The following is a 144,179-nucleotide window of genomic DNA, read 5'->3' as shown; positions in this document are numbered from 1 at the left end:
TTTGACATAAAATTTTATTTTAGTAGTATAAGATTTGGAAAAGTTCGTAGTAAATGTGGGAATAAAGTATAAAAATATCTAAAAAAATTGTAAAAAAAAGAAAAGAAAAATATATTGAAAAAGTTCTCAGTTTCGAGACTCGAACTGAAGACCAGCAAAACTAGATGGCTCGTGCTGGCGATCTGGCCACGAAGCTTCGTTCCCGCAGCGCATCTGAATAGTCTAAGACTCTCATTATGATTATCCACTAAAAGATTTAACGTGGTGTCATTCTGGTCTAAAAGCACAATGTTTTGAATAGGAAATTATTCTGCGCATGTGTGTGAACTCGACTCCTAAAATTTCTCTTGAATATAGAAATATTTTGACATAAAATTTTATTTTAGTAGTATAAGATTTGGAAAAGTTCGTAGTAAGTGTGGGAATAAAGGATAAAAATATCTAAAAAAATGTAAAAAAAAGAAAAGAAAAATATATTTAAAAAGCTCTCAGTTTCGAGACTCGAACTGAAGACCAGAAAAACTAGATGGCTCGTGCTGCCGATCTGGCCACGAAGCTTCGTACCCGCGGTGCGTCTGAATGGTCTAAGACTCTCATTATGATTATCCACTAAAAGTGTTAACGTGGTGTCATTCTGGTCTAAAAGCACAATGTTTTGAATAGGAATGAATTCTGCGCATGTGCGTGAACTCGACTCCTAAAATTTCTCTTGAATATAGAAATATTTTGACATAAAATTTTATTTTAGTAGTATAAGATTTGGAAAAGTTCGTATTAAGTGTGTTAATAAAGGATAAAAATATCTAAAATAAAACTTAAAAAAAAGAAAAGAAAAATATATTGAAAAAGTTCTCAGTTTCGAGACTCGAATTGAAGACCAGAAAAACTAGATGGCTCGTGCTGCCGATCTGGCCACGAAGCTTCGTACCCGCAGTGCGTCTGAATGGTCTAAGACTCTCATTATGATTATCCACTAAAAGTGTTAACGTGGTGTCATTCTGGTCTAAAAGCACAATGTTATGAATAGGAATGAATTTTGCGCATGTGCGTGAACTCGACTCCTAAAATTTCTCTTGAATATAGAAATATTTTGACATAAAATTTTATTTTAGTAGTATAAGATTTGGAAAAGTTCGTAGTAAGTGTGGGAATGAAGGATAAAAATATCTAAAAAAATGTAAAAAAAAGAAAAGAAAAATATATTTAAAAAGTTCTCAGTTTCGAGACTCGAACTGAAGACCAGCAAAACTAGATGGCACGTGCTGCCGATCTGGCCACGAAGCTTCGTACCCGCAGCGCGTCTGAATGGTCTAAGACTCTCATTATGATTATCCACTAAAACCTTTAACGTGGTGTCATTCTGGTCTAAAAGCACAATGTTTTGAATAGGAAAGAATTCTGCGCATGTGCGCGAACTCGACTCCTATAATTTCTCTTGAATATAGAAATATTTTGACATAAAATTTTATTTTAGTAGTATAAGATTTGGAAAAGTTCGTAGTAAGTGTGGGAATAAAGTATAAAAATATCTAAAAAAAATGTAAAAAAAAGAAAAGAAAAATATATTGAAAAAGTTCTCAGTTTCGAGACTCGAACTGAAGACCAGCAAAACTAGATGGCTCGTGCTGGCGATCTGGCCACAAAGCTTCGTTCCCGCAGCGCATATGAATAGTCTAAGACTCTCATTATGATTATCCACTAAAAGATTTAACGTGGTGTCATTCTGGTCTAAAAGCACAATGTTTTGAATAGGAAATTATTCTGCGCATGTGTGTGAACTCGACTCCTAAAATTTCTCTTGAATATAGAAATATTTTGACATAAAATTTTATTTTAGTAGTATAAGATTTGGAAAAGTTCGTAGTAAGTGTGGGAATAAAGGATAAAAATATCTAAAAAAATGTAAAAAAAAAGAAAAGAAAAATATATTTAAAAAGTTCTCAGTTTCGAGACTCGAACTGAAGACCAGCAAAACTAGATGACTCGTGCTGCCGATCTGGCAACGAAGCTTCGTACCCGCAGCGCGTCTGAATGGTCTAAGACTCTCATTATGATTATCCACTAAAAGTTTTAACGTGGTGTCATTCTGGTCTAAAAGCACAATGTTTTGAATAGGAATGAATTCTGCGCATGTGCGTGAACTCGACGACTAAAATTTCTCTTGAATATAGAAATATTTTGACATAAAATTTTATTTTAGTAGTATAAGATTTGGAAAAGTTCGTATTAAGTGTGGGAATAAAGGATAAAAATATCTAAAATAAAACTTAAAAAAAAGAAAAGAAAAATATATTGAAAAAGTTCTCAGTTTCGAGACTCGAACTGAAGACCAGAAAAACTAGATGGCTCGTGCTGCCGATCTGGCCACGAAGCTTCGTACCCGCAGTGCGTCTGAATGGTCTAAGACTCTCATTATGATTATCCACTAAAAGTGTTAACGTGGTGTCATTCTGGTCTAAAAGCACAATGTTTTGAATAGGAATGAATTCTGCGCATGTGCGTAAACTCGACGACTAAAATTTCTCTTGAATATAGAAATATTTTGACATAAAATTTTATTTTAGTAGTATAAGATTTAGAAAAGTTCGTAGTAAGTGTGGGAATAAAGGATAAAAATATCTAAAAAAATGTAAAAAAAAGAAAAGAAAAATATATTTAAAAAGTTCTCAGTTTCGAGACTCGAACTGAAGACCAGCAAAACTAGATGACTCGTGCTGCCGATCTGGCAACGAAGCTTCGTACCCGCAGCGCGTCTGAATGGTCTAAGACTCTCATTATGATTATCCACTAAAAGCTTTAACGTGGTGTCATTCTGGTCTAAAAGCACAATGTTTTGAATAGGAATGAATTCTGCGCATGTGCGTGAACTCGACGACTAAAATTTCTCTTGAATATAGAAATATTTTGACATAAAATTTTATTTTAGTAGTATAAGATTTGGAAAAGTTCGTATTAAGTGTGGGAATAAAGGATAAAAATATCTAAAATAAAACTTAAAAAAAAGAAAAGAAAAATATATTGAAAAAGTTCTCAGTTTCGAGACTCGAACTGAAGACCAGAAAAACTAGATGGCTCGTGCTGCCGATCTGGCCACGAAGCTTCGTACCCGCAGTGCGTCTGAATGGTCTAAGACTCTCATTATGATTATCCACTAAAAGTGTTAACGTGGTGTCATTCTGGTCTAAAAGCACAATGTTTTGAATAGGAATGAATTCTGCGCATGTGCGTGAACTCGACGACTAAAATTTCTCTTGAATATAGAAATATTTTGACATAAAATTTTATTTTAGTAGTATAAGATTTAGAAAAGTTCGTAGTATGTGTGGGAATGAAGGATAAAAATATCTAAAAAAATGTAAAAAAAAGAAAATAAAAATATATTTAAAAAGTTCTCAGTTTCGAGACTCGAACTGAAGACCAGCAAATATAGATGGCTCGTGCTGCCGATCTGGCCATGAAGCTTCGTACCCGCAGCGATTCTGTATGGTCTAAGAATCTCATTATGATTATCCACTAAAAGTTTTAACGTGGTGTCATTCTGGTCTAAAAGCACGATGTTTTGAATAGGAATGAATTCTGCGCATGTGCGTGAACTCGACTCCTAAAATTTCTCTTGAATATAGAAATATTTTGACATAAAATTTTATTTTAGTAGTATAAGATTTGGAAAAGTTCGTATTAAATGTGGGAATAAAGGATAAAAATATCTAAAATAAAACTTAAAAAAAAGAAAAGAAAAATATATTGAAAAAGTTCTCAGTTTCGAGACTCGAACTGAAGACCAGAAAAACTAGATGGCTCGTGCTGCCGATCTGGCCACGAAGCTTCGTACCCGCAGTGCGTCTGAATGGTCTAAGACTCTCATTATGATTATCCACTAAAAGTGTTAACGTGGTGTCATTCTGGTCTAAAAGCACAATGTTTTGAATAGGAATGAATTCTGCGCATGTGCGTGAACTCGACTCCTAAAATTTCTCTTGAATATAGAAATATTTTGACATAAAATTTTATTTTAGTAGTATAAGATTTGGAAAAGTTCGTAGTAAGTGTGGGAATAAAGGATAAAAATATCTAAAAAAATGTAAAAAAAAAGAAAAGAAAAATATATTGAAAAAGTTCTCAGTTTCGAGACTCGAACTGAAGACCTGAAAAACTAGATGTCTCGTGCTGCTGATATGGATACGAAGCTTCGTACCCGCAGCGCGTCTGAATGGTCTAAGACTCTCATTATGATTATCCACTAAAAGTGTTAACGTGGTGTCATTCTGGTCTAAAAGCACAATGTTTTGAATAGGAATGAATTCTGCGCATGTGCGTGAACTCGACTCCTAAAATTTCTCTTGAATATAGAAATATTTTGACATAAAATTTTATTTTAGTAGTATAAGATTTGGAAAAGTTCGTATTAAGTGTGTTAATAAAGGATAAAAATATCTAAAATAAAACTTAAAAAAAAAGAAAAGAAAAATATATTGAAAAAGTTCTCAGTTTCGAGACTCGAACTGAAGACCAGAAAAACTAGATGGCTCGTGCTGCCGATCTGGCCACGAAGCTTCGTACCCGCAGTGCGTCTGAATGGTCTAAGACTCTCATTATGATTATCCACTAAAAGTGTTAACGTGGTGTCATTCTGGTCTAAAAGCACATTGTTTTGAATAGGAATGAATTCTGCGCATGTGCGTGAACTCGACTCCTAAAATTTCTCTTGAATATAGAAATATTTTGACATAAAATTTTATTTCAGTAGTATAAGATTTGGAAAAGTTCGTAGTAAGTGTGGGAATAAAGGATAAAAATATCTAAAAAAATGTAAAAAAAAAGAAAAGAAAAATCTATTGAAAAAGTTCTCAGTTTCGAGACTCGAACTGAAGACCAGAAAAACTAGATGGCTCGTGCTGCCGATCTGGCCACGAAGCTTCGTACCCGCGGTGCGTCTGAATGGTTTAAGACTCTCATTATGATTATCCACTAAAAGTGTTAACGTGGTGTCATTCTGGTCTAAAAGCACAATGTTTTGAATAGGAATGAATTCTGCGCATGTGCGTGAACGCGACGACTAAAATTTCTCTTGAATATAGAAATATTTTGACATAAAATTTTATTTTAGTAGTATAAGATTTGGAAAAGTTCGTAGTAAGTGTGGGAATAAAGGATAAAAATATCTAAAAAAATGTAAAAAAAAAAGAAAAGAAAAATATATTTAAAAAGTTCTCAGTTTCGAGACTCGAACTGAAGACCAGCAAAACTAGATGGCACGTGCTGCCGATCTGGCCACGAAGCTTCGTACCCGCAGCGCATATGAATAGTCTAAGACTCTCATTATGATTATCCACTAAAAGATTTAACGTGGTGTCATTCTGGTCTAAAAGCACAATGTTTTGAATAGGAAATTATTCTGCGCATGTGTGTGAACTCGACTCCTAAAATTTCTCTTGAATATAGAAATATTTTGACATAAAATTTTATTTTAGTAGTATAAGATTTGGAAAAGTTCGTAGTAAGTGTGGGAATAAAGGATAAAAATATCTAAAAAAATGTAAAAAAAAAGAAAAGAAAAATATATTTAAAAAGTTCTCAGTTTCGAGACTCGAACTGAAGACCAGAAAAACTAGATGGCTCGTGCTGCCGATCTGGCCACGAAGCTTCGTACCCGCAGTGCGTCTGAATGGTCTAAGACTCTCATTATGATTATCCACTAAAAGTGTTAACGTGGTGTCATTCTGGTCTAAAAGCACAATGTTTTGAATAGGAATGAATTCTGCGCATGTGCGTGAACTCGACGACTAAAATTTCTCTTGAATATAGAAATATTTTGACATAAAATTTTATTTTAGTAGTATAAGATTTAGAAAAGTTCGTAGTAAGTGTGGGAATAAAGGATAAAAATATCTAAAAAAATGTAAAAAAAAGAAAAGAAAAATATATTTAAAAAGTTCTCAGTTTCGAGACTCGAACTGAAGACCAGCAAAACTAGATGACTCGTGCTGCCGATCTGGCAACGAAGCTTCGTACCCGCAGCGCGTCTGAATGGTCTAAGACTCTCATTATGATTATCCACTAAAAGCTTTAACGTGGTGTCATTCTGGTCTAAAAGCACAATGTTTTGAATAGGAATGAATTCTGCGCATGTGCGTGAACTCGACGACTAAAATTTCTCTTGAATATAGAAATATTTTGACATAAAATTTTATTTTAGTAGTATAAGATTTGGAAAAGTTCGTATTAAGTGTGGGAATAAAGGATAAAAATATCTAAAATAAAACTTAAAAAAAAGAAAAGAAAAATATATTGAAAAAGTTCTCAGTTTCGAGACTCGAACTGAAGACCAGAAAAACTAGATGGCTCGTGCTGCCGATCTGGCCACGAAGCTTCGTACCCGCAGTGCGTCTGAATGGTCTAAGACTCTCATTATGATTATCCACTAAAAGTGTTAACGTGGTGTCATTCTGGTCTAAAAGCACAATGTTTTGAATAGGAATGAATTCTGCGCATGTGCGTGAACTCGACGACTAAAATTTCTCTTGAATATAGAAATATTTTGACATAAAATTTTATTTTAGTAGTATAAGATTTAGAAAAGTTCGTAGTATGTGTGGGAATGAAGGATAAAAATATCTAAAAAAATGTAAAAAAAAGAAAATAAAAATATATTTAAAAAGTTCTCAGTTTCGAGACTCGAACTGAAGACCAGCAAATATAGATGGCTCGTGCTGCCGATCTGGCCATGAAGCTTCGTACCCGCAGCGATTCTGTATGGTCTAAGAATCTCATTATGATTATCCACTAAAAGTTTTAACGTGGTGTCATTCTGGTCTAAAAGCACGATGTTTTGAATAGGAATGAATTCTGCGCATGTGCGTGAACTCGACTCCTAAAATTTCTCTTGAATATAGAAATATTTTGACATAAAATTTTATTTTAGTAGTATAAGATTTGGAAAAGTTCGTATTAAATGTGGGAATAAAGGATAAAAATATCTAAAATAAAACTTAAAAAAAAGAAAAGAAAAATATATTGAAAAAGTTCTCAGTTTCGAGACTCGAACTGAAGACCAGAAAAACTAGATGGCTCGTGCTGCCGATCTGGCCACGAAGCTTCGTACCCGCAGTGCGTCTGAATGGTCTAAGACTCTCATTATGATTATCCACTAAAAGTGTTAACGTGGTGTCATTCTGGTCTAAAAGCACAATGTTTTGAATAGGAATGAATTCTGCGCATGTGCGTGAACTCGACTCCTAAAATTTCTCTTGAATATAGAAATATTTTGACATAAAATTTTATTTTAGTAGTATAAGATTTGGAAAAGTTCGTAGTAAGTGTGGGAATAAAGGATAAAAATATCTAAAAAAATGTAAAAAAAAAGAAAAGAAAAATATATTGAAAAAGTTCTCAGTTTCGAGACTCGAACTGAAGACCTGAAAAACTAGATGTCTCGTGCTGCTGATATGGATACGAAGCTTCGTACCCGCAGCGCGTCTGAATGGTCTAAGACTCTCATTATGATTATCCACTAAAAGTGTTAACGTGGTGTCATTCTGGTCTAAAAGCACAATGTTTTGAATAGGAATGAATTCTGCGCATGTGCGTGAACTCGACTCCTAAAATTTCTCTTGAATATAGAAATATTTTGACATAAAATTTTATTTTAGTAGTATAAGATTTGGAAAAGTTCGTATTAAGTGTGTTAATAAAGGATAAAAATATCTAAAATAAAACTTAAAAAAAAGAAAAGAAAAATATATTGAAAAAGTTCTCAGTTTCGAGACTCGAACTGAAGACCAGAAAAACTAGATGGCTCGTGCTGCCGATCTGGCCACGAAGCTTCGTACCCGCAGTGCGTCTGAATGGTCTAAGACTCTCATTATGATTATCCACTAAAAGTGTTAACGTGGTGTCATTCTGGTCTAAAAGCACATTGTTTTGAATAGGAATGAATTCTGCGCATGTGCGTGAACTCGACTCCTAAAATTTCTCTTGAATATAGAAATATTTTGACATAAAATTTTATTTCAGTAGTATAAGATTTGGAAAAGTTCGTAGTAAGTGTGGGAATAAAGGATAAAAATATCTAAAAAAATGTAAAAAAAAAGAAAAGAAAAATCTATTGAAAAAGTTCTCAGTTTCGAGACTCGAACTGAAGACCAGAAAAACTAGATGGCTCGTGCTGCCGATCTGGCCACGAAGCTTCGTACCCGCGGTGCGTCTGAATGGTTTAAGACTCTCATTATGATTATCCACTAAAAGTGTTAACGTGGTGTCATTCTGGTCTAAAAGCACAATGTTTTGAATAGGAATGAATTCTGCGCATGTGCGTGAACTCGACGACTAAAATTTCTCTTGAATATAGAAATATTTTGACATAAAATTTTATTTTAGTAGTATAAGATTTGGAAAAGTTCGTAGTAAGTGTGGGAATAAAGGATAAAAATATCTAAAAAAATGTAAAAAAAAAAGAAAAGAAAAATATATTTAAAAAGTTCTCAGTTTCGAGACTCGAACTGAAGACCAGCAAAACTAGATGGCACGTGCTGCCGATCTGGCCACGAAGCTTCGTACCCGCAGCGCGTCTGAATGGTCTAAGACTCTCATTATGATTATCCACTAAAAGTTTTAACGTGGTGTCATTCTGGTCTAAAAGCACAATGTTTTGAATAGGAAAGAATTCTGCGCATGTGCGTGAACTCGACTCCTATAATTTCTCTTGAATATAGAAATATTTTGACATAAAATTTTATTTTAGTAGTATAAGATTTGGAAAAGTTCGTAGTAAGTGTGGGAATAAAGGATAAAAATATCTAAAAAAAATGTAAAAAAAAGAAAAAAAAATATATTTAAAAAGTTCTCAGTTTCGAGACTCGAACTGAAGACCAGCAAATATAGATGGCTCGTGCTGCCGATCTGGCCATGAAGCTTCGTACCCGCAGCGATTCTATATGGTCTAAGACTCTTATTATGATTATCCACTAAAAGTTTTAACGTGGTGTCATTCTGGTCTAAAAGCACAATGTTTTGAATAGGAATGAATTCTGCGCATGTGCGTGAACTCGACGACTAAAATTTCTCTTGAATATAGAAATATTTTGACATAAAATTTTATTTTAGTAGTATAAGATTTGGAAAAGTTCGTATTAAGTGTGTTAATAAAGGATAAAAATATCTAAAATAAAACTTAAAAAAAAGAAAAGAAAAATATATTGAAAAAGTTCTCAGTTTCGAGACTCGAACTGAAGACCAGAAAAACTAGATGGCTCGTGCTGCCGATCTGGCCACGAAGCTTCGTACCCGCAGTGCGTCTGAATGGTCTAAGACTCTCATTATGATTATCCACTAAAAGTGTTAACGTGGTGTCATTCTGGTCTAAAAGCACAATGTTTTGAATAGGAATGAATTCTGCGCATGTGCGTGAACTCGACTCCTAAAATTTCTCTTGAATATAGAAATATTTTGACATAAAATTTTATTTTAGTAGTATAAGATTTGGAAAAGTTCGTATTAAGTGTGTTAATAAAGGATAAAAATATCTAAAATAAAACTTAAAAAAAAGAAAAGAAAAATATATTGAAAAAGTTCTCAGTTTCGAGACTCGAACTGAAGACCAGAAAAACTAGATGGCTCGTGCTGCCGATCTGGCCACGAAGCTTCGTACCCGCAGTGCGTCTGAATGGTCTAAGACTCTCATTATGATTATCCACTAAAAGTGTTAACGTGGTGTCATTCTGGTCTAAAAGCACATTGTTTTGAATAGGAATGAATTCTGCGCATGTGCGTGAACTCGACTCCTAAAATTTCTCTTGAATATAGAAATATTTTGACATAAAATTTTATTTCAGTAGTATAAGATTTGGAAAAGTTCGTAGTAAGTGTGGGAATAAAGGATAAAAATATCTAAAAAAATGTAAAAAAAAAGAAAAGAAAAATCTATTGAAAAAGTTCTCAGTTTCGAGACTCGAACTGAAGACCAGAAAAACTAGATGGCTCGTGCTGCCGATCTGGCCACGAAGCTTCGTACCCGCGGTGCGTCTGAATGGTTTAAGACTCTCATTATGATTATCCACTAAAAGTGTTAACGTGGTGTCATTCTGGTCTAAAAGCACAATGTTTTGAATAGGAATGAATTCTGCGCATGTGCGTGAACTCGACGACTAAAATTTCTCTTGAATATAGAAATATTTTGACATAAAATTTTATTTTAGTAGTATAAGATTTGGAAAAGTTCGTAGTAAGTGTGGGAATAAAGGATAAAAATATCTAAAAAAATGTAAAAAAAAAAGAAAAGAAAAATATATTTAAAAAGTTCTCAGTTTCGAGACTCGAACTGAAGACCAGCAAAACCAGATGGCACGTGCTGCCGATCTGGCCACGAAGCTTCGTACCCGCAGCGCGTCTGAATGGTCTAAGACTCTCATTATGATTATCCACTAAAACCTTTAACGTGGTGTCATTCTGGTCTAAAAGCACAATGTTTTGAATAGGAAAGAATTCTGCGCATGTGCGTGAACTCGACTCCTATAATTTCTCTTGAATATAGAAATATTTTGACATAAAATTTTATTTTAGTAGTATAAGATTTGGAAAAGTTCGTAGTAAGTGTGGGAATAAAGGATAAAAATATCTAAAAAAAATGTAAAAAAAAGAAAAAAAAAAAATATTTAAAAAGTTCTCAGTTTCGAGACTCGAACTGAAGACCAGCAAATATAGATGGCTCGTGCTGCCGATATGGCCATGAAGCTTCGTACCCGCAGCGATTCTATATGGTCTAAGACTCTTATTATGATTATCCACTAAAAGTTTTAACGTGGTGTCATTCTGGTCTAAAAGCACAATGTTTTGAATAGGAATGAATTCTGCGCATGTGCGTGAACTCGACGACTAAAATTTCTCTTGAATATAGAAATATTTTGACATAAAATTTTATTTTAGTAGTATAAGATTTGGAAAAGTTCGTATTAAGTGTGTTAATAAAGGATAAAAATATCTAAAATAAAACTTAAAAAAAAGAAAAGAAAAATATATTGAAAAAGTTCTCAGTTTCGAGACTCGAACTGAAGACCAGAAAAACTAGATGGCTCGTGCTGCCGATCTGGCCACGAAGCTTCGTACCCGCAGTGCGTCTGAATGGTCTAAGACTCTCATTATGATTATCCACTAAAAGTGTTAACGTGGTGTCATTCTGGTCTAAAAGCACAATGTTTTGAATAGGAATGAATTCTGCGCATGTGCGTGAACTCGACTCCTAAAATTTCTCTTGAATATAGAAATATTTTGACATAAAATTTTATTTTAGTAGTATAAGATTTGGAAAAGTTCGTATTAAGTGTGTTAATAAAGGATAAAAATATCTAAAATAAAACTTAAAAAAAAGAAAAGAAAAATATATTGAAAAAGTTCTCAGTTTCGAGACTCGAACTGAAGACCAGAAAAACTAGATGGCTCGTGCTGCCGATCTGGCCACGAAGCTTCGTACCCGCGGTGCGTCTGAATGGTTTAAGACTCTCATTATGATTATCCACTAAAAGTGTTAACGTGGTGTCATTCTGGTCTAAAAGCACAATGTTTTGAATAGGAATGAATTCTGCGCATGTGCGTGAACTCGACGACTAAAATTTCTCTTGAATATAGAAATATTTTGACATAAAATTTTATTTTAATAGTATAAGATTTGGAAAAGTTCGTAGTAAGTGTGGGAATAAAGGATAAAAATATCTAAAAAAATGTAAAAAAAAAGAAAAGAAAAATATATTTAAAAAGTTCTCAGTTTCGAGACTCGAACTGAAGACCAGCAAAACTAGATGGCACGTGCTGCCGATCTGGCCACGAAGCTTCGTACCCGCAGCGCGTCTGAATGGTCTAAGACTCTCATTATGATTATCCACTAAAACCTTTAACGTGGTGTCATTCTGGTCTAAAAGCACAATGTTTTGAATAGGAATGAATTCTGCGCATGTGCGTGAACTCGACTCCTAAAATTTCTCTTGAATATAGAAATATTTTGACATAAAATTTTATTTTAGTAGTATAAGATTTGGAAAAGTTCGTATTAAGTGTGTTAATAAAGGATAAAAATATCTAAAATAAAACTTAAAAAAAAGAAAAAAAAATATATTGAAAAAGTTCTCAGTTTCGAGACTCGAACTGAAGACCAGAAAAACTAGATGGCTCGTGCTGCCGATCTGGCCACGAAGCTTCGTACCCGCAGTGCGTCTGAATGGTCTAAGACTCTCATTATGATTATCCACTAAAAGTGTTAACGTGGTGTCATTCTGGTCTAAAAGCACATTGTTTTGAATAGGAATGAATTCTGCGCATGTGCGTGAACACGACTCCTAAAATTTCTCTTGAATATAGAAATATTTTGACATAAAATTTTATTTTAGTAGTATAAGATTTGGAAAAGTTCGTAGTAAGTGTGGGAATAAAGGATAAAAATATCTAAAAAAATGTAAAAAAAAAAGAAAAGAAAAATCTATTGAAAAAGTTCTTAGTTTCGAGACTCGAACTGAAGACCAGAAAAACTAGATGGCTCGTGCTGCCGATCTGGCCACGAAGCTTCGTACCCGCGGTGCGTCTGAATGGTTTAAGACTCTCATTATGATTATCCACTAAAAGTGTTAACGTGGTGTCATTCTGGTCTAAAAGCACAATGTTTTGAATAGGAATGAATTCTGCGCATGTGCGTGAACTCGACGACTAAAATTTCTCTTGAATATAGAAATATTTTGACATAAAATTTTATTTTAGTAGTATAAGATTTGGAAAAGTTCGTAGTAAGTGTGGGAATAAAGGATAAAAATATCTAAAAAAATGTAAAAAAAAAAGAAAAGAAAAATATATTTAAAAAGTTCTCAGTTTCGAGACTCGAACTGAAGACCAGCAAAACCAGATGGCACGTGCTGCCGATCTGGCCACGAAGCTTCGTACCCGCAGCGCGTCTGAATGGTCTAAGACTCTCATTATGATTATCCACTAAAACCTTTAACGTGGTGTCATTCTGGTCTAAAAGCACAATGTTTTGAATAGGAAAGAATTCTGCGCATGTGCGTGAACTCGACTCCTATAATTTCTCTTGAATATAGAAATATTTTGACATAAAATTTTATTTTAGTAGTATAAGATTTGGAAAAGTTCGTAGTAAGTGTGGGAATAAAGGATAAAAATATCTAAAAAAAATGTAAAAAAAAGAAAAAAAAAAAATTTTTAAAAAGTTCTCAGTTTCGAGACTCGAACTGAAGACCAGCAAATATAGATGGCTCGTGCTGCCGATATGGCCATGAAGCTTCGTACCCGCAGCGATTCTATATGGTCTAAGACTCTTATTATGATTATCCACTAAAAGTTTTAACGTGGTGTCATTCTGGTCTAAAAGCACAATGTTTTGAATAGGAATGAATTCTGCGCATGTGCGTGAACTCGACGACTAAAATTTCTCTTGAATATAGAAATATTTTGACATAAAATTTTATTTTAGTAGTATAAGATTTGGAAAAGTTCGTATTAAGTGTGTTAATAAAGGATAAAAATATCTAAAATAAAACTTAAAAAAAAGAAAAGAAAAATATATTGAAAAAGTTCTCAGTTTCGAGACTCGAACTGAAGACCAGAAAAACTAGATGGCTCGTGCTGCCGATCTGGCCACGAAGCTTCGTACCCGCAGTGCGTCTGAATGGTCTAAGACTCTCATTATGATTATCCACTAAAAGTGTTAACGTGGTGTCATTCTGGTCTAAAAGCACAATGTTTTGAATAGGAATGAATTCTGCGCATGTGCGTGAACTCGACTCCTAAAATTTCTCTTGAATATAGAAATATTTTGACATAAAATTTTATTTTAATAGTATAAGATTTGGAAAAGTTCGTAGTAAGTGTGGGAATAAAGGATAAAAATATCTAAAAAAATGTAAAAAAAAAGAAAAGAAAAATATATTTAAAAAGTTCTCAGTTTCGAGACTCGAACTGAAGACCAGCAAAACTAGATGGCACGTGCTGCCGATCTGGCCACGAAGCTTCGTACCCGCAGCGCGTCTGAATGGTCTAAGACTCTCATTATGATTATCCACTAAAACCTTTAACGTGGTGTCATTCTGGTCTAAAAGCACAATGTTTTGAATAGGAATGAATTCTGCGCATGTGCGTGAACTCGACTCCTAAAATTTCTCTTGAATATAGAAATATTTTGACATAAAATTTTATTTTAGTAGTATAAGATTTGGAAAAGTTCGTATTAAGTGTGTTAATAAAGGATAAAAATATCTAAAATAAAACTTAAAAAAAAGAAAAAAAAATATATTGAAAAAGTTCTCAGTTTCGAGACTCGAACTGAAGACCAGAAAAACTAGATGGCTCGTGCTGCCGATCTGGCCACGAAGCTTCGTACCCGCAGTGCGTCTGAATGGTCTAAGACTCTCATTATGATTATCCACTAAAAGTGTTAACGTGGTGTCATTCTGGTCTAAAAGCACATTGTTTTGAATAGGAATGAATTCTGCGCATGTGCGTGAACACGACTCCTAAAATTTCTCTTGAATATAGAAATATTTTGACATAAAATTTTATTTTAGTAGTATAAGATTTGGAAAAGTTCGTAGTAAGTGTGGGAATAAAGGATAAAAATATCTAAAAAAATGTAAAAAAAAAGAAAAGAAAAATATATTTAAAAAGTTCTCAGTTTCGAGACTCGAACTGAAGACCAGCAAATATAGATGGCTCGTGCTGCCGATCTGGCCATGAAGCTTCGTATCCGCAGCGATTCTGTATGGTCTAAGACTCTTATTATGATTATCCACTAAAAGTTTTAACGTGGTGTCATTCTGGTCTAAAAGCACAATGTTTTGAATAGGAATGAATTCTGCGCATGTGCGTGAACTCGACTCCTAAAATTTCTCTTGAATATAGAAATATTTTGACATAAAATTTTATTTTAGTAGTATAAGATTTGGAAAAGTTCGTAGTAAGTGTGGGAATAAAGGATAAAAATATCTAAAAAAATGTAAAAAAAAGAAAAGAAAAATATATTTAAAAAGTTCTCAGTTTCGAGACTCGAACTGAAGACCAGCAAAACTAGATGACTCGTGCTGCCGATCTGGCAACGAAGCTTCGTACCCGCAGCGCGTCTGAATGGTCTAAGACTCTCATTATGATTATCCACTAAAAGTTTTAACGTGGTGTCATTCTGGTCTAAAAGCACAATGTTTTGAATAGGAATGAATTCTGCGCATGTGCGTGAACTCGACTCCTAAAATTTCTCTTGAATATAGAAATATTTTGACATAAAATTTTATTTTAGTAGTATAAGATTTGGAAAAGTTCGTATTAAGTGTGGGAATAAAGGATAAAAATATCTAAAATAAAACTTAAAAAAAAGAAAAGAAAAATATATTGAAAAAGTTCTCAGTTTCGAGACTCGAACTGACGACCAGAAAAACTAGATGGCTCGTGCTGCCGATCTGGCCACGAAGCTTCGTACCCGCAGTGCGTCTGAATGGTCTAAGACTCTCATTATGATTATCCACTAAAAGTGTTAACGTGGTGTCATTCTGGTCTAAAAGCACAATGTTTTGAATAGGAATGAATTCTGCGCATGTGCGTGAACTCGACGACTAAAATTTCTCTTGAATATAGAAATATTTTGACATAAAATTTTATTTTAGTAGTATAAGATTTAGAAAAGTTCGTAGTATGTGTGGGAATGAAGGATAAAAATATCTAAAAAAATGTAAAAAAAAGAAAAGAAAAATATATTTAAAAAGTTCTCAGTTTCGAGACTCGAACTGAAGACCAGCAAATATAGATGGCTCGTGCTGCCGATCTGGCCATGAAGCTTCGTACCCGCAGCGATTCTATATGGTCTAAGACTCTTATTATGATTATCCACTAAAAGTTTTAACGTGGTGTCATTCTGGTCTAAAAGCACAATGTTTTGAATAGGAATGAATTCTGCGCATGTGCGTGAATTCGACGACTAAAATTTCTCTTGAATATAGAAATATTTTGACATAAAATTTTATTTTAGTAGTATAAGATTTGGAAAAGTTCGTATTAAGTGTGTTAATAAAGGATAAAAATATCTAAAATAAAACTTAAAAAAAAGAAAAGAAAAATATATTGAAAAAGTTCTCAGTTTCGAGACTCGAACTGAAGACCAGAAAAACTAGATGGGGCGTGCTGCCGATCTGGCCACGAAGCTTCGTACCGGCAGTGCGTCTGAATGGTCTAAGACTCTCATTATGATTATCCACTAAAAGTGTTAACGTGGTGTCATTCTGGTCTAAAAGCACAATGTTATGAATAGGAATGAATTCTGCGCATGTGCGTGAACTCGACTCCTAAAATTTCTCTTGAATATAGAAATATTTTGACATAAAATTTTATTTTAGTAGTATAAGATTTGGAAAAGTTCGTATTAAGTGTGGGAATAAAGGATAAAAATATCTAAAATAAAACTTAAAAAAAAGAAAAGAAAAATATATTGAAAAAGTTCTCAGTTTCGAGACTCGAACTGACGACCAGAAAAACTAGATGGCTCGTGCTGCCGATCTGGCCACGAAGCTTCGTACCCGCAGTGCGTCTGAATGGTCTAAGACTCTCATTATGATTATCCACTAAAAGTGTTAACGTGGTGTCATTCTGGTCTAAAAGCACAATGTTTTGAATAGGAATGAATTCTGCGCATGTGCGTGAACTCGACGACTAAAATTTCTCTTGAATATAGAAATATTTTGACATAAAATTTTATTTTAGTAGTATAAGATTTAGAAAAGTTCGTAGTATGTGTGGGAATGAAGGATAAAAATATCTAAAAAAATGTAAAAAAAAGAAAAGAAAAATATATTTAAAAAGTTCTCAGTTTCGAGACTCGAACTGAAGACCAGCAAATATAGATGGCTCGTGCTGCCGATCTGGCCATGAAGCTTCGTACCCGCAGCGATTCTGTATGGTCTAAGACTCTTATTATGATTATCCACTAAAAGTTTTAACGTGGTGTCATTCTGGTCTAAAAGCACGATGTTTTGAATAGGAATGAATTCTGCGCATGTGCGTGAACTCGACTCCTAAAATTTCTCTTGAATATAGAAATATTTTGACATAAAATTTTATTTTAGTAGTATAAGATTTGGAAAAGTTCGTAGTAAGTGTGGGAATAAAGGATAAAAATATCTAAAAAAATGTAAAAAAAAGAAAAGAAAAATATATTTAAAAAGTTCTCAGTTTCGAGACTCGAACTGAAGACCAGCAAAACTAGATGGCTCGTGCTGCCGATCTGGCCACGAAGCTTCGTACCCGCAGTGCGTCTGAATGGTCTAAGACTCTCATTATGATTATCCACTAAAAGTGTTAACGTGGTGTCATTCTGGTCTAAAAGCACAATGTTTTGAATAGGAATGAATTCTGCGCATGTGCGTGAACTCGACGACTAAAATTTCTCTTGAATATAGAAATATTTTGACATAAAATTTTATTTTAGTAGTATAAGATTTGGAAAAGTTCGTATTAAGTGTGTTAATAAAGGATAAAAATATCTAAAATAAAACTTAAAAAAAAGAAAAGAAAAATATATTGAAAAAGTTCTCAGTTTCGAGACTCGAACTGAAGACCAGAAACACTAGATGGCTCGTGCTGCCGATCTGGCCACGAAGCTTCGTACCCGCAGTGCGTCTGAATGGTCTAAGACTCTCATTATGATTATCCACTAAAAGTGTTAACGTGGTGTCATTCTGGTCTAAAAGCACAATGTTTTGAATAGGAATGAATTCTGCGCATGTGCGTGAACTCGACTCCTAAAATTTCTCTTGAATATAGAAATATTTTGACATAAAATTTTATTTTAGTAGTATAAGATTTGGAAAAGTTCGTATTAAGTGTGTTAATAAAGGATAAAAATATCTAAAATAAAACTTAAAAAAAAGAAAAGAAAAATATATTGAAAAAGTTCTCAGTTTCGAGACTCGAACTGAAGACCAGCAAATATAGATGGCTCGTGCTGCCGATATGGCCATGAAGCTTCGTACCCGCAGCGATTCTATATGGTCTAAGACTCTTATTATGATTATCCACTAAAAGTTTTAACGTGGTGTCATTCTGGTCTAAAAGCACAATGTTTTGAATAGGAATGAATTCTGCGCATGTGCGTGAACTCGACGACTAAAATTTCTCTTGAATATAGAAATATTTTGACATAAAATTTTATTTTAGTAGTATAAGATTTGGAAAAGTTCGTATTAAGTGTGTTAATAAAGGATAAAAATATCTAAAATAAAACTTAAAAAAAAGAAAAGAAAAATATATTGAAAAAGTTCTCAGTTTCGAGACTCGAACTGAAGACCAGAAAAACTAGATGGCTCGTGCTGCCGATCTGGCCACGAAGCTTCGTACCCGCAGTGCGTCTGAATGGTCTAAGACTCTCATTATGATTATCCACTAAAAGTGTTAACGTGGTGTCATTCTGGTCTAAAAGCACAATGTTTTGAATAGGAATGAATTCTGCGCATGTGCGTGAACTCGACTCCTAAAATTTCTCTTGAATATAGAAATATTTTGACATAAAATTTTATTTTAGTAGTATAAGATTTGGAAAAGTTCGTATTAAGTGTGTTAATAAAGGATAAAAATATCTAAAATAAAACTTAAAAAAAAGAAAAGAAAAATATATTGAAAAAGTTCTCAGTTTCGAGACTCGAACTGAAGACCAGAAAAACTAGATGGCTCGTGCTGCCGATCTGGCCACGAAGCTTCGTACCCGCAGTGCGTCTGAATGGTCTAAGACTCTCATTATGATTATCCACTAAAAGTGTTAACGTGGTGTCATTCTGGTCTAAAAGCACATTGTTTTGAATAGGAATGAATTCTGCGCATGTGCGTGAACTCGACTCCTAAAATTTCTCTTGAATATAGAAATATTTTGACATAAAATTTTATTTTAGTAGTATAAGATTTGGAAAAGTTCGTAGTAAGTGTGGGAATAAAGGATAAAAATATCTAAAAAAATGTAAAAAAAAAGAAAAGAAAAATCTATTGAAAAAGTTCTCAGTTTCGAGACTCGAACTGAAGACCAGAAAAACTAGATGGCTCGTGCTGCCGATCTGGCCACGAAGCTTCGTACCCGCGGTGCGTCTGAATGGTTTAAGACTCTCATTATGATTATCCACTAAAAGTGTTAACGTGGTGTCATTCTGGTCTAAAAGCACAATGTTTTGAATAGGAATGAATTCTGCGCATGTGCGTGAACTCGACGACTAAAATTTCTCTTGAATATAGAAATATTTTGACATAAAATTTTATTTTAATAGTATAAGATTTGGAAAAGTTCGTAGTAAGTGTGGGAATAAAGGATAAAAATATCTAAAAAAATGTAAAAAAAAAGAAAAGAAAAATATATTTAAAAAGTTCTCAGTTTCGAGACTCGAACTGAAGACCAGCAAAACTAGATGGCACGTGCTGCCGATCTGGCCACGAAGCTTCGTACCCGCAGCGCGTCTGAATGGTCTAAGACTCTCATTATGATTATCCACTAAAACCTTTAACGTGGTGTCATTCTGGTCTAAAAGCACAATGTTTTGAATAGGAATGAATTCTGCGCATGTGCGTGAACTCGACTCCTAAAATTTCTCTTGAATATAGAAATATTTTGACATAAAATTTTATTTTAGTAGTATAAGATTTGGAAAAGTTCGTATTAAGTGTGTTAATAAAGGATAAAAATATCTAAAATAAAACTTAAAAAAAAGAAAAAAAAAATATATTGAAAAAGTTCTCAGTTTCGAGACTCGAACTGAAGACCAGAAAAACTAGATGGCTCGTGCTGCCGATCTGGCCACGAAGCTTCGTACCCGCAGTGCGTCTGAATGGTCTAAGACTCTCATTATGATTATCCACTAAAAGTGTTAACGTGGTGTCATTCTGGTCTAAAAGCACATTGTTTTGAATAGGAATGAATTCTGCGCATGTGCGTGAACACGACTCCTAAAATTTCTCTTGAATATAGAAATATTTTGACATAAAATTTTATTTTAGTAGTATAAGATTTGGAAAAGTTCGTAGTAAGTGTGGGAATAAAGGATAAAAATATCTAAAAAAATGTAAAAAAAAAGAAAAGAAAAATATATTTAAAAACTTCTCAGTTTCGAGACTCGAACTGAAGACCAGCAAAACTAGATGGCACGTGCTGCCGATCTGGCCACGAAGCTTCGTACCCGCAGCGCGTCTGAATGGTCTAAGACTCTCATTATGATTATCCACTAAAACCTTTAACGTGGTGTCATTCTGGTCTAAAAGCACAATGTTTTGAATAGGAAAGAATTCTGCGCATGTGCGTGAACTCGACTCCTATAATTTCTCTTGAATATAGAAATATTTTGACATAAAATTTTATTTTAGTAGTATAAGATTTGGAAAAGTTCGTAGTAAGTGTGGGAATAAAGTATAAAAATATCTAAAAAAAATGTAAAAAAAAGAAAAGAAAAATATATTGAAAAAGTTCTCAGTTTCGAGACTCGAACTGAAGACCTGCAAAACTAGATGGCTCGTGCTGGCGATCTGGCCACAAAGCTTCGTTCCCGCAGCGCATCTGAATAGTCTAAGACTCTCATTATGATTATCCACTAAAAGATTTAACGTGGTGTCATTCTGGTCTAAAAGCACAATGTTTTGAATAGGAAATTATTCTGCGCATGTGTGTGAACTCGACTCCTAAAATTTCTCTTGAATATAGAAATATTTTGACATAAAATTTTATTTTAGTAGTATAAGATTTGGAAAAGTTCGTAGTAAGTGTGGGAATAAAGGATAAAAATATCTAAAAAAATGTAAAAAAAAAGAAAAGAAAAATATATTTAAAAAGTTCTCAGTTTCGAGACTCGAACTGAAGACCAGCAAATATAGATGGCTCGTGCTGCCGATCTGGCCATGAAGCTTCGTATCCGCAGCGATTCTGTATGGTCTAAGACTCTTATTATGATTATCCACTAAAAGTTTTAACGTGGTGTCATTCTGGTCTAAAAGCACAATGTTTTGAATAGGAATGAATTCTGCGCATGTGCGTGAACTCGACTCCTAAAATTTCTCTTGAATATAGAAATATTTTGACATAAAATTTTATTTTAGTAGTATAAGATTTGGAAAAGTTCGTATTAAGTGTGGGAATAAAGGATAAAAATATCTAAAATAAAACTTAAAAAAAAGAAAAGAAAAATATATTGAAAAAGTTCTCAGTTTCGAGACTCGAACTGACGACCAGAAAAACTAGATGGCTCGTGCTGCCGATCTGGCCACGAAGCTTCGTACCCGCAGTGCGTCTGAATGGTCTAAGACTCTCATTATGATTATCCACTAAAAGTGTTAACGTGGTGTCATTCTGGTCTAAAAGCACAATGTTTTGAATAGGAATGAATTCTGCGCATGTGCGTGAACTCGACGACTAAAATTTCTCTTGAATATAGAAATATTTTGACATAAAATTTTATTTTAGTAGTATAAGATTTGGAAAAGTTCGTAGTAAGTGTGGGAATAAAGTATAAAAATATCTAAAAAAAATGTAAAAAAAAGAAAAGAAAAATATATTGAAAAAGTTCTCAGTTTCGAGACTCGAACTGAAGACCTGCAAAACTAGATGGCTCGTGCTGGCGATCTGGCCACAAAGCTTCGTTCCCGCAGCGCATCTGAATAGTCTAAGACTCTCATTATGATTATCCACTAAAAGATTTAACGTGGTGTCATTCTGGTCTAAAAGCACAATGTTTTGAATAGGAAATTATTCTGCGCATGTGTGTGAACTCGACTCCTAAAATTTCTCTTGAATATAGAAATATTTTGACATAAAATTTTATTTTAGTAGTATAAGATTTGGAAAAGTTCGTAGTAAGTGTGGGAATAAAGGATAAAAATATCTAAAAAAATGTAAAAAAAAAGAAAAGAAAAATATATTTAAAAAGTTCTCAGTTTCGAGACTCGAACTGAAGACCAGCAAATATAGATGGCTCGTGCTGCCGATCTGGCCATGAAGCTTCGTATCCGCAGCGATTCTGTATGGTCTAAGACTCTTATTATGATTATCCACTAAAAGTTTTAACGTGGTGTCATTCTGGTCTAAAAGCACAATGTTTTGAATAGGAATGAATTCTGCGCATGTGCGTGAACTCGACTCCTAAAATTTCTCTTGAATATAGAAATATTTTGACATAAAATTTTATTTTAGTAGTATAAGATTTGGAAAAGTTCGTATTAAGTGTGGGAATAAAGGATAAAAATATCTAAAATAAAACTTAAAAAAAAGAAAAGAAAAATATATTGAAAAAGTTCTCAGTTTCGAGACTCGAACTGACGACCAGAAAAACTAGATGGCTCGTGCTGCCGATCTGGCCACGAAGCTTCGTACCCGCAGTGCGTCTGAATGGTCTAAGACTCTCATTATGATTATCCACTAAAAGTGTTAACGTGGTGTCATTCTGGTCTAAAAGCACAATGTTTTGAATAGGAATGAATTCTGCGCATGTGCGTGAACTCGACTCCTAAATTTTCTCTTGAATATAGAAATATTTTGACATAAAATTTTATTTTAGTAGTATAAGATTTGGAAAAGTTCGTATTAAGTGTGGGAATAAAGGATAAAAATATCTAAAATAAAACTTAAAAAAAAGAAAAGAAAAATATATTGAAAAAGTTCTCAGTTTCGAGACTCGAACTGACGACCAGAAAAACTAGATGGCTCGTGCTGCCGATCTGGCCACGAAGCTTCGTACCCGCAGTGCGTCTGAATGGTCTAAGACTCTCATTATGATTATCCACTAAAAGTGTTAACGTGGTGTCATTCTGGTCTAAAAGCACAATGTTTTGAATAGGAATGAATTCTGCGCATGTGCGTGAACTCGACGACTAAAATTTCTCTTGAATATAGAAATATTTTGACATAAAATTTTATTTTAGTAGTATAAGATTTAGAAAAGTTCGTAGTATGTGTGGGAATGAAGGATAAAAATATCTAAAAAAATGTAAAAAAAAGAAAAGAAAAATATATTTAAAAAGTTCTCAGTTTCGAGACTCGAACTGAAGACCAGCAAATATAGATGGCTCGTACTGCCGATCTGGCCATGAAGCTTCGTACCCGCAGCGATTCTGTATGGTCTAAGACTCTTATTATGATTATCCACTAAAAGTTTTAACGTGGTGTCATTCTGGTCTAAAAGCACGATGTTTTGAATAGGAATGAATTCTGCGCATGTGCGTGAACTCGACTCCTAAAATTTCTCTTGAATATAGAAATATTTTGACATAAAATTTTATTTTAGTAGTATAAGATTTGGAAAAGTTCGTAGTAAGTGTGGGAATAAAGGATAAAAATATCTAAAAAAATGTAAAAAAAAGAAAAGAAAAATATATTTAAAAAGTTCTCAGTTTCGAGACTCGAACTGAAGACCAGCAAAACTAGATGACTCGTGCTGCCGATCTGGCAACGAAGCTTCGTACCCGCAGCGCGTCTGAATGGTCTAAGACTCTCATTATGATTATCCACTAAAAGTTTTAACGTGGTGTCATTCTGGTCTAAAAGCACAATGTTTTGAATAGGAATGAATTCTGCGCATGTGCGTGAACTCGACGACTAAAATTTCTCTTGAATATAGAAATATTTTGACATAAAATTTTATTTTAGTAGTATAAGATTTGGAAAAGTTCGTATTAAGTGTGGGAATAAAGGATAAAAATATCTAAAATAAAACTTAAAAAAAGAAAAGAAAAATATATTGAAAAAGTTCTCAGTTTCGAGACTCGAACTGACGACCAGAAAAACTAGATGGCTCGTGCTGCCGATCTGGCCACGAAGCTTCGTACCCGCAGTGCGTCTGAATGGTCTAAGACTCTCATTATTATTATCCACTAAAAGTGTTAACGTGGTGTCATTCTGGTCTAAAAGCACAATGTTTTGAATAGGAATGAATTCTGCGCATGTGCGTGAACTCGACGACTAAAATTTCTCTTGAATATAGAAATATTTTGACATAAAATTTTATTTTAGTAGTATAAGATTTAGAAAAGTTCGTAGTATGTGTGGGAATGAAGGATAAAAATATCTAAAAAAATGTAAAAAAAAGAAAAGAAAAATATATTTAAAAAGTTCTCAGTTTCGAGACTCGAACTGAAGACCAGCAAATATAGATGGCTCGTGCTGCCGATCTGGCCATGAAGCTTCGTACCCGCAGCGATTCTGTATGGTCTAAGACTCTTATTATGATTATCCACTAAAAGTTTTAACGTGGTGTCATTCTGGTCTAAAAGCACGATGTTTTGAATAGGAATGAATTCTGCGCATGTGCGTGAACTCGACTCCTAAAATTTCTCTTGAATATAGAAATATTTTGACATAAAATTTTATTTTAGTAGTATAAGATTTGGAAAAGTTCGTATTAAATGTGGGAATAAAGGATAAAAATATCTAAAATAAAACTTAAAAAAAAGAAAAGAAAAATATATTGAAAAAGTTCTCAGTTTCGAGACTCGAACTGAAGACCAGAAAAACTAGATGGCTCGTGCTGCCGATCTGGCCACGAAGCTTCGTACCCGCAGTGCGTCTGAATGGTCTAAGACTCTCATTATGATTATCCACTAAAAGTGTTAACGTGGTGTCATTCTGGTCTAAAAGCACAATGTTTTGAATAGGAATGAATTCTGCGCACGTGCGTGAACTCGACTCCTAAAATTTCTCTTGAATATAGAAATATTTTGACATAAAATTTTATTTTAGTAGTATAAGATTTGGAAAAGTTCGTAGTAAGTGTGGGAATAAAGGATAAAAATATCTAAAAAAATGTAAAAAAAAGAAAAGAAAAATATATTTAAAAAGTTCTCAGTATCGAGACTCGAACTGAAGACCAGCAAATATAGATGGCTCGTGCTGCCGATCTGGCCATGAAGCTTCGTACCCGCAGCGATTCTATATGGTCTAAGACTCTTATTATGATTATCCACTAAAAGTTTTAACGTGGTGTCATTCTGGTCTAAAAGCACAATGTTTTGAATAGGAATGAATTCTGCGCATGTGCGTGAATTCGACGACTAAAATTTCTCTTGAATATAGAAATATTTTGACATAAAATTTTATTTTAGTAGTATAAGATTTGGAAAAGTTCGTATTAAGTGTGTTAATAAAGGATAAAAATATCTAAAATAAAACTTAAAAAAAAGAAAAGAAAAATATATTGAAAAAGTTCTCAGTTTCGAGACTCGAACTGAAGACCAGAAAAACTAGATGGGGCGTGCTGCCGATCTGGCCACGAAGCTTCGTACCCGCAGTGCGTCTGAATGGTCTAAGACTCTCATTATGATTATCCACTAAAAGTGTTAACGTGGTGTCATTCTGGTCTAAAAGCACAATGTTTTGAATAGGAATGAATTCTGCGCATGTGCGTGAACTCGACTCCTAAAATTTCTCTTGAATATAGAAATATTTTGACATAAAATTTTATTTTAGTAGTATAAGATTTGGAAAAGTTCGTAGTAAGTGTGGGAATAAAGGATAAAAATATCTAAAAAAATGTAAAAAAAAAGGAAAGAAAAATATATTGAAAAAGTTCTCAGTTTCGAGACTCGAACTGAAGACCTGAAAAACTAGATGGCTCGTGCGGCCGATCTGGCCACGAAGCTTCGTACCCGCGGTGCGTCTGAATGGTTTAAGACTCTCATTATGATTATCCACTAAAAGTGTTAACGTGGTGTCATTCTGGTCTAAAAGCACAATGTTTTGAATAGGAATGAATTCTGCGCATGTGCGTGAACTCGACGACTAAAATTTCTCTTGAATATAGAAATATTTTGACATAAAATTTTATTTTAGTAGTATAAGATTTGGAAAAGTTCGTAGTAAGTGTGGGAATAAAGGATAAAAATATCTAAAAAAAATGTAAAAAAAAGAAAAGAAAAATATATTTAAAAAGTTCTCAGTTTCGAGACTCGAACTGAAGACCAGCAAATATAGATGGCTCGTGCTGCCGATCTGGCCATGAAGCTTCGTACCCGCAGCGATTCTATATGGTCTAAGACTCTTATTATGATTATCCACTAAAAGTTTTAACGTGGTGTCATTCTGGTCTAAAAGCACAATGTTTTGAATAGGAATGAATTCTGCGCATGTGCGTGAACTCGACGACTAAAATTTCTCTTGAATATAGAAATATTTTGACATAAAATTTTATTTTAGTAGTATAAGATTTGGAAAAGTTCGTATTAAGTGTGTTAATAAAGGATAAAAATATCTAAAATAAAACTTAAAAAAAAGAAAAGAAAAATATATTGAAAAAGTTCTCAGTTTCGAGACTCGAACTGAAGACCAGAAAAACTAGATGGGGCGTGCTGCCGATCTGGCCACGAAGCTTCGTACCCGCAGTGCGTCTGAATGGTCTAAGACTCTCATTATGATTATCCACTAAAAGTGTTAACGTGGTGTCATTCTGGTCTAAAAGCACAATGTTTTGAATAGGAATGAATTCTGCGCATGTGCGTGAACTCGACTCCTAAAATTTCTCTTGAATATAGAAATATTTTGACATAAAATTTTATTTTAGTAGTATAAGATTTGGAAAAGTTCGTAGTAATTGTGGGAATAAAGGATAAAAATATCTAAAAAAATGTAAAAAAAAAGGAAAGAAAAATATATTGAAAAAGTTCTCAGTTTCGAGACTCGAACTGAAGACCTGAAAAACTAGATGGCTCGTGCTGCCGATCTGGCCATGAAGCTTCGTACCCGCAGCGATTCTATATGGTCTAAGACTCTTATTATGATTATCCACTAAAAGTTTTAACGTGGTGTCATTCTGGTCTAAAAGCACAATGTTTTGAATAGGAATGAATTCTGCGCATGTGCGTGAACTCGACGACTAAAATTTCTCTTGAATATAGAAATATTTTGACATAAAATTTTATTTTAGTAGTATAAGATTTGGAAAAGTTCGTATTAAGTGTGTTAATAAAGGATAAAAATATCTAAAATAAAACTTAAAAAAAAGAAAAGAAAAATATATTGAAAAAGTTCTCAGTTTCGAGACTCGAACTGAAGACCAGAAAAACTAGATGGGGCGTGCTGCCGATCTGGCCACGAAGCTTCGTACCCGCGGTGCGTCTGAATGGTTTAAGACTCTCATTATGATTATCCACTAAAAGTGTTAACGTGGTGTCATTCTGGTCTAAAAGCACAATGTTTTGAATAGGAATGAATTCTGCGCATGTGCGTGAACTCGACTCCTAAAATTTCTCTTGAATATAGAAATATTTTGACATAAAATTTTATTTTAGTAGTATAAGATTTGGAAAAGTTCGTAGTAAGTGTGGGAATAAAGGATAAAAATATCTAAAAAAATGTAAAAAAAAGAAAAGAAAAATATATTTAAAAAGTTCTCAGTTTCGAGACTCGAACTGAAGACCAGCAAATATAGATGGCTCGTGCTGCCGATCTGGCCATGAAGCTTCGTACCCGCAGCGATTCTATATGGTCTAAGACTCTTATTATGATTATCCACTAAAAGTGTTAACATGGTGTCATTCTGGTCTAAAAGCACAATGTTTTGAATAGGAATGAATTCTGCGCATGTGCGTGAACTCGACGACTAAAATTTCTCTTGAATATAGAAATATTTTGACATAAAATTTTATTTTAGTAGTATAAGATTTGGAAAAGTTCGTAGTAAGTGTGGGAATAAACGATAAAAATATCTAAAAAAATGTAAAAAAAAAGAAAAGAAAAATATATTTAAAAAGTTCTCAGTTTCGAGACTCGAACTGAAGACCATCAAATATAGATGGCTCGTGCTGCCGATCTGGCCATGAAGCTTCGTATCCGCAGCGATTCTGTATGGTCTAAGACTCTTATTATGATTATCCACTAAACGTTTTAACGTGGTGTCATTCTGGTCTAAAAGCACAATGTTTTGAATAGGAATGAATTCTGCGCATGTGCGTGAACTCGACTCCTAAAATTTCTCTTGAATATAGAAATATTTTGACATAAAATTTTATTTTAGTAGTATAAGATTTGGAAAAGTTCGTAGTAAGTGTGGGAATAAAGGATAAAAATATCTAAAAAAATGTAAAAAAAAAGAAAAGAAAAATATATTTAAAAAGTTCTCAGTTTCGAGACTCGAACTGAAGACCAGCAAAACTAGATGACTCGTGCTGCCGATCTGGCAACGAAGCTTCGTACCCGCAGCGCGTCTGAATGGTCTAAGACTCTCATTATGATTATCCACTAAAAGTTTTAACGTGGTGTCATTCTGGTCTAAAAGCACAATGTTTTGAATAGGAATGAATTCTGCGCATGTGCGTGAACTCGACGACTAAAATTTCTCTTGAATATAGAAATATTTTGACATAAAATTTTATTTTAGTAGTATAAGATTTGGAAAAGTTCGTATTAAGTGTGGGAATAAAGGATAAAAATATCTAAAATAAAACTTAAAAAAAAGAAAAGAAAAATATATTGAAAAAGTTCTCAGTTTCGAGACTCGAACTGAAGACCAGAAAAACTAGATGGCTCGTGCTGCCGATCTGGCCACGAAGCTTCGTACCCGCAGTGCGTCTGAATGGTCTAAGACTCTCATTATGATTATCCACTAAAAGTGTTCACGTGGTGTCATTCTGGTCTAAAAGCACAATGTTTTGAATAGGAATGAATTCTGCGCACGTGCGTGAACTCGACGACTAAAATTTCTCTTGAATATAGAAATATTTTGACATAAAATTTTATTTTAGTAGTATAAGATTTAGAAAAGTTCGTAGTATGTGTGGGAATGAAGGATAAAAATATCTAAAAAAATGTAAAAAAAAGAAAAGAAAAATATATTTAAAAAGTTCTCAGTTTCGAGACTCGAACTGAAGACCAGCAAATATAGATGGCTCGTGCTGCCGATCTGGCCATGAAGCTTCGTACCTGCAGCGATTCTATATGGTCTAAGACTCTTATTATGATTATCCACTAAAAGTTTTAACGTGGTGTCATTCTGGTCTAAAAGCACAATGTTTTGAATAGGAATGAATTCTGCGCATGTGCGTGAACTCGACTCCTAAAATTTCTCTTGAATATAGAAATATTTTGACATAAAATTTTATTTTAGTAGTATAAGATTTGGAAAAGTTCGTATTAATTGTGGGAATAAAGGATAAAAATATCTAAAATAAAACTTAAAAAAAAGAAAAGAAAAATATATTGAAAAAGTTCTCAGTTTCGAGACTCGAACTGAAGACCAGAAAAACTAGATGGCTCGTGCTGCCGATCTGGCCACGAAGCTTCGTACCCGCGGTGCGTCTGAATGGTCTAAGACTCTCATTATGATTATCCACTAAAAGTGTTAACGTGGTGTCATTCTGGTCTAAAAGCACAATGTTTTGAATAGGAATGAATTCTGCGCATGTGCGTGAACTCGACTCCTAAAATTTCTCTTGAATATAGAAATATTTTGACATAAAATTTTATTTTAGTAGTATAAGATTTGGAAAAGTTCGTAGTAAGTGTGGGAATAACAGATAAAAATATCTAAAAAAATGTAAAAAAAAAAGAAAAGAAAAATATATTTAAAAAGTTCTCAGTTTCGAGACTCGAACTGAAGACCAGCAAAACTAGATGGCACGTGCTGCCGATCTGGCCACGAAGCTTCGTACCCGCAGAGCGTCTGAATGGTCTAAGACTCTCATTATGATTATCCACTAAAAGTTTTAACGTGGTGTCATTCTGGTCTAAAAGCACAATGTTTTGAATAGGAATGAATTCTGCGCATGTGCGTGAACTCGACTCCTAAAATTTCTCTTGAATATAGAAATATTTTGACATAAAATTTTATTTTAGTAGTATAAGATTTGGAAAAGTTCGTAGTAAGTGTGGGAATAAAGGATAAAAATATCTAAAAAAATGTTAAAAAAAAAGAAATGAAAAATATATTGAAAAAGTTCTCAGTTTCGAGACTCGAACTGAAGACCAGCAAATATAGATGGCTCGTGCTGCCGATCTGGCCATGAAGCTTCGTACCCGCAGCGATTCTATATGGTCTAAGACTCTTATTATGATTATCCACTAAAAGTTTTAACGTGGTGTCATTCTGGTCTAAAAGCACAATGTTTTGAATAGGAATGAATTCTGCGCATGTGCGTGAACTCGACGACTAAAATTTCTCTTGAATATAGAAATATTTTGACATAAAATTTTATTTTAGTAGTATAAGATTTGGAAAAGTTCGTATTAAGTGTGTTAATAAAGGATCAAAATATCTAAAATAAAACTTAAAAAAAAGAAAAGAAAAATATATTGAAAAAGTTCTCAGTTTCGAGACTCGAACTGAAGACCAGAAAAACTAGATGGCTCGTGCTGCCGATCTGGCCACGAAGCTTCGCACCCGCAGTGCGTCTGAATGGTCTAAGACTCTCATTATGATTATCCACTAAAAGTGTTAACGTGGTGTCATTCTGGTCTAAAAGCACAATGTTTTGAATAGGAATGAATTCTGCGCATGTGCGTGAACTCGACTCCTAAAATTTCTCTTGAATATAGAAATATTTTGACATAAAATTTTATTTTAGTAGTATAAGATTTGGAAAAGTTCGTATTAATTGTGGGAATAAAGGATAAAAATATCTAAAATAAAACTTAAAAAAAAGAAAAGAAAAATATATTGAAAAAGTTCTCAGTTTCGAGACTCGAACTGAAGACCAGAAAAACTAGATGGCTCGTGCTGCCGATCTGGCCACGAAGCTTCGTACCCGCGGTGCGTCTGAATGGTCTAAGACTCTCATTATGATTATCCACTAAAAGTTTTAACGTGGTGTCATTCTGGTCTAAAAGCACAATGTTTTGAATAGGAATGAATTCTGCGCATGTGCGTGAACTCGACGACTAAAATTTCTCTTGAATATAGAAATATTTTGACATAAAATTTTATTTTAGTAGTATAAGATTTGGAAAAGTTCGTATTAAGTGTGTTAATAAAGGATAAAAATATCTAAAATAAAACTTAAAAAAAAGAAAAGAAAAATATATTGAAAAAGTTCTCAGTTTCGAGACTCGAACTGAAGACCAGAAAAACTAGATGGGGCGTGCTGCCGATCTGGCCACGAAGCTTCGTACCCGCAGTGCGTCTGAATGGTCTAAGACTCTCATTATGATTATCCACTAAAAGTGTTAACGTGGTGTCATTCTGGTCTAAAAGCACAATGTTTTGAATAGGAATGAATTCTGCGCATGTGCGTGAACTCGACTCCTAAAATTTCTCTTGAATATAGAAATATTTTGACATAAAATTTTATTTTAGTAGTATAAGATTCGGAAAAGTTCGTAGTAAGTGTGGGAATAAAGGATAAAAATATCTAAAAAAATGTAAAAAAAAGAAAAAAAGAAAAGAAAAGAAGTTCTCAGTTTCGAGACTCGAACTGAAGACCAGCAAATATAGATGGCTCGTGCTGCCGATCTGGCCATGAAGCTTCGTACCCGCAGCGATTCTATATGGTCTAAGACTCTTATTATGATTATCCACTAAAAGTTTTAACGTGGTGTCATTCTGGTCTAAAAGCACAATGTTTTGAATAGGAATGAATTCTGCGCATGTGCGTGAACTCGACGACTAAAATTTCTCTTGAATATAGAAATATTTTGACATAAAATTTTATTTTAGTAGTATAAGATTTGGAAAAGTTCGTATTAAGTGTGTTAATAAAGGATAAAAATATCTAAAATAAAACTTAAAAAAAAGAAAAGAAAAATATATTGAAAAAGTTCTCAGTTTCGAGACTCGAACTGAAGACCAGAAAAACTAGATGGCTCGTGCTGCCGATCTGGCCACGAAGCTTCGTACCCGCAGTGCGTCTGAATGGTCTAAGACTCTCATTATGATTATCCACTAAAAGTGTTAACGTGGTGTCATTCTGGTCTAAAAGCACAATGTTTTGAATAGGAATGAATTCTGCGCATGTGCGTGAACTCGACGACTAAAATTTCTCTTGAATATAGAAATATTTTGACATAAAATTTTATTTTAGTAGTATAAGATTTGGAAAAGTTCGTAGTAAGTGTGGGAATAAAGGATAAAAATATCTAAAAAAATGTAAAAAAAAGAAAAGAAAAATATATTTAAAAAGTTCTCAGTTTCGAGACTCGAACTGAAGACCAGCAAATATAGATGGCTCGTGCTGCCGATCTGGCCATGAAGCTTCGTACCCGCAGCGATTCTATATGGTCTAAGACTCTTATTATGATTATCCACTAAAAGTTTTAACGTGGTGTCATTCTGGTCTAAAAGCACAATGTTTTGAATAGGAATGAATTCTGCGCATGTGCGTGAACTCGACTCCTAAAATTTCTCTTGAATATAGAAATATTTTGACATAAAATTTTATTTTAGTAGTATAAGATTTGGAAAAGTTCGTAGTAAGTGTGGGAATAAAGGATAAAAATATCTAAAAAAATGTAAAAAAAAAAAAGAAAAGAAAAATATATTTAAAAAGTTCTCAGTTTCGAGACTCGAACTGAAGACCAGCAAAACTAGATGGCACCTGCTGCCGATCTGGCCACGAAGCTTCGTACCCGCAGCGCGTCTGAATGGTCTAAGACTCTCATTATGATTATCCACTAAAAGTTTTAACGTGGTGTCATTCTGGTCTAAAAGCACAATGTTTTGAATAGGAATGAATTCTGCGCATGTGCGTGAACTCGACGACTAAAATTTCTCTTGAATATAGAAATATTTTGACATAAAATTTTATTTTAGTAGTATAAGATTTGGAAAAGTTCGTATTAAGTGTGTTAATAAAGGATAAAAATATCTAAAATAAAACTTAAAAAAAAGAAAAGAAAAATATATTGAAAAAGTTCTCAGTTTCGAGACTCGAACTGAAGACCAGAAAAACTAGATGGCTCGTGCTGCCGATCTGGCCACGAAGCTTCGTACCCGCAGTGCGTCTGAATGGTCTAAGACTCTCATTATGATTATCCACTAAAAGTGTTAACATGGTGTCATTCTGGTCTAAAAGCACAATGTTTTGAATAGGAATGAATTCTGCGCATGTGCGTGAACTCGACTCCTAAAATTTCTCTTGAATATAGAAATATTTTGACATAAAATTTTATTTTAGTAGTATAAGATTTGGAAAAGTTCGTATTAATTGTGGGAATAAAGGATAAAAATATCTAAAATAAAACTTAAAAAAAAGAAAAGAAAAATATATTGAAAAAGTTCTCAGTTTCGAGACTCGAACTGAAGACCAGAAAAACTAGATGGCTGGTGCTGCCGATCTGGCCACGAAGCTTCGTACCCGCGGTGCGTCTGAATGGTCTAAGACTCTCATTATGATTATCCACTAAAAGTGTTAACGTGGTGTCATTCTGGTCTAAAAGCACAATGTTTTGAATAGGAATGAATTCTGCGCATGTGCGTGAACTCGACTCCTAAAATTTCTCTTGAATATAGAAATATTTTGACATAAAATTTTATTTTAGTAGTATATGATTTGGAAAAGTTCGTAGTAAGTGTGGGAATAAAGGATAAAAATATATAAAAAAATGTAAAAAAAAAAGAAAAGAAAAATATATTTAAAAAGTTCTCAGTTTCGAGACTCGAACTGAAGACCAGCAAAACTAGATGGCACGTGCTGCCGATCTGGCCACGAAGCTTCGTACCCGCAGCGCGACTGAATGGTCTAAGACTCTCATTATGATTATCCACTAAAACCTTTAACGTGGTGTCATTCTGGTCTAAAAGCACAATGTTTTGAATAGGAATGAATTCTGCGCATGTGCGTGAACTCGACGACTAAAATTTCTCTTGAATATAGAAATATTTTGACATAAAATTTTATTTTAGTAGTATAAGATTTGGAAAAGTTCGTATTAAGTGTGTTAATAAAGGATAAAAATATCTAAAATAAAACTTAAAAAAAAGAAAAGAAAAATATATTGAAAAAGTTCTCAGTTTCGAGACTCGAACTGAAGACCAGAAAAACTAGATGGCTCGTGCTGGCGATCTGGCCACGAAGCTTCGTTCCCGCAGCGCATCTGAATAGTCTAAGACTCTCATTATGATTATCCACTAAAAGATTTAACGTGGTGTCATTCTGGTCTAAAAGCACAATGTTTTGAATAGGAAATTATTCTGCGCATGTGTGTGAACTCGACTCCTAAAATTTCTCTTGAATATAGAAATATTTTGACATAAAATTTTATTTTAGTAGTATAAGATTTCGAAAAGTTCGTAGTAAGTGTGGGAATAAAGGATAAAAATATCTAAAAAAAATGTAAAAAAAAGAAAAGAAAATATATTTAAAATGTTCTCAGTTTCGAGACTCGAACTGAAGACCAGCAAAACCAGATGACTCGTGCTGCCGATCTGGCAACGAAGCTTCGTACCCGCAGCGCGTCTGAATAGTCTAAGACTCTCATTATGATTATCCACTAAAAGTTTTAACGTGGTGTCATTCTGGTCTAAAAGCACAATGTTTTGAATAGGAATGAATTCTGCGCATGTGCGTGAACTCGACGACTAAAATTTCTCTTGAATATAGAAATATTTTGACATAAAATTTTATTTTAGTAGTATAAGATTTGGAAAAGTTCGTATTAAGTGTGTTAATAAAGGATAAAAATATCTAAAATAAAACTTAAAAAAAAGAAAAGAAAAATATATTGAAAAAGTTCTCAGTTTCGAGACTCGAACTGAAGACCAGAAAAACTAGATGGCTCGTGCTGGCGATCTGGCCACGAAGCTTCGTTCCCGCAGCGCATCTGAATAGTCTAAGACTCTCATTATGATTATCCACTAAAAGATTTAACGTGGTGTCATTCTGGTCTAAAAGCACAATGTTTTGAATAGGAAATTATTCTGCGCATGTGTGTGAACTCGACTCCTAAAATTTCTCTTGAATATAGAAATATTTTGACATAAAATTTTATTTTAGTAGTATAAGATTTCGAAAAGTTCGTAGTAAGTGTGGGAATAAAGGATAAAAATATCTAAAAAAAATGTAAAAAAAAGAAAAGAAAATATATTTAAAATGTTCTCAGTTTCGAGACTCGAACTGAAGACCAGCAAAACCAGATGACTCGTGCTGCCGATCTGGCAACGAAGCTTCGTACCCGCAGCGCGTCTGAATAGTCTAAGACTCTCATTATGATTATCCACTAAAAGTTTTAACGTGGTGTCATTCTGGTCTAAAAGCACAATGTTTTGAATAGGAATGAATTCTGCGCATGTGCGTGAACTCGACGACTAAAATTTCTCTTGAATATAGAAATATTTTGACATAAAATTTTATTTTAATAGTATAAGATTTGGAAAAGTTCGTATTAAGTGTGTTAATAAAGGATAAAAATATCTAAAATAAAACTTAAAAAAAAGAAAAGAAAAATATATTGAAAAAGTTCTCAGTTTCGAGACTCGAACTGAAGACCAGAAAAACTAGATGGCTCGTGCTGCCGATCTGGCCACGAAGCTTCGTACCCGCAGTGCGTCTGAATGGTCTAAGACTCTCATTATGATTATCCACTAAAAGTGTTAACGTGGTGTCATTCTGGTCTAAAAGCACAATGTTTTGAATAGGAATGAATTCTGCGCATGTGCGTGAACTCGACTCCTAAAATTTCTCTTGAATATAGAAATATTTTGACATAAAATTTTATTTTAGTAGTATAAGATTTGGAAAAGTTCGTAGTAAGTGTGGGAATAAAGGATAAAAATATCTAAAAAAATGTAAAAAAAAAGAAAAGAAAAATATATTGAAAAAGTTCTCAGTTTCGAGACTCGAACTGAAGACCTGAAAAACTAGATGGCTCGTGCTGCCGATCTGGCCCGTAGCCGTCGAGAGATAAGGCCTCAGTGCTGCTTCGTGACGTCATCATCACTAGGGTTACTCTCTACCGATTCGGGAATAGCGAACTGTTGCATACATCGTTTTGTCTCCATTTTAGATGGGAATTTATTTCCTTTTATTTTCAAAATTTGTTGACAATTTTATTTTAAGTTCAAAGGAGATATACTAAAATCATAACGTTCCTTTTTCGTTGATATTAAAAATGCTAACTAAATAGAAACAAAAACTTACTTTGAACTTTAACAAACATGGGAATTTTTTTTATTGCCTATCTTTCATATACCGATTATTTAAGAAAAAGGGAGTATTTTTAATCTTTTTAAAGTAAAAATGTATGATAAAAATATCTCTTTAGAATATAAATTTCAAATTTTTCAATGCATTTAATGAATTTTGCCTGTTTTCTTGAGGGGGAAAGATAATAAATTTCTTCCATTATCAATTACATAATTTGAGAACTAAAAATTATTATAAATATTTGTTCTATTTTATTATTAAAGTGTTATTTGATTTCAAATATATTTTTCCGGAGAGAATATTTACAAATATGATAAACATATTTAAACTATTAGTGATTAAGAATTAAAAGACCAAGATCTTGACGAAAAATAACAGAAGTGTTTTCTTACATTACTCTGTCAAATGCTTAACAAAACAAATCACACAGTTTACAAATTATCAGATCATGATATTCATGCAAACTCTATCCCTCCCCATGTCAAATGCTATGCCTTAAATAATGCATAAGTGAAAAAATTTACAGCATAATTTTATTAACTTCAAAACATCAGTGAAAGATTTTAGATTTTCTCATTGATTTTACTATAGGCAACATTTTAAAATTATTTCTAATGTCAACATTCTTTTTTTCCTCACAAACACAAGGTCTACAGTGACAATCAGTTGATATAGCTTTTTTATCAACCTCTTTAAAATATAAAAATAAATTATTTAAATTTCTCAAAGAGGAAATTCAAACATAATATACAAAGATTTATTGTAAAGATAATCTTTGATAAATTGTCTTTATATTTCAGTGAAGTCCATATAATTTAATAAGAGAATAAAAATTCACTAACCTTATAAAAAGCCAGAAATTTCTGCTCAGTATTTGAAGATAATAGAAATGATAAAGTCCTAAAAGACTAGAGCTCAAGTGAAAGCCAGATATGCCTGGTCTATCACTTAAGCCAGACCATTGGGACAACATTTCTTTCAAGCAGCATATAATATGCAAAATAGAATATGTAATTAAAAGTATCTCCTGTATAAAAGAAAAATTTACATAAAAGCTAAACTGTAATTTCTTACAAACCAGACACGTCTTCTACATATGAAATAATGTATGTGCAAAGAATTTACAATAATCAGATTATTATGTCAGGAATGCTAAATTTTTGCTTGAAAGAAAACTATTAAAACCAAGGACAATCTCTTAAACCATGGGGAATTTTAAATCCTTTATTGTAACTTTAAAATTTAAACTAAGTAAACAAAATTAATTTTTTTAGATACAATTTATAATATCAAAAAAAAAATTATTTTAGAGTTTGAAGTTTACGATTTTTTTTGTTTTGCAGTTTGTTTCCTACACTTATTTTTTTCTTTACAATAATTATTTAAAAATATATTTGTAGATGACCCCAGTAACATTTTGAGAATTTTTTCATCACTATGTTTATTATCACAATAATGTTCAAATAAGTTTTCAGAATTTAAATAATTTTCAGATAGTCCCAAAGCAATCTTTCTTGGATTTTCAGATGCAATAAAATCATCTTCAAAATTAAAACAGAGGTTTTTAATAATAATATAATTATGTACAATAGCATTAACTACATTTGGTGTAGGATAAAGAAGCTGGCCCCTGTCTAATTTAAAAATGAGCCCATATCTTTCATCAATTTCAATTGTCTTATCTACTGTTAAATTACTTTTGAAGATATCACATTTTATTTTCTTAACAGCAATAAATACACAATACCCTGCTATGTAGGTTAAAGGACCTAAAACCTCCCTAACTTCTTCTATATCCTCATCATTAACTTGAATATTTGGCCAAAATGAAAGAACTACACTTTCTTCATCTACATCACCAAAATCTTGCAAATTATTATTTATAATTAAAACTTGACCAAAAGTTTTGGAAGATATACCTAATTTTAATAAAGAACGTATTCTAATCTTTTTTTCAGTTTCAAACAGCTGCCTTATAGATAGATGATAATTGCCACCTGACATTTGTCGATACAGACCAAACCTACTTTCTAAATTATCTGTTTGAAATTTTCCTGGCAAAATAAAATCTAATCCAAACTTTTCTTTACAGTAAACAGCTATTTCTGTAATAGCATTTGTGGTTACTTTTAAGGCAGCATGTGTTTCATTTGACAATCCACCAGTTGTACAGCCCATTTCTTCCCATTTGTTCAACCAATTTAAAAATTTGTCAAGAAATTGAACTTTTTCATCATTAACCATGTACAATAGAGGCTGCTTAAATTTATCATTTTCTCTTAAACCTATACTAGGGGATTTTAAATTCATAACCTTCCATCAAGTCAAGATTATTTTAATAAACTCAGCTGTATCTGCAAAATGTTGAATTTCATATTTATTGCCAACCTCCTGCAATGCCCCAACTGTATGGTCATTAAAAACCTGTAAGGCAAGACTGACATTTTGTCTCTCAAGACTTGAAGGAGATAATGCTTTTAATGTTAATTTACAGTTATGTTTAACTAAGTTATTAGCATCAACATTATGTAATTTTCTAAGTGACGCAAAAGAAGCTTGGTGAAAACTTTTCTCTTCATGCCTTTCAAAATTTGGGGGAAAAAATGAATTACCATCATTTTTTTTGGTTCAACTAATTGTTTCGTACACTTTTAAGTAAATGCACTGGATCAATCATGTAAAACAAAGGCCTTTCTTTATCACATGGATGAAGATAAACCATTCGAAATTGTTTTTTCTTTTTTGGATCAACCTGAGTATCAAATTGGGACATTGCACTTCTGTTAATGGAATTGTTATCACTAACAACAGCAAAGACAAAAAAGCCAATGTTTTCTAACTTATTGATTATTTTCCTTATCATGCAATGCAAATCATCATATTTTATGCTTTTAACTGGCTACAGATGTACAACATCTTTGTAAGAAGAGGTCACACTTGAAATCAGAAATACATGTACTGAGGTAGCCAACTGGCCATTATTTTTTGAGAGACCAACAATGTTTCCTGCTTTATAATCAACATATGGTTTTATGTGAATCTCATCAAACTGCAATATAACTTTTTTTTTATCTAAATCAGATAAATACAGAACCCTCTGACTTAAATAATTTAAAAAGTATTTTTCATTTTGTTCTAACTGAGGGTTAATGCCTGGTGATGAGCATAGATTTTGCATTGTTGTTGGGTGGGCAAAATAAGTTTACTACTTTTTCTAATAAATTGATATGCATTTGGAGCCACGCCATACAAAAGTGTACAAAACACCAACATCTCTGGGGAATATGTTAATTTTCGCATTTCTTTTAAACATAGCTGCTCACCTATAAATTGGAAAAAAGGATCTTTATCACTATGCATCATGATCTGACCCTAATTCTGAATTATTAGCATTTCAAACTTGATAATGGTAAATGCATGTATATTATATAAAATAAATAAACAGCAATAAATGATGCTCAAGAATCAATAATCAAGCAGAGCAAAAATAATTCATAAAGAAAATTATCTTATTAGTACTAGATTCTGTTTAAAAGTAAGACCTATTTCGATATCTCATTTTTGAAGAATATAAGATAACATAATTCTTACGTTATATCATGAAACGGGGATTTGAATAATATATTAATAAAATTGACGAAATAGTTTACATACCTTGCTGGGTTCAAAATCCTTTCTGTGAATGGCGGCAATCCACCGTTTTCGTAGATTCCCATCTTTCGTGAAATTAAAAACTGAAACTTTGGGCCCAGTTTTATAATTTCCTTTACAGTTGGGTACACAACAAGTGAATGGCATTTTATAATCCACAAAACTAGTGATGAGAAAAACGCAAAATAAAATGGCTAAGATTTCACACTCAAACAGAGCGGGTAAACAACGAAATGAACGAAACATGAATCAGAAGAAAGGATCACGGGAGTAACCCTACCGGATATGACGTCAGAGCAATAAAGAAATTCTTCGCTGCGGCCTTATCTCTCGTCGGCTACGTCTGGCCACGAAGCTTCGCACCCGCGGTGCGTCTGAATGGTTTAAGACTCTCATTATGATTATCCACTAAAAGTGTTAACGTGGTGTCATTCTGGTCTAAAAGCACAATGTTTTGAATAGGAATGAATTCTGCGCATGTGCGTGAACTCGACGACTAAAATTTCTCTTGAATATAGAAATATTTTGACATAAAATTTTATTTTAGTAGTATAAGATTTGGAAAAGTTCGTAGTAAGTGTGGGAATAAAGGATAAAAATATCTAAAAAAAATGTAAAAAAAAGAAAAGAAAAATATATTTAAAAAGTTCTCAGTTTCGAGACTCGAACTGAAGACCAGCAAAACCAGATGACTCGTGCTGCCGATCTGGCAACGAAGCTTCCTACCCGCAGCGCGTCTAAATGGTCTAAGACTCTCATTATGATTATCCACTAAAAGTTTTAACGTGGTGTCATTCTGGTCTAAAAGCACAATGTTTTGAATAGGAATGAATTCTGCGCATGTGCGTGAACTCGACTCCTAAAATTTCTCTTGAATATAGAAATATTTTGACATAAAATTTTATTTTAGTAGTATAAGATTTGGAAAAGTTCGTATTAAGTGTGTTAATAAAGGATAAAAATATCTAAAATAAAACTTAAAAAAAAAGAAAAGAAAAATATATTGAAAAAGTTCTCAGTTTCGAGACTCGAACTGAAGACCAGAAAAACTTGATGGCACGTGCTGCCGATCTGGCCACGAAGCTTCGTACCCGCAGCGCGTCTGAATGGTCTAAGACTCTCATTATGATTATCCACTAAAACCTTTAACGTGGTGTCATTCTGGTCTAAAAGCACAATGTTTTGAATACGAAAGAATTCTGCTCAGGTGCGTGAACTCGACTCCTATAATTTCTCTTGAATATAGAAATATTTTGACATAAAATTTTATTTTAGTAGTATAAGATTTGGAAAAGTACGTAGTAAGTGTGGGAATAAAGTATAAAAATATCTAAAAAAAATGTAAAAAAAAAGAAAAGAAAAATATATTGAAAAAGTTCTCAGTTTCGAGACTCGAACTGAAGACCAGCAAAACCAGATGACTCGTGCTGCCGATCTGGCAACGAAGCTTCCTACCCGCAGCGCGTCTAAATGGTCTAAGACTCTCATTATGATTATCCACTAAAAGTTTTAACGTGGTGTCATTCTGGTCTAAAAGCACAATGTTTTGAATAGGAATGAATTCTGCGCATGTGCGTGAACTCGACTCCTAAAATTTCTCTTGAATATAGAAATATTTTGACATAAAATTTTATTTTAGTAGTATAAGATTTGGAAAAGTTCGTATTAAGTGTGTTAATAAAGGATAAAAATATCTAAAATAAAACTTAAAAAAAAAGAAAAGAAAAATATATTGAAAAAGTTCTCAGTTTCGAGACTCGAACTGAAGACCAGAAAAACTTGATGGCACGTGCTGCCGATCTGGCCACGAAGCTTCGTACCCGCAGCGCGTCTGAATGGTCTAAGACTCTCATTATGATTATCCACTAAAACCTTTAACGTGGTGTCATTCTGGTCTAAAAGCACAATGTTTTGAATACGAAAGAATTCTGCTCAGGTGCGTGAACTCGACTCCTATAATTTCTCTTGAATATAGAAATATTTTGACATAAAATTTTATTTTAGTAGTATAAGATTTGGAAAAGTACGTAGTAAGTGTGGGAATAAAGTATAAAAATATCTAAAAAAAATGTAAAAAAAAAGAAAAGAAAAATATATTGAAAAAGTTCTCAGTTTCGAGACTCGAACTGAAGACCAGCAAAACTAGATGGCTCGTGCTGGCGATCTGGCCACGAAGCTTCGTTCCCGCAGCGCATCTGAATAGTCTAAGACTCTCATTATGATTATCCACTAAAAGATTTAACGTGGTGTCATTCTGGTCTAAAAGCACAATGTTTTGAATAGGAAATTATTCTGCGCATGTGTGTTAACTCGACTCCTAAAATTTCTCTTGAATATAGAAATATTTTGACATAAAATTTTATTTTAGTAGTATAAGATTTGGAAAAGTTCGTAGTAAGTGTGGGAATAAAGGATAAAAATATCTAAAAAAATGTAAAAAAAAGAAAAGAAAAATATATTTAAAAAGTTCTCAGTTTCGAGACTCGAACTGAAAATCAGCAAATATAGATGGCTCGTGCTGCCGATCTGGCCATGAAGCTTCGTATCCGCAGCGATTCTGTATGGTCTAAGACTCTCATTATGATTATCCACTAAAAGTTTTAACGTGGTGTCATTCTGGTCTAAAAGCAGAATGTTTTGAATAGGAATGAATTCTGCGCATGTGCGTGAACTCGACTCCCAAAATTTCTCTTGAATATAGAAATATTTTGACATAAAATTTTATTTTAGTAGTATAAGATTTGGAAAAGTTCGTAGTAAGTGTGGGAATAAAGGATAAAAATATCTAAAAAAATGTAAAAAAAAGAAAAGAAAAATATATTGAAAAAGTTCTCAGTTTCGAGACTCGAACTGAAGACCAGAAAAACTAGATGGCTCGTGCTGCCGATCTGGCCACGAAGCTTCGTACCCGCAGTGCGTCTGAATGGTCTAAGACTCTCATTATGATTATCCACTAAAAGTGTTAACGTGGTGACATTCTGGTCTAAAAGCACAATGTTTTGAATAGGAATGAATTCTGCGCATGTGCGTGAACTCGACTCCTAAAATTTCTCTTGAATATAGAAATATTTTGACATAAAATTTTATTTTAGTAGTATAAGATTTGGAAAAGTTCGTAGTAAGTGTGGGAATAAAGGATAAAAATATCTAAAAAAAATGTAAAAAAAAGAAAAGAAAAATATATTTAAAAAGTTCTCAGTTTCGAGACTCGAACTGAAGACCAGCAAAACCAGATGACTCGTGCTGCCGATCTGGCAACGAAGCTTCCTACCCGCAGCGCGTCTAAATGGTCTAAGACTCTCATTATGATTATCCACTAAAAGTTTTAACGTGGTGTCATTCTGGTCTAAAAGCACAATGTTTTGAATAGGAATGAATTCTGCGCATGTGCGTGAACTCGACGACTAAAATTTCTCTTGAATATAGAAATATTTTGACATAAAATTTTATTTTAGTAGTATAAGATTTGGAAAAGTTCGTAGTAAGTGTGGGAATAAAGGATAAAAATATCTAAAAAAAATGTAAAAAAAAGAAAAGAAAAATATATTTAAAAAGTTCTCAGTTTCGAGACTCGAACTGAAGACCAGCAAAACCAGATGACTCGTGCTGCCGATCTGGCAACGAAGCTTCCTACCCGCAGCGCGTCTAAATGGTCTAAGACTCTCATTATGATTATCCACTAAAAGTTTTAACGTGGTGTCATTCTGGTCTAAAAGCACAATGTTTTGAATAGGAATGAATTCTGCGCATGTGCGTGAACTCGACTCCTAAAATTTCTCTTGAATATAGAAATATTTTGACATAAAATTTTATTTTAGTAGTATAAGATTTGGAAAAGTTCGTATTAAGTGTGTTAATAAAGGATAAAAATATCTAAAATAAAACTTAAAAAAAAAGAAAAGAAAAATATATTGAAAAAGTTCTCAGTTTCGAGACTCGAACTGAAGACCAGAAAAACTTGATGGCACGTGCTGCCGATCTGGCCACGAAGCTTCGTACCCGCAGCGCGTCTGAATGGTCTAAGACTCTCATTATGATTATCCACTAAAACCTTTAACGTGGTGTCATTCTGGTCTAAAAGCACAATGTTTTGAATACGAAAGAATTCTGCTCAGGTGCGTGAACTCGACTCCTATAATTTCTCTTGAATATAGAAATATTTTGACATAAAATTTTATTTTAGTAGTATAAGATTTGGAAAAGTTCGTAGTAAGTGTGGGAATAAAGTATAAAAATATCTAAAAAAAATGTAAAAAAAAAGAAAAGAAAAATATATTGAAAAAGTTCTCAGTTTCGAGACTCGAACTGAAGACCAGCAAAACTAGATGGCTCGTGCTGGCGATCTGGCCACGAAGCTTCGTTCCCGCAGCGCATCTGAATAGTCTAAGACTCTCATTATGATTATCCACTAAAAGATTTAACGTGGTGTCATTCTGGTCTAAAAGCACAATGTTTTGAATAGGAAATTATTCTGCGCATGTGTGTTAACTCGACTCCTAAAATTTCTCTTGAATATAGAAATATTTTGACATAAAATTTTATTTTAGTAGTATAAGATTTGGAAAAGTTCGTAGTAAGTGTGGGAATAAAGGATAAAAATATCTAAAAAAATGTAAAAAAAAGAAAAGAAAAATATATTTAAAAAGTTCTCAGTTTCGAGACTCGAACTGAAGACCAGCAAAACCAGATGACTCGTGCTGCCGATCTGGCAACGAAGCTTCCTACCCGCAGCGCGTCTAAATGGTCTAAGACTCTCATTATGATTATCCACTAAAAGTTTTAACGTGGTGTCATTCTGGTCTAAAAGCACAATGTTTTGAATAGGAATGAATTCTGCGCATGTGCGTGAACTCGACGACTAAAATTTCTCTTGAATATAGAAATATTTTGACATAAAATTTTATTTTAGTAGTATAAGATTTGGAAAAGTTCGTAGTAAGTGTGGGAATAAAGGATAAAAATATCTAAAAAAAATGTAAAAAAAAGAAAAGAAAAATATATTTAAAAAGTTCTCAGTTTCGAGACTCGAACTGAAGACCAGCAAAACCAGATGACTCGTGCTGCCGATCTGGCAACGAAGCTTCCTACCCGCAGCGCGTCTAAATGGTCTAAGACTCTCATTATGATTATCCACTAAAAGTTTTAACGTGGTGTCATTCTGGTCTAAAAGCACAATGTTTTGAATAGGAATGAATTCTGCGCATGTGCGTGAACTCGACTCCTAAAATTTCTCTTGAATATAGAAATATTTTGACATAAAATTTTATTTTAGTAGTATAAGATTTGGAAAAGTTCGTATTAAGTGTGTTAATAAAGGATAAAAATATCTAAAATAAAACTTAAAAAAAAAGAAAAGAAAAATATATTGAAAAAGTTCTCAGTTTCGAGACTCGAACTGAAGACCAGAAAAACTTGATGGCACGTGCTGCCGATCTGGCCACGAAGCTTCGTACCCGCAGCGCGTCTGAATGGTCTAAGACTCTCATTATGATTATCCACTAAAACCTTTAACGTGGTGTCATTCTGGTCTAAAAGCACAATGTTTTGAATACGAAAGAATTCTGCTCAGGTGCGTGAACTCGACTCCTATAATTTCTCTTGAATATAGAAATATTTTGACATAAAATTTTATTTTAGTAGTATAAGATTTGGAAAAGTTCGTAGTAAGTGTGGGAATAAAGTATAAAAATATCTAAAAAAAATGTAAAAAAAAAGAAAAGAAAAATATATTGAAAAAGTTCTCAGTTTCGAGACTCGAACTGAAGACCAGCAAAACTAGATGGCTCGTGCTGGCGATCTGGCCACGAAGCTTCGTTCCCGCAGCGCATCTGAATAGTCTAAGACTCTCATTATGATTATCCACTAAAAGATTTAACGTGGTGTCATTCTGGTCTAAAAGCACAATGTTTTGAATAGGAAATTATTCTGCGCATGTGTGTTAACTCGACTCCTAAAATTTCTCTTGAATATAGAAATATTTTGACATAAAATTTTATTTTAGTAGTATAAGATTTGGAAAAGTTCGTAGTAAGTGTGGGAATAAAGGATAAAAATATCTAAAAAAATGTAAAAAAAAGAAAAGAAAAATATATTTAAAAAGTTCTCAGTTTCGAGACTCGAACTGAAAATCAGCAAATATAGATGGCTCGTGCTGCCGATCTGGCCATGAAGCTTCGTATCCGCAGCGATTCTGTATGGTCTAAGACTCTCATTATGATTATCCACTAAAAGTTTTAACGTGGTGTCATTCTGGTCTAAAAGCAGAATGTTTTGAATAGGAATGAATTCTGCGCATGTGCGTGAACTCGACTCCCAAAATTTCTCTTGAATATAGAAATATTTTGACATAAAATTTTATTTTAGTAGTATAAGATTTGGAAAAGTTCGTAGTAAGTGTGGGAATAAAGGATAAAAATATCTAAAAAAATGTAAAAAAAAGAAAAGAAAAATATATTGAAAAAGTTCTCAGTTTCGAGACTCGAACTGAAGACCAGAAAAACTAGATGGCTCGTGCTGCCGATCTGGCCACGAAGCTTCGTACCCGCAGTGCGTCTGAATGGTCTAAGACTCTCATTATGATTATCCACTAAAAGTGTTAACGTGGTGACATTCTGGTCTAAAAGCACAATGTTTTGAATAGGAATGAATTCTGCGCATGTGCGTGAACTCGACTCCTAAAATTTCTCTTGAATATAGAAATATTTTGACATAAAATTTTATTTTAGTAGTATAAGATTTGGAAAAGTTCGTAGTAAGTGTGGGAATAAAGGATAAAAATATCTAAAAAAAATGTAAAAAAAAGAAAAGAAAAATATATTTAAAAAGTTCTCAGTTTCGAGACTCGAACTGAAGACCAGCAAAACCAGATGACTCGTGCTGCCGATCTGGCAACGAAGCTTCCTACCCGCAGCGCGTCTAAATGGTCTAAGACTCTCATTATGATTATCCACTAAAAGTTTTAACGTGGTGTCATTCTGGTCTAAAAGCACAATGTTTTGAATAGGAATGAATTCTGCGCATGTGCGTGAACTCGACTCCTAAAATTTCTCTTGAATATAGAAATATTTTGACATAAAATTTTATTTTAGTAGTATAAGATTTGGAAAAGTTCGTATTAAGTGTGTTAATAAAGGATAAAAATATCTAAAATAAAACTTAAAAAAAAAGAAAAGAAAAATATATTGAAAAAGTTCTCAGTTTCGAGACTCGAACTGAAGACCAGAAAAACTAGATGGCTCGTGCTGCCGATCTGGCCACGAAGCTTCGTACCCGCAGCGCAGCTGAATGGTCTAAGACTCTCATTATGATTATCCACTAAAACCTTTAACGTGGTGTCATTCTGGTCTAAAAGCACAATGTTTTGAATACGAAAGAATTCTGCTCATGTGCGTGAACTCGACTCCTATAATTTCTCTTGAATATAGAAATATTTTGACATAAAATTTTATTTTAGTAGTATAAGATTTGGAAAAGTTCGTAGTAAGTGTGGGAATAAAGTATAAAAATATCTAAAAAAATGTAAAAAAAAGAAAAGAAAAATATATTGAAAAAGTTCTCAGTTTCGAGACTCGAACTGAAGACCAGCAAAACTAGATGGCTCGTGCTGGCGATCTGGCCACGAAGCTTCGTTCCCGCAGCGCATCTGAATGTCTAAGACTCTCATTATGATTATCCACTAAAAGATTTAACGTGGTGTCATTCTGGTCTAAAAGCACAATGTTTTGAATAGGAAATTATTCTGCGCATGTGTGTTAACTCGACTCCTAAAATTTCTCTTGAATATAGAAATATTTTGACATAAAATTTTATTTTAGTAGTATAAGATTTGGAAAAGTTCGTAGTAAGTGTGGGAATAAAGGATAAAAATATCTAAAAAAATGTAAAAAAAAGAAAAGAAAAATATATTGAAAAAGTTCTCAGTTTCGAGACTCGAACTGAAGACCAGAAAAACTTGATGGCACGTGCTGCCGATCTGGCCACGAAGCTTCGTACCCGCAGCGCGTCTGAATGGTCTAAGACTCTCATTATGATTATCCAATAAAACCTTTAACGTGGTGTCATTCTGGTCTAAAAGCACAATGTTTTGAATACGAAAGAATTCTGCTCATGTGCGTGAACTCGACTCCTATAATTTCTCTTGAATATAGAAATATTTTGACATAAAATTTTATTTTAGTAGTATAAGATTTGGAAAAGTTCGTAGTAAGTGTGGGAATAAAGTATAAAAATATCTAAAAAAAATGTAAAAAAAAGAAAAGAAAAATATATTGAAAAAGTTCTCAGTTTCGAGACTCGAACTGAAGACCAGCAAAACTAGATGGCTCGTGCTGGCGATCTGGCCACGAAGCTTCGTTCCCGCAGCGCATCTGAATAGTCTAAGACTCTCATTATGATTATCCACTAAAAGATTTAACGTGGTGTCATTCTGGTCTAAAAGCACAATGTTTTGAATAGGAAATTATTCTGCGCATGTGTGTTAACTCGACTCCTAAAATTTCTCTTGAATATAGAAATATTTTGACATAAAATTTTATTTTAGTAGTATAAGATTTGGAAAAGTTCGTAGTAAGTGTGGGAATAAAGGATAAAAATATCTAAAAAAATGTAAAAAAAAGAAAAGAAAAATATATTTAAAAAGTTCTCAGTTTCGAGACTCGAACTGAAGATCAGCAAATATAGATGGCTCGTGCTGCCGATCTGTCCATGAAGCTTCGTATCCGCAGCGATTCTGTATGGTCTAAGACTCTCATTATGATTATCCACTAAAAGTTTTAACGTGGTGTCATTCTGGTCTAAAAGCACAATGTTTTGAATAGGAATGAATTCTGCGCATGTGCGTGAACTCGACTCCTAAAATTTCTCTTGAATATAGAAATATTTTGACATAAAATTTTATTTTAGTAGTATAAGATTTGGAAAAGTTCGTAGTAAGTGTGGGAATAAAGGATAAAAATATCTAAAAAAATGTAAAAAAAAGAAAAGAAAAATATATTGAAAAAGTTCTCAGTTTCGAGACTCGAACTGAAGACCAGAAAAACTAGATGGCTCGTGCTGCCGATCTGGCCACGAAGCTTCGTACCCGCAGTGCGTCTGAATGGTCTAAGACTCTCATTATGATTATCCACTAAAAGTGTTAACGTGGTGACATTCTGGTCTAAAAGCACAATGTTTTGAATAGGAATGAATTCTGCACATGTGCGTGAACTCGACTCCTAAAATTTCTCTTGAATATAGAAATATTTTGACATAAAATTTTATTTTAGTAGTATAAGATTTGGAAAAGTTCGTAGTAAGTGTGGGAATAAAGGATAAAAATATCTAAAAAAAATGTAAAAAAAAGAAAAGAAAAATATATTTAAAAAGTTCTCAGTTTCGAGACTCGAACTGAAGACCAGCAAAACCAGATGACTCGTGCTGCCGATCTGGCAACGAAGCTTCCTACCCGCAGCGCGTCTAAATGGTCTAAGACTCTCATTATGATTATCCACTAAAAGTTTTAACGTGGTGTCATTCTGGTCTAAAAGCACAATGTTTTGAATAGGAAATTATTCTGCGCATGTGTGTTAACTCGACTCCTAAAATTTCTCTTGAATATAGAAATATTTTGACATAAAATTTTATTTTAGTAGTATAAGATTTGGAAAAGTTCGTAGTAAGTGTGGGAATAAAGGATAAAAATATCTAAAAAAATGTAAAAAAAAGAAAAGAAAAATATATTTAAAAAGTTCTCAGTTTCGAGACTCGAACTGAAGATCAGCAAATATAGATGGCTCGTGCTGCCGATCTGGCCATGAAGCTTCGTATCCGCAGCGATTCTGTATGGTCTAAGACTCTCATTATGATTATCCACTAAAAGTTTTAACGTGGTGTCATTCTGGTCTAAAAGCACAATGTTTTGAATAGGAATGTATTCTGCGCATGTGCGTGAACTCGACTCCTAAAATTTCTCTTGAATATAGAAATATTTTGACATAAAATTTTATTTTAGTAGTATAAGATTTGGAAAAGTTCGTAGTAAATGTGGGAATAAAGGATAAAAATATCGAAAAAAATGTAAAAAAAAAGAAAAGAAAAATATATTGAAAAAGTTCTCAGTTTCGAGACTCGAACTGAAGACCAGCAAAACCAGATGACTCGTGCTGCCGATCTGGCAACGAAGCTTCCTACCCGCAGCGCGTCTAAATGGTCTAAGACTCTCATTATGATTATCCACTAAAAGTTTTAACGTGGTGTCATTCTGGTCTAAAAGCACAATGTTTTGAATAGGAATGAATTCTGCGCATGTGCGTGAACTCGACTCCTAAAATTTCTCTTGAATATAGAAATATTTTGACATAAAATTTTATTTTAGTAGTATAAGATTTGGAAAAGTTCGTAGTAAGTGTGGGAATAAAGGATAAAAATATCTAAAAAAATGTAAAAAAAAGAAAAGAAAAATATATTGAAAAAGTTCTCAGTTTCGAGACTCGAACTGAAGACCAGAAAAACTAGATGGCTCGTGCTGCCGATCTGGCCACGAAGCTTCGTACCCGCAGTGCGTCTGAATGGTCTAAGACTCTCATTATGATTATCCACTAAAAGTGTTAACGTGGTGACATTCTGGTCTAAAAGCACAATGTTTTGAATAGGAATGAATTCTGCACATGTGCGTGAACTCGACTCCTAAAATTTCTCTTGAATATAGAAATATTTTGACATAAAATTTTATTTTAGTAGTATAAGATTTGGAAAAGTTCGTAGTAAGTGTGGGAATAAAGGATAAAAATATCTAAAAAAAATGTAAAAAAAAGAAAAGAAAAATATATTTAAAAAGTTCTCAGTTTCGAGACTCGAACTGAAGACCAGCAAAACCAGATGACTCGTGCTGCCGATCTGGCAACGAAGCTTCCTACCCGCAGCGCGTCTAAATGGTCTAAGACTCTCATTATGATTATCCACTAAAAGTTTTAACGTGGTGTCATTCTGGTCTAAAAGCACAATGTTTTGAATAGGAAATTATTCTGCGCATGTGTGTTAACTCGACTCCTAAAATTTCTCTTGAATATAGAAATATTTTGACATAAAATTTTATTTTAGTAGTATAAGATTTGGAAAAGTTCGTAGTAAGTGTGGGAATAAAGGATAAAAATATCGAAAAAAATGTAAAAAAAAAGAAAAGAAAAATATATTGAAAAAGTTCTCAGTTTCGAGACTCGAACTGAAGACCAGCAAAACCAGATGACTCGTGCTGCCGATCTGGCAACGAAGCTTCCTACCCGCAGCGCGTCTAAATGGTCTAAGACTCTCATTATGATTATCCACTAAAAGTTTTAACGTGGTGTCATTCTGGTCTAAAAGCACAATGTTTTGAATAGGAATGAATTCTGCGCATGTGCGTGAACTCGACTCCTAAAATTTCTCTTGAATATAGAAATATTTTGACATAAAATTTTATTTTAGTAGTATAAGATTTGGAAAAGTTCGTAGTAAGTGTGGGAATAAAGGATAAAAATATCGAAAAAAATGTAAAAAAAAAGAAAAGAAAAATATATTTAAAAAGTTCTCAGTTTCGAGACTCGAACTGAAGACCAGCAAAACCAGATGACTCGTGCTGCCGATCTGGCAACGAAGCTTCCTACCCGCAGCGCGTCTAAATGGTCTAAGACTCTCATTATGATTATCCACTAAAAGTTTTAACGTGGTGTCATTCTGGTCTAAAAGCACAATGTTTTGAATAGGAATGAATTCTGCGCATGTGCGTGAACTCGACTCCTAAAATTTCTCTTGAATATAGAAATATTTTGACATAAAATTTTATTTTAGTAGTATAAGATTTGGAAAAGTTCGTATTAAGTGTGTTAATAAAGGATAAAAATATCTAAAATAAAACTTTAAAAAAAGGAAAAGAAAAATATATTGAAAAAGTTCTCAGTTTCGAGACTCGAACTGAAGACCAGAAAAACTTGATGGCACGTGCTGCCGATCTGGCCACGAAGCTTCGTACCCGCAGCGCGTCTGAATGGTCTAAGACTCTCATTATGATTATCCACTAAAACCTTTAACGTGGTGTCATTCTGGTCTAAAAGCACAATGTTTTGAATACGAAAGAATTCTGCTCATGTGCGTGAACTCGACTCCTATAATTTCTCTTGAATATAGAAATATTTTGACATAAAATTTTATTTTAGTAGTATAAGATTTGGAAAAGTTCGTAGTAAGTGTGGGAATAAAGTATAAAAATATCTAAAAAAAAATGTAAAAAAAAGAAAAGAAAAATATATTGAAAAAGTTCTCAGTTTCGAGACTCGAACTGAAGACCAGCAAAACTAGATGGCTCGTGCTGGCGATCTGGCCACGAAGCTTCGTTCCCGCAGTGCATCTGAATAGTCTAAGACTCTCATTATGATTATCCACTAAAAGTTTTAACGTGGTGTCATTCTGGTCTAAAAGCACAATGTTTTGAATAGGAATGAATTCTGCGCATGTGCGTGAACTCGACTCCTAAAATTTCTCTTGAATATAGAAATATTTTGACATAAAATTTTATTTTAGTAGTATAAGATTTGGAAAAGTTCGTAGTAAGTGTGGGAATAAAGGATAAAAATATCGAAAAAAATGTAAAAAAAAAGAAAAGAAAAATATATTGAAAAAGTTCTCAGTTTCGAGACTCGAACTGAAGACCAGAAAAACTAGATGGCTCGTGCTGCCGATCTGGCCACGAAGCTTCGTACCCGCAGTGCGTCTGAATGGTCTAAGACTCTCATTATGATTATCCACTAAAAGTGTTAACGTGGTGACATTCTGGTCTAAAAGCACAATGTTTTGAATAGGAATGAATTCTGCGCATGTGCGTGAACTCGACTCCTAAAATTTCTCTTGAATATAGAAATATTTTGACATAAAATTTCATTTTAGTAGTATAAGATTTGGAAAAGTTCGTAGTAAGTGTGGGAATAAAGGATAAAAATATCTAAAAAAAATGTAAAAAAAAGAAAAGAAAAATATATTTAAAAAGTTCTCAGTTTCGAGACTCGAACTGAAGACCAGCAAAACCAGATGACTCGTGCTGCCGATCTGGCAACGAAGCTTCCTACCCGCAGCGCGTCTAAATGGTCTAAGACTCTCATTATGATTATCCACTAAAAGTTTTAACGTGGTGTCATTCTGGTCTAAAAGCACAATGTTTTGAATAGGAATGAATTCTGCGCATGTGCGTGAACTCAACTCCTAAAATTTCTCTTGAATATAGAAATATTTTGACATAAAATTTTATTTTAGTAGTATAAGATTTGGAAAAGTTCGTATTAAGTGTGTCAATAAAGGATAAAAATATCTAAAATAAAACTTAAAAAAAAAGAAAAGAAATATATATTGAAAAAGTTCTCAGTTTCGAGACTCGAACTGAAGACCAGAAAAACTAGATGGCTCGTGCTGCCGATCTGGCCACGAAGCTTCGTACCCGCAGCGCGTCTGAATGGTCTAAGACTCTCATTATGATTATCCACTAAAACCTTTAACGTGGTGTCATTCTGGTCTAAAAGCACAATGTTTTGAATACGAAAGAATTCTGCTCATGTGCGTGAACTCGACTCCTATAATTTCTCTTGAATATAGAAATATTTTGACATAAAATTTTATTTTAGTAGTATAAGATTTGGAAAAGTTCGTAGTAAGTGTGGGAATAAAGTATAAAAATATCTAAAAAAAATGTAAAAAAAAGAAAAGAAAAATATATTGAAAAAGTTCTCAGTTTCGAGACTCGAACTGAAGACCAGCAAAACTAGATGGCTCGTGCTGGCGATCTGGCCACAAAGCTTCGTTCCCGCAGCGCATCTGAATAGTCTAAGACTCTCATTATGATTATCCACTAAAAGATTTAACGTGGTGTCATTCTGGTCTAAAAGCACAATGTTTTGAATAGGAAATTATTCTGCGCATGTGTGTTAACTCGACTCCTAAAATTTCTCTTGAATATAGAAATATTTTGACATAAAATTTTATTTTAGTAGTATAAGATTTGGAAAAGTTTGTAGTAAGTGTGGGAATAAAGGATAAAAATATCTAAAAAAATGTAAAAAAAAGAAAAGAAAAATATATTTAAAAAGTTCTCAGTTTCGAGACTCGAACTGAAGATCAGCAAATATAGATGGCTCGTGCTGCCGATCTGGCCATGAAGCTTCGTATCCGCAGCGATTCTGTATGGTCTAAGACTCTCATTATGATTATCCACTAAAAGTTTTAACGTGGTGTCATTCTGGTCTAAAAGCACAATGTTTTGAATAGGAATGAATTCTGCGCATGTGCGTGAACTCGACTCCTAAAATTTCTCTTGAATATAGAAATATTTTGACATAAAATTTTATTTTAGTAGTATAAGATTTGGAAAAGTTCGTAGTAAGTGTGGGAATAAAGGATAAAAATATCTAAAAAAATGTAAAAAAAAAGAAAAGAAAAATATATTGAAAAAGTTCTCAGTTTCGAGACTCGAACTGAAGACCAGAAAAACTAGATGGCTCGTGCTGCCGATCTGGCCACGAAGCTTCGTACCCGCAGTGCGTCTGAATGGTCTAAGACTCTCATTATGATTATCCACTAAAAGTGTTAACGTGGTGACATTCTGGTCTAAAAGCACAATGTTTTGAATAGGAATGAATTCTGCGCATGTGCGTGAACTCGACTCCTAAAATTTCTCTTGAATATAGAAATATTTTGACATAAAATTTTATTTTAGTAGTATAAGATTTGGAAAAGTTCGTAGTAAGTGTGGGAATAAAGGATAAAAATATCTAAAAAAATGTAAAAAAAAAGAAAAGAAAAATATATTGAAAAAGTTCTCAGTTTCGAGACTCGAACTGAAGACCTGAAAAACTAGATGGCTCGTGCTGCCAATCTGGCCACGAAGCTTCGCACCCGCGGTGCGTCTGAATGGTTTAAGACTCTCATTATGATTATCCACTAAAAGTGTTAACGTGGTGTCATTCTGGTCTAAAAGCACAATGTTTTGAATAGGAATGAATTCTGCGCATGTGCGTGAACTCGACGACTAAAATTTCTCTTGAATATAGAAATATTTTGACATAAAATTTTATTTTAGTAGTATAAGATTTGGAAAAGTTCGTAGTAAGTGTGGGAACAAAGGATAAAAATATCTAAAAAAAATGTAAAAAAAAGAAAAGAAAAATATATTTAAAAAGTTCTCAGTTTCGAGACTCGAACTGAAGACCAGCAAAACCAGATGACTCGTGCTGCCGATCTGGCAACGAAGCTTCCTACCCGCAGCGCGTCTAAATGGTCTAAGACTCTCATTATGATTATCCACTAAAAGTTTTAACGTGGTGTCATTCTGGTCTAAAAGCACAATGTTTTGAATAGGAATGAGTTCTGCGCATGTGCGTGAACTCGACGACTAAAATTTCTCTTGAATATAGAAATATTTTGACATAAAATTTTATTTTAGTAGTATAAGATTTGGAAAAGTTCGTATTAAGTGTGGGAATAAAGGATAAAAATATCTAAAATAAAACTTAAAAAAAAGAAAAGAAAAATATATTGAAAAAGTTCTCAGTTTCGAGACTCGAACTGAAGACCAGAAAAACTAGATGGCACGTGCTGCCGATCTGGCCACGAAGCTTCGTACCCGCAGCGCGTCTGAATGGTCTAAGACTCTTATTATGATTATCCACTAAAACCTTTAACGTGGTGTCATTCTGGTCTAAAAGCACAATGTTTTGAATAGGAAAGAATTCTGCTCATGTGCGTGAACTCGACTCCTATAATTTCTCTTGAATATAGAAATATTTTGACATAAAATTTTATTTTAGTAGTATAAGATTTGGAAAAGTTCGTAGTAAGTGTGGGAATAAAGGATAAAAATATCTAAAAAAAATGTAAAAAAAAAAAGAAAAATATATTGAAAAAGTTCTCAGTTTCGCGACTCAAACTGAAGACCAGCAAAACTAGATGGCTCGTACTGCCGATCTGGCCCCGAAGCTTCGTACCCGAATCGCGTGTGAATGGTCTAAGACTCTCATTATGATTATCCACTAAAAGTTTTAACGTGGTGTCATTCTGGTCTAAAAGCACAATGTTTTGAATACGAAAGAATTCTGCTCATGTGCGTGAACTCGACTCCTATAATTTCTCTTGAATATAGAAATATTTTGACATAAAATTTTATTTTAGTAGTATAAGATTTGGAAAAGTTCGTAGTAAGTGTGGGAATAAAGTATAAAAATATCTAAAAAAAATGTAAAAAAAAGAAAAGAAAAATATATTGAAAAAGTTCTCAGTTTCGAGACTCGAACTGAAGACCAGCAAAACTAGATGGCTCGTGCTGGCGATCTGGCCACAAAGCTTCGTTCCCGCAGCGCATCTGAATAGTCTAAGACTCTCATTATGATTATCCACTAAAAGATTTAACGTGGTGTCATTCTGGTCTAAAAGCACAATGTTTTGAATAGGAAATTATTCTGCGCATGTGTGTTAACTCGACTCCTAAAATTTCTCTTGAATATAGAAATATTTTGACATAAAATTTTATTTTAGTAGTATAAGATTTGGAAAAGTTTGTAGTAAGTGTGGGAATAAAGGATAAAAATATCTAAAAAAATGTAAAAAAAAGAAAAGAAAAATATATTTAAAAAGTTCTCAGTTTCGAGACTCGAACTGAAGATCAGCAAATATAGATGGCTCGTGCTGCCGATCTGGCCATGAAGCTTCGTATCCGCAGCGATTCTGTATGGTCTAAGACTCTCATTATGATTATCCACTAAAAGTTTTAACGTGGTGTCATTCTGGTCTAAAAGCACAATGTTTTGAATAGGAATGAATTCTGCGCATGTGCGTGAACTCGACTCCTAAAATTTCTCTTGAATATAGAAATATTTTGACATAAAATTTTATTTTAGTAGTATAAGATTTGGAAAAGTTCGTAGTAAGTGTGGGAATAAAGGATAAAAATATCTAAAAAAATGTAAAAAAAAAGAAAAGAAAAATATATTGAAAAAGTTCTCAGTTTCGAGACTCGAACTGAAGACCAGAAAAACTAGATGGCTCGTGCTGCCGATCTGGCCACGAAGCTTCGTACCCGCAGTGCGTCTGAATGGTCTAAGACTCTCATTATGATTATCCACTAAAAGTGTTAACGTGGTGACATTCTGGTCTAAAAGCACAATGTTTTGAATAGGAATGAATTCTGCGCATGTGCGTGAACTCGACTCCTAAAATTTCTCTTGAATATAGAAATATTTTGACATAAAATTTTATTTTAGTAGTATAAGATTTGGAAAAGTTCGTAGTAAGTGTGGGAATAAAGGATAAAAATATCTAAAAAAATGTAAAAAAAAAGAAAAGAAAAATATATTGAAAAAGTTCTCAGTTTCGAGACTCGAACTGAAGACCTGAAAAACTAGATGGCTCGTGCTGCCAATCTGGCCACGAAGCTTCGCACCCGCGGTGCGTCTGAATGGTTTAAGACTCTCATTATGATTATCCACTAAAAGTGTTAACGTGGTGTCATTCTGGTCTAAAAGCACAATGTTTTGAATAGGAATGAATTCTGCGCATGTGCGTGAACTCGACGACTAAAATTTCTCTTGAATATAGAAATATTTTGACATAAAATTTTATTTTAGTAGTATAAGATTTGGAAAAGTTCGTAGTAAGTGTGGGAACAAAGGATAAAAATATCTAAAAAAAATGTAAAAAAAAGAAAAGAAAAATATATTTAAAAAGTTCTCAGTTTCGAGACTCGAACTGAAGACCAGCAAAACCAGATGACTCGTGCTGCCGATCTGGCAACGAAGCTTCCTACCCGCAGCGCGTCTAAATGGTCTAAGACTCTCATTATGATTATCCACTAAAAGTTTTAACGTGGTGTCATTCTGGTCTAAAAGCACAATGTTTTGAATAGGAATGAGTTCTGCGCATGTGCGTGAACTCGACGACTAAAATTTCTCTTGAATATAGAAATATTTTGACATAAAATTTTATTTTAGTAGTATAAGATTTGGAAAAGTTCGTATTAAGTGTGGGAATAAAGGATAAAAATATCTAAAATAAAACTTAAAAAAAAGAAAAGAAAAATATATTGAAAAAGTTCTCAGTTTCGAGACTCGAACTGAAGACCAGAAAAACTAGATGGCACGTGCTGCCGATCTGGCCACGAAGCTTCGTACCCGCAGCGCGTCTGAATGGTCTAAGACTCTTATTATGATTATCCACTAAAACCTTTAACGTGGTGTCATTCTGGTCTAAAAGCACAATGTTTTGAATAGGAAAGAATTCTGCTCATGTGCGTGAACTCGACTCCTATAATTTCTCTTGAATATAGAAATATTTTGACATAAAATTTTATTTTAGTAGTATAAGATTTGGAAAAGTTCGTAGTAAGTGTGGGAATAAAGGATAAAAATATCTAAAAAAATGTAAAAAAAAGAAAAGAAAAATATATTTAAAAAGTTCTCAGTTTCGAGACTCGAACTGAAGACCAGCAAAACTAGATGACTCGTGCTGCCGATCTGGCAACGACGCTTCGTACCCGCAGCGCGTCTGAATGGTCTAAGACTCTCATTATGATTATCCACTAAAAGTTTTAACGTGGTGTCATTCTGGTCTAAAAGCACAATGTTTTGAATAGGAATGAATTCTGCGCATGTGCGTGAACTCGACTCCTAAAATTTCTCTTGAATATAGAAATATTTTGACATAAAATTTTATTTTAGTAGTATAAGATTTGGAAAAGTTCGTAGTAAGTGTGGGAATAAAGTATAAAAATATCTAAAAAAAATGTAAAAAAAAGAAAAGAAAAATATATTTAAAAAGTTCTCAGTTTCGAGACTCGAACTGAAGACCAGCAAAACCAGATGACTCGTGCTGCCGATCTGGCAACGAAGCTTCCTACCCGCAGCGCGTCTAAATGGTCTAAGACTCTCATTATGATTATCCACTAAAAGTTTTAACGTGGTGTCATTCTGGTCTAAAAGCACAATGTTTTGAATAGGAATGAATTCTGCGCATGTGCGTGAACTCGACGACTAAAATTTCTCTTGAATATAGAAATATTTTGACATAAAATTTTATTTTAGTAGTATAAGATTTGGAAAAGTTCGTATTAATTGTGGGAATAAAGGATAAAAATATCTAAAATAAAACTTAAAAAAAAGAAAAGAAAAATATATTGAAAAAGTTCTCAGTTTCGAGACTCGAACTGAAGACCAGAAAAACTAGATGGCACGTGCTGCCGATCTGGCCACGAAGCTTCGTACCCGCAGCGCGTCTGAATGGTCTAAGACTCTCATTATGATTATCCACTAAAACCTTTAACGTGGTGTCATTCTGGTCTAAAAGCACAATGTTTTGAATAGGAATGAATTCTGCGCATGTGCGTGAACTCGACGACTAAAATTTCTCTTGAATATAGAAATATTTTGACATAAAATTTTATTTTAGTAGTATAAGATTTGGAAAAGTTCGTAGTAAGTGTGGGAATAAAGTATAAAAATATGTAAAAAAAATGTAAAAAAAAGAAAAGAAAAATATATTGAAAAAGTTCTCAGTTTCGAGACTCGAACTGAAGACCAGCAAATATAGATGGCTCGTGCTGCCGATCTGGCCATGAAGCTTCGTATCCGCAGCGAATCTGTATGGTCTAAGACTCTCATTATGATTATCCACTAAAAGTTTTAACGTGGTGTCATTCTGGTCTAAAAGCACAATGTTTTGAATAGGAATGAATTCTGCGCATGTGCGTGAACTCGACTCCTAAAATTTCTCTTGAATATAGATATATTTTGACATAAAATTTTATTTTAGTAGTATAAGATTTGGAAAAGTTCGTAGTAAGTGTGGGAATAAAGGATAAAAATATCTAAAATAAAACTTAAAAAAAAGAAAAGAAAAATATATTGAAAAAGTTCTCAGTTTCGAGACTCGAACTGAAGACCAGAAAAACTAGATGGCTCGTGCTGCCGATCTGGCCACGAAGCTTCGTACCCGCGTTGCGTCTGAATGGTCTAAGAGTCTCATTATGATTATCCACTAAAAGTGTTAACGTGGTGTCATTCTGGTCTAAAAGCACAATGTTTTGAATAGGAATGAATTCTGCGCATGTGCGTGAACTCGACTCCTAAAATTTCTCTTGAATATAGAAATATTTTGACATAAAATTTTATTTTAGTAGTATAAGATTTGGAAAAGTTCGTATTAAGTGTGTTAATAAAGGATAAAAATATCTAAAATAAAACTTAAAAAAAAGAAAAGAAAAATATATTGAAAAAGTTCTCAGTTTCGAGACTCGAACTGAAGACCAGAAAAACTAGATGGCTCGTGCTGCCGATCTGGCCACGAAGCTTCGTACCCGCGTTGCGTCTGAATGGTCTAAGAGTCTCATTATGATTATCCACTAAAATTGTTAACGTGGTGTCATTCTGGTCTAAAAGCACAATGTTTTGAATAGGAATGAATTCTGCGCATGTGCGTGAACTCGACTCCTAAAATTTCTCTTGAATATAGAAATATTTTGACATAAAATTTTATTTTAGTAGTATAAGATTTGGAAAAGTTCGTAGTAAGTGTGTTAATAAAGGATAAAAATATCTAAAAAAATGTAAAAAAAAAAAGAAAAGAAAAATATATTTAAAAAGTTCTCAGTTTCGAGACTCGAACTGAAGACCAGCAAAACTAGATGGCACGTGCTGCCGATCTGGCCACGAAGCTTCGTACCCGCAGCGCGTCTGAATGGTCTAAGACTCTCATTATGATTATCCACTAAAACCTTTAACGTGGTGTCATTCTGGTCTAAAAGCACAATGTTTTGAATAGGAAAGAATTCTGCGCATGTGCGTGAACTCGACTCCTATAATTTCTCTTGAATATAGATATATTTTGACATAAAATTTTATTTTAGTAATATAAGATTTGGAAAAGTTCGTATTAAGTGTGGGAATAAAGGATAAAAATATCTAAAATAAAACTTAAAAAAAAGAAAAGAAAAATATATTGAAAAAGTTCTCAGTTTCGAGACTCGAACTGAAGACCAGAAAAACTAGATGGCTCGTGCTGCCGATCTGGCCACGAAGCTTCGTACCCGCGTTGCGTCTGAATGGTCTAAGAGTCTCATTATGATTATCCACTAAAAGTGTTAACGTGGTGTCATTCTGGTCTAAAAGCACAATGTTTTGAATAGGAATGAATTCTGCGCATGTGCGTGAACTCGACTCCTAAAATTTCTCTTGAATATAGAAATATTTTGACATAAAATTTTATTTTAGTAGTATAAGATTTGGAAAAGTTCGTATTAAGTGTGGGAATAAAGGATAAAAATATCTAAAAAAATGTAAAAAAAAAAGAAAAGAAAAATATATTTAAAAAGTTCTCAGTTTCGAGACTCGAACTGAAGACCAGCAAAACTAGATGGCACGTGCTGCCGATCTGGCCACGAAGCTTCGTACCCGCAGCGTGTCTGAATGGTCTAAGACTCTCATTATGATTATCCACTAAAACCTTTAACGTGGTGTCATTCTGGTCTAAAAGCACAATGTTTTGAATAGGAAAGAATTCTGCGCATGTGCGTGAACTCGACTCCTATAATTTCTCTTGAATATAGATATATTTTGACATAAAATTTTATTTTAGTAGTATAAGATTTGGAAAAGTTCGTAGTAAGTGTGGGAATAAAGTATAAAAATATCTAAAAAAAATGTAAAAAAAAGAAAAGAAAAATATATTGAAAAAGTTCTCAGTTTCGAGACTCGAACTGAAGACCAGCAAAACTAGATGGCTCGTGCTGGCGATCTGGCCACGAAGCTTCGTTCCCGCAGCGCGTCTGAATAGTCTAAGACTCTCATTATATTTATCCACTAAAAGATTTAACGTGGTGTCATTCTGGTCTAAAAGCACAATGTTTTGAATAGGAAATTATTCTGCGCATGTGTGTGAACTCGACTCCTAAAATTTCTCTTGAATATAGAAATATTTTGACATAAAATTTTATTTTAGTAGTATAAGATTTGGAAAAGTTCGTAGTAAGTGTGGGAATAAAGGATAAAAATATCTAAAAAAATGTAAAAAAAAAAGAAAAGAAAAATATATTTAAAAAGTTCTCAGTTTCGAGACTCCAACTGAAGACCAGCAAAACTAGATGGCACATGCTGCCGATCTGGCCACGAAGCTTCGTACCCGCAGCGCGTCTGAATGGTCTAAGACTCTCATTATGATTATCCACTAAAACCTTTAACGTGGTGTCATTCTGGTCTAAAAGCACAATGTTTTGAATAGGAAAGAATTCTGCGCATGTGCGTGAACTCGACTCCTATAATTTCTCTTGAATATAGATATATTTTGACATAAAATTTTATTTTAGTAGTATAAGATTTGGAAAAGTTCGTATTAAGTGTGGGAATAAAGGATAAAAATATCTAAAATAAAACTTAAAAAAAAGAAAAGAAAAATATATTGAAAAAGTTCTCAGTTTCGAGACTCGAACTGAAGACCAGAAAAACTAGATGGCTCGTGCTGCCGATCTGGCCACGAAGCTTCGTACCCGCGTTGCGTCTGAATGGTCTAAGAGTCTCATTATGATTATCCACTAAAAGTGTTAACGTGGTGTCATTCTGGTCTAAAAGCACAATGTTTTGAATAGGAATGAATTCTGCGCATGTGCGTGAACTCGACTCCTAAAATTTCTCTTGAATATAGAAATATTTTGACATAAAATTTTATTTTAGTAGTATAAGATTTGGAAAAGTTCGTATTAAGTGTGGGAATAAAGGATAAAAATATCTAAAAAAATGTAAAAAAAAAGAAAAGAAAAATATATTTAAAAAGTTCTCAGTTTCGAGACTCGAACTGAAGACCAGCAAAACTAGATGGCACGTGCTGCCGATCTGGCCACGAAGCTTCGTACCCGCAGCGCGTCTGAATGGTCTAAGACTCTCATTATGATTATCCACTAAAACCTTTAACGTGGTGTCATTCTGGTCTAAAAGCACAATGTTTTGAATAGGAAAGAATTCTGCGCATGTGCGTGAACTCGACTCCTATAATTTCTCTTGAATATAGATATATTTTGACATAAAATTTTATTTTAGTAGTATAAGATTTGGAAAAGTTCGTAGTAAGTGTGGGAATAAAGGATAAAAATATCTAAAAAAATGTAAAAAAAGAAAAGAAAAATATATTTAAAAAGTTCTCAGTTTCGAGACTCGAACTGAAGACCAGCAAATATAGATGGCTCGTGCTGCCGATCTGGCCATGAAGCTTCGTATCCGCAGCGATTCTGTATGGTCTAAGACTCTTATTATGATTATCCACTAAAAGTTTTAACGTGGTGTCATTCTGGTCTAAATGCACAATGTTTTGAATAGGAATGAATTCTGCGCATGTGCGTGAACTCGACTCCTAAAATTTCTCTTGAATATAGAAATATTTTGACATAAAATTTTATTTTAGTAGTATAAGATTTGAAGAAGTTCGTAGTAAGTGTGGGAATAAAGGATAAAAATATCTAAAATAAAACTTAAAAAAAAGAAAAGAAAAATATATTGAAAAAGTTCTCAGTTTCGAGACTCGAACTGAAGACCAGAAAAACTAGATGGCTCGTGCTGCCGATCTGGCCACGAAACTTCGTACCCGCGTTGCGTCTGAATGGTCTAAGAGTCTCATTATGATTATCCACTAAAAGTGTTAACGTGGTGTCATTCTGGTCTAAAAGCACAATGTTTTGAATAGGAATGAATTCTGCGCATGTGCGTGAACTCGACTCCTAAAATTTCTCTTGAATATAGAAATATTTTGACATAAAATTTTATTTTAGTAGTATAAGATTTGGAAAAGTTCGTAGTAAGTGTGTTAATAAAGGATAAAAATATCTAAAAAAATGTAAAAAAAAAGAAAAGAAAAATATATTTAAAAATTTCTCAGTTTCGAGACTCGAACTGAAGACCAGCAAAACTAGATGGCACGTGCTGCCGATCTGGCCACGAAGCTTCGTACCCGCAGCGCGTCTGAATGGTCTAAGACTCTCATTATGATTATCCACTAAAACCTTTAACGTGGTGTCATTCTGGTCTAAAAGCACAATGTTTTGAATAGGAAAGAATTCTGCGCATGTGCGTGAACTCGACTCCTATAATTTCTCTTGAATATAGATATATTTTGACATAAAATTTTATTTTAGTAGTATAAGATTTGGAAAAGTTCGTATTAAGTGTGGGAATAAAGGATAAAAATATCTAAAATAAAACTTAAAAAAAAGAAAAGAAAAATATATTGAAAAAGTTCTCAGTTTCGAGACTCGAACTGAAGACCAGAAAAACTAGATGGCTCGTGCTGCCGATCTGGCCACGAAGCTTCGTACCCGCAGCGCGTCTGAATGGTCTAAGACTCTCATTATGATTATCCACTAAAAGTGTTAACGTGGTGTCATTCTGGTCTAAAAGCACAATGTTTTGAATAGGAATGAATTCTGCGCATGTGCGTGAACTCGACTCCTAAAATTTCTCTTGAATATAGAAATATTTTGACATAAAATTTTATTTTAGTAGTATAGGATTTGGAAAAGTTCGTAGTAAGTGTGGGAATAAAGGATAAAAATATCTAAAAAAATGTAAAAAAAGAAAAGAAAAATATATTTAAAAAGTTCTCAGTTTCGAGACTCGAACTGAAGACCAGCAAATATAGATGGCTCGTGCTGCCGATCTGGCCATGAAGCTTCGTATCCGCAGCGATTCTGTATGGTCTAAGACTCTTATTATGATTATCCACTAAAAGTTTTAACGTGGTGTCATTCTGGTCTAAATGCACAATGTTTTGAATAGGAATGAATTCTGCGCATGTGCGTGAACTCGACTCCTAAAATTTCTCTTGAATATAGAAATATTTTGACATAAAATTTTATTTTAGTAGTATAAGATTTGAAGAAGTTCGTAGTAAGTGTGGGAATAAAGGATAAAAATATCTAAAATAAAACTTAAAAAAAAGAAAAGAAAAATATATTGAAAAAGTTCTCAGTTTCGAGACTCGAACTGAAGACCAGAAAAACTAGATGGCTCGTGCTGCCGATCTGGCCACGAAGCTTCGTACCCGCGTTGCGTCTGAATGGTCTAAGAGTCTCATTATGATTATCCACTAAAAGTGTTAACGTGGTGTCATTCTGGTCTAAAAGCACAATGTTTTGAATAGGAATGAATTCTGCGCATGTGCGTGAACTCGACTCCTAAAATTTCTCTTGAATATAGAAATATTTTGACATAAAATTTTATTTTAGTAGTATAAGATTTGGAAAAGTTCGTAGTAAGTGTGTTAATAAAGGATAAAAATATCTAAAAAAATGTAAAAAAAAAAAGAAAAGAAAAATATATTTAAAAAGTTCTCAGTTTCGAGACTCGAACTGAAGACCAGCAAAACTAGATGGCACGTGCTGCCGATCTGGCCACGAAGCTTCGTACCCGCAGCGCGTCTGAATGGTCTAAGACTCTCATTATGATTATCCACTAAAACCTTTAACGTGGTGTCATTCTGGTCTAAAAGCACAATGTTTTGAATAGGAAAGAATTCTGCGCATGTGCGTGAACTCGACTCCTATAATTTCTCTTGAATATAGATATATTTTGACATAAAATTTTATTTTAGTAGTATAAGATTTGGAAAAGTTCGTATTAAGTGTGGGAATAAAGGATAAAAATATCTAAAATAAAACTTAAAAAAAAGAAAAGAAAAATATATTGAAAAAGTTCTCAGTTTCGAGACTCGAACTGAAGACCAGAAAAACTAGATGGCTCGTGCTGCCGATCTGGCCACGAAGCTTCGTACCCGCGTTGCGTCTGAATGGTCTAAGAGTCTCATTATGATTATCCACTAAAAGTGTTAACGTGGTGTCATTCTGGTCTAAAAGCACAATGTTTTGAATAGGAATGAATTCTGCGCATGTGCGTGAACTCGACTCCTAAAATTTCTCTTGAATATAGAAATATTTTGACATAAAATTTTATTTTAGTAGTATAGGATTTGGAAAAGTTCGTAGTAAGTGTGGGAATAAAGGATAAAAATATCTAAAAAAATGTAAAAAAAAGAAAAGAAAAATATATTTAAAAAGTTCTCAGTTTCGAGACTCGAACTGAAGACCAGCAAAACTAGATGGCACGTGCTGCCGATCTGGCCACGAAGCTTCGTACCCGCAGCGCGTCTGAATGGTCTAAGACTCTCATTATGATTATCCACTAAAACCTTTAACGTGGTGTCATTCTGGTCTAAAAGCACAATGTTTTGAATAGGAAAGAATTCTGCGCATGTGCGTGAACTCGACTCCTATAATTTCTCTTGAATATAGATATATTTTGACATAAAATTTTATTTTAGTAGTATAAGATTTGGAAAAGTTCGTATTAAGTGTGGGAATAAAGGATAAAAATATCTAAAATAAAACTTAAAAAAAAGAAAAGAAAAATATATTGAAAAAGTTCTCAGTTTCGAGACTCGAACTGAAGACCAGAAAAACTAGATGGCTCGTGCTGCCTATCTGGCCACGAAGCTTCGTACCCGCAGCGCGTCTGAATGGTCTAAGACTCTCATTATGATTATCTACTAAAAGTGTTAACGTGGTGTCATTCTGGTCTAAAAGCACAATGTTTTGAATAGGAATGATTCTGCGCATGTGCGTGAACTCGACTCCTAAAATTTCTCTTGAATATAGAAATATTTTGACATAAAATTTTATTTTAGTAGTATAGGATTTGGAAAAGTTCGTAGTAAGTGTGGGAATAAAGGATAAAAATATCTAAAAAAATGTAAAAAAAAGAAAAGAAAAATATATTTAAAAAGTTCTCAGTTTCGAGACTCGAACTAAAGACCAGCAAATATAGATGGCTCGTGCTGCCGATCTGGCCATGAAGCTTCGTACCCGCAGCGATTCTGTATGGTCTAAGACTCTCATTATGATTATCCACTAAAAGTGTTAACGTGGTGTCATTCTGGTCTAAAAGCACAATGTTTTGAATAGGAATGAATTCTGCGCATGTGCGTGAACTCGACTCCTAAAATTTCTCTTGAATATAGAAATATTTTGACATAAAATTTTATTTTAGTAGTATAAGATTTGGAAAAGTTCGTAGTAAGTGTGGGAATAAAGGATAAAAATATCTAAAAAAATGTAAAAAAAAGAAAAGAAAAATATATTTAAAAAGTTCTCAGTTTCGAGACTCGAACTGAAGACCAGCAAAACTAGATGGCTCGTGCTGGCGATCTGGCCACGAAGCTTCGTACCCGCAGCGCGTCTGAATAGTCTAAGACTCTCATTATGATTATCCACTAAAAGATTTAACGTGGTGTCATTCTGGTCTAAAAGCACAATGTTTTGAATAGGAAATTATTCTGCGCATGTGTGTGAACTCGACTCCTAAAATTTCTCTTGAATATAGAAATATTTTGACATAAAATTTTATTTTAGTAGTATAAGATTTGGAAAAGTTCGTAGTAAGTGTGGGAATAAAGGATAAAAATATCTAAAATAAAACTTAAAAAAAAGAAAAGAAAAATATATTGAAAAAGTTCTCAGTTTCGAGACTCGAACTGAAGACCAGAAAAACTAGATGGCTCGTGCTGCCGATCTGGCCACGAAGCTTCGTACCCGCAGTGCGTCTGAATGGTCCAAGACTCTCATTATGATTATCCACTAAAAGTGTTAACGTGGTGTCATTCTGGTCTAAAAGCACAATGTTTTGAATAGGAATGAATTCTGCGCATGTGCATGAACTCGACTCCCAAAATTTCTCTTGAATATAGAAATATTTTGACATAAAATTTTATTTTAGTAGTATAAGATTTGGAAAAGTTCGTAGTAAGTGTGGGAATAAAGGATAAAAATATCTAAAAAAATGTAAAAAAAAGAAAAGAAAAATATATTTAAAAAGTTCTCAGTTTCGAGACTCGAACTGAAGACCAGCAAATATAAATGGCTAGTGCTGCCGATCTGGCCATGAAGCTTCGTATCCGCAGCGATTCTGTATGGTCTAAGACTCTTATTATGATTATCCACTAAAAGTTTTAACGTGGTGTCATTCTGGTCTAAAAGCACAATGTTTTGAATAGGAATGAATTCTGCGCATGTGCGTGAACACGACTCCTAAAATTTCTCTTGAGTATAGAAATATTTTGACATAAAATTTTATTTTAGTAGTATAAGATTTGGAAAAGTTCGTAGCAAGTGTGGGAATAAAGTATAAAAATATCTAAAAAAAATGTAAAAAAAAGAAAAGAAAAATATATTGAAAAAGTTCTCAGTTTCGAGACTCGATCTGAAGACCAGCAAATATAGATGGCTCGTGCTGCCGATCTGGCCATGAAGCTTCGTACCCGCAGCGATTCTGTATGGTCTAAGACTCTTATTATGATTATCCACTAAAAGTTTTAACGTGGTGTCATTCTGGTCTAAAAGCACAATGTTTTGAATAGGAATGAATTCTGCGCATGTGCGTGAACTCGACTCCTAAAATTTCTCTTGAATATAGAAATATTTTGACATAAAATTTTATTTTCGTAGTATAAGTTTTGGAAAAGTTCGTATTAAGTGTGGGAATAAAGGATAAAAATATCTAAAATAAAACTTAAAAAAAAGAAAAGAAAAATATATTGAAAAAGTTCTCAGTTTCGAGACTCGAACTGAAGACCAGAAAAACTAGATGGCTGGTGCTGCCGATCTGGCCACGAAGCTTTGTACCCGCGGTGCGTCTGAATGGTCTAAGACTCTCATTATGATTATCCACTAAAAGTGTTAACGTGGTGTCATTCTGGTCTAAAAGCACAATGTTTTGAATAGGAATGAATTCTGCGCATGTGCGTGAACTCGATTCCTAAAATTTCTCTTGAATATAGAAATATTTTGACATAAAATTTTATTTTAGTAGTATAAGATTTGGAAAAGTTCGTAGCAAGTGTGGGAATAAAATATAAAAATATCTAAAAAAAATGTAAAAAAAAGAAAATGAAAATATATTGAAAAAGTTCTCAGTTTCGAGACTCGAACTGAAGACCAGCAAAACTAGATGGCTCGTGCTGGCGATCTGGCCACGAAGCTTCGTACCCGCGTTGCGTCTGAATGGTCTAAGAGTCTCATTATGATTATCCACTAAAAGTGTTAACGTGGTGTCATTCTGGTCTAAAAGCACAATGTTTTGAATAGGAATGAATTCTGCGCATGTGCGTGAACTCGACTCCTAAAATTTCTCTTGAATATAGAAATATTTTGACATAAAATTTTATTTTAGTAGTATAAGATTTGGAAAAGTTCGTAGTAAGTGTGTTAATAAAGGATAAAAATATCTAAAAAAATGTAAAAAAAAAAGAAAAGAAAAATATATTTAAAAAGTTCTCAGTTTCGAGACTCGAACTGAAGACCAGCAAAACTAGATGGCACGTGCTGCCGATCTGGCCACGAAGCTTCGTACCCGCAGCGCGTCTGAATGGTCTAAGACTCTCATTATGATTATCCACTAAAACCTTTAACATGGTGTCATTCTGGTCTAAAAGCACAATGTTTTGAATAGGAAAGAATTCTGCGCATGTGCGTGAACTCGACTCCTATAATTTCTCTTGAATATAGATATATTTTGACATAAAATTTTATTTTAGTAGTATAAGATTTGGAAAAGTTCGTATTAAGTGTGGGAATAAAGGATAAAAATATCTAAAATAAAACTTAAAAAAAAGAAAAGAAAAATATATTGAAAAAGTTCTCAGTTTCGAGACTCGAACTGAAGACCAGAAAAACTAGATGGCTCGTGCTGCCGATCTGGCCACGAAGCTTCGTGCCCGCGTTGCGTCTGAATGGTTTAAGAGTCTCATTATGATTATCCACTAAAAGTGTTAACGTGGTGTCATTCTGGTCTAAAAGCACAATGTTTTGAATAGGAATGAATTCTGCGCATGTGCGTGAACTCGACTCCTAAAATTTCTCTTGAATATAGAAATATTTTGACATAAAATTTTATTTTAGTAGTATAAGATTTGGAAAAGTTCGTAGTAAGTGTGGGAATAAAGGATAAAAATATCTAAAAAAATGTAAAAAAAAGAAAAGAAAAATATATTTAAAAAGTTCTCAGTTTCGAGACTCGAACTGAAGACCAGCAAAACTAGATGGCTCGTGCTGGCGATCTGGCCACGAAGCTTCGTACCCGCAGCGCGTCTGAATAGTCTAAGACTCTCATTATGATTATCCACTAAAAGATTTAACGTGGTGTCATTCTGGTCTAAAAGCACAATGTTTTGAATAGGAAATTATTCTGCGCATGTGTGTGAACTCGACTCCTAAAATTTCTCTTGAATATAGAAATATTTTGACATAAAATTTTATTTTAGTAGTATAAGATTTGGAAAAGTTCGTAGTAAGTGTGGGAATAAAGGATAAAAATATCTAAAATAAAACTTAAAAAAAAGAAAAGAAAAATATATTGAAAAAGTTCTCAGTTTCGAGACTCGAACTGAAGACCAGAAAAACTAGATGGCTCGTGCTGCCGATCTGGCCACGAAGCTTCGTACCCGCAGTGCGTCTGAATGGTCCAAGACTCTCATTATGATTATCCACTAAAAGTGTTAACGTGGTGTCATTCTGGTCTAAAAGCACAATGTTTTGAATAGGAATGAATTCTGCGCATGTGCATGAACTCGACTCCCAAAATTTCTCTTGAATATAGAAATATTTTGACATAAAATTTTATTTTAGTAGTATAAGATTTGGAAAAGTTCGTAGTAAGTGTGGGAATAAAGGATAAAAATATCTAAAAAAATGTAAAAAAAAGAAAAGAAAAATATATTTAAAAAGTTCTCAGTTTCGAGACTCGAACTGAAGACCAGCAAATATAAATGGCTAGTGCTGCCGATCTGGCCATGAAGCTTCGTATCCGCAGCGATTCTGTATGGTCTAAGACTCTTATTATGATTATCCACTAAAAGTTTTAACGTGGTGTCATTCTGGTCTAAAAGCACAATGTTTTGAATAGGAATGAATTCTGCGCATGTGCGTGAACACGACTCCTAAAATTTCTCTTGAGTATAGAAATATTTTGACATAAAATTTTATTTTAGTAGTATAAGATTTGGAAAAGTTCGTAGCAAGTGTGGGAATAAAGTATAAAAATATCTAAAAAAAATGTAAAAAAAAGAAAAGAAAAATATATTGAAAAAGTTCTCAGTTTCGAGACTCGATCTGAAGACCAGCAAATATAGATGGCTCGTGCTGCCGATCTGGCCATGAAGCTTCGTACCCGCAGCGATTCTGTATGGTCTAAGACTCTTATTATGATTATCCACTAAAAGTTTTAACGTGGTGTCATTCTGGTCTAAAAGCACAATGTTTTGAATAGGAATGAATTCTGCGCATGTGCGTGAACTCGACTCCTAAAATTTCTCTTGAATATAGAAATATTTTGACATAAAATTTTATTTTCGTAGTATAAGTTTTGGAAAAGTTCGTATTAAGTGTGGGAATAAAGGATAAAAATATCTAAAATAAAACTTAAAAAAAAGAAAAGAAAAATATATTGAAAAAGTTCTCAGTTTCGAGACTCGAACTGAAGACCAGAAAAACTAGATGGCTGGTGCTGCCGATCTGGCCACGAAGCTTTGTACCCGCGGTGCGTCTGAATGGTCTAAGACTCTCATTATGATTATCCACTAAAAGTGTTAACGTGGTGTCATTCTGGTCTAAAAGCACAATGTTTTGAATAGGAATGAATTCTGCGCATGTGCGTGAACTCGACTCCTAAAATTTCTCTTGAATATAGAAATATTTTGACATAAAATTTTATTTTAGTAGTATAAGATTTGGAAAAGTTCGTAGCAAGTGTGGGAATAAAATATAAAAATATCTAAAAAAAATGTAAAAAAAAGAAAATGAAAATATATTGAAAAAGTTCTCAGTTTCGAGACTCGAACTGAAGACCAGCAAAACTAGATGGCTCGTGCTGGCGATCTGGCCACGAAGCTTCGTACCCGCGTTGCGTCTGAATGGTCTAAGAGTCTCATTATGATTATCCACTAAAAGTGTTAACGTGGTGTCATTCTGGTCTAAAAGCACAATGTTTTGAATAGGAATGAATTCTGCGCATGTGCGTGAACTCGACTCCTAAAATTTCTCTTGAATATAGAAATATTTTGACATAAAATTTTATTTTAGTAGTATAAGATTTGGAAAAGTTCGTAGTAAGTGTGTTAATAAAGGATAAAAATATCTAAAAAAATGTAAAAAAAAAAAAAAAGAAAAGAAAAATATATTTAAAAAGTTCTCAGTTTCGAGACTCGAACTGAAGACCAGCAAAACTAGATGGCACGTGCTGCCGATCTGGCCACGAAGCTTCGTACCCGCAGCGCGTCTGAATGGTCTAAGACTCTCATTATGATTATCCACTAAAACCTTTAACGTGGTGTCATTCTGGTCTAAAAGCACAATGTTTTGAATAGGAAAGAATTCTGCGCATGTGCGTGAACTCGACTCCTATAATTTCTCTTGAATATAGATATATTTTGACATAAAATTTTATTTTAGTAGTATAAGATTTGGAAAAGTTCGTATTAAGTGTGGGAATAAAGGATAAAAATATCTAAAATAAAACTTAAAAAAAAGAAAAGAAAAATATATTGAAAAAGTTCTCAGTTTCGAGACTCGAACTGAAGACCAGAAAAACTAGATGGCTCGTGCTGCCGATCTGGCCACGAAGCTTCGTGCCCGCGTTGCGTCTGAATGGTCTAAGAGTCTCATTATGATTATCCACTAAAAGTGTTAACGTGGTGTCATTCTGGTCTAAAAGCACAATGTTTTGAATAGGAATGAATTCTGCGCATGTGCGTGAACTCGACTCCTAAAATTTCTCTTGAATATAGAAATATTTTGACATAAAATTTTATTTTAGTAGTATAGGATTTGGAAAAGTTCGTAGTAAGTGTGGGAATAAAGGATAAAAATATCTAAAATAAAACTTAAAAAAAAGAAAAGAAAAATAAATTGAAAAAGTTCTCAGTTTCGAGACTCGAACTGAAGACCAGAAAAACTAGATGGCTCGTGCTGCCGATCTGGCCACGAAGCTTCGTACCCGCGTTGCGTCTGAATGGTCTAAGAGTCTCATTATGATTATCCACTAAAAGTGTTAACGTGGTGTCATTCTGGTCTAAAAGCACAATGTTTTGAATAGGAATGAATTCTGCGCATGTGCGTGAACTCGACTCCTAAAATTTCTCTTGAATATAGAAATATTTTGACATAAAATTTTATTTTAGTAGTATAGGATTTGGAAAAGTTCGTAGTAAGTGTGGGAATAAAGGATAAAAATATCTAAAAAAATGTAAAAAAAAGAAAAGAAAAATATATTTAAAAAGTTCTCAGTTTCGAGACTCGAACTAAAGACCAGCAAATATAGATGGCTCGTGCTGCCGATCTGGCCATGAAGCTTCGTACCCGCAGTGCGTCTGAATGGTCCAAGACTCTCATTATGATTATCCACTAAAAGTGTTAACGTGGTGTCATTCTGGTCTAAAAGCACAATGTTTTGAATAGGAATGAATTCTGCGCATGTGCATGAACTCGACTCCCAAAATTTCTCTTGAATATAGAAATATTTTGACATAAAATTTTATTTTAGTAGTATAAGATTTGGAAAAGTTCGTAGTAAGTGTGGGAATAAAGGATAAAAATATCTAAAAAAATGTAAAAAAAAGAAAAGAAAAATATATTTAAAAAGTTCTCAGTTTCGAGACTCGATCTGAAGACCAGCAAATATAGATGGCTAGTGCTGCCGATCTGGCCATGAAGCTTCGTACCCGCAGCGATTCTGTATGGTCTAAGACTCTTATTATGATTATCCACTAAAAGTTTTAACGTGGTGTCATTCTGGTCTAAAAGCACAATGTTTTGAATAGGAATGAATTCTGCGCATGTGCGTGAACTCGACTCCTAAAATTTCTCTTGAATATAGAAATATTTTGACATAAAATTTTATTTTCGTAGTATAAGATTTGGAAAAGTTCGTATTAAGTGTGGGAATAAAGGATAAAAATATCTAAAATAAAACTTAAAAAAAAGAAAAGAAAAATATATTGAAAAAGTTCTCAGTTTCGAGACTCGAACTGAAGACCAGAAAAACTAGATGGCTGGTGCTGCCGATCTGGCCACGAAGCTTTGTACCCGCGGTGCGTCTGAATGGTCTAAGACTCTCATTATGATTATCCACTAAAAGTGTTAACGTGGTGTCATTCTGGTCTAAAAGCACAATGTTTTGAATAGGAATGAATTCTGCGCATGTGCGTGAACTCGACTCCTAAAATTTCTCTTGAATATAGAAATATTTTGACATAAAATTTTATTTTAGTAGTATAAGATTTGGAAAAGTTCGTAGCAAGTGTGGGAATAAAGTATAAAAATATCTAAAAAAAATGTAAAAAAAAGAAAATGAAAATATATTGAAAAAGTTCTCAGTTTCGAGACTCGAACTGAAGACCAGCAAAACTAGATGGCTCGTGCTGGCGATCTGGCCATGAAGCTTCGTACCCGCAGCGCGTCTGAATAGTCTAAGACTCTCATTATGATTATCCACTAAAAGATTTAACGTGGTGTCATTCTGGTCTAAAAGCACAATGTTTTGAATAGGAAATTATTCTGCGCATGTGTGTGAACTCGACTCCTAAAATTTCTCTTGAATATAGAAATATTTTGACATAAAATTTTATTTTAGTAGTATAAGATTTGGAAAAGTTCGTAGCAAGTGTGGGAATAAAGTATAAAAATATCTAAAAAAAATGTAAAAAAAAGAAAAGAAAAATATATTGAAAAAGTTCTCAGTTTCGAGACTCGAACTGAAGACCAGAAAAACTAGATGGCTCGTTGTGCCGATCTGGCCACGAAGCGTCGTACCCGCAGTGCGTCTGAATGGTCTAAGACTCTCATTATGATTATCCACTAAAAGTGTTAACGTGGTGTCATTCTGGTCTAAAAGCACAATGTTTTGAATAGGAATGAATTCTGCGCATGTGCGTGAACTCGACTCCTAAAATTTCTCTTGAATATAGAAATATTTTGACATAAAATTTTATTTTAGTAGTATAAGATTTGGAAAAGTTCGTAGTAAGTGTGGGAATAAAAGATAAAAATATCTAAAAATAATGTAAAAAAAAGAAAAGAAAAATATATTTAAAAAGTTCTCAGTTTCGAGACTCGAACTGAAGACCAGCAAAACTAGATGGCTCGGGCTGCCGATCAGGCCACGAAGCTTCGTACCCGCAGCGCGTCTGAATGGTCTAAGACTCTCATTATGATTATAAAATAAAAGTTTTAACGTGGTGTCATTCTGGTCTAAAAGCACAATGTTTTGAATAGGAATGAATTATGCGCATGTGCCTGAACTCGACTCTTAAAATTTCTCTTGAATATAGAAACATTTTGACATAAAATTTTATTTTAGTAGTATAAGATTTGGAAAAGTTCGTAGTAAGTGTGGGAATAAAGTATAAAAATATATAAAAAAAATGTAAAAAAAAGAAAAGAAAAATATATTTAAAAAGTTCTCAGTTTCGAGACTCAAACTGAAGACCAGAAAAACTAGATGGCTCGTGCTGCCGATCTGGCCACAAAGCGTCGTACCCGCAGTGCGTCTGAATGGTCTAAGACTCTCATTATGATTATCCACTAAAAGTGTTAACGTGGTGTCATTCTGGTCTAAAAGCACAATGTTTTGAATAGGAATGAATTCTGCGCATGTGCCTGAACTCGACTCTTAAAATTTCTCTTGAATATAGAAATATTTTGACATAAAATTTTATTTTAGTAGTATAAGATTTGGAAAGGTTCGTAGTGAGTGTGGGAATAAAGGATAAAAATATCTAAAAAAAATGTAAAAAAAAGAAAAGAAAAATATATTTAAAAAGTTCTCAGTTTCGAGACTCGAACTGAAGACCAGCAAAACTAGATGGCTCGGGCTGCCGATCAGGCCACGAAGCTTCGTACCCACAGCGCGTCTGAATTTTCTAAGACTCTCATTATGATTATAAAATAAAAGTTTTAACGTGGTGTCATTCTGGTCTAAAAGCACAATGTTTTGAATAGGAATGAATTCTGCGCATGTGCGTGAACTCGACTCCTAAAATATCTCTTGAATATAGAAATATTTTGACATAAAATTTTATTTTAGTAGTATAAGATTTGGAAAAGTTCGTAGTAAGTGTGGGAATAAAGTATAAAAATATCTTAAAAAAATGTAAAAAAAAGAAAAGAAAAATATATTTAAAAAGTTCTCAGTTTCGAGACTCAAACTGAAGACCAGAAAAACTAGATGGCTCGTGCTGCCGATCTGGCCACGAAGCGTCGTACCCGCAGTGCGTCTGAATGGTCTAAGACTCTCATTATGATTATCCACTAAAAGTGTTAACGTGGTGTCATTCTGGTCTAAAAGCACAATGTTTTGAATAGGAATGAATTCTGCGCATGTGCCTGAACTCGACTCTTAAAATTTCTCTTGAATATAGAAATATTTTGACATAAAATTTTATTTTAGTAGTATAAGATTTGGAAAAGTTCGTAGTAAGTGTGGGAATAAAGGATAAAAATATCTAAAAAAATGTAAAAAAAAAGAAAAGAAAAATATATTTAAAAAGTTCTAAGTTTCGAGACTCGAACTGAAGACCAGCAAATATAGATGGCTAGTGCTGCCGATCTGGCCATGACGCTTCGTAGCCGCAGCGATTCTGTATGGTCTAAGACTCTTATTATGATTATCCACTAAAAGTTTTAACGTGGTGTCATTCTGGTCTAAAAGCACAATGTTTTGAATAGGAATGAATTCTGCGCATGTGCGTGAACACGACTCCAAAAATTTCTCTTGAATATAGAAATATTTTGACATAAAATTTTATTTTAGTAGTATAAGATTTGGAAAAGTTCGTAGCAAGTGTGGGAATAAAGTATAAAAATATCTAAAAAAAATGTAAAAAAAAGAAAAGAAAAATATATTGAAAAAGTTCTTAGTTTCGAGACTTGAACTGAAGACCAGAAAAACTAGATTACTCGTTGTGCCGATCTGGCCACGAAGCGTCGTACACGCAGTGCGTCTGAATGGTCTAAGACTCTCATTATGATTATCCACTAAAAGTGTTAACGTGGTGTCATTCTGGTCTAAAAGCACAATGTTTTGAATAGGAATGAATTCTGCGCATGTGCGTGAACTCGACTCCTAAAATTTCTCTTGAAAATAGAAATATTTTGACATAAAATTTTATTTTAGTAGTATAATATTTGGAAAGGTTCGTAGTAAGTGTGGGAATAAAGGATAAAAATATCTAAAAAAAATGTAAAAAAAAGAAAAGAAAAATATATTTAAAAAGTTCTCAGTTTCGAGACTCGAACTGAAGACCAGCAAAACTAGATGGCTCGGGCGGCCGATCAGGCCACGAAGCTTCGTACCCGCAGCGCGTCTGAATGGTCTAAGACTCTCATTATGATTATAAAATAAAAGTTTTAACGTGGTGTCATTCTGGTCTAAAAGCACAATGTTTTGAATAGGAATGAATTCTGCGCATGTGCGTGAACTCGACTCCTAAAATTTCTCTTGAATATAGAAATATTTTGACATAAAATTTTTTTTTAGTAGTATAAGATTTGGAAAAGTTCGTAGTAAGTGTGGGAATAAAGTATAAAAATATCTTTAAAAAATGTAAAAAAAAGAAAAGAAAAATATATTTAAAAAGTTCTCAGTTTCGAGACTCAAACTGAAGACCAGAAAAACTAGATGGCTTGTGCTGCCGATCTGGCCACGAAGCGTCGTACCCGCAGTGCGTCTGAATGGTCTAAGACTCTCATTATGATTATCCACTAAAAGTGTTAACGTGGTGTCATTCTGGTCTAAAAGCACAATGTTTTGAATCGGAATGAATTCTGCGCATGTGCCTGAACTCGACTCTTAAAATTTCTCTTGAATATAGAAATATTTTGACATAAAATTTTATTTTAGTAGTATAAGATTTGGAAAAGTTCGTAGTAGGTGTGGGAATAAAGTATAAAAATATCTAAAAAAAATGTAAAAAAAAGAAAAGAAAAATATATTTAAAAAGTTCTCAGTTTCGAGACTCAAACTGAAGACCAGAAAAACTAGATGGCTCGTGCTGCCGATCTGGCCACGAAGCGTCGTACCCGCAGTGCGTCTGAATGGTCTAAGACTCTCATTATGATTATCCACTAAAAGTGTTAATGTGGTGTCATTCTGGTCTAAAAGCACAATGTTTTGAATCGGAATGAATTCTGCGCATGTGCCTGAACTCGACTCTTAAAATTTCTCTTGAATATAGAAATATTTTGACATAAAATTTTATTTTAGTAGTATAAGATTTGGAAAAGTTCGTAGTAAGTGTGGGAATAAAGTATAAAAATATCTAAATAAAATGTAAAAAAAAGAAAAGAAAAATATATTTAAAAAGTTCTCAGTTTCGAGACTCAAACTGAAGACCAGAAAAACTAGATGGCTCGTGCTGCCGATCTGGCCACGAAGCGTCGTACCCGCAGTGCGTCTGAATGGTCTAAGACTCTCATTATGATTATCCACTAAAAGTGTTAACGTGGTGTCATTCTGGTCTAAAAGCACAATGTTTTGAATCGGAATGAATTCTGCGCATGTGCCTGAACTCGACTCTTAAAATTTCTCTTGAATATAGAAATATTTTGACATAAAATTTTATTTTAGTAGTATAAGATTTGGAAAGGTTCGTAGTAAGTGTGGGAATAAAGGATAAAAATATCTAAAAAAAATGTAAAAAAAAAGAAAGAAAAATATATTTAAAAAGTTCTCAGTTTCGAGAATCGAACTGAAGACCAGCAAAACTAGATGGCACGTGCTGCCGATCTGGCCACGAAGCTTCGTACCCACAGCGATTCTGAATGGTCTAAGACTCTCATTATGATTATCCACTAAAAGTTTTAACGTGGTGTCATTCTGGTCTAAAAGCACAATGTTTTGAATCGGAATGAATTCTGCGCATGTGCCTGAACTCGACTCTTAAAATTTCTCTTGAATATAGAAATATTTTGACATAAAATTTTATTTTAGTAGTATAAGATTTAGAAAAGTTCGTAGTAAGTGTGGGAATAAAGTATAAAAATATCTAAAAAAAATGTAAAAAAAAAGAAAAGAAAAATATATTTAAAAAGTTCTCAGTTTCGAGACTCAAACTGAAGACCAGAAAAACTAGATGGCTCGTGCTGCCGATCTGGCCACGAAGCGTCGTACCCGCAGTGCGTCTGAATGGTCTAAGACTCTCATTATGATTATCCACTAAAAGTGTTAACGTGGTGTCATTCTGGTCTAAAAGCACAATGTTTTGAATAGGAATGAATTCTGCGCATGTGCCTGAACTCGACTCTTAAAATTTCTCTTGAATATAGAAATATTTTGACATAAAATTTTATTTTAGTAGTATAAGATTTCGAAAGGTTCGTAGTAAGTGTGGGAATAAAGGATAAAAATATCTAAAAAAAATGTAAAAAAAAAGAAAGAAAAATATATTTAAAAAGTTCTCAGTTTCGAGACTCGAACTGAAGACCAGCAAAACTAGATGGCACGTGCTGCCGATCTGGCCACGAAGCTTCGTACCCACAGCGATTCTGAATGGTCTAAGACTCTCATTATGATTATCCACTAAAAGTTTTAACGTGGTGTCATTCTGGTCTAAAAGCACAATGTTTTGAATAGGAATTAATTCTGCTCATGTGCGTGAACTCGACTCCTAAAATTTCTCTTGAAAATAGAAATATTTTGACATAAAATTTTATTTTAGTAGTATAAGATTTGGAAAGGTTCGTAGTAAGTGTGGGAATAAAGGATAAAAATATCTAAAAAAAATGCAAAAAAAAGAAAAGAAAAATATATTTAAAAAGTTCTCAGTTTCGAGACTCGAACTGAAGACCAGCAAAACTAGATGGCTCGGGCTGCCGATCAGGCCACGAAGCTTCGTACCCGCAGCGCGTCTGAATTGTCTAAGACTCTCATTATGATTATAAAATAAAAGTTTTAACGTGGTGTCATTCTGGTCTAAAAGCACAATGTTTTGAATAGGAATGAATTCTGCGCATGTGCGTGAACACGACTCCTAAAATTTCTCTTGAATATAGAAATATTTTGACATAAAATTTTATTTTAGTAGTATAAGATTTGGAAAAGTTCGTAGCAAGTGTGGGAATAAAGTATAAAAATATCTAAAAAAAATGTAAAAAAAAGAAAAGAAAAATATATTTAAAAAGTTCTCAGTTTCGAGACTCAAACTGAAGACCAGAAAAACTAGATGGCTTGTGCTGCCGATCTGGCCACGAAGCGTCGTACCCGCAGTGCGTCTGAATGGTCTAAGACTCTCATTATGATTATCCACTAAAAGTGTTAACGTGGTGTCATTCTGGTCTAAAAGCACAATGTTTTGAATAGGAATGAATTCTGCGCATGTGCCAGAACTCGACTCTTAAAATTTCTCTTGAATATAGAAATATTTTGACATAAAATTTTATTTTAGTAGTATAAGATTTGGAAAAGTTCGTAGTAGGTGTGGGAATAAAGTATAAAAATATCTAAAAAAAATGTAAAAAAAAGAAAAGAAAAATATATTTAAAAAGTTCTCAGTTTCGAGACTCAAACTGAAGACCAGAAAAACTAGATGGCTCGTGCTGCCGATCTGGCCACGAAGCGTCGTACCCGCAGTGCGTCTGAATGGTCTAAGACTCTCATTATGATTATCCACTAAAAGTGTTAACGTGGTGTCATTCTGGTCTAAAAGCACAATGTTTTGAATCGGAATGAATTCTGCGCATGTGCCTGAACTCGACTCTTAAAATTTCTCTTGAATATAGAAATATTTTGACATAAAATTTTATTTTAGTAGTATAAGATTTGGAAAAGTTCGTAGTAAGTGTGGGAATAAAGTATAAAAATATCTAAAAAAAATGTAAAAAAAAGAAAAGAAAAATATATTTAAAAAGTTCTCAGTTTCGAGACTCAAACTGAAGACCAGAAAAACTAGATGGCTCGTGCTGCCGATCTGGCCACGAAGCGTCGTACCCGCAGTGCGTCTGAATGGTCTAAGACTCTCATTATGATTATCCACTAAAAGTGTTAACGTGGTGTCATTCTGGTGTAAAAGCACAATGTTTTGAATTGGAATGAATTCTGCGCATGTGCCTGAACTCGACTCTTAAAATTTCTCTTGAATATAGAAATATTTTGACATAAAATTTTATTTTAGTAGTATAAGATTTGGAAAGGTTCGTAGTAAGTGTGGGAATAAAGGATAAAAATATCTAAAAAAAATGCAAAAAAAAGAAAAGAAAAATATATTTAAAAAGTTCTCAGTTTCGAGACTCGAACTGAAGACCAGCAAAACTAGATGGCTCGGGCTGCCGATCAGGCCACGAAGCGTCGTACCCGCAGCGCGTCTGAATGGTCTAAGACTCTCATTATGATTATAAAATAAAAGTTTTAACGTGGTGTCATTCTGGTCTAAAAGCACAATGTTTTGAATAGGAATGAATTCTGCGCATGTGCGTGAACTCGACTCCTAAAATTTCTCTTGAATATAGAAATAATTTGACATAAAATTTTATTATAGTAGTATAAGATTTGGAAAAGTTCGTAGTAAGTGTGGGAATAAAGTATAAAAATATCTTTAAAAAATGTAAAAAAAGAAAAGAAAAATATATTTAAAAAGTTCTCAGTTTCGAGACTCAAACTGAAGACCAGAAAAACTAGATGGCTCGTGCTGCCGATCTGGCCACGAAGCGTCGTACCCGCAGTGCGTCTGAATGGTCTAAGACTCTCATTATGATTATCCACTAAAAGTGTTAACGTGGTGTCATTCTGGTCTAAAAGCACAATGTTTTGAATCGGAATGAATTCTGCGCATGTGCCTGAACTCGACTCTTAAAATTTCTCTTGAATATAGAAATATTTTGACATAAAATTTTATTTTAGTAGTATAAGATTTAGAAAAGTTCGTAGTAAGTGTGGGAATAAAGTATAAAAATATCTAAAAAAAATGTAAAAAAAAAGAAAAGAAAAATATATTTAAAAAGTTCTCAGTTTCGAGACTCAAACTGAAGACCAGAAAAACTAGATGGCTCGTGCTGCCGATCTGGCCACGAAGCGTCGTACCCGCAGTGCGTCTGAATGGTCTAAGACTCTCATTATGATTATCCACTAAAAGTGTTAACGTGGTGTCATTCTGGTCTAAAAGCACAATGTTTTGAATCGGAATGAATTCTGCGCATGTGCCTGAACTCGACTCTTAAAATTTCTCTTGAATATAGAAATATTTTGACATAAAATTTTATTTTAGTAGTATAAGATTTCGAAAGGTTCGTAGTAAGTGTGGGAATAAAGGATAAAAATATCTAAAAAAAATGTAAAAAAAAAGAAAGAAAAATTTATTTAAAAAGTTCTCAGTTTCGAGACTCGAACTGAAGACCAGCAAAACTAGATGGCACGTGCTGCCGATCTGGCCACGAAGCTTCGTACCCACAGCGATTCTGAATGGTCTAAGACTCTCATTATGATTATCCACTAAAAGTTTTAACGTGGTGTCATTCTGGTCTAAAAGCACAATGTTTTGAATAGGAATTAATTCTGCTCATGTGCGTGAACTCGACTCCTAAAATTTCTCTTGAAAATAGAAATATTTTGACATAAAATTTTATTTTAGTAGTATAAGATTTGGAAAGGTTCGTAGTAAGTGTGGGAATAAAGGATAAAAATATCTAAAAAAAATGCAAAAAAAAGAAAAGAAAAATATATTTAAAAAGTTCTCAGTTTCGAGACTCGAACTGAAGACCAGCAAAACTAGATGGCTCGGGCTGCCGATCAGGCCACGAAGCTTCGTACCCGCAGCGCGTCTGAATTGTCTAAGACTCTCATTATGATTATAAAATAAAAGTTTTAACGTGGTGTCATTCTGGTCTAAAAGCACAATGTTTTGAATAGGAATGAATTCTGCGCATGTGCGTGAACTCGACTCCTAAAATTTCTCTTGAATATAGAAATAATTTGACATAAAATTTTATTATAGTAGTATAAGATTTGGAAAAGTTCGTAGTAAGTGTGGGAATAAAGTATAAAAATATCTTTAAAAAATGTAAAAAAAAGAAAAGAAAAATATATTTAAAAAGTTCTCAGTTTCGAGACTCAAACTGAAGACCAGAAAAACTAGATGGCTCGTGCTGCCGATCTGGCCACGAAGCGTCGTACCCGCAGTGCGTCTGAATGGTCTAAGACTCTCATTATGATTATCCACTAAAAGTGTTAACGAGGTGTCATTCTGGTCTAAAAGCACAATGTTTTGAATCGGAATGAATTCTGCGCATGTGCCTGAACTCGACTCTTAAAATTTCTCTTGAATATAGAAATATTTTGACATAAAATTTTATTTTAGTAGTATAAGATTTGGAAAAGTTCGTAGTAAGTGTGGGAATAAAGTATAAAAATATCTAAAAAAAATGTAAAAAAAAAGAAAAGAAAAATATATTTAAAAAGTTCTCAGTTTCGAGACTCAAACTGAAGACCAGAAAAACTAGATGGCTCGTGCTGCCGATCTGGCCACGAAGCGTCGTACCCGCAGTGCGTCTGAATGGTCTAAGACTCTCATTATGATTATCCACTAAAAGTGTTAACGTGGTGTCATTCTGGTCTAAAAGCACAATGTTTTGAATAGGAATGAATTCTGCGCATGTGCCTGAACTCTACTCTTAAAATTTCTCTTGAATATAGAAATATTTTGACATAAAATTTTATTTTAGTAGTATAAGATTTCGAAAGGTTCGTAGTAAATGTGGGAATAAAGGATAAAAATATCTAAAAAAAATGTAAAAAAAAGAAAAGAAAAATATATTTAAAAAGTTCTCAGTTTCGAGACTCGAACTGAAGACCAGCAAAACTAGATGGCACGTGCTGCCGATCTGGCCACGAAGCTTCGTACCCGCAGCGATTCTGAATGGTCTAAGACTCTCATTATGATTATCCACTAAAAGTTTTAACGTGGTGTCATTCTGGTCTAAAAGCACAATGTTTTGAATAGGAATGAATTCTGCGCATGTGCGTGAACTCGACTCTTAAAATTTCTCTTGAATATAGAAATATTTTGACATAAAATTTTATTTTAGTAGTATAAGATTTGGAAAAGTTCGTAGTAGGTGTGGGAATAAAGTATAAAAATATCTAAAAAAAATGTAAAAAAAAGAAAAGAAAAATATATTTAAAAAGTTCTCAGTTTCGAGACTCAAACTGAAGACCAGAAAAACTAGATGGCTCGTGCTGCCGATCTGGCCACGAAGCGTCGTACCAGCAGTGCGTCTGAATGGTCTAAGACTCTCATTATGATTATCCACTAAAAGTGTTAACGTGGTGTCATTCTGGTCTAAAAGCACAATGTTTTGAATCGGAATGAATTCTGCGCATGTGCCTGAACTCGACTCTTAAAATTTCAGTTGAATATAGAAATATTTTGACATAAAATTTTATTTTAGTAGTATAAGATTTGGAAAAGTTCGTAGTAAGTGTGGGAATAAAGTATAAAAATATCTAAAAAAAATGTAAAAAAAAGAAAAGAAAAATATATTAAAAAAGTTCTCAGTTTCGAGACTCAAACTGAAGACCAGAAAAACTAGATGGCTCGTGCTGCCGATCTGGCCACGAAGCATCGTACCCGCAGTGCGTCTGAATGGTCTAAGACTCTCATTATGATTATCCACTAAAAGTGTTAACGTGGTGTCATTCTGGTCTAAAAGCACAATGTTTTGAATCGGAATGAATTCTGCGCATGTGCCTGAACTCGACTCTTAAAATTTCTCTTGAATATAGAAATATTTTGACATAAAATTTTATTTTAGTAGTATAAGATTTGGAAAGGTTCGTAGTAAGTGTGGGAATAAAGGATAAAAATATCTAAAAAAAATGTAAAAAAAAAAGAAAAGAAAAATATATTTAAAAAGTTCTCAGTTTCGAGACTCGAACTGAAGACCAGCAAAACTAGATGGCACGTGCTGCCGATCTGGCCACGAAGCTTCGTACCCACAGTGATTCTGAATGGTCTAAGACTCTCATTATGATTATAAAATAAAAGTTTTAACGTGGTGTCATTCTGGTCTAAAAGCACAATGTTTTGAATAGGAATGAATTCTGCGCATGTGCGTGAACTCGACTCCTAAAATTTCTCTTGAATATAGAAATATTTTGACATAAAATTTTATTTTAGTAGTATAAGATTTGGAAAAGTTCGTAGTAGGTGTGGGAATAAAGTATAAAAATATCTAAAAAAAATGTAAAAAAAAGAAAAGAAAAATATAATTAAAAAGTTCTCAGTTTCGAGACTCATACTGAAGACCAGAAAAACTAGATGGCTCGTGCTGCCGATCTGGCCACGAAGCGTCGTACCCGCAGTGCGTCTGAATGGTCTAAGACTCTCATTATGATTATCCACTAAAAGTGTTAACGTGGTGTCATTCTGGTCTAAAAGCACAATGTTTTGAATAGGAATGAATTCTGCGCATGTGCGTGAACTCGACTCCTAAAATTTCTCTTGAAAATAGAAATATTTTGACATAAAATTTTATTTTAGTAGTATAATATTTGGAAAGGTTCGTAGTAAGTGTGGGAATAAAGGATAAAAATATCTAAAAAAAATGTAAAAAAAAGAAAAGAAAAATATATTTAAAAAGTTCTCAGTTTCGAGACTCGAACTGAAGACCAGCAAAACTAGATGGCTCGGGCGGCCGATCAGGCCACGAAGCTTCGTACCCGCAGCGCGTCTGAATGGTCTAAGACTCTCATTATGATTATAAAATAAAAGTTTTAACGTGGTGTCATTCTGGTCTAAAAGCACAATGTTTTGAATAGGAATGAATTCTGCGCATGTGCGTGAACTCGACTCCTAAAATTTCTCTTGAATATAGAAATATTTTGACATAAAATTTTTTTTTAGTAGTATAAGATTTGGAAAAGTTCGTAGTAAGTGTGGGAATAAAGTATAAAAATATCTTTAAAAAATGTAAAAAAAAGAAAAGAAAAATATATTTAAAAAGTTCTCAGTTTCGAGACTCAAACTGAAGACCAGAAAAACTAGATGGCTTGTGCTGCCGATCTGGCCACGAAGCGTCGTACCCGCAGTGCGTCTGAATGGTCTAAGACTCTCATTATGATTATCCACTAAAAGTGTTAACGTGGTGTCATTCTGGTCTAAAAGCACAATGTTTTGAATAGGAATGAATTCTGCGCATGTGCCTGAACTCGACTCTTAAAATTTCTCTTGAATATAGAAATATTTTGACATAAAATTTTATTTTAGTAGTATAAGATTTGGAAAAGTTCGTAGTAGGTGTGGGAATAAAGTATAAAAATATCTAAAAAAAATGTAAAAAAAAGAAAAGAAAAATATATTTAAAAAGTTCTCAGTTTCGAGACTCAAACTGAAGACCAGAAAAACTAGATGGCTTGTGCTGCCGATCTGGCCACGAAGCGTCGTACCCGCAGTGCGTCTGAATGGTCTAAGACTCTCATTATGATTATCCACTAAAAGTGTTAACGTGGTGTCATTCTGGTCTAAAAGCACAATGTTTTGAATCGGAATGAATTCTGCGCATGTGCCTGAACTCGACTCTTAAAATTTCTCTTGAATATAGAAATATTTTGACATAAAATTTTATTTTAGTAGTATAAGATTTGGAAAAGTTCGTAGTAGGTGTGGGAATAAAGTATAAAAATATCTAAAAAAAATGTAAAAAAAAGAAAAGAAAAATATATTTAAAAAGTTCTCAGTTTCGAGACTCAAACTGAAGACCAGAAAAACTAGATGGCTCGTGCTGCCGATCTGGCCACGAAGCGTCGTACCCGCAGTGCGTCTGAATGGTCTAAGACTCTCATTATGATTATCCACTAAAAGTGTTAACGTGGTGTCATTCTGGTCTAAAAGCACAATGTTTTGAATCGGAATGAATTCTGCGCATGTGCCTGAACTCGACTCTTAAAATTTCTCTTGAATATAGAAATATTTTGACATAAAATTTTATTTTAGTAGTATAAGATTTGGAAAAGTTCGTAGTAAGTGTGGGAATAAAGTATAAAAATATCTAAAAAAAATGTAAAAAAAAAGAAAAGAAAAATATATTTAAAAAGTTCTCAGTTTCGAGACTCAAACTGAAGACCAGAAAAACTAGATGGCTCGTGCTGCCGATCTGGCCACGAAGCGTCGTACCCGCAGTGCGTCTGAATGGTCTAAGACTCTCATTATGATTATCCACTAAAAGTGTTAACGTGGTGTCATTCTGGTCTAAAAGCACAATGTTTTGAATAGGAATGAATTCTGCGCATGTGCCTGAACTCGACTCTTAAAATTTCTCTTGAATATAGAAATATTTTGACATACAATTTTATTTTAGTAGTATAAGATTTCGAAAGGTTCGTAGTAAGTGTGGGAATAAAGGATAAAAATATCTAAAAAAAATGTAAAAAAAAAGAAAGAAAAATATATTTAAAAAGTTCTCAGTTTCGAGACTCGAACTGAAGACCAGCAAAACTAGATGGCACGTGCTGCCGATCTGGCCACGAAGCTTCGTACCCACAGCGATTCTGAATGGTCTAAGACTCTCATTATGATTATCCACTAAAAGTTTTAACGTGGTGTCATTCTGGTCTAAAAGCACAATGTTTTGAATAGGAATTAATTCTGCTCATGTGCGTGAACTCGACTCCTAAAATTTCTCTTGAAAATAGAAATATTTTGACATAAAATTTTATTTTAGTAGTATAAGATTTGGAAAGGTTCGTAGTAAGTGTGGGAATAAAGGATAAAAATATCTAAAAAAAATGCAAAAAAAAGAAAAGAAAAATATATTTAAAAAGTTCTCAGTTTCGAGACTCGAACTGAAGACCAGCAAAACTAGATGGCTCGGGCTGCCGATCAGGCCACGAAGCTTCGTACCCGCAGCGCGTCTGAATTGTCTAAGACTCTCATTATGATTATAAAATAAAAGTTTTAACGTGGTGTCATTCTGGTCTAAAAGCACAATGTTTTGAATAGGAATGAATTCTGCGCATGTGCGTGAACACGACTCCTAAAATTTCTCTTGAATATAGAAATATTTTGACATAAAATTTTATTTTAGTAGTATAAGATTTGGAAAAGTTCGTAGCAAGTGTGGGAATAAAGTATAAAAATATCTAAAAAAAATGTAAAAAAAAGAAAAGAAAAATGTATTGAAAAAGTTCTTAGTTTCGAGACTTGAACTGAAGACCAGAAAAACTAGATTACTCGTTGTGCCGATCTGGCCACGAAGCGTCGTACCCGCAGTGCGTCTGAATGGTCTAAGACTCTCATTATGATTATCCACTAAAAGTGTTAACGTGGTGTCATTCTGGTCTAAAAGCACAATGTTTTGAATAGGAATGAATTCTGCGCATGTGCGTGAACTCGACTCCTAAAATTTCTCTTGAAAATAGAAATATTTTGACATAAAATTTTATTTTAGTAGTATAAGATTTGGAAAGGTTCGTAGTAAGTGTGGGAATAAAGGATAAAAATATCTAAAAAAAATGTAAAAAAAAGAAAAGAAAAATATATTTAAAAAGTTCTCAGTTTCGAGACTCGAACTGAAGACCAGCAAAACTAGATGGCTCGGGCGGCCGATCAGGCCACGAAGCTTCGTACCCGCAGCGCGTCTGAATGGTCTAAGACTCTCATTATGATTATAAAATAAAAGTTTTAACGTGGTGTCATTCTGGTCTAAAAGCACAATGTTTTGAATAGGAATGAATTCTGCGCATGTGCGTGAACTCGACTCCTAAAATTTCTCTTGAATATAGAAATATTTTGACATAAAATTTTTTTTTAGTAGTATAAGATTTGGAAAAGTTCGTAGTAAGTGTGGGAATAAAGTATAAAAATATCTTTAAAAAATGTAAAAAAAAGAAAAGAAAAATATATTTAAAAAGTTCTCAGTTTCGAGACTCAAACTGAAGACCAGAAAAACTAGATGGCTTGTGCTGCCGATCTGGCCACGAAGCGTCGTACCCGCAGTGCGTCTGAATGGTCTAAGACTCTCATTATGATTATCCACTAAAAGTGTTAACGTGGTGTCATTCTGGTCTAAAAGCACAATGTTTTGAATAGGAATGAATTCTGCGCATGTGCCTGAACTCGACTCTTAAAATTTCTCTTGAATATAGAAATATTTTGACATAAAATTTTATTTTAGTAGTATAAGATTTGGAAAAGTTCGTAGTAGGTGTGGGAATAAAGTATAAAAATATCTAAAAAAAATGTAAAAAAAAGAAAAGAAAAATATATTTAAAAAGTTCTCAGTTTCGAGACTCAAACTGAAGACCAGAAAAACTAGATGGCTCGTGCTGCCGATCTGGCCACGAAGCGTCGTACCCGCAGTGCGTCTGAATGGTCTAAGACTCTCATTATGATTATCCACTAAAAGTGTTAACGTGGTGTCATTCTGGTGTAAAAGCACAATGTTTTGAATCGGAATGAATTCTGCGCATGTGCCTGAACTCGACTCTTAAAATTTCTCTTGAATATAGAAATATTTTGACATAAAATTTTATTTTAGTAGTATAAGATTTGGAAAGGTTCGTAGTAAGTGTGGGAATAAAGGATAAAAATATCTAAAAAAAATGTAAAAAAAAAGAAAGAAAAATATATTTAAAAAGTTCTCAGTTTCGAGAATCGAACTGAAGACCAGCAAAACTAGATGGCACGTGCTGCCGATCTGGCCACGAAGCTTCGTACCCACAGCGATTCTGAATGGTCTAAGACTCTCATTATGATTATCCACTAAAAGTTTTAACGTGGTGTCATTCTGGTCTAAAAGCACAATGTTTTGAATAGGAATTAATTCTGCTCATGTGCTTGAACTCGACTCCTAAAATTTCTCTTGAAAATAGAAATATTTTGACATAAAATTTTATTTTAGTAGTATAAGATTTGGAAAGGTTCGTAGTAAGTGTGGGAATAAAGGATAAAAATATCTAAAAAAAATGCAAAAAAAAGAAAAGAAAAATATATTTAAAAAGTTCTCAGTTTCGAGACTCGAACTGAAGACCAGCAAAACTAGATGGCTCGGGCTGCCGATCAGGCCACGAAGCTTCGTACCCGCAGCGCGTCTGAATGGTCTAAGACTCTCATTATGATTATAAAATAAAAGTTTTAACGTGGTGTCATTCTGGTCTAAAAGCACAATGTTTTGAATAGGAATGAATTCTGCGCATGTGCGTGAACTCGACTCCTAAAATTTCTCTTGAATATAGAAATAATTTGACATAAAATTTTATTATAGTAGTATAAGATTTGGAAAAGTTCGTAGTAAGTGTGGGAATAAAGTATAAAAATATCTAAAAAAAATGTAAAAAAAAGAAAAGAAAAATATATTTAAAAAGTTCTCAGTTTCGAGACTCAAACTGAAGACCAGAAAAACTAGATGGCTCGTGCTGCCGATCTGGCCACGAAGCGTCGTACCCGCAGTGCGTCTGAATGGTCTAAGACTCTCATTATGATTATCCACTAAAAGTGTTAACGTGGTGTCATTCTGGTCTAAAAGCACAATGTTTTCAATCGGAATGAATTCTGCGCATGTGCCTGAACTCGACTCTTAAAATTTCTCTTGAATATAGAAATATTTTGACATAAAATTTTATTTTAGTAGTATAAGATTTAGAAAAGTTCGTAGTAAGTGTGGGAATAAAGTATAAAAATATCTAAAAAAAATGTAAAAAAAAAGAAAAGAAAAATATATTTAAAAAGTTCTCAGTTTCGAGACTCAAACTGAAGACCAGAAAAACAAGATGGCTCGTGCTGCCGATCTGGCCACGAAGCGTCGTACCCGCAGTGCGTCTGAATGGTCTAAGACTCTCATTATGATTATCCACTAAAAGTGTTAACGTGGTGTCATTCTGGTCTAAAAGCACAATGTTTTGAATAGGAATGAATTCTGCGCATGTGCCTGAACTCGACTCTTAAAATTTCTCTTGAATATAGAAATATTTTGACATAAAATTTTATTTTAGTAGTATAAGATTTCGAAAGGTTCGTAGTAAGTGTGGGAATAAAGGATAAAAATATCTAAAAAAAATGTAAAAAAAAAGAAAGAAAAATATATTTAAAAAGTTCTCAGTTTCGAGACTCGAACTGAAGACCAGCAAAACTAGATGGCACGTGCTGCCGATCTGGCCACGAAGCTTCGTACCCACAGCGATTCTGAATGGTCTAAGACTCTCATTATGATTATCCACTAAAAGTTTTAACGTGGTGTCATTCTGGTCTAAAAGCACAATGTTTTGAATAGGAATTAATTCTGCTCATGTGCGTGAACTCGACTCCTAAAATTTCTCTTGAAAATAGAAATATTTTGACATAAAATTTTATTTTAGTAGTATAAGATTTGGAAAGGTTCGTAGTAAGTGTGGGAATAAAGGATAAAAATATCTAAAAAAAATGCAAAAAAAAAAAAAGAAAAATATATTTAAAAAGTTCTCAGTTTCGAGACTCGAACTGAAGACCAGCAAAACTAGATGGCTCGGGCTGCCGATCAGGCCACGAAGCTTCGTACCCGCAGCGCGTCTGAATTGTCTAAGACTCTCATTATGATTATAAAATAAAAGTTTTAACGTGGTGTCATTCTGGTCTAAAAGCACAATGTTTTGAATAGGAATGAATTCTGCGCATGTGCGTGAACTCGACTCCTAAAATTTCTCTTGAATATAGAAATAATTTGACATAAAATTTTATTATAGTAGTATAAGATTTGGAAAAGTTCGTAGTAAGTGTGGGAATAAAGTATAAAAATATCTTTAAAAAATGTAAAAAAAAGAAAAGAAAAATATATTTAAAAAGTTCTCAGTTTCGAGACTCAAACTGAAGACCAGAAAAACTAGATGGCTCGTGCTGCCGATCTGGCCACGAAGCGTCGTACCCGCAGTGCGTCTGAATGGTCTAAGACTCTCATTATGATTATCCACTAAAAGTGTTAACGTGGTGTCATTCTGGTCTAAAAGCACAATGTTTTGAATCGGAATGAATTCTGCGCATGTGCCTGAACTCGACTCTTAAAATTTCTCTTGAATATAGAAATATTTTGACATAAAATTTTATTTTAGTAGTATAAGATTTGGAAAAGTTCGTAGTAAGTGTGGGAATAAAGTATAAAAATATCTAAAAAAAATGTAAAAAAAAAGAAAAGAAAAATATATTTAAAAAGTTCTCAGTTTCGAGACTCAAACTGAAGACCAGAAAAACTAGATGGCTCGTGCTGCCGATCTGGCCACGAAGCGTCGTACCCGCAGTGCGTCTGAATGGTCTAAGACTCTCATTATGATTATCCACTAAAAGTGTTAACGTGGTGTCCTTCTGGTCTAAAAGCACAATGTTTTGAATAGGAATGAATTCTGCGCATGTGCGTGAACTCGACTCCTAAAATTTCTCTTGAATATAGAAATAATTTGACATAAAATTTTATTATAGTAGTATAAGATTTGGAAAAGTTCGTAGTAAGTGTGGGAATAAAGTATAAAAATATCTTTAAAAAATGTAAAAAAAAGAAAAGAAAAATATATTTAAAAAGTTCTCAGTTTCGAGACTCAAACTGAAGACCAGAAAAACTAGATGGCTCGTGCTGCCGATCTGGCCACGAAGCGTCGTACCCGCAGTGCGTCTGAATGGTCTAAGACTCTCATTATGATTATCCACTAAAAGTGTTAACGTGGTGTCATTCTGGTCTAAAAGCACAATGTTTTCAATCGGAATGAATTCTGCGCATGTGCCTGAACTCGACTCTTAAAATTTCTCTTGAATATAGAAATATTTTGACATAAAATTTTATTTTAGTAGTATAAGATTTAGAAAAGTTCGTAGTAAGTGTGGGAATAAAGTATAAAAATATCTAAAAAAAATGTAAAAAAAAAGAAAAGAAAAATATATTTAAAAAGTTCTCAGTTTCGAGACTCAAACTGAAGACCAGAAAAACAAGATGGCTCGTGCTGCCGATCTGGCCACGAAGCGTCGTACCCGCAGTGCGTCTGAATGGTCTAAGACTCTCATTATGATTATCCACTAAAAGTGTTAACGTGGTGTCATTCTGGTCTAAAAGCACAATGTTTTGAATAGGAATGAATTCTGCGCATGTGCCTGAACTCGACTCTTAAAATTTCTCTTGAATATAGAAATATTTTGACATAAAATTTTATTTTAGTAGTATAAGATTTCGAAAGGTTCGTAGTAAGTGTGGGAATAAAGGATAAAAATATCTAAAAAAAATGTAAAAAAAAAGAAAGAAAAATATATTTAAAAAGTTCTCAGTTTCGAGACTCGAACTGAAGACCAGCAAAACTAGATGGCACGTGCTGCCGATCTGGCCACGAAGCTTCGTACCCACAGCGATTCTGAATGGTCTAAGACTCTCATTATGATTATCCACTAAAAGTTTTAACGTGGTGTCATTCTGGTCTAAAAGCACAATGTTTTGAATAGGAATTAATTCTGCTCATGTGCGTGAACTCGACTCCTAAAATTTCTCTTGAAAATAGAAATATTTTGACATAAAATTTTATTTTAGTAGTATAAGATTTGGAAAGGTTCGTAGTAAGTGTGGGAATAAAGGATAAAAATATCTAAAAAAAATGCAAAAAAAAGAAAAGAAAAATATATTTAAAAAGTTCTCAGTTTCGAGACTCGAACTGAAGACCAGCAAAACTAGATGGCTCGGGCTGCCGATCAGGCCACGAAGCTTCGTACCCGCAGCGCGTCTGAATTGTCTAAGACTCTCATTATGATTATAAAATAAAAGTTTTAACGTGGTGTCATTCTGGTCTAAAAGCACAATGTTTTGAATAGGAATGAATTCTGCGCATGTGCGTGAACTCGACTCCTAAAATTTCTCTTGAATATAGAAATAATTTGACATAAAATTTTATTATAGTAGTATAAGATTTGGAAAAGTTCGTAGTAAGTGTGGGAATAAAGTATAAAAATATCTTTAAAAAATGTAAAAAAAAGAAAAGAAAAATATATTTAAAAAGTTCTCAGTTTCGAGACTCAAACTGAAGACCAGAAAAACTAGATGGCTCGTGCTGCCGATCTGGCCACGAAGCGTCGTACCCGCAGTGCGTCTGAATGGTCTAAGACTCTCATTATGATTATCCACTAAAAGTGTTAACGTGGTGTCATTCTGGTCTAAAAGCACAATGTTTTGAATCGGAATGAATTCTGCGCATGTGCCTGAACTCGACTCTTAAAATTTCTCTTGAATATAGAAATATTTTGACATAAAATTTTATTTTAGTAGTATAAGATTTGGAAAAGTTCGTAGTAAGTGTGGGAATAAAGTATAAAAATATCTAAAAAAAATGTAAAAAAAAAGAAAAGAAAAATATATTTAAAAAGTTCTCAGTTTCGAGACTCAAACTGAAGACCAGAAAAACTAGATGGCTCGTGCTGCCGATCTGGCCACGAAGCGTCGTACCCGCAGTGCGTCTGAATGGTCTAAGACTCTCATTATGATTATCCACTAAAAGTGTTAACGTGGTGTCCTTCTGGTCTAAAAGCACAATGTTTTGAATAGGAATGAATTCTGCGCATGTGCCTGAACTCGACTCTTAAAATTTCTCTTGAATATAGAAATATTTTGACATAAAATTTTATTTTAGTAGTATAAGATTTCGAAAGGTTCGTAGTAAATGTGGGAATAAAGGATAAAAATATCTAAAAAAAATGTAAAAAAAAGAAAAGAAAAATATATTTAAAAAGTTCTCAGTTTCGAGACTCGAACTGAAGACCAGCAAAACTAGATGGCACGTGCTGCCGATCTGGCCACGAAGCTTCGTACCCGCAGCGATTCTGAATGGTCTAAGACTCTCATTATGATTATCCACTAAAAGTTTTAACGTGGTGTCATTCTGGTCTAAAAGCACAATGTTTTGAATAGGAATGAATTCTGCGCATGTGCGTGAACTCGACTCTTAAAATTTCTCTTGAATATAGAAATATTTTGACATAAAATTTTATTTTAGTAGTATAAGATTTGGAAAAGTTCGTAGTAGGTGTGGGAATAAAGTATAAAAATATCTAAAAAAAATGTAAAAAAAAGAAAAGAAAAATATATTTAAAAAGTTCTCAGTTTCGAGACTCAAACTGAAGACCAGAAAAACTAGATGGCTCGTGCTGCCGATCTGGCCACGAAGCGTCGTACCAGCAGTGCGTCTGAATGGTCTAAGACTCTCATTATGATTATCCACTAAAAGTGTTAACGTGGTGTCATTCTGGTCTAAAAGCACAATGTTTTGAATCGGAATGAATTCTGCGCATGTGCCTGAACTCGACTCTTAAAATTTCAGTTGAATATAGAAATATTTTGACATAAAATTTTATTTTAGTAGTATAAGATTTGGAAAAGTTCGTAGTAAGTGTGGGAATAAAGTATAAAAATATCTAAAAAAAATGTAAAAAAAAGAAAAGAAAAATATATTTAAAAAGTTCTCAGTTTCGAGACTCAAACTGAAGACCAGAAAAACTAGATGGCTCGTGCTGCCGATCTGGCCACGAAGCGTCGTACCCGCAGTGCGTCTGAATGGTCTAAGACTCTCATTATGATTATCCACTAAAAGTGTTAACGTGGTGTCATTCTGGTCTAAAAGCACAATGTTTTGAATCGGAATGAATTCTGCGCATGTGCCTGAACTCGACTCTTAAAATTTCTCTTGAATATAGAAATATTTTGACATAAAATTTTATTTTAGTAGTATAAGATTTGGAAAGGTTCGTAGTAAGTGTGGGAATAAAGGATAAAAATATCTAAAAAAAATGTAAAAAAAAAAGAAAAGAAAAATATATTTAAAAAGTTCTCAGTTTCGAGACTCGAACTGAAGACCAGCAAAACTAGATGGCACGTGCTGCCGATCTGGCCACGAAGCTTCGTACCCACAGTGATTCTGAATGGTCTAAGACTCTCATTATGATTATCCACTAAAAGTTTTAACGTGGTGTCATTCTGGTCTAAAAGCACAATGTTTTGAATAGGAATGAATTCTGCGCATGTGCGTGAACTCGACTCCTAAAATTTCTCTTGAAAATAGAAATATTTTGACATAAAATTTTATTTTAGTAGTATAAGATTTGGAAAGGTTCGTAGTAAGTGTGGGAATAAAGGATAAAAATATCTAAAAAAAATGTAAAAAAAAGAAAAGAAAAATATATTTAAAAAGTTCTCAGTTTCGAGACTCGAACTGAAGACCAGCAAAACTAGATGGCTCGGGCTGCCGATCAGGCCACGAAGCTTCGTACCCGCAGCGCGTCTGAATGGTCTAAGACTCTCATTATGATTATAAAATAAAAGTTTTAACGTGGTGTCATTCTGGTCTAAAAGCACAATGTTTTGAATAGGAATGAATTCTGCGCATGTGCGTGAACTCGACTCCTAAAATTTCTCTTGAATATAGAAATATTTTGACATAAAATTTTATTTTAGTAGTATAAGATTTGGAAAAGTTCGTAGTAGGTGTGGGAATAAAGTATAAAAATATCTAAAAAAAATGTAAAAAAAAGAAAAGAAAAATATATTTAAAAAGTTCTCAGTTTCGAGACTCAAACTGAAGACCAGAAAAACTAGATGGCTCGTGCTGCCGATCTGGCCACGAAGCGTCGTACCCGCAGTGCGTCTGAATGGTCTAAGACTCTCATTATGATTATCCACTAAAAGTGTTAACGTGGTGTCATTCTGGTCTAAAAGCACAATGTTTTGAATCGGAATGAATTCTGCGCATGTGCCTGAACTCGACTCTTAAAATTTCTCTTGAATATAGAAATATTTTGACATAAAATTTTATTTTAGTAGTATAAGATTTGGAAAAGTTCGTAGTAAGTGTGGGAATAAAGTATAAAAATATCTAAAAAAATGTAAAAAAAAGAAAAGAAAAATATATTTAAAAAGTTCTCAGTTTCGAGACTCAAACTGAAGACCAGAAAAACTAGATGGCTCGAGCTGCCGATCTGGCCACGAAGCGTCGTACCCGCAGTGCGTCTGAATGGTCTAAGACTCTCATTATGATTATCCACTAAAAGTGTTAACGTGGTGTCATTCTGGTCTAAAAGCACAATGTTTTGAATCGGAATGAATTCTGCGCATGTGCCTGAACTCGACTCTTAAAATTTCTCTTGAATATAGAAATATTTTGACATAAAATTTTATTTTAGTAGTATAAGATTTGGAAAGGTTCGTAGTAAGTGTGGGAATAAAGGATAAAAATATCTAAAAAAAATGTAAAAAAAAAGAAAAGAAAAATATATTTAAAAAGTTCTCAGTTTCGAGACTCAAACTGAAGACCAGAAAAACTAGATGGCACGTGCTGCCGATCTGGCCACGAAGCTTCGTACCCGCAGCGCGTCTGAATGGTCTAAGACTCTCATTATGATTATAAAATAAAAGTTTTAACGTGGTGTCATTCTGGTCTAAAAGCACAATGTTTTGAATAGGAATGAATTCTGCGCATGTGCCTGAACTCGACTCTTAAAATTTCTCTTGAATATAGAAATATTTTGACATAAAATTTTATTTTAGTAGTATAAGATTTGGAAAAGTTCGTAGTAAGTGTGGGAATAAAGTATAAAAATATCTAAAAAAAATGTAAAAAAAGAAAAGAAAAATATATTTAAAAAGTTCTCAGTTTCGAGACTCAAACTGAAGACCAGAAAAACTAGATGGCTCGTGCTGCCGATCTGGCCACGAAGCGTCGTAACCGCAGTGCGTCTGAATGGTCTAAGACTCTCATTATGATTATCCACTAAAAGTGTTAACGTGGTGTCATTCTGGTCTAAAAGCACAATGTTTTGAATAGGAATGAATTCTGCGCATGTGCCTGAACTCGACTCTTAAAATTTCTCTTGAATATAGAAATATTTTGACATAAAATTTTATTTTAGTAGTATAAGATTTGGAAAGGTTCGTAGTAAATGTGGGAATAAAGGATAAAAATATCTAAAAAAAATGTAAAAAAAAGAAAAGAAAAATATATTTAAAAAGTTCTCAGTTTCGAGACTCGAACTGAAGACCAGCAAAACTAGATGGCACGTGCTGCCGATCTGGCCACGAAGCTTCGTACCCGCAGCGATTCTGAATGGTCTAAGACTCTCATTATGATTATCCACTAAAAGTTTTAACGTGGTGTCATTCTGGTCTAAAAGCACAATGTTTTGAATAGGAATGAATTCTGCGCATGTGCGTGAACTCGACTCCTAAAATTTCTCTTGAATATAGAAATATTTTGACATAAAATTTTATTTTAGTAGTATAAGATTTGGAAAAGTTCGTAGTAAGTGTGGGAATAAAGTATAAAAATATCTTTAAAAAATGTAAAAAAAGAAAAGAAAAATATATTTAAAAAGTTCTCAGTTTCGAGACTCAAACTGAAGACCAGAAAAACTAGATGGCTCGTGCTGCCGATCTGGCCACGAAGCGTCGTACCCGCAGTGCGTCTGAATGGTCTAAGACTCTCATTATGATTATCCACTAAAAGTGTTAATGTGGTGTCATTCTGGTCTAAAAGCACAATGTTTTGAATCGGAATGAATTCTGCGCATGTGCCTGAACTCGACTCTTAAAATTTCTCTTGAATATAGAAATATTTTGACATAAAATATTATTTTAGTAGTATAAGATTTGGAAAAGTTCGTAGTAAGTGTGGGAATAAAGTATAAAAATATCTAAAAAAAATGTAAAAAAAAGAAAAGAAAAATATATTTAAAAAGTTCTCAGTTTCGAGACTCGAACTGAAGACCAGAAAAACTAGATGGCTCGTGCTGCCGATCTGGCCACGAAGCGTCGTACCCGCAGTGCGTCTGAATGGTCTAAGACTCTCATTATGATTATCCACTAAAAGTGTTAACGTGGTGTCATTCTGGTCTAAAAGCACAATGTTTTGAATAGGAATGAATTCTGCGCATGTGCCTGAACTCGACTCCTAAAATTTCTCTTGAATATAGAAATATTTTGACATAAAATTTTATTTTAGTAGTATAAGATTTGGAAAAGTTCGTAGTAAGTGTGGGAATAAAGTATAAAAATATCTTAAAAAAATGTAAAAAAAAGAAAAGAAAAATATATTTAAAAAGTTCTCAGTTTCGAGACTCAAACTGAAGACCAGAAAAACTAGATGGCTCGTGCTGCCGATCTGGCCACGAAGCGTCGTACCCGCAGTGCGTCTGAATGGTCTAAGACTCTCATTAGGATTATCCACTAAAAGTGTTAACGTGGTGTCATTCTGGTCTAAAAGCACAATGTTTTGAATAGGAATGAATTCTGCGCATGTGCCTGAACTCGACTCTTAAAATTTCTCTTGAATATAGAAATATTTTGACATAAAATTTTATTTTAGTAGTATAAGATTTGGAAAAGTTCGTAGTAAGTGTGGGAATAAAGTATAAAAATATCTAAAAAAAATGTAAAAAAAAGAAAAGAAAAATATATTTAAAAAGTTCTCAGTTTCGAGACTCAAACTGAAGACCAGAAAAACTAGATGGCTCGTGCTGCCGATCTGGCCACGAAGCGTCGTACCCGCAGTGCGTCTGAATGGTCTAAGACTCTCATTATGATTATCCACTAAAAGTGTTAACGTGGTGTCATTCTGGTCTAAAAGCACAATGTTTTGAATCGGAATGAATTCTGCGCATGTCCCTGAACTCGACTCTTAAAATTTCTCTTGAATATAGAAATATTTTGACATAAAATTTTATTTTAGTAATATAAGATTTGGAAAAGTTCGTAGTAAGTGTGGGAATTAAGGATAAAAATATCTAAAAAAAATGTAAAAAAAGAAAAGAAAAATATATTTAAAAAGTTCTCAGTTTCGAGACTCGAACTGAAGACCAGCAAAACTAGATGGCTCGTGCTGCCGATCTGGCCACGAAGCTTCGTACCCGCAGCGCGTCTGAATGTTCTAAGACTCTGATTATGATTATCCACCAAAAGTGTTAGTCACCGTGGTGTCATTTTGGTCTAAAAGCACAATGTTTTGAATAGAAATGAATTCTGCGCATGTGCGTGAACTCGACTCCTAAAATTTCTCTTGAATATAGAAATATTTTGACATAAAATTTTATTTTAGTAGTATAAGATTTGGAAAAGTTCGTAGTAAGTGTGGGAATAAAGGATAAAAATATCTAAAAAAAATGTAAAAAAAAGAAAAGAAAAATATATTGAAAAAGTTCTCAGTTTCGAAAGTCGAACTGAAGACCAGCAAAACTAGATGGCTCGTGCTGCCGATCTGGCCACGAAGCTTCGTACCCGCTGCGCGTCTGAATGGACTAAGACTCTCATTATGATTATTCACTAAAAGTTTTAACGTGGTGTCATTCTGGTCTAAAAGCACAATGTTTTGAATAGGAATGATTCTGCGCATGTGCGTGAACTCGACTCCTAAAATTTCTCTTGAATATAGAAATATTTTGACATAACATTTTATTTTAGTAGTATAAGATTTGGAAAAGTTCGTAGTAAGTGTGGGAATAAAGGATAAAAATATCAAAAAAAATGTAAAAAAAAAAAAAAAGAAAGAAAAATATATTTAAAAAGTTCTCAGTTTCGAGACTCAAACTGAAGACCAGAAAAACTAGATGGCTCGTGCTGCCGATCTGGCCACGAAGCGTCGTACCCGCAGTGCGTCTGAATGGTCTAAGACTCTCATTATGATTATCCACTAAAAGTGTTAACGTGGTGTCATTCTGGTCTAAAAGCACAATGTTTTGAATCGGAATGAATTCTGCGCATGTCCCTGAACTCGACTCTTAAAATTTCTCTTGAATATAGAAATATTTTGACATAAAATTTTATTTTAGTAATATAAGATTTGGAAAAGTTCGTAGTAAGTGTGGGAATAAAGGATAAAAATATCTAAAAAAAATGTAAAAAAAGAAAAGAAAAATATATTTAAAAAGTTCTCAGTTTCGAGACTCGAACTGAAGACCAGCAAAACTAGATGGCTCGTGCTGCCGATCTGGCCACGAAGCTTCGTACCCGCAGCGCGTCTGAATGTTCTAAGACTCTGATTATGATTATCCACCAAAAGTGTTAGTCACCGTGGTGTCATTTTGGTCTAAAAGCACAATGTTTTGAATAGAAATGAATTCTGCGCATGTGCGTGAACTCGACTCCTAAAATTTCTCTTGAATATAGAAATATTTTGACATAAAATTTTATTTTAGTAGTATAAGATTTGGAAAAGTTCGTAGTAAGTGTGGGAATAAAGGATAAAAATATCTAAAAAAAATGTAAAAAAAAGAAAAGAAAAATATATTGAAAAAGTTCTCAGTTTCGAAAGTCGAACTGAAGACCAGCAAAACTAGATGGCTCGTGCTGCCGATCTGGCCACGAAGCTTCGTACCCGCTGCGCGTCTGAATGGACTAAGACTCTCATTATGATTATTCACTAAAAGTTTTAACGTGGTGTCATTCTGGTCTAAAAGCACAATGTTTTGAATAGGAATGATTCTGCGCATGTGCGTGAACTCGACTCCTAAAATTTCTCTTGAATATAGAAATATTTTGACATAACATTTTATTTTAGTAGTATAAGATTTGGAAAAGTTCGTAGTAAGTGTGGGAATAAAGGATAAAAATATCAAAAAAAATGTAAAAAAAAAAAAAAAAAAGAAAAATATATTTAAAAAGTTCTCAGTTTCGAGACTCGAACTGAAGACCAGCAAAACTAGATGGCTCGTGCTGCCGATCTCGGCACGAAGCTTCGTACCCGCAGCGCGTCTGCATGGTCTAAGACTCTCATTATGATTATCCACTAAAAGTTTTAACGTGGTGTCATTCTGGTCTAAAAGCACAATGTTTTGAATAGAAATGAATTATGCGCATGTGCGTGAACTCGACTCCTAAAATTTCTCTTGAATATAGAAATATTTTGACATAAAATTTTATTTTAGTAGTATAAGATTTGGAAAAGTTCGTAGTAAGTGTGGGAATAAAGGATAAAAATATCTAAAAAAAATGTAAAAAAAAGAAAAGAAAAATATATTTAAAAAGTTCTCAGTTTCGAGACTCGAACTGAAGACCAGCAAAACTAGATGGCACGTGCTGCCGATCTGGCCACGAAGCTTCGTACCCGCAGCGATTCTGAATGGTCTAAGACTCTCATTATGATTATCCACTAAAAGTTTTAACGTGGTGTCATTCTGGTCTAAAAGCACAATGTTTTGAATAGGAATGAATTCTGCGCATGTGCGTGAACTCGACTCCTAAAATTTCTCTTGAATATAGAAATATTTTGACATAAAATTTTATTTTAGTAGTATAAGATTTGGAAAAGTTCGTAGTAAGTGTGGGAATAAAGTATAAAAATATCTTTAAAAAATGTAAAAAAAGAAAAGAAAAATATATTTAAAAAGTTCTCAGTTTCGAGACTCAAACTGAAGACCAGAAAAACTAGATGGCTCGTGCTGCCGATCTGGCCACGAAGCGTCGTACCCGCAGTGCGTCTGAATGGTCTAAGACTCTCATTATGATTATCCACTAAAAGTGTTAATGTGGTGTCATTCTGGTCTAAAAGCACAATGTTTTGAATCGGAATGAATTCTGCGCATGTGCCTGAACTCGACTCTTAAAATTTCTCTTGAATATAGAAATATTTTGACATAAAATATTATTTTAGTAGTATAAGATTTGGAAAAGTTCGTAGTAAGTGTGGGAATAAAGTATAAAAATATCTAAAAAAATGTAAAAAAAAGAAAAGAAAAATATATTTAAAAAGTTCTCAGTTTCGAGACTCGAACTGAAGACCAGAAAAACTAGATGGCTCGTGCTGCCGATCTGGCCACGAAGCGTCGTACCCGCAGTGCGTCTGAATGGTCTAAGACTCTCATTATGATTATCCACTAAAAGTGTTAACGTGGTGTCATTCTGGTCTAAAAGCACAATGTTTTGAATAGGAATGAATGCTGCGCATGTGCGTGAACTCGACTCCTAAAATTTCTCTTGAATATAGAAATATTTTGACATAAAATTTTATTTTAGTAGTATAAGATTTGGAAAAGTTCGTAGTAAGTGTGGGAATAAAGTATAAAAATATCTAAAAAAAATGTAAAAAAAAGAAAAGAAAAATATATTTAAAAAGTTCTCAGTTTCGAGACTCAAACTGAAGACCAGAAAAACTAGATGGCTCGTGCTGCCGATCTGGCCACGAAGCGTCGTACCCGCAGTGCGTCTGAATGGTCTAAGACTCTCATTATGATTATCCACTAAAAGTGTTAACGTGGTGTCATTCTGGTCTAAAAGCACAATGTTTTGAATAGGAATGAATTCTGCGCATGTCCCTGAACTCGACTCTTAAAATTTCTCTTGAATATAGAAATATTTTGACATAAAGTTTTATTTTAGTAATATAAGATTTGGAAAAGTTCGTAGTAAGTGTGGGAATAAAGGATAAAAATATCTAAAAAAAATGTAAAAAAAGAAAAGAAAAATATATTTAAAAAGTTCTCAGTTTCGAGACTCGAACTGAAGACCAGCAAAACTAGATGGCTCGTGCTGCCGATCTGGCCACGAAGCTTCGTACCCGCAGCGCGTCTGAATGTTCTAAGACTCTGATTATGATTATCCACCAAAAGTGTTAGTCACCGTGGTGTCATTTTGGTCTAAAAGCACAATGTTTTGAATAGAAATGAATTCTGCGCATGTGCGTGAACTCGACTCCTAAAATTTCTCTTGAATATAGAAATATTTTGACATAAAATTTTATTTTAGTAGTATAAGATTTGGAAAAGTTCGTAGTAAGTGTGGGAATAAAGGATAAAAATATCTAAAAAAAATGTAAAAAAAGAAAAGAAAAATATATTGAAAAAGTTCTCAGTTTCGAAAGTCGAACTGAAGACCAGCAAAACTAGATGGCTCCTGCCGATCTGGCCACGAAGCTTCGTACCCGCTGCGCGTCTGAATGGACTAAGACTCTCATTATGATTATTCACTAAAAGTTTTAACGTGGTGTCATTCTGGTCTAAAAGCACAATGTTTTGAATAGGAATGATTCTGCGCATGTGCGTGAACTCGACTACTAAAATTTCTCTTGAATATAGAAATATTTTGACATAACATTTTATTTTAGTAGTATAAGATTAGGAAAAGTTCGTAGTAAGTGTGGGAATAAAGGATAAAAATATCAAAAAAAAATGTAAAAAAAAAAAAAAAAAAAAAAAAAATATATATTTAAAAAGTTCTCAGTTTCGAGACTCGAACTGAAGACCAGCAAAACTAGATGGCTCGTGCTGCCGATCTCGGCACGAAGCTTCGTACCCGCAGCGCGTCTGCATGGTCTAAGACTCTCATTATGATTATCCACTCAAAGTTTTAACGTGGTGTCATTCTGGTCTAAAAGCACAATGTTTTGAATAGAAATGAATTATGCGCATGTGCGTGAACTCGACTCCTAAAATTTCTCTTGAATATAGAAATATTTTGACATAAAATTTTATTTTAGTAGTATAAGATTTGGAAAAGTTCGTAGTAAGTGTGGGAATAAAGGATAAAAATATCTAAAATAAAACTTTAACAAAAGAAAAGAAAAATATATTGAAAAAGTTCTCAGTTTCGAGACTCGAACTGAAGACCAGCAAAACTAGATGGCTCGTGCTTCCGATCAGGCAACGAAGCTTCGTACCCGGAGCGATTCTGTATGGTATAAGACTCTCATTATGATTATCCACTAAAAGTTTTAACGTGGTGTCATTCTGGTCTAAAAGCACAATGTTTTGAATAGGAATGAATTCTGCGCATGTGCGTGAACTCGACTCCTAAAATTTCTCTTGAATATAGAAATATTTTGACATAAAATTTTATTTTAGTAGTATAAGATTTGGAAAAGTTCGTAGTAAGTGTGGGAATAAAGTATAAAAATATCTAAAAAAAATGTAAAAAAAAGAAAAGAAAAATATATTTAAAAAGTTCTCAGTTTCGAGACTCGAACTGAAGACCAGCAAAACTAGATGGCTCGTGCTGCCGATCTGGCCACGAAGCTTCGTACCCGCAGCGCGTCTGAATGTTCTAAGACTCTGATTATGATTATCCACCAAAAGTGTTAGTCACCGTGGTGTCATTTTGGTCTAAAAGCACAATGTTTTGAATAGAAATGAATTCTGCGCATGTGCGTGAACTCGACTCCTAAAATTTCTCTTGAATATAGAAATATTTTGACAAAAAATTTTATTTTAGTAGTATAAGATTTGGAAAAGTTCGTAGTATGTGTGGGAATAAAGGATAAAAATATCTAAAAAAAATGTAAAAAAAAGAAAAGAAAAATATATTGAAAAAGTTCTCAGTTTCGAAAGTCGAACTGAAGACCAGCAAAACTAGATGGCTCGTGCTGCCGATCTGGCCACGAAGCTTCGTACCCGCTGCGCGTCTGAATGGACTAAGACTCTCATTATGATTATTCACTAAAAGTTTTAACGTGGTGTCATTCTGGTCTAAAAGCACAATGTTTTGAATAGGAATGAATTCTGCGCATGTGCGTGAACTCGACTCCTAAAATTTCTCTTGAATATAGAAATATTTTGACATAAAATTTTATTTTAGTAGTATAAGATTTGGAAAAGTTCGTAGTAAGTGTGGGAATAAAGTATAAAAATATCTTTAAAAAATGTAAAAAAAGAAAAGAAAAATATATTTAAAAAGTTCTCAGTTTCGAGACTCAAACTGAAGACCAGAAAAACTAGATGGCTCGTGCTGCCGATCTGGCCACGAAGCGTCGTACCCGCAGTGCGTCTGAATGGTCTAAGACTCTCATTATGATTATCCACTAAAAGTGTTAATGTGGTGTCATTCTGGTCTAAAAGCACAATGTTTTGAATCGGAATGAATTCTGCGCATGTGCCTGAACTCGACTCTTAAAATTTCTCTTGAATATAGAAATATTTTGACATAAAATATTATTTTAGTAGTATAAGATTTGGAAAAGTTCGTAGTAAGTGTGGGAATAAAGTATAAAAATATCAAAAAAATGTAAAAAAAAATATATATATATATATATTTAAAAAGTTCTCAGTTTCGAGACTCGAACTGAAGACCAGCAAAACTAGATGGCTCGTGCTGCCGATCTGGGCACGAAGCTGCGTACCCGCAGCGCGTCTGCATGGTCAAAGACTCTCATTATGATTATCCACTAAAAGTTTTAACGTGGTGTCATTCTGGTCTAAAAGCACAATGTTTTGAATAGGAATGAATTCTGCGCATGTGCCTGAACTCGACTCTTAAAATTTCTCTTGAATATAGAAATATTTTGACATAAAATTTTATTTTAGTAGAATAAGATTTGGAAAAGTTCGTAGTAAGTGTGGGAATAAAGTATAAAAATATCTAAAAAATATGTAAAAAAAAGAAAAGAAAAATATATTTAAAAAGTTCTCAGTTTCGAGACTCAAACTGAAGACCAGAAAAACTAGATGGCTCGTGCTGCCGATCTGGCCACGAAGCGTCGTACCCGCAGTGCGTCTGAATGGTCTAAGACTCTCATTATGATTATCCACTAAAAGTGTTAACGTGGTGTCATTCTGGTCTAAAAGCACAATGTTTTGAATAGGAATGAATTCTGCGCATGTGCCTGAACTCGACTCTTAAAATTTCTCTTGAATATAGAATTATTTTGACATAAAATTTTATTTTAGTAGTATAAGATTTGGAAAGGTTCGTAGTAAGTGTGGGAATAAAGGATAAAAATATCTAAAAAAAATGTAAAAAAAAGAAAAGAAAAATATATTTAAAAAGTTCTCAGTTTCGAGACTCGAACTGAAGACCAGCAAAACTAGATGGCTCGGGCTGCAGATCAGGCCACGAAGCTTCGTACCCGCAGCGCGTCTGAATGGTCTAAGACTCTCATTATGATTATAAAATAAAAGTTTTAACGTGGTGTCATTCTGGTCTAAAAGCACAATGTTTTGAATAGGAATGAATTCTGCGCATGTGCGTGAACTCGACTCCTAAAATTTCTCTTGAATATAGAAATATTTTGACATAAAATTTTATTTTAGTAGTATAAGATTTGGAAAAGTTCGTAGTAAGTGTGGGAATAAAGTATAAAAATATCTTAAAAAAATGTAAAAAAAAGAAAAGAAAAATATATTTAAAAAGTTCTCAGTTTCGAGACTCAAACTGAAGACCAGAAAAACTAGATGGCTCGTGCTGCCGATCTGGCCACGAAGCGTCGTACCCGCAGTGCGTCTGAATGGTCTAAGACTCTCATTATGATTATCCACTAAAAGTGTTAACGTGGTGTCATTCTGGTCTAAAAACACAATGTTTTGAATAGGAATGAATTCTGCGCACGTGCCTGAACTCGACTCTTAAAATTTCTCTTGAATATAGAAATATTTTGACATAAAATTTTATTTTAGTAGTATAAGATTTGGAAAAGTTCGTAGTAAGTGTGGGAATAAAGTCTGAAAATATCTAAAAAAAATGTAAAAAAAAGAAAAGAAAAATATATTTAAAAAGTTCTCAGTTTCGAGACTCAAACTGAAGACCAGAAAAACTAGATGGCTCGTGCTGCCGATCTGGCCACGAAGCGTCGTACCCGCAGTGCGTCTGAATGGTCTAAGACTCTCATTATGATTATCCACTAAAAGTGTTAACGTGGTGTCATTCTGGTCTAAAAGCACAATGTTTTGAATAGGAATGAATTCTGCGCATGTGCCTGAACTCGACTCCTAAAATTTCTCTTGAATATAGAAATATTTTGACATAAAATTTTATTTTAGTAGTATAAGATTTGGAAAAGTTCGTAGTAAGTGTGGGAATAAAGTATAAAAATATCTTAAAAAAAATGTAAAAAAAAGAAAAGAAAAATATATTTAAAAAGTTCTCAGTTTCGAGACTCAAACTGAAGACCAGAAAAACTAGATGGCTCGTGCTGCCGATCTGGCCACGAAGCGTCGTACCCGCAGTGCGTCTGAATGGTCTAAGACTCTCATTATGATTATCCACTAAAAGTGTTAACGTGGTGTCATTCTGGTCTAAAAGCACAATGTTTTGAATAGGAATGAATTCTGCGCATGTGCCTGAACTCGACTCTTAAAATTTCTCTTGAATATAGAAATATTTTGACATAAAATTTTATTTTAGTAGTATAAGATTTGGAAAGGTTCGTAGTAAGTGTGGGAATAAAGGATAAAAATATCTAAAAAAAATGTAAAAAAAAGAAAAGAAAAATATATTTAAAAAGTTCTCAGTTTCGAGACTCGAACTGAAGACCAGCAAAACTAGATGGCACGTGCTGCCGATCTGGCCACGAAGCTTCGTACCCGCAGCGATTCTGAATGGTCTAAGACTCTCATTATGATTATCCACTAAAAGTTTTAACGTGGTGTCATTCTGGTCTAAAAGCACAATGTTTTGAATAGGAATGATTCTGCGCATGTGCGTGAACTCGACTCCTAAAATTTCTCTTGAATATAGAAATATTTTGACATAACATTTTATTTTAGTAGTATAAGATTTGGAAAAGTTCGTAGTAAGTGTGGGAATAAAGGATAAAAATATCTAAAAAAAATGTAAAAAAAAGAAAAGAAAAATATATTTAAAAAGTTCTCAGTTTCGAGACTCAAACTGAAGACCAGCAAAACTAGACGGCTCGTGCTGCCGATCTGGCCACGAAGCTTCGTACCCGCAGCGCGTCTGAATGTTCTAAGACTCTCATTATGATTATCTACTGAAAGTTTTAACGTGGTGTCATTCTGGTCTAAAAGCACAATGTTTTGAATAGGACTGAATTCTGCGCATGTGCATGAACTCGACTTCTAAAATTTCTCTTGAATATAGAAATATTTTGACATAAAATTTTATTTTAGTAGTATAAGATTTGGAAAAGTTCGTATTAAATGTGGGAATAAAGGATAAAAATATCTAAAAAAATGTAAAAAAAAAAAGAAAAGAAAAATATATTTAAAAAGTTCTCAGTTTTGAGACTCGAACTGAAGACCAGCAAAACTAGATGGCACGTGCTGCCGATCTGGCCACGAAGCTTCGTACCCGCAGCGATTCTGAATGGTCTAAGACTCTCATTATGATTATCCACTAAAAGTTTTAACGTGGTGTCATTCTGGTCTAAAAGCCCAATGTTTTGAATAGGAATGAATTCTGCGCATGTGCGTGAACTCGACTCCTAAAATTTCTCTTGAAAATAGAAATATTTTGACATAAAATTTTATTTTAGTAGTATAAGATTTGGAAAGGTTCGTAGTAAGTGTGGGAATAAAAGATAAAAATATCTAAAAAAAATGTAAAAAAAAGAAAAGAAAAATATATTTAAAAAGTTCTCAGTTTCGAGACTCGAACTGAAGACCAGCAAAACTAGATGGCTCGGGCTGCCGATCAGGCCACGAAGCTTCGTACCCGCAGCGCGTCTGAATGGTCTAAGACTCTCATTATGATTATAAAATAAAAGTTTTAACGTGGTGTCATTCTGGTCTAAAAGCACAATGTTTTGAATAGGAATGAATTCTGCGCATGTGCGTGAACTCGACTCCTAAAATTTCTCTTGAATATAGAAATATTTTGACATAAAATTTTATTTTAGTAGTATAAGATTTGGAAAAGTTCGTAGTAAGTGTGGGAATAAAGTATAAAAATATCTTTAAAAAATGTAAAAAAAAGAAAAGAAAAATATATTTAAAAAGTTCTCAGTTTCGAGACTCAAACTGAAGACCAGAAAAACTAGATGGCTCGTGCTGCCGATCTGGCCACGAAGCGTCGTACCCGCAGTGCGTCTGAATGGTCTAAGACTCTCATTATGATTATCCACTAAAAGTGTTAACGTGGTGTCATTCTGGTCTAAAAGCACAATGTTTTGAATAGGAATGAATTCTGCGCATGTGCCTGAACTCGACTCTTAAAATTTCTCTTGAATATAGAAATATTTTGACATAAAATTTTATTTTAGTAGTATAAGATTTGGAAAAGTTCGTAGTAAGTGTGGGAATAAAGTATAAAAATATCTAAAAAAAATGTAAAAAAAAGAAAAGAAAAATATATTTAAAAAGTTCTCAGTTTCGAGACTCAAACTGAAGACCACAAAAACTAGATGGCTCGTGCTGCCGATCTGGCCACGAAGCGTCGTACCCGCAGTGCGTCTGAATGGTCTAAGACTCTCATTATGATTATCCACTAAAAGTGTTAACGTGGTGTCATTCTGGTCTAAAAGCACAATGTTTTGAATAGGAATGAATTCTGCGCATGTGCCTGAACTCGACTCCTAAAATTTCTCTTGAATATAGAAATATTTTGACATAAAATTTTATTTTAGTAGTATAAGATTTGGAAAAGTTCGTAGTAAGTGTGGGAATAAAGTATAAAAATATCTTTAAAAAATGTAAAAAAAAGAAAAGAAAAATATATTTAAAAAGTTCTCAGTTTCGAGACTCAAACTGAAGACCAGAAAAACTAGATGGCTCGTGCTGCCGATCTGGCCACGAAGCGTCGTACCCGCAGTGCGTCTGAATGGTCTAAGACTCTCATTATGATTATCCACTAAAAGTGTTAACGTGGTGTCATTCTGGTTTAAAAGCACAATGTTTTGAATAGGAATGATTTCTGCGCATGTGCCTGAACTCGACTCTTAAAATTTCTCTTGAATATAGAAATATTTTGACATAAAATTTTATTTTAGTAGTATAAGATTTGGAAAAGTTCGTAGTAAGTGTGGGGATAAAGTAAAAAAATATCTAAAAAAAATGTAAAAAAAAGAAAAGAAAAATATATTTAAAAAGTTCTCAGTTTCGAGACTCAAACTGAAGACCAGAAAAACTACATGGCTCGTGCTGCCGATCTGGCCACGAAGCGTCGTACCCACAGTGCGTCTGAATGGTCTAAGACTCTCATTATGATTATCCACTAAAAGTGTTAACGTGGTGTCATTCTGGTCTAAAAGCACAATGTTTTGAATAGGAATGAATTCTGCGCATGTGCCTGAACTCGACTCTTAAAATTTCTCTTGAATATAGAAATATTTTGACATAAAATTTTATTTTAGTAGTATAAGATTTGGAAAGGTTCGTAGTAAATGTGGGAATAAAGGATAAAAATATCTAAAAAAAATGTAAAAAAAAGAAAAGAAAAATATATTTAAAAAGTTCTCAGTTTCGAGACTCGAACTGAAGACCAGCAAAACTAGATGGCTCGGGCTGCCGATCAGGCCAAGAAGCTTCGTACCCGCAGCGCGTCTGAATGGTCTAAGACTCTCATTATGATTATAAAATAAAAGTTTTAACGTGGTGTCATTCTGGTCTAAAAGCACAATGTTTTGAATAGGAATGAATTCTGCGCATGTGCGTGAACTCGACTCTTAAAATTTCTCTTGAATATAGAAATATTTTGACATAAAATTTTATTTTAGTAGTATAAGATTTGGAAAGGTTCGTAGTAAGTGTGGGAATAAAGGATAAAAATATCTAAAAAAAATGTAAAAAAAAGAAAAGAAAAATATATTTAAAAAGTTCTCAGTTTCGAGACTCGAACTGAAGACCAGCAAAACTAGATGGCTCGGGCTGCCGATCAGGCCACGAAGCTTCGTACCCGCAGCGCGTCTGAATGGTCTAAGACTCTCATTATGATTATAAAATAAAAGTTTTAACGTGGTGTCATTCTGGTCTAAAAGCACAATGTTTTGAATAGGAATGAATTCTGCGCATGTGCGTGAAATCGACTCCTAAAATTTCTCTTGAATATAGAAATATTTTGACATAAAATTTTACTTTAGTAGTATAAGATTTGGAAAAGTTCGTAGTAAGTGTGGGAATAAAGTATAAAAATATCTAAAAAAAATGTAAAAAAAAGAAAAAAAAAATATATTTAAAAAGTTCTCAGTTTCGAGACTCAAACTGAAGACCAGAAAAACTAGATGGCTCGTGATGCCGATCTGGCCACGAAGCGTCGTACCCGCAGTGCGTCTGAATGGTCTAAGACTCTCATTATGATTATCCACTAAAAGTGTTAACGTGGTGTCATTCTGGTCTAAAAGCACAATGTTTTGAATAGGAATGAATTCTGCGCATGTGCCTGAACTCGACTCTTAAAATTTCTCTTGAATATAGAAATATTTTGACATAAAATTTTATTTTAGTAGTATAAGATTTGGAAAAATTCGTAGTAAGTGTGGGAATAAAGGATAAAAATATCTAAAAAAAATGTAAAAAAAAGAAAAGAAAAATATATTTAAAAAGTTCTCAGTTTCGAGACTCGAACTGAAGACCAGCAAAACAAGATGGCTCGTGCTGCCGATCGGGCCACGAAGCTTCGTACCCGCAGCGCGTCTGAATGGTCTAAGACTCTCATTATGATTATCCACTAAAAGTGTTAACGTGGTGTCATTCTGGTCTAAAAGCACAATGTTTTGAATAGGAATTAATTCTGCGCATGTGCGTGAACTCGACTCCTAAAATTTCTCTTGAATATAGAAATATTTTGACATAAAATTTTATTTTAGTAGTATAAGATTTGGAAAAGTTCGTAATAAGTGTGGGAATAAATTATAAAAATATCTTAAAAAAATGTAAAAAAAAGAAAACAAGAATATATTTAAAAATTTCTCAGTTTCGAGACTCGAACTGAAGACCAGCAAAACTAGATGGCTCGTGCTGCCGATCTGGCCACGAAGCTTCGTACCCGCTGCGCGTCTGAATGGTCTCAGACTCTCATTATGATTATCCACTAAAAGTTTTAACGTGGTGTCATTCTGGTCTAAAAGCACAATGTTTTGAATAGGAATGATTCTGCGCATGTGCATGAACTCGACTTCTAAAATTTCTCTTGAATATAGAAATATTTTGACATAAAATTTTATTTTAGTAGTATAAGATTTGGAAAAGTTCGTATTAAGTGTGGGAATAAAGGATAAAAATATCTAAAAAAATGTAAAAAAAAAGAAAAGAAAAATATATTTAAAAAGTTCTCAGTTTCGAGACTCGAACTGAAGACCAGCAAAACTAGATGGGTCGTGCTGCCGATCTGGCCACGAAGCTTCGTACCCACAGCGCGTCTGAATGGTCTAAGACTCTCATTATGATTATCCACTAAAACCTTTAACGTGGTGTCATTCTGGTCTAAAAGCACAATGTTTTGAAAAGGAAAGAATTCTGCGCATGTGCGTGAACTCGACTCCTATAATTTCTCTTGAATATAGAAATATTTTGACATAAAATTTTATTTTAGTAGTATAAGATTTGGAAAAGTTCGTAGTAAGTGTGGGAATAAAGGATAAAAATATCTAAAAAAAATGTAAAAAAAAGAAAAGAAAAATATATTGAAAAAGTTCTCAGTTTCGAGACTCGAACTGAAGACCAGCAAAACTAGATGGCTAGTTCTGCCAATCTGGCCACGAAGCTTCGTACCTGCAGCGCGTCTGAATGGCCTAAGACTCTCATTATGATTATCAACTAAAAGTTTTAACGTGGTGTCATTCTGGTCTAAAAGAACAATGTTTTGAATAGGAATTTATTCTGCGCATGTGCGTGATCTCGACTCCTAAAATTTCTCTTGAATATAGAAATATTTTGACACAAAATTTTATTTTAGTAGTATAAGATTTGGAAAAGTTTGTAGTAAGTGTGGGAATAAAGGATAAAAATATCTAAAAAAAATGTAAAAAAAAGAAAACAAGAATATATTTAAAAATTTCTCAGTTTCGAGACTCGAACTGAAGACCAGCAAAACTAGATGGCTCGTGCTGCCGATCTGGCCACGAAGCTTCGTACCCGCAGCGCGTCTGAATGGTCTCAGACTCTCATTATGATTATCCACTAAAACCTTTAACGTGGTGTCATTCTGGTCTAAAAGCACAATGTTTTGAAAAGGAAAGAATTCTGCGCATGTGCGTGAACTCGACTCCTATAATTTCTCTTGAATATAGAAATATTTTGACATAAAATTTTATTTTAGTAGTATAAGATTTGGAAAAGTTCGTAGTAAGTGTGGGAATAAAGGATAAAAATATCTAAAAAAAATGTAAAAAAAAGAAAAGAAAAATATATTTAAAAAGTTCTCAGTTTCGAGACTCAAACTGAAGACCAGCAAAACTAGACGGCTCGTGCTGCCGATCTGGCCACGAAGCTTCGTACCCGCAGCGCGTCTGAATGTTCTAAGACTCTCATTATGATTATCCACTGAAAGTTTTAACGTGGTGTCATTCTGGTCTAAAAGCACAATGTTTTGAATAGGACTGAATTCTGCGCATGTGCATGAACTCGACTCCTAAAATTTCTCTTGAATATAGAAATATTTTGACATAAAATTTTATTTTAGTAGTATAAGATTTGGAAAAGTTCGTAGTAAGTGTGGGAATAAAGGATAAAAATATCTAAAAAAATGTAAAAAAAAAAGAAAAGAAAAATATATTTAAAAAGTTCTCAGTTTCGAGACTCGAACTGAAGACCAGCAAAACTAGATGGGTCGTGCTGCCGATCTGGCCACGAAGCTTCGTACCCGCAGCGCGTCTGAATGGTCTAAGATTCTCATTATGATTATCCACTAAAACCTTTAACGTGGTGTCATTCTGGTCTAAAAGCACAATGTTTTGAAAAGGAAAGAATTCTGCGCATGTGCGTGAACTCGACTCCTATAATTTCTCTTGAATATAGAAATATTTTGACATAAAATTTTATTTTAGTAGTATAAGATTTGGAAAAGTTCGTAGTAAGTGTGGGAATAAAGGATAAAAATATCTAAAAAAATGTAAAAAAAAGAAAAGAAAAATATATTTAAAAAGTTCTCAGTTTCGAGACTCAAACTGAAAACCAGCAAAACTAGATGGCTCGTGCTGCCGATCTGGCCACGAAGCTTCGTACCCGCAGCGCGTCTGAATGTTCTAAGACTCTCATTATGATTATCCACTGAAAGTTTTAACGTGGTGTCATTCTGGTCTAAAAGCACAATGTTTTGAATAGGAATGAATTCTGCGCATGTGCATGAACTCGACTCCTAAAATTTCTCTTGAATATAGAAATATTTTGACATAAAATTTTATTTTACTAGTATAAGATTTGGAAAAGTTCGTAGTAAGTGTGGGAATAAAGGATAAAAATATCTAAAAAAAATGTAAAAAAAAGAAAAGAAAAATATATTGAAAAAGTTCTCAGTTTCGAGACTCGAACTGAAGACCAGCAAAACTAGATGGCTAGTTCTGCCAATCTGGCCACGAAGCTTCGTACCTGCTGCGCGTCTGAATGGCCTAAGACTCTCATTATGATTATCAACTAAAAGTTTTAACGTGGTGTCATTCTGGTCTAAAAGAACAATGTTTTGAATAGGAATGTATTCTGCGCATGTGCGTGATCTCGACTCCTAAAATTTCTCTTGAATATAGAAATATTTTGACACAAAATTTTATTTTAGTAGTATAAGATTTGGAAAAGTTCGTAGTAAGTGTGGGAATAAAGGATAAAAATATCTAAAAAAAATGTAAAAAAAAGAAAAGAAAAATATATTTAAAAAGTTCTCAGTTTCGAGACTCGAACTGAAGACCAGCAAAAGAAGATGGCTCGTGCTGCCGATCTGGCCACGAAGCTTCGTACCTGCAGCGCGTCTGAATGGTCTAAGACTCTCATTATGATTATCAACTAAAAGTTTTAACGTGGTGTCATTCTGGTCTAAAAGCACAATGTTTTGAATAGGAATGAATTCTGCGCATGTGCGTGAACTCGAGTCCTAAAATTTCTCTTGAATATAGAAATATTTTGACATAAAATTTTATTTTAGTAGTATAAGATTTTGAACAGTTCGTAGTAAGTGTGGGAATAAAGGATAAAAATATCTAAAAAAAATGTAAAAAAAGAAAAGAAGAATATATTTAAAAAGTTCTCAGTTTCGAGACTCGAACTGAAGACCAGCAAAACTAGATGGGTCGTGCTGACGATCTGGCCACGAAGCTTCGTAATTGCAGCCCGTCTGAATGGTCTAAGTCTCTCATTATGATTATCAACTAAAAGTTTTAACGTGGTGTCATTCTTGTCCAAAAGCACAATGTTTTAAATAGGAATGAATTCTGCGCATGTGCGTGAACTCGACTCCTAAAATTTCTGTTGAATATAGAAATATTTTTTCAATAAATTATATTTTAGTAGTATAAGATTTGGCAAAGTTCGTAGTAAGTGTGGGAATAAAGGATAAAAATATCTAAATAAATTTAAAAAAAAGAAAAGAAAAACATATTTAAAACATTCTCATTTTCGATACTCGGACTGAAGACTAGCAAAAATAGGTGGCTCTTGCTGCCGATCTGGCCATGACGCTTCGTACCCGGAAATCGTCTGAATGGTCTAAGACTCTCATTATGATTATCAACTAAAAGTTTTAACGTGGTGTCATTCTGGTCTAAAAGCACAATGTTTTGAATAGGAATGATTCTGCGCATGTGTGTGAACTCGACGCCTAAAATTTCTCTTGAATATAGAAATATTTTGACATAAAATTTTATTTTAGTAGTATAAGATTTGGAAAAGTTCGTAATAAGTGTGGGAATAAAGGATAAAAATATCTAAAAAAAATGTAAAAAAAAGAAAAGAAGAATATATTTAAAAAGTTCTCAGTTTCGAGACTCGAACTGAAGACCAGCAAAACTAGATGGCTCGTGCTGCCGATCTAGCAACGAAGCTTCGTACCCGCAGCGCGTTTGAATGTTCTCACACTCTCATTATGATTATCCACTAAAAGTTTTAACGTGGTGTCATTCTGGTCTAAAAGCACAATGTTTTGAATAGAAATGAATTATGCGCATGTGCGTGAACTCGACTCCTAAAATTTCTCTTGAATATAGAAATATTTTGACATAAAATTTTATTTTAGTAGTATGTGATTTGGAAAAAAGTTCGTAGTAAGTGTGGGAATAAAGGATAAAAATATTTTTAAAAAATGTAAAAAAAAGAAAAGAAAAATATATTTAAAAAGTTCTCAGTTTCGAGACTCGAACTGAAGACCAGCAAAACTAGATTTGTCGTGCTGCCGATCTGGCCACGAAGCTTCGTACCCGCAGCGCGTCTGAATGGTCTAAGACTCTCATTATGATTATCAACTAAAAGTTTTAACGTGGTGTCATTCTGGTCTAAAAGCACAATGTTTTGAATAGGAATGAATTCTGCGCATGTGCGTGAACTCGACTCCTAAAATTTCTCTTGAATATAGAAATATTTTGACATAAAATTTTATTTTAGTAGTATAAGATTTGGAAAAGTTCGTAGTAAGTGTGGGAATAAAGGATAAAAATATCTAAAAAAAATGTAAAAAAAGAAAACAAGAATATATTTAAAAAGTTCTCAGTTTCGAGACTCGAACTGAAGACCAGCAAAACTAGATGGCTCGTGTTGCCGATCTGGCCACGAAGCTTCATACCTGCAGCGCGTCTGAATTCTCTAAGACTCTCATTATAATTATCCACTAAAAGTTTTAACGTGGTGTCATTCTTGTCCAAAAGCACAATGTTTTGAATAGGAATGAATTCTGCGCATGTGCGTGAACTCGACTCCTAAAATTTCTCTTGAATATAGAAATATTTTGACACAAAATTTTATTTTAGTAGTATAAGATTTAAAAAGTTCGTAGTAAGTGTGGAAATAAAGGATAAAAATATCTAAAAAAAATGTAAAAAAAAGAAAAGAAAAATATATTTAAAAAGTTCTCAGTTTCGAGACTCGAACTGAAGACCAGCAAAACTAGACGGCTCGTGCTGCCGATCTGGCCACGAAGCTTCGTACCTGCAGCGCGTCTGAATGCTCTAAGACTCTCATTATGATTATCAACTAAAAGTTTTAACGTGGTGTCATTCTGGTCTAAAAGCACAATGTTTTGAATAGGAATGAATTCTGCGCATGTGCGTGAACTCGACTTCTAAAATTTCTCTTGAATGTAGAAATATTTTGACATAAAATTTTATTTTAGTAGTATAAGATTTGGAAAAGTTCTTAGTAAGTGTGGGAATAAAGGATAAAAATATCTAAAAAAAATGTAAAAAAAAAAAAAGAAAAATATATTGAAAAAGTTCTCAGTTTCGAGACTCAAACTGAAGACCAGCAAAACTAGATGGCTCGTACTGCCGATCTGGCCCCGAAGCTTCGTACCCGAATCGCGTGTGAATGGTCTAAGACTCTCATTATGATTATAAACTAAAAGTTTTAACGTGGTGTCATTCTGGTCTAAAAGCACAATGTTTTGAATAGGAATGAATTCAGCGCATGTGCGTGAACTCGACTCCTAAAATTTCTCTTGAATATAGAAATATTTTGACATAAAATTTTATTTTAGTAGTATAAGATTTGGAAAAGTTCTTAGTAAGTGTGGGAATAAAGGATAAAAATATCTTAAAAAAATGTAAAAAAAAGAAAAGAAAAATATATTGAAAACGTTCTCAGTTTCGAGACTCGGACTGAAGACTATCAAAAATAGGTGGCTCTTGCTGCCGATCTGGCCATGACGCTTCGTACCGGAAATCGTCTGAATGGTCTAAGACTCTCATTATGATTATCCACTAAAAGTTTTAACATGGTGTCATTCTTGTCCAAAAGCACAATGTTTTGAATAGGAATGAATTCTGCGCATGTGCGTGAACTCGACTCCTAAAATTTCTCTTGAATATAGAAATATTTTGACATAAAATTTTATTTTACTAGTATAAGATTTGGAAAAGTACGTAGTAAGTGTGAGAATAAAGGATAAAAATATCTAAAAAAAATGTTGAAAAAAGAAAAGAAAAATATATTTATAAAGTTCTCAGTTTCGAGACTCGAACTGAAGACCAGCAAAACTAGACGGCTCGTGCTGCCGATCTGGCCACGAAGCTTCGTACCTGCAGCGCGTCTGAATGGTCTAAGACTCTCATTATGATTATCCACTAAAAGTTTTAACGTGGTGTCATTCTGGTCTAAAAGCACAATGTTTTGAATAGGAATGAATTCTGCGCATGTGCGTGAACTCGACTCCTAAAATTTCTCTTGAATATAGAAATATTTTGACATAAAATTTTATTTTAGTAGTATAAGATTTGGAAAAGTTCGTAGTAAGTGTTGGAATAAAGGATAAAAATATCTAAAAAAAATGTAAAAAAAAGAAAAGAAAAATATATTTAAAAAGTTCTCAGTTTCGAGACTCGAACTGAAGACCAGGAAAACTAGACGGCTCTTGCTGCCGATCTGGCCACGAAGCTTCGTACCCGCTGCGCGTCTGAATTGTCTAAGACTCTCATTATGATTTTCCACTAAAAGTTTTAACGTGGTGTCATTCTGGTCTAAAAGCACAATGTTTTGAATAGGAATGAATTCTGCGCATGTGCGTGAACTCGACTTCTAAAATTTCTCTTGAATGTAGAAATATTTTGACATAAAATTTTATTTTAGTAGTATAAGATTTGGAAAAGTTCTTAGTAAGTGTGGGAATAAAGGATAAAAATATCTAAAAAAAATGTAAAAAAAAAAAGAAAAATATATTGAAAAAGTTCTCAGTTTCGAGACTCAAACTGAAGACCAGCAAAACTAGATGGCTCGTACTGCCGATCTGGCCCCGAAGCTTCGTACCCGAATCGCGTGTGAATGGTCTAAGACTCTCATTATGATTATAAACTAAAAGTTTTAACGTGGTGTCATTCTGGTCTAAAAGCACAATGTTTTGAATAGGAATGAATTCTGCGCATGTGCGTGATCTCGACTCCTAAAATTTCTCTTGAATATAGAAATATTTTGACATAAAATTTTATTTTAGTAGTATAAGATTTGGAAAAGTTCGTAGTAAGTGTTGGAATAAAGGATAAAAATATCTAAAAAAAATGTAAAAAAAAGAAAAGAAAAATATATTTAAAAAGTTCTCAGTTTCAAGACTCGAACTGAAGACCAGGAAAACTAGACGGCTCTTGCTGCCGATCTGGCCACGAAGCTTCGTACCCGATGCGCGTCTGAATTGTCTAAGACTCTCATTATGATTATCCACTAAAAGTTTTAACGTGGTGTCATTCTGGTCTAAAAGCACAATGTTTTGAATAGGAATGAATTCTGCGCATGTGCGTGAACTCGACTTCTAAAATTTCTCTTGAATGTAGAAATATTTTGACATAAAATTTTATTTTAGTAGTATAAGATTTGGAAAAGTTCTTAGTAAGTGTGGGAATAAAGGATAAAAATATCTAAAAAAAATGTAAAAAAAAAAGAAAAATATATTGAAAAAGTTCTCAGTTTCGAGACTCAAACTGAAGACCAGCAAAACTAGATGGCTCGTACTGCCGATCTGGCCACGAAGCTTCGTACCCGAATCGCGTGTGAATGGTCTAAGACTCTCATTATGATTATAAACTAAAAGTTTTAACGTGGTGTCATTCTGGTCTAAAAGCACAATGTTTTGAATAGGAATGAATTCTGCGCATGTGCGTGAACTCGACTCCTAAAATTTCTCTTGAATATAGAAATATTTTGACTTAAAATTTTATTTTAGTAGTATAAGATTTGGAAAAGTTCGTAGTAAGTGTGGGAATAAAGGATAAAAATATCTAAAAAAAATGTAAAAAAAAGGAAAGAAAAATATATTTAAAAAGTTCTCAGTTACGAGACTCGAACTGAAGACCAGCAAAACTAGATGGCTCGTGCTGTCGATCTGGGCACGACGCTTCGTACCCGCAGCGCGTCTGAATGGTCTAAGACTCTCATTATGATTATCCACTAAAAGTTTTAACGTGGTGTCATTCTGGTCTAAAAGCACAATCTTTTGAATAGGAATGAATTCTGCGCATGTGCGTGAACTCGACTCCTAAAATTTCTCTTGAATATAGAAATATTTTGACATAAAATTTTATTTTAGTAGTATAAGATTTGGAAAAGTTCGTAGTAAGTGTGGGAATAAAGGATAAAAATATCTAAAAAAATGTAAAAAAAAAAAAAAAGAAAAATATATTTAAAACGTTCTCATTTTCGATACTCGAACTGAAAACTAGCAAAAATAGGTGGCTCTTGCTGCCGATCTCTCCATGACGCTTCGTGCCCGGAAATCGTCTGAATGGTCTAAGACTCTCATTATGATTATCCACTAAAAGTTTTAACATGGTGTCATTCTGGTCCAAAAGCACAATGTTTTGAATAGGAATGAATTCTGCGCATGTGCGTGAACTCGACTCCTAAAATTTCTCTTGAATATAGAAATATTTTGACATAAAATTTTATTTTACTAGTATAAGATTTGGAAAAGTACGTAGTAAGTGTGAGAATAAAGGATAAAAATATCTAAAAAAAATGTTGAAAAAAGAAAAGAAAAATATATTTATAAAGTTCTCAGTTTCGAGACTCGAACTGAAGACCAGCAAAACTAGACGGCTCGTGCTGCCGATCTGGCCACGAAGCTTCGTACCTGCAGCGCGTCTGAATGGTCTAAGACTCTCATTATGATTATCCACTAAAAGTTTTAACGTGGTGTCATTCTGGTCTAAAAGCACAATGTTTTGAATAGGAATGAATTCTGCGCATGTGCGTGAACTCGACTCCTAAAATTTCTCTTGAATATAGAAATATTTTGACATAAAATTTTATTTTAGTAGTATAAGATTTGGAAAAGTTCGTAGTAAGTGTTGGAATAAAGGATAAAAATATCTAAAAAAAATGTAAAAAAAAGAAAAGAAAAATATATTTAAAAAGTTCTCAGTTTCGAGACTCGAACTGAAGACCAGGAAAACTAGACGGCTCTTGCTGCCGATCTGGCCACGAAGCTTCGTACCCGCTGCGCGTCTGAATTGTCTAAGACTCTCATTATGATTATCCACTAAAAGTTTTAACGTGGTGTCATTCTGGTCTAAAAGCACAATGTTTTGAATAGGAATGAATTCTGCGCATGTGCGTGAACTCGACTTCTAAAATTTCTCTTGAATGTAGAAATATTTTGACATAAAATTTTATTTTAGTAGTATAAGATTTGGAAAAGTTCTTAGTAAGTGTGGGAATAAAGGATAAAAATATCTAAAAAAAATGTAAAAAAAAAAAGAAAAATATATTGAAAAAGTTCTCAGTTTCGCGACTCAAACTGAAGACCAGCAAAACTAGATGGCTCGTACTGCCGATCTGGCCCCGAAGCTTCGTACCCGAATCGCGTGTGAATGGTCTAAGACTCTCATTATGATTATAAACTAAAAGTTTTAACGTGGTGTCATTCTGGTCTAAAAGCACAATGTTTTGAATAGGAATGAATTCTGCGCATGTGCGTGAACTCGACTCCTAAAATTTCTCTTGAATATAGAAATATTTTGACATAAAATTTTATTTTAGTAGTATAAGATTTGGAAAAGTTCGTAGTAAGTGTTGGAATAAAGGATAAAAATATCTAAAAAAATGTAAAAAAAAGAAAAGAAAAATATATTTAAAAAGTTCTCAGTTTCAAGACTCGAACTGAAGACCAGGAAAACTAGACGGCTCTTGCTGCCGATCTGGCCACGAAGCTTCGTACCCGCTGCGCGTCTGAATTGTCTAAGACTCTCATTATGATTATCCACTAAAAGTTTTAACGTGGTGTCATTCTGGTCTATAAGCACAATGTTTTGAATAGGAATGAATTCTGCGCATGTGCGTGAACTCGACTTCTAAAATTTCTCTTGAATGTAGAAATATTTTGACATAAAATTTTATTTTAGTAGTATAAGATTTGGAAAAGTTCTTAGTAAGTGTGGGAATAAAGGATAAAAATATCTAAAAAAAATGTAAAAAAAAAAAGAAAAATATATTGAAAAAGTTCTCAGTTTCGAGACTCAAACTGAAGACCAGCAAAACCAGATGGCTCGTACTGCCGATCTGGCCACGAAGCTTCGTACCCGAATCGCGTGTGAATGGTCTAAGACTCTCATTATGATTATAAAATAAAAGTTTTAACGTGGTGTCATTCTGGTCTAAAAGCACAATGTTTTGAATAGGAATGAATTCTGCGCATGTGCGTGAACTCGACTCCTAAAATTTCTCTTGAATATAGAAATATTTTGACATAAAATTTTATTTTACTAGTATAAGATTTGGAAAAGTACGTAGTAAGTGTGAGAATAAAGGATAAAAATATCTAAAAAAAATGTTGAAAAAAGAAAAGAAAAATATATTTATAAAGTTCTCAGTTTCGAGACTCGAACTGAAGACCAGCAAAACTAGACGGCTCGTGCTGCCGATCTGGCCACGAAGCTTCGTACCTGCAGCGCGTCTGAATGGTCTAAGACTCTCATTATGATTATCCACTAAAAGTTTTAACGTGGTGTCATTCTGGTCTAAAAGCACAATGTTTTGAATAGGAATGAATTCTGCGCATGTACGTGAACTCGACTCCTAAAATTTCTCTTGAATATAGAAATATTTTGACATAAAATTTTATTTTAGTAGTATAAGATTTGGAAAAGTTCGTAGTAAGTGTTGGAATAAAGGATAAAAATATCTAAAAAAAATGTAAAAAAAAGAAAAGAAAAATATATTTAAAAAGTTCTCAGTTTCGAGACTCGAACTGAAGACCAGGAAAACTAGACGGCTCTTGCTGCCGATCTGGCCACGAAGCTTCGTACCCGCTGCGCGTCTGAATTGTCTAAGACTCTCATTATGATTATCCACTAAAAGTTTTAACGTGGTGTCATTCTGGTCTAAAAGCACAATGTTTTGAATAGGAATGAATTCTGCGCATGTGCGTGAACTCGACTTCTAAAATTTCTCTTGAATGTAGAAATATTTTGACATAAAATTTTATTTTAGTAGTATAAGATTTGGAAAAGTTCTTAGTAAGTGTGGGAATAAAGGATAAAAATATCTAAAAAAAATGTAAAAAAAAAAAGAAAAATATATTGAAAAAGTTCTCAGTTTCGAGACTCAAACTGAAGACCAGCAAAACTAGATGGCTCGTACTGCCGATCTGGCCCCGAAGCTTCGTACCCGAATCGCGTGTGAATGGTCTAAGACTCTCATTATGATTATAAACTAAAAGTTTTAACGTGGTGTCATTCTGGTCTAAAAGCACAATGTTTTGAATAGGAATGAATTCTGCGCATGTGCGTGAACTCGACTCCTAAAATTTCTCTTGAATATAGAAATATTTTGACTTAAAATTTTATTTTAGTAGTATAAGATTTGGAAAAGTTCGTAGTAAGTGTGGGAATAAAGGATAAAAATATCTAAAAAAAATGTAAAAAAAAGGAAAGAAAAATATATTTAAAAAGTTCTCAGTTACGAGACTCGAACTGAAGACCAGCAAAACTAGATGGCTCGTGCTGTCGATCTGGGCACGACGCTTCGTACCCGCAGCGCGTCTGAATGGTCTAAGACTCTCATTATGATTATCCACTAAAAGTTTTAACGTGGTGTCATTCTGGTCTAAAAGCACAATCTTTTGAATAGGAATGAATTCTGCGCATGTGCGTGAACTCGACTCCTAAAATTTCTCTTGAATATAGAAATATTTTAACATAAAATTTTATTTTAGTAGTATAAGATTTGGAAAAGTTCGTAGTAAGTGTGGGAATAAAGGATAAAAATATCTAAAAAAATGTAAAAAAAAAGAAAAAGAAAAATATATTTAAAACGTTCTCATTTTCGATACTCGAACTGAAAACGGGCAAAAATAGGTGGCTCTTGCTGCCGATCTCTCCATGACGCTTCGTGCCCGGAAATCGTCTGAATGGTCTAAGACTCTCATTATGATTATCCACTAAAAGTTTTAACATGGTGTCATTCTGGTCCAAAAGCACAATGTTTTGAATAGGAATGAATTCTGCGCATGTGCGTGAACTCGACTCCTAAAATTTCTCTTGAATATAGAAATATTTTGACATAAAATTTTATTTTACTAGTATAAGATTTGGAAAAGTACGTAGTAAGTGTGAGAATAAAGGATAAAAATATCTAAAAAAAATGTTGAAAAAAGAAAAGAAAAATATATTTATAAAGTTCTCAGTTTCGAGACTCGAACTGAAGACCAGCAAAACTAGACGGCTCGTGCTGCCGATCTGGCCACGAAGCTTCGTACCTGCAGCGCGTCTGAATGGTCTAAGACTCTCATTATGATTATCCACTAAAAGTTTTAACGTGGTGTCATTCTGGTCTAAAAGCACAATGTTTTGAATAGGAATGAATTCTGCGCATGTGCGTGAACTCGACTCCTAAAATTTCTCTTGAATATAGAAATATTTTGACATAAAATTTTATTTTAGTAGTATAAGATTTGGAAAAGTTCGTAGTAAGTGTTGGAATAAAGGATAAAAATATCTAAAAAAAATGTAAAAAAAAGAAAAGAAAAATATATTTAAAAAGTTCTCAGTTTCGAGACTCGAACTGAAGACCAGGAAAACTAGACGGCTCTTGCTGCCGATCTGGCCACGAAGCTTCGTACCCGCTGCGCGTCTGAATTGTCTAAGACTCTCATTATGATTATCCACTAAAAGTTTTAACGTGGTGTCATTCTGGTCTAAAAGCACAATGTTTTGAATAGGAATGAATTCTGCGCATGTGCGTGAACTCGACTTCTAAAATTTCTCTTGAATGTAGAAATATTTTGACATAAAATTTTATTTTAGTAGTATAAGATTTGGAAAAGTTCTTAGTAAGTGTGGGAATAAAGGATAAAAATATCTAAAAAAAATGTAAAAAAAAAAAGAAAAATATATTGAAAAAGTTCTCAGTTTCGCGACTCAAACTGAAGACCAGCAAAACTAGATGGCTCGTACTGCCGATCTGGCCCCGAAGCTTCGTACCCGAATCGCGTGTGAATGGTCTAAGACTCTCATTATGATTATAAACTAAAAGTTTTAACGTGGTGTCATTCTGGTCTAAAAGCACAATGTTTTGAATAGGAATGAATTCTGCGCATGTGCGTGAACTCGACTCCTAAAATTTCTCTTGAATATAGAAATATTTTGACATAAAATTTTATTTTAGTAGTATAAGATTTGGAAAAGTTCGTAGTAAGTGTTGGAATAAAGGATAAAAATATCTAAAAAAATGTAAAAAAAAGAAAAGAAAAATATATTTAAAAAGTTCTCAGTTTCAAGACTCGAACTGAAGACCAGGAAAACTAGACGGCTCTTGCTGCCGATCTGGCCACGAAGCTTCGTACCCGCTGCGCGTCTGAATTGTCTAAGACTCTCATTATGATTATCCACTAAAAGTTTTAACGTGGTGTCATTCTGGTCTATAAGCACAATGTTTTGAATAGGAATGAATTCTGCGCATGTGCGTGAACTCGACTTCTAAAATTTCTCTTGAATGTAGAAATATTTTGACATAAAATTTTATTTTAGTAGTATAAGATTTGGAAAAGTTCTTAGTAAGTGTGGGAATAAAGGATAAAAATATCTAAAAAAAATGTAAAAAAAAAAGAAAAATATATTGAAAAAGTTCTCAGTTTCGAGACTCAAACTGAAGACCAGCAAAACCAGATGGCTCGTACTGCCGATCTGGCCACGAAGCTTCGTACCCGAATCGCGTGTGAATGGTCTAAGACTCTCATTATGATTATAAAATAAAAGTTTTAACGTGGTGTCATTCTGGTCTAAAAGCACAATGTTTTGAATAGGAATGAATTCTGCGCATGTGCGTGAACTCGACTCCTAAAATTTCTCTTGAATATAGAAATATTTTGACTTAAAATTTTATTTTAGTAGTATAAGATTTGGAAAAGTTCGTAGTAAGTGTGGGAATAAAGGATAAAAATATCTAAAAAAAATGTAAAAAAAAGGAAAGAAAAATATATTTAAAAAGTTCTCAGTTACGAGACTCGAACTGAAGACCAGCAAAACTATATGGCTCGTGCTGTCGATCTGGGCACGACGCTTCGTACCCGCAGCGCGTCTGAATGGTCTAAGACTCTCATTATGATTATCCACTAAAAGTTTTAACGTGGTGTCATTCTGGTCTAAAAGCACAATCTTTTGAATAGGAATGAATTCTGCGCATGTGCGTGAACTCGACTCCTAAAATTTCTCTTGAATATAGAAATATTTTGACATAAAATTTTATTTTAGTAGTATAAGATTTGGAAAAGTTCGTAGTAAGTGTGGGAATAAAGGATAAAAATATCTAAAAAAATGTAAAAAAAAAAAAAAAGAAAAATATATTTAAAACGTTCTCATTTTCGATACTCGAACTGAAAACTAGCAAAAATAGGTGGCTCTTGCTGTTGATCTCTCCATGACGCTTCGTGCCCGGAAATCGTCTGAATGGTCTAAGACTCTCATTATGATTATCCACTAAAAGTTTTAACATGGTGTCATTCTGGTCTAAAAGCACAATCTTTTGAATAGGAATGAATTCTGCGCATGTGCGTGAACTCGACTCCTAAAATTTCTCTTGAATATAGAAATATTTTGACATAAAATTTTATTTTAGTAGTATAAGATTTGGAAAAGTTCGTAGTAAGTGTGGGAATAAAGGATAAAAATATCTAAAAAAAATGCAAAAAAAAGAAAAGAAAAATATATTTAAAAAGTTCTCAGTTACGAGACTCGAACTGAAGACCAGCAAAACTAGACGGCTCGTGCTGCCGATCTGGCCACGAAGCTTCGTACCTGCAGCGCGTCTGAATGGTCTAAGACTCTCATTATGATTATCCACTAAAAGTTTTAACGTGGTGTCATTCTGGTCTAAAAGCACAATGTTTTGAATAGGAATGATTTCTGCGCATGTGCGTGAACTCGACTCTTAAAATTTCTCTTGAATATAGAAATATTTTGACATAAAATTTTATTTTAGTAGTATAAGATTTGGAAAAGTTCGTAGTAAGTGTGGGAATAAAGGATAAAAATATCTAAATAAATTTAAGAAAAAGAAAAGAAAAAAATATTTAAAACGTTCTCATTTTCGATACTCGAACTGAAGACTAGCAAAAATAGGTGGCTCTTGCTGCCGATCTGGCCATGACGCTTCGTACCCGGAAATCGTCTGAATGGTCTAAGACTCTCATTATGATTATCCACTAAAAGTTTTAACATGGTGTCATTCTGGTCTAAAAGCACAATCTTTTGAATAGGAATGAATTCTGCGCATGTGCGTGAACTCGACTCCTAAAATTTCTCTTGAATATAGAAATAATTTGACATAAAATTTTTTTTAGTAGTATAAGATTTGGAAAAGTTCGTAGTAAGTGTGGGAATAAAGGATAAAAATATCTAAAAAAAATGTAAAAAAAAGAAAAGAAGAATATATTTAAAAAGTTCTCAATTTCGAGACTCGAACTGAAGACCAGCAAAACTAGATGGCTCGTGCTGCCGATCTGGCGACGAAGCTTTATACCTGCAGCGCGTCTGAATGGTTTAAGACTCTCATTATGATTAACCACTAAAAGTTTTAACGTGGTGTCATTCTTGTCCAAAAGCACAATGTTTTGAATAGAAATGAATTCTGCGCATGTGCGTGAACTCGACTCCTAAAATTTCTCTTGAATATAGAAATTTTTTGACATAAAATTTTATTTTAGTAGTATAAGATTTGGAAAAGTACGTAGTAAGTGTGGGAATAAAGGATAAAAATATCTAAAAAAATTGTAAAAAAAAAGAAAAGAAAAATATATTTTTAAATTTCTCAGTTTCGAGACTCGAACTGAAGACCAGCAAAACTAAACGGCTCGTGCTGCCGATCTGGCCACGAAGCTTCGTACCTGCAGCGCGTCTGAATGGTCTAAGACTCTCATTATGATTATCCACTAAAAGTTTTAACGTGGTGTCATTCTGGTCTAAAAGCACAATGTTTTGAATAGGAATGAATTCTGTGCATGTGCGTGAACTCGACTCCTAAAATTTCTCTTGAATATAGAAATATTTTGACATAAAATTTTATTTTAGTAGTATAAGATTTGGAAAAGTTCGCAGTAAGTGAGGGAATAAAGGATAAAAACATCTAAAAAAATGTAAAAAAAAGAAAAGAAAAATATATTTAAAAAGTTCTCAGTTTCGAGACTCGAACTGAAGACCAGCAAAACTAGATGGCTCGTGCTGCCGATCTGGCCACGAAGCCTCGTACCCGCAGCGCGTCTGAATGGTCTAAGACTCTCATTATGATTATCCACTAAAAGTTTTAACGTGGTATCATTCTGGTCTAAAAGCACAATGTTTTGAATAGGAATGAATTCTGCGCATGTGCGTGAACTCGACTCCTAAAATTTCTCTTGAATATAGAAATATTTTGACATAAAATTTTATTTTAGTAGTATAAGATTTGGAAAAGTTCGCAGTAAGTGTGGGAATAAAGGATAAAAACATCTAAAAAAAATGTAAAAAAAAGAAAAGAAAAATATATTTAAAAAGTTCTCAGTTTCGAGACTCGAACTGAAGACCAGCAAAACTAGATGGCTCGTGCTGCCGATCTGGCCACGAAGCTTCGTACCCGCATGTCGTCTGAATGGTCTAAGACTCTCATTATGATTATCCACTAAAAGTTTTAACGTGGTGTCATTCTGGTCTAAAAGCACAATCTTTTGAATAGGAATGAATTCTGCGCATGTGCGTGAACTCGACTCCTAAAATTTCTCTTGAATATAGAAATATTTTGACATAAAATTTTTTTTAGTAGTATAAGATTTGGAAAAGTTCGTAGTAAGTGTGGGAATAAAGGATAAAAATATCTAAAAAAAATGTAAAAAAAAGAAAAGAAGAATATATTTAAAAAGTTCTCAATTTCGCGACTCGAACTGAAGACCAGCAAAACTAGATGGCTCGTGCTGCCGATCTGGCGACGAAGCTTTATACCTGCAGCGCGTCTGAATGGTTTAAGACTCTCATTATGATTAACCACTAAAAGTTTTAACGTGGTGTCATTCTTGTCCAAAAGCACAATGTTTTGAATAGGAATGAATTCTGCGCATGTGCGTGAACTCGACTCCTAAAATTTCTCTTGAATATAGAAATTTTTTGACATAAAATTTTATTTTAGTAGTATAAGATTTGGAAAAGTACGTAGTAAGTGTGGGAATAAAGGATAAAAATATCTAAAAAAATTGTAAAAAAAAAGAAAAGAAAAATATATTTTTAAATTTCTCAGTTTCGAGACTCGAACTGAAGACCAGCAAAACTAAACGGCTCGTGCTGCCGATCTGGCCACGAAGCTTCGTACCTGCAGCGCGTCTGAATGGTCTAAGACTCTCATTATGATTATCCACTAAAAGTTTTAACGTAGTGTCATTCTGGTCTAAAAGCACAATGTTTTGAATAGGAATGAATTCTGCGCATGTGCGTGAACTCGACTCCTAAAATTTCTCTTGAATATAGAAATATTTTGACATAAAATTTTATTTTAGTAGTATAAGATTTGGAAAAGTTCGCAGTAAGTGAGGGAATAAAGGATAAAAACATCTAAAAAAATGTAAAAAAAAGAAAAGAAAAATATATTTAAAAAGTTCTCAGTTTCGAGACTCGAACTGAAGACCAGCAAAACTAGATGGCTCGTGCTGCCGATCTGGCCACGAAGCCTCGTACCCGCAGCGCGTCTGAATGGTCTAAGACTCTCATTATGATTATCCACTAAAAGTTTTAACGTGGTGTCATTCTGGTCTAAAAGCACAATGTTTTGAATAGGAATGAATTCTGCGCATGTGCGTGAACTCGACTCCTAAAATTTCTCTTGAATATAGAATTATTTTGACATAAAATTTTATTTTAGTAGTATAAGATTTGGAAAAGTTCGTAGTAAGTGTGGGAATAAAGGATAAAAATATCTAAAAAAAATGTAAAAAAAAGAAAAGAAAAATATATTTATAAAGTTCTCAGTTTCGAGACTCGAACTGAAGACCAGCAAAACTAGACGGCTCGTGCTGCCGATCTGGCCACGAAGCGTCGTACCTGCAGCGCGTCTGAATGGTCTAAGACTCTCATTATCATTATAAACTAAAAGTTTTAACGTGGTGTCATTCTGGTCTAAAAGCACAATGTTTTGAATAGGAATGAATTCTGCGCATGTGCGTGAACTCGACTCCTAAAATTTCTCTTGAATATAGAAATATTTTGACATAAAATTTTATTTTAGTAGTATAAGATTTGGAAAAGTTCGTAGTAAGTGTGGGAATAAAGGATAAAAATATCTAAATAAATTTAAGAAAAAGAAAAGAAAAAAATATTTAAAACGTTCTCATTTTCGATACTCGAACTGAAGACTAGCAAAAATAGGTGGCTGTTGCTGCCGATCTGGCAATGACGCTTCGTACCCGGAAATCGTCTGAATGGTCTAAGACTCTCAATATGATTATCCACTAAAAGTTTTAACATGGTGTCATTCTGGTCTAAAAGCACAATCTTTTGAATAAAAATGAATTCTGCTCATGTGCGTGAACTCGACTCCTAAAATTTCTCTTGAATATAGAAATAATTTGACATAAAATTTTATTTTAGTAGTATAAGATTTGGAAAAGTTCGTAGTAAGTGTGGGAATAAAGGATAAAAATATCAAAAAAAAATGTAAAAAAAAGAAAAGAAGAATATATTTATAAAGTTCTCAGTTTCGAGACTCGAACTGAAGACCAGCAAAACTAGACGGCTCGTGCTGCCGATCTGGCCACGAAGCTTCGTACCTGCAGGGCGTCTGAATGGTCTAAGACTCTCATTATGATTATCCACTAAAAGTTTTAACGTGGTGTCATTCTGGTCTAAAAGCACAATGTTTTGAATAGGAATGAATTCTGCGCATGTGCGTGAACTCGACTCCTAAAATTTCTCTTGAATATAGAAATATTTTGACATAAAATTTTATTTTAGTAGTATAAGATTTGGAAAAGTTCGTAGTAAGTGTGGGAATAAAGGATAAAAATATCTAAAAAAAATGTAAAAAAAAGAAAAGAAAAATATATTGAAAAAGTTCTCAGTTTCGAGACTCGAACTGAAGACCAGCAAAAGTAGATGGCTCGTGCTGCCGATCTGGCCACGAAGCTTCGTACCCGCATCGCGTCTGAATGGTCTAAGACTCTCATTATGATTATCCACTAAAAGTTTTAACGTGGTGTCATTCTTGTCCAAAAGCACAATGTTTTGAATAGGAATTAATTCTGCGCATGTGCGTGAACTCGACTCCTAAAATTTCTCTTGAATATAGAAATATTTTGACATAAATTTTTATTTTACTAGTATAAGATTTGGAAAAGTACGTAGTAAGTGTGGGAATAAAGGATAAAAATATCTAAAAAAAATGTTAAAAAAAGAAAAGAAAAATATATTTATAAAGTTCTCATTTTTGAGACTTGAACTGAAGACCAGCAAAACTAGACGGCTCGTGCTGCCGATCTGGCCACGAAGCTTCGTACCTGCAGCGCGTCTGAATGGTCTAAGACTCTCATTATGATTATCCACTAAAAGTTTTAACGTGGTGTCATTCTGGTCTAAAAGCACAGTCTTTTGAATAGGAATGAATTCTGCGCATGTGCGTGAAATCGACTCCTAAAATTTCTCTTGAATATAGAAATATTTTGACATAAAATGTTATTTTAGTAGTATAAGATTTGGAAAAGTTCGTAGTAAGTGTGGGAATAAAGGATAAAAATATCTAAAAAAAAATGTAAAAAAAAAAAAAGAAAAATATATTTAAAAAGTTCTCAGTTTCGAGACTCGAACTGAAGACCAGCAAAACTAGACTGTTCGTGCTGCCGATATGGCCACGAAGCTTCGTACCTGCAGCGCGTCTGAATGGTCTAAGACTCTCATTATGATTATCCACTAAAAGTTTTAACGTGGTGTCATTCTGGTCTAAAAGCACAATGTTTTGAATAGGAATGAATTCTGCGCATGTGCGTGAACTCGACTCCTAAAATTTCTCTTGAATGTAGAAATATTTTGACATAAAATTTTATTTTAGTAGTATAAGATTTGGAAAAGTTCGTAGTAAGTGTGGGAATAAAGGATAAACATATCTAAGAAAATTGTAAAAAAAAGAAAAGAAAAATATATTTAAAAAGTTCTCAGTTTCGAGACTCGAACTGAAGACCAGCAAAACTATATGGCTCGTGCTGCCGATCTGGCCACGAAGCGTCGTACCCGCAGCGCGTCTGAGTGGTCTAAGACTCTCATTATGATTATCCACTAAAAGTTTTAACGTGGTGTCATTCTGGTCTAAAAGCACAATGTTTTGAATAGGAATGAATTCTGCGCATGTGCGTGAACTCGACTCCTAAAATTTCTGTTGAATATAGAAATATTTTGACATAAAATTTTATTTTACTAGTATAAGACTTGGAAAAGTACGTAGTAAGTGTGGGAATAAAGGATAAAAATATCTAAAAAAATGTTAAAAAAAGAAAAGAAAAATATATTTATAAAGTTCTCAGTTTCGAGACTCGAACTGAAGACCAGCAAAACTAGACGGCTCGTGCTGCCGATCTGGCCACGAAGCTTCGTACCTGCAGCGCGTCTGAATGGTCTAAGACTCTCATTATGATTATCCACTAAAAGTTTTAACGTGGTGTCATTCTGGTCTAAAAGCACAGTGTTTTGAATAGGAATGAATTCTGCGCATGTGCGTGAACTCGACTCCTAAAATTTATCTTGAATATAGAAATATTTTGACATAAAATTTTATTTTAGTAGTATAAGATTCGGAAAAGTTCGTAGTAAGTGTGGGAATAAAGGATAAAAATATCTAAAAAAAAATGTAAAAAAAAAAGAAAAATATATTTAAAAAGTTCTCAGTTACGAGACTCGAACTGAAGACCAGGAAAACAAGATGGCTCGTGCTGCCGATCTGGCCACGAAGCTTCGTACCTGCAGCGCGTCTGAATGGTCTAAGACTCTGATTATGATTATCAACTAAAAGTTTTAACGTGGTGTCATTCTGGTCTAAAAGCACAATGTTTTGAATAGGAATGAATTCTGCGCATGTGCGTGAACTCGACTCCTAAAATTTCTCTTGAATATAGAAATATTTTGACATAAAATTTTATTTTAGTAGTATAAGATTTGGAAAAGTTCGTAGTAAGTGTTGGAATAAAGGATAAAAATATCTAAAAAAATGTAAAAAAAAGAAAAGAAAAATATATTTAAAAAGTTCTCAGTTTCAAGACTCGAACTGAAGACCAGGAAAACTAGACGGCTCTTGCTGCCGATCTGGCCACGAAGCTTCGTACCCGATGCGCGTCTGAATTGTCTAAGACTCTCATTATGATTATCCACTAAAAGTTTTAACGTGGTGTCATTCTGGTCTAAAAGCACAATGTTTTGAATAGGAATGAATTCTGCGCATGTGCGTGAACTCGACTTCTAAAATTTCTCATGAATGTAGAAATATTTTGACATAAAATTTTATTTTAGTAGTATAAGATTTGGAAAAGTTCTTAGTAAGTGTGGGAATAAAGGATAAAAATATCTAAAAAAAATGTAAAAAAAAAAGAAAATAATATTGAAAAAGTTCTCAGTTTCGAGACTCAAACTGAAGACCAGCAAAACTAGATGGCTCGTACTGCCGATCTGGCCACGAAGCTTCGTACCCGAATCGCGTGTGAATGGTCTAAGACTCTCATTATGATTATAAACTAAAAGTTTTAACGTGGTGTCATTCTGGTCTAAAAGCACAATGTTTTGAATAGGAATGAATTCTGCGCATGTGCGTGAACTCGACTCCTAAAATTTCTCTTGAATATAGAAATATTTTGACTTAAAATTTTATTTTAGTAGTATAAGATTTGGAAAAGTTCGTAGTAAGTGTGGGAATAAAGGATAAAAATATCTAAAAAAAATGTAAAAAAAAGGAAAGAAAAATATATTTAAAAAGTTCTCAGTTACGAGACTCGAACTGAAGACCAGCAAAACTAGATGGCTCGTGCTGTCGATCTGGGCACGACGCTTCGTACCCGCAGCGCGTCTGAATGGTCTAAGACTCTCATTATGATTATCCACTAAAAGTTTTAACGTGGTGTCATTCTGGTCTAAAAGCACAATCTTTTGAATAGGAATGAATTCTGCGCATGTGCGTGAACTCGACTCCTAAAATTTCTCTTGAATATAGAAATATTTTGACATAAAATTTTATTTTAGTAGTATAAGATTTGGAAAAGTTCGTAGTAAGTGTGGGAATAAAGGATAAAAATATCTAATAAAATGTAAAAAAAAAAAAAGAAAAATATATTTAAAACGTTCTCATTTTCGATACTCGAACTGAAAACTAGCAAAAATAGGTGGCTCTTGCTGCCGATCTCTCCATGACGCTTCGTGCCCGGAAATCGTCTGAATGGTCTAAGACTCTCATTATGATTATCCACTAAAAGTTTTAACATGGTGTCATTCTGGTCCAAAAGCACAATGTTTTGAATAGGAATGAATTCTGCGCATGTGCGTGAACTCGACTCCTAAAATTTCTCTTGAATATAGAAATATTTTGACATAAAATTTTATTTTACTAGTATAAGATTTGGAAAAGTACGTAGTAAGTGTGAGAATAAAGGATAAAAATATCTAAAAAAAATGTTGAAAAAAGAAAAGAAAAATATATTTATAAAGTTCTCAGTTTCGAGACTCGAACTGAAGACCAGCAAAACTAGACGGCTCGTGCTGCCGATCTGGCCACGAAGCTTCGTACCTGCAGCGCGTCTGAATGGTCTAAGACTCTCATTATGATTATCCACTAAAAGTTTTATCGTGGTGTCATTCTGGTCTAAAAGCACAATGTTTTGAATAGGAATGAATTCTGCGCATGTGCGTGAACTCGACTCCTAAAATTTCTCTTGAATATAGAAATATTTTGACATAAAATTTTATTTTAGTAGTATAAGATTTGGAAAAGTTCGTAGTAAGTGTTGGAATAAAGGATAAAAATATCTAAAAAAAATGTAAAAAAAAGAAAAGAAAAATATATTTAAAAAGTTCTCAGTTTCGAGACTCGAACTGAAGGCCAGGAAAACTAGACGGCTCTTGCTGCCGATCTGGCCACGAAGCTTCGTACCCGCTGCGCGTCTGAATTGTCTAAGACTCTCATTATGATTATCCACTAAAAGTTTTAACGTGGTGTCATTCTGGTCTAAAAGCACAATGTTTTGAATAGGAATGAATTCTGCGCATGTGCGTGAACTCGACTTCTAAAATTTCTCTTGAATGTAGAAATATTTTGACATAAAATTTTATTTTAGTAGTATAAGATTTGGAAAAGTTCTTAGTAAGTGTGGGAATAAAGGATAAAAATATCTAAAAAAAATGTAAAAAAAAAAAGAAATATATATTGAAAAAGTTCTCAGTTTCGAGACTCAAACTGAAGACCAGCAAAACTAGATGGCTCGTACTGCCGATCTGGCCCCGAAGCTTCGTACCCGAATCGCGTGTGAATGGTCTAAGACTCTCATTATGATTATAAACTAAAAGTTTTAACGTGGTGTCATTCTGGTCTAAAAGCACAATGTTTTGAATAGGAATGAATTCTGCGCATGTGCGTGAACTCGACTCCTAAAATTTCTCTTGAATATAGAAATATTTTGACATAAAATTTTATTTTAGTAGTATAAGATTTGGAAAAGTTCGTAGTAAGTGTTGGAATAAAGGATAAAAATATCTAAAAAAATGTAAAAAAAAGAAAAGAAAAATATATTTAAAAAGTTCTCAGTTTCAAGACTCGAACTGAAGACCAGGAAAACTAGACGGCTCTTGCTGCCGATCTGGCCACGAAGCTTCGTACCCGCTGCGCGTCTGAATTGTCTAAGACTCTCATTATGATTATCCACTAAAAGTTTTAACGTGGTGTCATTCTGGTCTATAAGCACAATGTTTTGAATAGGAATGAATTCTGCGCATGTGCGTGAACTCGACTTCTAAAATTTCTCTTGAATGTAGAAATATTTTGACATAAAATTTTATTTTAGTAGTATAAGATTTGGAAAAGTTCTTAGTAAGTGTGGGAATAAAGGATAAAAATATCTAAAAAAAATGTAAAAAAAAAAGAAAAATATATTGAAAAAGTTCTCAGTTTCGAGACTCAAACTGAAGACCAGCAAAACCAGATGGCTCGTACTGCCGATCTGGCCACGAAGCTTCGTACCCGAATCGCGTGTGAATGGTCTAAGACTCTCATTATGATTATAAACTAAAAGTTTTAACGTGGTGTCATTCTGGTCTAAAAGCACAATGTTTTGAATAGGAATGAATTCTGCGCATGTGCGTGAACTCGACTCCTAAAATTTCTCTTGAATATAGAAATATTTTGACTTAAAATTTTATTTTAGTAGTATAAGATTTGGAAAAGTTCGTAGTAAGTGTGGGAATAAAGGATAAAAATATCTAAAAAAAATGTAAAAAAAAGGAAAGAAAAATATATTTAAAAAGTTCTCAGTTACGAGACTCGAACTGAAGACCAGCAAAACTAGATGGCTCGTGCTGTCGATCTGGGCACGACGCTTCGTACCCGCAGCGCGTCTGAATGGTCTAAGACTCTCATTATGATTATCCACTAAAAGTTTTAACGTGGTGTCATTCTGGTCTAAAAGCACAATCTTTTGAATAGGAATGAATTCTGCGCATGTGCGTGAACTCGACTCCTAAAATTTCTCTTGAATATAGAAATATTTTGACATAAAATTTTATTTTAGTAGTATAAGATTTGGAAAAGTTCGTAGTAAGTGTGGGAATAAAGGATAAAAATATCTAAAAAAATGTAAAAAAAAAAAAAAGAAAAATATATTTAAAACGTTCTCATTTTCGATACTCGAACTGAAAACTAGCAAAAATAGGTGGCTCTTGCTGCCGATCTCTCCATGACGCTTCGTGCCCGGAAATCGTCTGAATGGTCTAAGACTCTCATTATGATTATCCACTAAAAGTTTTAACATGGTGTCATTCTGGTCCAAAAGCACAATGTTTTGAATAGGAATGAATTCTGCGCATGTGCGTGAACTCGACTCCTAAAATTTCTCTTGAATATAGAAATATTTTGACATAAAATTTTATTTTACTAGTATAAGATTTGGAAAAGTACGTAGTAAGTGTGAGAATAAAGGATAAAAATATCTAAAAAAAATGTTGAAAAAAGAAAAGAAAAATATATTTATAAAGTTCTCAGTTTCGAGACTCGAACTGAAGACCAGCAAAACTAGACGGCTCGTGCTGCCGATCTGGCCACGAAGCTTCGTACCTGCAGCGCGTCTGAATGGTCTAAGACTCTCATTATGATTATCCACTAAAAGTTTTAACGTGGTGTCATTCTGGTCTAAAAGCACAATGTTTTGAATAGGAATGAATTCTGCGCATGTGCGTGAACTCGACTCCTAAAATTTCTCTTGAATATAGAAATATTTTGACATAAAATTTTATTTTAGTAGTATAAGATTTGGAAAAGTTCGTAGTAAGTGTTGGAATAAAGGATAAAAATATCTAAAAAAAATGTAAAAAAAAGAAAAGAAAAATATATTTAAAAAGTTCTCAGTTTCGAGACTCGAACTGAAGACCAGGAAAACTAGACGGCTCTTGCTGCCGATCTGGCCACGAAGCTTCGTACCCGCTGCGCGTCTGAATTGTCTAAGACTCTCATTATGATTATCCACTAAAAGTTTTAACGTGGTGTCATTCTGGTCTAAAAGCACAATGTTTTGAATAGGAATGAATTCTGCGCATGTGCGTGAACTCGACTTCTAAAATTTCTCTTGAATGTAGAAATATTTTGACATAAAATTTTATTTTAGTAGTATAAGATTTGGAAAAGTTCTTAGTAAGTGTGGGAATAAAGGATAAAAATATCTAAAAAAAATGTAAAAAAAAAAGAAATATATATTGAAAAAGTTCTCAGTTTCGAGACTCAAACTGAAGACCAGCAAAACTAGATGGCTCGTACTGCCGATCTGGCCCCGAAGCTTCGTACCCGAATCGCGTGTGAATGGTCTAAGACTCTCATTATGATTATAAACTAAAAGTTTTAACGTGGTGTCATTCTGGTCTAAAAGCACAATGTTTTGAATAGGAATGAATTCTGCGCATGTGCGTGAACTCGACTCCTAAAATTTCTCTTGAATATAGAAATATTTTGACATAAAATTTTATTTTAGTAGTATAAGATTTGGAAAAGTTCGTAGTAAGTGTTGGAATAAAGGATAAAAATATCTAAAAAAATGTAAAAAAAAGAAAAGAAAAATATATTTAAAAAGTTCTCAGTTTCAAGACTCGAACTGAAGACCAGGAAAACTAGACGGCTCTTGCTGCCGATCTGGCCACGAAGCTTCGTACCCGCTGCGCGTCTGAATTGTCTAAGACTCTCATTATGATTATCCACTAAAAGTTTTAACGTGGTGTCATTCTGGTCTATAAGCACAATGTTTTGAATAGGAATGAATTCTGCGCATGTGCGTGAACTCGACTTCTAAAATTTCTCTTGAATGTAGAAATATTTTGACATAAAATTTTATTTTAGTAGTATAAGATTTGGAAAAGTTCTTAGTAAGTGTGGGAATAAAGGATAAAAATATCTAAAAAAAATGTAAAAAAAAAAAGAAAAATATATTGAAAAAGTTCTCAGTTTCGAGACTCAAACTGAAGACCAGCAAAACCAGATGGCTCGTACTGCCGATCTGGCCACGAAGCTTCGTACCCGAATCGCGTGTGAATGGTCTAAGACTCTCATTATGATTATAAACTAAAAGTTTTAACGTGGTGTCATTCTGGTCTAAAAGCACAATGTTTTGAATAGGAATGAATTCTGCGCATGTGCGTGAACTCGACTCCTAAAATTTCTCTTGAATATAGAAATATTTTGACTTAAAATTTTATTTTAGTAGTATAAGATTTGGAAAAGTTCGTAGTAAGTGTGGGAATAAAGGATAAAAATATCTAAAAAAAATGTAAAAAAAAGGAAAGAAAAATATATTTAAAAAGTTCTCAGTTACGAGACTCGAACTGAAGACCAGCAAAACTAGATGGCTCGTGCTGTCGATCTGGGCACGACGCTTCGTACCCGCAGCGCGTCTGAATGGTCTTAGACTCTCATTATGATTATCCACTAAAAGTTTTAACGTGGTGTCATTCTGGTCTAAAAGCACAATCTTTTGAATAGGAATGAATTCTGCGCATGTGCGTGAACTCGACTCCTAAAATTTCTCTTGAATATAGAAATATTTTGACATAAAATTTTATTTTAGTAGTATAAGATTTGGAAAAGTTCGTAGTAAGTGTGGGAATAAAGGATAAAAATATCTAAAAAAATGTAAAAAAAAAAAAAGAAAAATATATTTAAAACGTTCTCATTTTCGATACTCGAACTGAAAACTAGCAAAAATAGGTGGCTCTTGCTGCCGATCTCTCCATGACGCTTCGTGCCCGGAAATCGTCTGAATGGTCTAAGACTCTCATTATGATTATCCACTAAAAGTTTTAACATGGTGTCATTCTGGTCTAAAAGCACAATCTTTTGAATAAAAATGAATTCTGCGCATGTGCGTGAACTCGACTCCTAAAATTTCTCTTGAATATAGAAATATTTTGACATAAAATTTTATTTTAGTAGTATAAGATTTGGAAAAGTTCGTAGTAAGTGTGGGAATAAAGGATAAAAATATCTAAAAAAAATGCAAAAAAAAGAAAAGAAAAATATATTTTTAAATTTCTCAGTTTCGAGACTCGAACTGAAGACCAGCAAAACTAAACGGCTCGTGCTGCCGATCTGGCCACGAAGCTTCGTACCTGCAGCGCGTCTGAATGGTCTAAGACTCTCATTATGATTATCCACTAAAAGTTTTAACGTGGTGTCATTCTGGTCTAAAAGCACAATGTTTTGAATAGGAATGAATTCTGCGCATGTGCGTGAACTCGACTCCTAAAATTTCTCTTGAATATAGAAATATTTTGACATAAAATTTTATTTTAGTAGTATAAGATTTGGAAAAGTTCGCAGTAAGTGAGGGAATAAAGGATAAAAACATCTAAAAAAATGTAAAAAAAAGAAAAGAAAAATATATTTAAAAAGTTCTCAGTTTCGAGACTCGAACTGAAGACCAGCAAAACTAGATGGCTCGTGCTGCCGATCTGGCCACGAAGCCTCGTACCCGCAGCGCGTCTGAATGGTCTAAGACTCTCATTATGATTATCCACTAAAAGTTTTAACGTGGTATCATTCTGGTCTAAAAGCACAATGTTTTGAATAGGAATGAATTCTGCGCATGTGCGTGAACTCGACTCCTAAAATTTCTCTTGAATATAGAAATATTTTGACATAAAATTTTATTTTAGTAGTATAAGATTTGGAAAAGTTCGCAGTAAGTGTGGGAATAAAGGATAAAAACATCTAAAAAAAATGTAAAAAAAAGAAAAGAAAAATATATTTAAAAAGTTCTCAGTTTCGAGACTCGAACTGAAGACCAGCAAAACTAGATGGCTCGTGCTGCCGATCTGGCCACGAAGCTTCGTACCCGCATGTCGTCTGAATGGTCTAAGACTCTCATTATGATTATCCACTAAAAGTTTTAACGTGGTGTCATTCTGGTCTAAAAGCACAATCTTTTGAATAGGAATGAATTCTGCGCATGTGCGTGAACTCGACTCCTAAAATTTCTCTTGAATATAGAAATATTTTGACATAAAATTTTTTTTAGTAGTATAAGATTTGGAAAAGTTCGTAGTAAGTGTGGGAATAAAGGATAAAAATATCTAAAAAAAATGTAAAAAAAAGAAAAGAAGAATATATTTAAAAAGTTCTCAATTTCGAGACTCGAACTGAAGACCAGCAAAACTAGATGGCTCGTGCTGCCGATCTGGCGACGAAGCTTTATACCTGCAGCGCGTCTGAATGGTTTAAGACTCTCATTATGATTAACCACTAAAAGTTTTAACGTGGTGTCATTCTTGTCCAAAAGCACAATGTTTTGAATAGGAATGAATTCTGCGCATGTGCGTGAACTCGACTCCTAAAATTTCTCTTGAATATAGAAATTTTTTGACATAAAATTTTATTTTAGTAGTATAAGATTTGGAAAAGTACGTAGTAAGTGTGGGAATAAAGGATAAAAATATCTAAAAAAATTGTAAAAAAAAAGAAAAGAAAAATATATTTTTAAATTTCTCAGTTTCGAGACTCGAACTGAAGACCAGCAAAACTAAACGGCTCGTGCTGCCGATCTGGCCACGAAGCTTCGTACCTGCAGCGCGTCTGAATGGTCTAAGACTCTCATTATGATTATCCACTAAAAGTTTTAACGTAGTGTCATTCTGGTCTAAAAGCACAATGTTTTGAATAGGAATGAATTCTGCGCATGTGCGTGAACTCGACTCCTAAAATTTCTCTTGAATATAGAAATATTTTGACATAAAATTTTATTTTAGTAGTATAAGATTTGGAAAAGTTCGCAGTAAGTGAGGGAATAAAGGATAAAAACATCTAAAAAAATGTAAAAAAAAGAAAAGAAAAATATATTTAAAAAGTTCTCAGTTTCGAGACTCGAACTGAAGACCAGCAAAACTAGATGGCTCGTGCTGCCGATCTGGCCACGAAGCCTCGTACCCGCAGCGCGTCTGAATGGTCTAAGACTCTCATTATGATTATCCACTAAAAGTTTTAACGTGGTGTCATTCTGGTCTAAAAGCACAATGTTTTGAATAGGAATGAATTCTGCGCATGTGCGTGAACTCGACTCCTAAAATTTCTCTTGAATATAGAAATATTTTGACATAAAATTTTATTTTAGTAGTATAAGATTTGGAAAAGTTCGCAGTAAGTGTGGGAATAAAGGATAAAAACATCTAAAAAAAATGTAAAAAAAAGAAAAGAAAAATATATTTAAAAAGTTCTCAGTTTCGAGACTCGAACTGAAGACCAGCAAAACTAGATGGCTCGTGCTGCCGATCTGGCCACGAAGCTTCGTACCCGCATGTCGTCTGAATGGTCTAAGACTCTCATTATGATTATCCACTAAAAGTTTTAACGTGGTGTCATTCTGGTCTAAAAGCACAATCTTTTGAATAGGAATGAATTCTGCGCATGTGCGTGAACTCGACTCCTAAAATTTCTCTTGAATATAGAAATATTTTGACATAAAATTTTATTTTAGTAGTATAAGATTTGGAAAAGTTCGTAGTAAGTGTGGGAATAAAGGATAAAAATATCTAAAAAAAATGTAAAAAAAAGAAAAGAAAAATATATTTATAAAGTTCTCAGTTTCGAGACTCGAACTGAAGACCAGCAAAACTAGACGGCTCGTGCTGCCGATCTGGCCACGAAGCGTCGTACCTGCAGCGCGTCTGAATGGTCTAAGACTCTCATTATCATTATAAACTAAAAGTTTTAACGTGGTGTCATTCTGGTCTAAAAGCACAATGTTTTGAATAGGAATGAATTCTGCGCATGTGCGTGAACTCGACTCCTAAAATTTCTCTTGAATATAGAAATATTTTGACATAAAATTTTATTTTAGTAGTATAAGATTTGGAAAAGTTCGTAGTAAGTGTGGGAATAAAGGATAAAAATATCTAAATAAATTTAAGAAAAAGAAAAGAAAAAAATATTTAAAACGTTCTCATTTTCGATACTCGAACTGAAGACTAGCAAAAATAGGTGGCTGTTGCTGCCGATCTGGCAATGACGCTTCGTACCCGGAAATCGTCTGAATGGTCTAAGACTCTCAATATGATTATCCACTAAAAGTTTTAACATGGTGTCATTCTGGTCTAAAAGCACAATCTTTTGAATAAAAATGAATTCTGCTCATGTGCGTGAACTCGACTCCTAAAATTTCTCTTGAATATAGAAATAATTTGACATAAAATTTTATTTTAGTAGTATAAGATTTGGAAAAGTTCGTAGTAAGTGTGGGAATAAAGGATAAAAATATCAAAAAAAAATGTAAAAAAAAGAAAAGAAGAATATATTTATAAAGTTCTCAGTTTCGAGACTCGAACTGAAGACCAGCAAAACTAGACGGCTCGTGCTGCCGATCTGGCCACGAAGCTTCGTACCTGCAGGGCGTCTGAATGGTCTAAGACTCTCATTATGATTATCCACTAAAAGTTTTAACGTGGTGTCATTCTGGTCTAAAAGCACAATGTTTTGAATAGGAATGAATTCTGCGCATGTGCGTGAACTCGACTCCTAAAATTTCTCTTGAATATAGAAATATTTTGACATAAAATTTTATTTTAGTAGTATAAGATTTGGAAAAGTTCGTAGTAAGTGTGGGAATAAAGGATAAAAATATCTAAAAAAAATGTAAAAAAAAGAAAAGAAAAATATATTGAAAAAGTTCTCAGTTTCGAGACTCGAACTGAAGACCAGCAAAAGTAGATGGCTCGTGCTGCCGATCTGGCCACGAAGCTTCGTACCCGCATCGCGTCTGAATGGTCTAAGACTCTCATTATGATTATCCACTAAAAGTTTTAACGTGGTGTCATTCTTGTCCAAAAGCACAATGTTTTGAATAGGAATTAATTCTGCGCATGTGCGTGAACTCGACTCCTAAAATTTCTCTTGAATATAGAAATATTTTGACATAAATTTTTATTTTACTAGTATAAGATTTGGAAAAGTACGTAGTAAGTGTGGGAATAAAGGATAAAAATATCTAAAAAAAATGTTAAAAAAAGAAAAGAAAAATATATTTATAAAGTTCTCAT

Source organism: Argiope bruennichi, chromosome 1 (genome assembly GCF_947563725.1).
Source record: "Argiope bruennichi chromosome 1, qqArgBrue1.1, whole genome shotgun sequence".
Lineage (NCBI taxonomy): Eukaryota > Metazoa > Arthropoda > Arachnida > Araneae > Araneidae > Argiope > Argiope bruennichi.
Note: the sequence above shows the minus strand (reverse complement) of the source record.